The following is a 144,179-nucleotide window of genomic DNA, read 5'->3' as shown; positions in this document are numbered from 1 at the left end:
ACATGGATTTCACTTGCCTGTCAGCATCTTCTCCCTCAGAGTGTCCTTGTGATCCTCTGTGCTCCAAAGATGCCAAAATAGTCAGGTACTGTCCTAGTACAGACACCAGACCTACCTTAGGGAGTGAGAAATGTCCACAGAAGCAAAATCTTGGATGCCTTTTCATAACTAGGGCTCACAGAAGCACCAGAAAATACTTCCTTTTGATTTTTAAACCTTGAAATTCAAGGGAAGGGGAGGGCAGGTCTCTTAACACCTCATCCACTTTTCTTTTGTTGTTAAGAGGATCCTGTGCACAAACACAGCTGACTTGCCCCAGAGAGCAAAACCACTGCAATCACTTCCCTACCTGAGCTCCCCCATCACTATTTTTTGATCTGTGCTGAAATCTGTTTGTTTTGTACAGTTTTCCATAAAGGCAATTCTGCTCCTCACAGCACTCCAAAGTGACTACTGTGTGAAATATTCCAGGTGGGAGTGAGCACTGTTGGCAGTCAAACACAGCTGAATGTTCAAAACTAGGAATATTTAATTTTATATATACTTTCTAAAGACAATCATAGGAGAACCAACATTTTCTGTTATTCTCCATTAATGATTTTTTTTTAGCTTTTTATTGATTATTTTTACATTCTAAACTAGAAACTACTTGTCTGAACTAGAGCAATAGGGAGGTGTGGGTTTTTTTTTTCTGTTTGGCTTTTTTAAAGTAGAAAGAATAAAAAATATAAATCAATTTAATTCATCATATATTTAGAATAAATATCTTGGCATTGACTGCAAACAATCCTCAGATGTTTTTAAATTCATAACACAACCTTATATTTTATTACTTTCAAAGCTTAGTGGGCTGAAGTGAGGTTAACAAGTGTTGTTAAACTTTGTTCATTAACTAATAGGCAACTCTGGAACAAAAGCAAACCTGGAGGACACGTTGAAAAAATCCTGCAAGGTTTCTGCTAAAAAAAAAAAAAAAGAAATAAAGAAAAAAAGACAGAAAAAAGAACCAATTGAGATGTAATAAAGAGGAAAATGTCTCCACAGTCAACTCACCTAAAAGATACAAGGCTCTGAGGGCAGTACTTACCTTGTACCAAAAATCAACATGCCTAAGTCATTCAATAGATACAAGCCACTAGGATGAATATGTCATCCTGTTCCTCAAATATATCGTGGATCAAAACACTGTTATTGTTCTGAAGGCACTGAGTTTCTAAATGAGATGGTTATAACCAAAGTATTTGTGCTTACTTACTTTTTTTTGAGATCAAAGTTTCACCTCACCAGAGTGGTTCCCTTTTCAGGGTAGGAGAGTGATCAGAAAATGGAATTTTGCTACAGTAAGCAGATTTAAACAGAGCCACTGATGCAGCTTAATTTAGCAGGAAGGTAATTAATGTTTTAAATAATGGAATGTATTGCAAATTAATTAATTAATTAAATTTCCATGAAGCCCTTTCTCTTTTATCTCCGTTCAGTTCTCAGTTTGGAAGCTCAGGGCTCAGTTTTTCGTTCTCTTCCATCAAAGGTCCATATTAAAAATTTCCTTTTGTGGCCACCTGATGGTTGTTTTGCAAACTTGCCTCCCCTGCTGCATGAGCTGTGACACCTCTGTGAGCACTGGGGACCAGAGGAGCTTTCCCAGCACCAGACCCATCACCAGACCCAGCACAGACCTCGACATCCTTCAGTCAGCACTGAGCCCTGGGAGCCCTGCTGGCTTGTTTCTGTGGGCAGACTGGGCTGCACAGGGGATTCTGCAGTATCTGGATATGGCAGAAGACTTCGAAAGGCAACCTTGCAACTTTTTGATTTGGTATTATACAAAACCATCTGTGTTTTCATATATACAGGTCAGAAAAGTAAGTCTGCATGAGCCAGCACTCAGATCCCAGAAGCATTGCTGAAGGATCAGCATTGGCCTATGAGAGGCAGATATCAGCTCAGATACCTTTAAATATGTGAATAATCTCTAATTCAGCATTCCTTTGATGCATTAAATTCTGGCAACCAATTGGGAAAAACCTCTGTGCAATGCTTGGAGGTGTTTCAAGACTTCCAGGAGTGAAACCTAAGGAGACTTAGACTCTTAAATCATGTTGTGGCTTCTGAAGACATCACAGCCATGTCTCCAGGAGACAGCACTAAAAAATTAGTGGGAAAGACAGCTCCACATCACTTTTTGTGGTGTACAAAGACTGAGCCTTGTGGCTGCACACCAGCAATTCCTGCCATTTGCTGAACCTGTCCTTCAGATACAGGTCTGTGCTGTTCCAGTGGGAATCAGGGTTTTGGCTTTCTGTCCACAGGTACATATGGGTTAAAAGACAACCATGGAATACAAATCTGTTGCCAACAGGCTGAAATCCACTGTGCAAGGATTGGCATCTCAGCTGGAGGTCATCAGCATGTACCTTGCTACCCATAATCAGTGCCTTCACAGACTCACAAAGGCATTGTATTAGAGAACATCTGCATGAAACCTTGGCACTGCTAAAGTCAACAAGAGCTTTCACTGTGATTTTCAAGGTCTTTATCTGAAATACTGCTTCATTTTTTGAAGGTCAGCTGAAAGGGCTGGGTAGTTTTATGCTTACATGGTAACATGAAAAGAATGACAAGGCTGAAAAGCTTAATGATAGTTAATTTAGGGGCACTATTAAGGCTGAGTAAAAGTCAGTATTTAGAGATAAAAGTGGATGAATTAATTTCTTAAAAAAGGTAGAATTACTGTAGTATCAGAATAAGTGTACTTTATAATAGTTTTTCAGAAAATGTCAGTTCTGGGACAGAAAGAAAATTCCTATGTTGTTTTTAAGCTTTCACATATTTTATATTATAAAACTGGTCTCCACATTAATTTTCTTGCAATTACATTTAGCTGCTTCTTTTTTTTTTTTATCATTCAAAATAAACCCTGCCAATACTCTTCATACTTTCCCTGGACATAAGGACACAGTTTTGCTGTCTGTGGCTGAGTAAATAGTTTTTTCAATGCTTGGTGACTGGTGTCCCGTTTTACAAAAGGATTGCGAGCTAGGATTTATCATCCCAGGCATTTCCTTTGCAGAGCAAATGGAAATTACTGAGTTTTCTGGCATTCAGGAGGGACTGCAGAGATGTGTATGCATGTATGACCTACTTTTGTATGCACAACCTGCATTTAAGGAGAGGAGACACACAAGTTGCCAGCTCTGGTGGAGCTGTGAAAAGGGCACCGCCAGAGTCAGACTGTAAGTTCTGAGTCTTCAGACTTTATGTAACAACTAGAACATAACCAGCCCCTAGCCATGGACTGTATTTCTCTGGACAGATGTAACAATTTTAAATAATTACATGAAGTGTCTAAAGACCACGTTTATGTCGGGTTAAACACAGACAAATGCAGTCTCACTTTGTTGGGAGGACTCTGTGTCTGTGCCACTGGAGGATACTTCTCTCACAGCATCACACCTTTTGCTGAGATACAGCTCCTGAATCGATTCAGCTGAGTGTTACATATAAAAAGACATGTGATTTTGGCTTAGCTTGCTAGCTGCAAGAACAGTGTCACCAACCATAATAAACAAACTGTCTCGCCCCGCTTAGCGATGCCATTGTATTGTGCCGTTGAGGGCAGAAGGAAAGAGGAAGGCCTGAAGTCTGGAAAGGCACAGAGGCAGCAAGAAGAATCAGTCTCTAGAGGTAAATGAGCAGTGTAAATTACACCTTTTCAGTTTATTAAGTACTAATTAAGGCTTGCAAGCCTGGCATTCTTTTACCAGACGTGCGGTGCCAGGAAAGCAGCCACCCGTGTGTTGGAGGTCGACTGCTATCCTGTGATTATACAGAATCCAAGCGTGGCTTTTTCTTTTTTGGGCATTGCAGCCATTTGAATAATATATCCCCAGCATGCCTGGCTGGGGTGATCCATTATTCACAGGCAGTTATTGTCCAAGAGGGCTGTGACTGCTTCAGGGAGCTCATGTGATGCCCAGGCAGCCTGCCTGTATGCTGGGAGCCTCCTGAAGGTCTGAGCGACCTCAGGAGATGGAAAAAAGATTCCCTGGCCATCCCTCAGAAGCAGTGAGATTGAGCTGATCCCTGGTATCTTTAGGCAGGGTATTCCTGACTCTGAATGGAGCCATTGCTACTAAATATACTATAAATCTCCACGTAGCTCCAGGTAAAAAATACATGTTCCCTGAAGCCCTCCTCTGTGAGGAATGTTTCATTTGCAGAAGGTTTGTTCTGTTTTTTTTCTGCAGAGAGGCAACGAGCCACAGAACATTTGCAACATGGCTGCCACCAAGTCTGCTGCTGCTATCAAAGCCAGGCAGAGGGTGAAGGAAGGGACCATAAAGGGATGACAAGGTAGATCCAGGGGAGGTTATAGGGAACATCCTGCAAGCAGGAAAATGCACACAAAGAGCCTGGTTTGAAAATTAGTGACAAAGGTTGAGAGGAAACAGAGGATCCCCTCCTGATACCTAAGGGGAAAGGAAAATTTGTCAGGGAGTGAAGGAGCAGTAGAGCTAGGGAGGCTGCACCATGGAGGACAAGCATCCTGTGCTGCAGGAGAGGGAGGAAAGGGAGGTGCTGCTGAGGAGAGCAGCAAGGAGAGTGCTGTGTGCAGCCCTGCTCTGCCAAGGCCAAACAGGAGCCTTCCATGAAACCTCAGGGTCAGGGGACCAGTCATTGGTTTCTCTGGGTCTGCATTGAAGGCACTTGAGACAGTAGTTCAAGTCCAGACTCAGGTGTTTATTGTTTCTTATCAGTAAAACAGTCTCACTACTGTGAGTTCAGCAGCTTTCCATTAGCAAGGCACAAAATGGCTAACAATCTCTTGTAACAAGGTCTTTTAAAGCTAAACTATCCAATTAAGAACTGACACCTAGATTATTTTCCTTTTTAACCCAATAACTGATCCCAAAGAGCCCCCAGTGGGGACTTTTCTGCCCAATCACAAAATGCCACCCAAACCCATGAAGAAGAAGGAAGAAGAAGCATGAAGAAGAAACCCAGGATGACACCCTCTGCCCTCCATCTTGCTTCCATCCACAACATACTAAAAATCCCAAACCCTACATTTCTCACCAAGTGACACACCTACACTACTCTCAATAATCTATTTCACACTTTTGTGGATTCCAGTCTGTCTTGAAGTCTAGGAAACTTTCTCCATGAATGAGGGTCAAAGTCAGTGCTCCCCTGGGGGACAGGGCATCCCAGAGCAGACAGAGAAATATTCCCAGTGCTCTAGGTTTCCACACCTCAGCTTTGAGATGATGAGAACTCAAACAGGACCTTCATCCAAGAGTCCAGCTTAGCTGTCTGGAGCTAGTTTAATCATGCACTAAAGTGTTTTTCTCCCACATTCCAGAAGCAAACAATAGTAACTCACCAAAGACTTTTAGTGGCAGTGAAGCCAATGTGAGATCAAGGGTGGCTAGTTTGGTCATGCACAACATGATCTGCAGGCTTCAAACAAGGAGCTGACTTACTCTGGGCTCGTCTCACTGTGCCTTTCTTTGTGCAGTGGCTTTGTGCTGCTCTACAAAGGCAGCTCAGTCTAAGCTATATTTTGCCCATAGTTTGTGAATGTTTACAGTGAGCTTCTCCCAGACAGGAAACGAAGCATGATGGATGTTCCTGCTAAATCCCATACCAGCTAAACCCCAGCTATCTGAACATCTTCAGCATAATTCCAAATAATCCACTTGGTGAATACAGATAAATAGAAGAAGGGTTAGGTAAGATTAGGTTACTGGTTTTCTTTCAATGTTTTAGATGTTTTGCTTTCCTTCCCTTAAGTTGCACTGCTAAAATTATTTCTTCTTTCGTGACTTAAGGCAACTGTGATTTGACAGGTTTTCCAGTTTACTGACAAAACTATTAAAAAAAATACAGGAACACCCCAAATCCTGTTCATTTAAAAGATGTTTTTAATACTGTTCTTCCTTTCTTACAAAGCTGAAAGCACTTGGAAAAAAAAATTCGAGGACAGATGAAACTGGATTTTAGTTTAATGCTTACATAGTAATAACAGAACAGTTAGGCTGAAAAGCTTAACAACAGTTAATTTAGGATAATTATTTAGTCAAAATAGAAGATAGTATTTAGAGATAAAAGAAGATAGAAGTTTTCCAAAAAAGTATGTTCTGGGAAAAAAAAACTAGGAAATGCAAAACCTCAGCATGCACTTCCCTTGACAGTTGCATGACCAAAATTCATCTCAGGACATTGCAGACCCCAAGGCAGCACGTGCATGCCCCTAGTTTGGCTTTATTATTAACCAAGTATTAGTGGTGGATATCAGCATAAAACTGTTATTTGGGTTGACTACATGTAAGCTATTGTGAGTAAAACTGTATTGTGAGGCAGAAACGGGAGAGAGTGCAAGTTCAGAGCAATCCCTCCCCAGGTGGCATTTCTTAATATTTCAACCACTTTGCTTAATTATGCAAATGCCACTGAGAGTATTAAAGGAAAAAGCTGGAATCTTTAATTGTGTGGACCTCCTTGTCTATATTTTGGATACATCCAACTGTTAAGCTGTAATACTTTTAGGACTGTTTGTAGTAATTACTTTGTGCTAACTGTATTCTGCACAGAGGAATTACGGAGATTTTTCTAATTTTGGAAGAGACTCCTCCATTTTTGGTAATCATACTTTGAATTATAAAGTAATTAGTTGATAGAAATGTTTTACTATAATGAGACATTAGTTCTACAATGATTTCTGGTAAAATGTATCAAAACAAGACTTCAAATTTTGACTTAAAAATAGTAGAAATGAAATGAACACATGGACCAAATACATTTTTTTTCATAGATTTCCACCTCAGTTTACAAAAATGCAGCCAAGTAAATAATGTCAAGGTAACAATTCCCAGTCTTACATTCTTGTTAGGATAGCTATAATTGTAAAGAACCCCAAACATTGTAAAAGTTGTCTTTGCATCTCACACCTGTGGGGTAGATGGCTTACCTGGAATACAACAATACATAAACAACATCAGTTTAAGTCTGGATTATTTTAAGCTGTTCAAGAGGAGAATTTGATCCAAATCCACCTTCCATCGTCACACATGATTGAATGTAAGAAAGATTTACTCATCTGAATGAAAACAGGGAGAAAGTCACTCCATAGGTTTTTCAAAGGCTTCTCTTGTGATGTGTCTGCATTGTTCATATTTTTGTCTAATGTATCAACATACCATGAGATACAGAAACTAATTACATCATCTCTAAACAGACTTTTTTCAACTGGATGATTATATATTTACCTTATTCAATAAGGGATTATTCTGGGATAGTATTTGAACCTCCACTCTCACTTCTGCACCTTGCATCAGGAGGAGAAAAAGATGAGTGTGATCAGGAGAAAGCCCCAGCAAAGCTGCTGAGGGCAGCAAAAGTGGCTGGAGAAATTTGAGTTAAATTGCAGTGAATCAGTTCCTCAGCAAGAAAGGGGATTAATTACTGTGCACATGTATGCAGTCAGTAATGGCAGAGAATTTGGAATGAAGATTAATTGTTTCCTTAATATGTGATGTTTGCTGGCCAGACTCTGCTTGCCCGCTGCCACAGCCTTGTGGGAGCCCTGCCAAAGAGTCTCTTAGGAGCATATGAAAAGAAGGAGGGATTATCCCTTCATGTGCCCTTTATGGTGATTTCCAAATATTTCAGTTTAGACTGTGCTCATGTCACTGCATCAAGCTAAAATTGCCCCTGAGGCTGACTCATGCTGTGAAGCTCTCCATTTCCCCAGGCAGAAAGCCTTCAGATTGGAGAGGTCTAGGAAAATGGAAGAGCTGGCAAAAAAAAAAAAAAAAAAATATATATATATATATAATGTCTAGAGAAGACCAGTATTCATTCTGTAAAAATCACTTCTCTTTAAGGAGACATGCCTCCACCTCAGCAGGGTCCTGACCTGAGCCTACTGCAGGATGTGTGGCATCAGGGAGGCAACTTTCAGGCTCACATTTGTCACAATGAACACTAAAAATTACTCCTCTGCAGGGCCTTGGCTTCTGTGCTTACTTGCAGCTGTCCTGCACTTACAGCTTTCTTCTAACTCCAGAGAAGCTACCTGCCATCTGTATGGTGATCCTAGAGGAAAGGAGAATGAGGCCATGTGTCTATCCTATAAAAACATTGTTATCCTGCAGCCAGTGGCACTTGCTATGGTGGAAATTGCCATTACAGGACTAGGAGCTGACTTTTAGAAAAATGAAGTCACCAATGATAGTTTGTATTAAAAGTACAGCAGCAAGAAACTTGAAGTTCCACAAGATTAAGCACTTGGAAACTTTTCATTAATATATGAAGAGGGTTTCTCACAATCTGGATGTCTTGAGGATCTCAGATATTTACAGACTCATTCAGCTCTCTGCAGGCAGTAGACTGAAATTCACCCAGGTCTTTATTAATTGGTGCTTGCAAGTGACTCTTGTCCTGGCAGCATAATTCCCCAGGAACATTTGAATGCATCACAAAAATGACCAAGAACTACAACCTTGTCTGTAATCCCAGTTATAGGACTGAGTAGTAAATGGATGTGTAGCCTGAATTATTCCTCTCCTTTTGGAGGCAGTTCTTGCAGTTAAGGAACACCTTGGAGGAGGAGGGCTTGAGCTCTCTGTTCAGGTGTCAAATTTACATGCAATAAGCACTGCATTATTTTCACAGCACAAGAGTTGAAATCCTGCTCTTGCACTGAAAATGTAAATACCAAAGCAAAATAAAAAGTGGCAGTGAAGATGGCCTTATAAGGATGGAGCTCCATAAACACTCGTGTTGCTTTATAGGCCCTTGGTAAACCAGTATTTCTGTGTTTCACTGGACTACAGGAATGTATGAAGAATTACTGAATTAATGCATGATATCCATAAAAATAGGAATTTTTATGACTGCCATGTATTAATCCCTCTGATCTAGTAGCACGGTTGCAGCATATAATTAGCAGCTCTATTAGCAGGAGTCAACATTTGTCAAATTATCATTACATTAAAATATGCTTTACGTGCACCTCTTGTGTAATCACAGAAGCAAGTTCTTGCATATTCTCAAACAAAAAAACCCAGCCTTCCTGTAGAGTGGTCCCACTGACTCCATTAACATGCTCCAAGAGTTAAGGTGATATAGACCACCTGGTTAGGGTTACATAAGCATCTGGCCCTAAGCACTCTGTAGTGCTCTCAGTTGCCTAGATAAAATGGAAGAGAATGAAAGCACATTGATGTAATGCTGATGTAAAGCCCTTCTTAGCCCAAATTGGGCTAAAGGTCTCCTCAGAAGATCTAGGAGAGAAAAATGTAAGGGTAAGGGGGCTAGAATGAGAAAGGAGCCACATGGCACTGGAGGTAAGTCATCTAAAGTTCTTAGAGCTTATTCAGGTACATAAAATATTATTTTAATTTTAAGCAAGGAATAGACAAATTGTGGATAAGGATTGGTTTTAATTATGACTTCCTGTGAATTAGGACTTGTAAACTGGAGCTTCTAACTGTGCTACTTGCAGAGCTGTTTGATCTGTATCCAAAGGTACTGCTGCTGCAGCAAGACATGGCCTTTCACTGCAGTGAGTGGTCTAATAGCTTCACTAAGTGTAATGTTGCAACAAAAACTCACTGCTTTTTAGTCTCATTTGTTACTCATGATTATTAATGAATCCTGTATTAGTAAGGCTATCTATACTTAGCAGTCCTCATACAACAATATCATAAACTTTTCCCTTGCAGTGGTAAAGATATTTGACTTCAACATGTAATTTAATTAGCATTTTAAGTACTGTGAGGTTTCCTGCTGGATGAATTTGGGTGCCTTTCTTAGGGTTTGATACCATACCCATGCAGAGCCAAGCCCTGCTCTCGTGTGCATGACTGCAGGCTCACTGGTGCAAACTGCATCTTGTTGCAATGAGACGTCTGCTGAAGTGAAGCATGTATTCACCTTGATTTCCTTAACAGCTGATGCAGAAATTTTCAGTGGACTAATGAGCCAACAGGAAGATGCCTATGTCCCTTACTGATGATTGAACATGCCCAGACACTGAAATAGGTGAGATGAATCTGAGCCACTGAACTAAGAGATCCTTAATATTTTGAACTGTTGACTGAAGAATATGCAGATAATCAACAAATTAGTTTACAGAATTGTCAAAAAAGCAGTCTCTTTCTTGAGGAAAAAATCCCCCAATGATCAAAGTTACCATTTATTTTTTCTCATATTACTCTCCACACTGGTAGTGTATACAGATACATCTTTCTTCTTCTTACTTACTTCTTATGAATTTAAATTACAAATTAAAATAATTTGTGGAGTCTTAAGCTCATTTGGGGAGAATGGGAACTATTTTGTCTCAGAAAGCAATGTCAGGAACTAGATCTTAATGTAGAAAATTTGAGTGTGGTCCTTCAAGGCCACACCACACCAAAGGTCACTTAATACTGCATCTAAAAGTAATATTTTGGACTTAAGTGTGATGGACAGGAAAATCAATAAACTCAGCTAGTGTTGAAATCTTCCATCAAAAGCAAGCACTACATAAAGGATGATATTGCAGGCAAAAATATTAGTCTTTAACTGATCGGCAAACAGGACTTAGACACTGCATGGACGTAGCACTGTGGTGCTCTCTGCTTCTTGTCCTCTCTTGTGACTGATAGGAGGTCAATTAATCCATCACGAGGTTTGTGTGTTCTGTGGTGAAGAGTCAGACTGAAGTTGCCAGCAGAAACTTCCAGTTACCATTTTCCAAGTGTCTTTTCTACATTTCATCTCTGAGGGGCTATGTTTGGTAGCCAGGAGTGAACAGAACTACAATAGCCTAAAATCTCTAAATAAATTACTCTCAGGTTTTCAGTGAAGTTGGCTCCTATGGCTGAGCCTCTGTTAAGAATTTCCTAACTTGCAGTGATTCATTGCAAAGCCCTCAAAAGTTTCTGAGTATTGAATGCAGTATTTCTCTCACTTAAAGCATAGGTGAAATTTAAAAAATTAACATTGTCATTTGCAGAGGTCAGCTCCCTCTTCTCCTCACAAAAGAAATACATGCAAAAATCTCCAAATATGAAAATCAGTGAAAATAGCATCAATAAAACATGTATCCCAAAGCCTCTTGGTAAATTCAAACAAGAAAAGCAGAGTTTACTCTAAGCTAAATTTAAAAAGCCGCTATTTAATTTTCAAAGTCACATGAAAAAGAAGAAGTCCATTTCTGTGGGTATACAGAAAATACATTCACTAAATATTTCTTATTTTCAATAAGTCTCCTAACAGCATTGTGTAACATGTGAGAAAAATATTTATCTTTGTTTTTAACTTTGTATTTTTGTTGTTATATATCCCTATCCCAAATAATTTCAAAGGTGTTTTACAAACAGGTAAAAAAAGTGTTGGAAAAGTGGTTTAAAAGTTGGAGGAAATATATATGTATAGATGAAAAGCTAATATTTTTTCTTTCCATGGTACTTGGCTATCCAGCTACATTGCACTGCCATGTGTATCTACTGTTACTAGAGAATGACAAGAATAAAAAAATTAAGATACTGGAGATGGCAGAAGGAAAGAGAAATTGCCTGGACCAATTTAGACCTGGACCACTCTCATATTTTTGTCTTTTAACCAAAAGTATTTTCTTTCCTTCTGACCATATTAATGGTATATGTGGATCTGTTACATTTACAAAAAAAAAAAAAAACCGAAACCATCCATATTTTTGCCAGGGTGCATACAAATTTTCATGCATATTAATGGAACAGTCTGCTGTATTGATTGCTGTCAACATGAGCTACATTTATAGATCCTACAAAATGTAACATCTTCACCTTCAGATACATAAAATAAGGCTCACTTCCTTTACCAAAATTGAGAGACCACAGCATTCTCCTGGACAAATGAATCAGAACTCACAATGGACTGACTCATAAATGGATCAGCAAGCAAAAGTTTGTCCTAGCAGGAAGATGCATACACACAGCTGATGCAGAAGGACAGGGCAGTACTTCTCCTAATATGGACTTCCAGCATCTGGCAGCATCTGCATTTTTCTTGGATCTGCTCCTCACCATGACGTATCGGGTTACTTGCAACAGCTGGAATCAACTAGTGTACATGGCATGTTAACCAGCACTTAAAATGCCATATATGTTGGCCAGTGTTGTGAAAAAAGTTTTACAGCAGGAACTGCTGCATTCTTTTCCTGTAGTATTAAATTTCTATTTCAGGCACTAGTGTGAAGGCAATCAGATAATGTCTTTGTACAGGCTGGACTTTGATCCTGGGAACTCCCTGCAACAACACAGCATTCCAAGAAGATAAATTGGAATACAGGTGTCACAACATAGAAACTATTATATTTATTAATGGTGCCAGGATAGTTTCAATTATAATAATAAACCTCTATACATAAACTTGAAAAATAATTCTGTATGCGAACTTTCTCTCCTTTTTAAAAGGGAGACTTGTGAAGACAAACTCACAGGAGATGAGGTAGTTTCTTCCCATAGGAAAAATCAACATAGAGCATGTCAGAGATTAAAACTCTGAAATGCAAAGCTTATATTTGTTTTTGGCTTATGACAGTGATGCAAGGAAGTAGCTGTAAAGAAGCTGTTGGACATGTGTGATCTGTACATTGCCTGGGCTAGTCTAGGATAGGCTTTGCCTTATCCATTTTAAAGTTTGCAACAAGATGCTGGAAACCATACCTTTCTTTAGCCTCCAGCTGTTGCTGTAGCTCTACTCCCTGACTTGCCCCTTGCAGCCCCTGCACCCAGCTTCCTACCACTGCCTGCATCCACCCTGCTCCCTGGCAGGTCTCCCAGTCCTTGTGCCACCATGTCGCCGCTGCAGGCTCACCATGAAGTGTGTGGAAACTTCCACACCTCCTCCTCGAGGCAAATGGCACACAACGGGCTTTGGGCAGGCTGCCAGGGCAGCACCCTTGCTCTCCTCACACAGGGTTTATTGATGGGCAAAGCTGGCTGTCAGCGCCTCAAACTGGCCATGAGAACAAAATGTCATTTGGAAAAGCGTATGTGTTGATCAAACTGCTTGTAGGGACAAACTCTCAGGGTTGAACACAACTCTTTCCCTGGTGCTTAGTTCTTAGGCTGGCCTGCAGAAGTCAGGGATCCTGGCATCCTTTACTCATTAATGCTGGAGCCTGGAGAAGAACAGCTTCAGTCTTGCCCAGGCACGTCTGCAGGCTGGAGCTAAGTTAACCCATGCACATGACATGTTTCCAGCCTGGCTGTGGGAACACAAGCATTACCTGACCTGATAGAAACTAAAAGTAGCAAAGAGAGACAATGCATGATCAAACATAAATGCTGTTGATGCAAAGTCTAATCACTGCTATTTTTGAGCAAAGTTGAATAATGAGTGTGTAGTGGAGGATACATACTGTTGCTCAGTGTGGTTTCGATCTGGCTCCAGGAGCCTGACCAACAACACCCTTATTGCACGGTCCAGCCTGAGGTTTGCTTGCAAAGGTTGCCCATCCCAAAGATCTGTCAGGCAGCTCAGAAAGGGAGAGCAGCCAAAGTGAATAGTCTCAGAAACAATCACACTTCAAATCTGCTCGACGTTCCTGCTGTCAGTTATACAAAGCAGCATTAGTGTTGTAGGACAGGCTATTTTCAGATTGACAGAGTCAGATTTCAACGTTCACTTAGATTCTTAGTTTTGCCATTGCATGTGTTAGGGATTTTTTTGTTGGTTTGTTTTTTCTCCCCCACCCGAACTGGCTCAATTAGACCTAATGCCTAGCACATATTCCCTGGGGTGGGCTGCCAAGCTGAACTGTGACTTATGCTTATTATTTAAGGCTCTTCTACTGTTACTTGGAGTGATTTTGGTTACACCAGTACTGCTCATGCTCTTCCAAAACAAATTAATCAGATGAGGTCTGTGATCCTCCACAATTTTTAAGAGTCATGCTGCAGAGATGTGGGTAAAGGAAACTATGATCACCTGCTCAAAATCTTTTCAGATGTTCAATTTATTTAATATCCCTCCTTGGTAAAATAGGGGAACCAAGGAAAAAGCCTTTGATAAAGCAAGTTAAAGTCCATGGACAAAAGTACCAGAGAAAAATGTTTAGGTGTTGTAAGACTTAGCTCTTAATGAAGAATTTTCTTCCTTCCCAGTGAGATTTACTGTGCCATCCCACTTAGATTGCAATCATTATTTTTCTCTCCAGTACTTTCTTGCATTTGACATATTTTTTACTATTTCTGAGAGTAGAAAAGACCTTACAGTGACCTCTTTACAAGGATATTAATAATTTAAACTCCCTGAGAATGAAACTCCTTTTGTCACTTATCCTCAGCCTCACATAAAGGACTTTCTTAGGATATGCAATTTGATCTCCCATTAGTCTCTTCTTGTGGCCTGAATTTCCTCTTTCATGTCCTCTCTTGCATTTTAACACTGTGGAGATTGTTTGAAGCCAGCAGCAAGCTACAGAAGTTTTTCACTGCTAGAATTTCTTTTTCAAAGAAGCCTTGCTATGGCCACTCCAGTCTCCATTAGCAGAGAAGGCCTTTGAAATGCATGAGGCTCCACAGCATGGTCATAGTAATGATGAGCACACACACACGCACAAACCCCAAACAAAAACCAAACACACACACTTAAAAAAAGAGCTGTTTGTTTTCACTGTTGGTAGCCACCATATAATTAAGGTGATGGGAAGGTCTGGAGTCTGTTTGTCTTTTAAAGGAAGGTTACTCACACACTGGTTTCTGCTTTGCTGCAGGTTGGGTAAACTATAGCCCTGCGACTCATGCTGTGACTGCCTTGTTATTTATGGTTTCCCAGATGGATTTGGCTCTTGCCTCTTGTCACAGCCTCAGTGTTTCCCTGCTAAGCTGTGACTGTCTCCTGCACTGTAAATGTGAGGTTTCCCATGCAGTGCAATACCTGCCAGAGCAACTGCAGGATTGCAGCAACTGCTCTGGGGGCTGCTCACTGACCTTAGGGTGTGACAGAGACAGGACACAGCCAGAGATGGCTTGGCCCTGGCCCCAGGGGGGTTTCTGGCTTTCAGCAAAGCAGGGACAAGCTGCAAATACCCCCTGGGAGCTCAGAAGCCACGTGATGGGCCCATAGCGAGGAGGGCAAGAGCCCCAGTGTGTGGGCAAGGTCCTGGAGAAGTGCTTCCCTTCTTGGCCAGTGGCCACTGCACCCTGTGCTGGTGCTGGCAGCAAGGGGCTGGCTGGAGATGTAGCTAGAACATGTTTGTTTGCTTGTTTTGATGAGCCTTCAGCTACTGGACCTGGCTGGCAAACCCTCAAGCCACAGCCTCAAGCCAACAGCGAAGACCGTAGGTGTAAACCCTGTGAGAGGTAATTCCTAACAAAGTAATGCAAGGAGAGCAAAGAAGAGAGTCAATCTGTTTCATCCTATCTGTAAGCACACAAAAGTACTCAGTGACTCTGCCAGGTAATCCTAGCATGCATAGAATTAAGTTTGATAGTCCCTTTGGTGAAGCAGCATTAGCTAAAATGAGAGCGCATTATATTCAATCTATCAAGCTAATCTGCTGTGCTAATGCAATAATCTTGAAAAGACAATTTGTGGGAGACCTCTAGGAAGCTGGGGGTTACTTTTGTTTTTCTTTTTGCCATTTCTGTGAGAGTTCAAGGCTAAATCCATGAAACATCCAACTACTGAGAAGGTATTGGAGCTAAAAAGGATTAGTAGAAAACAATATAGCTCCATCCATGGAAGGACAAATTACTTCATCATTGCAAAATAAGCATTTTGTTACCACCACCACTTCTTTATAATCCATTTCAGATTGTAGACATGAAGGATTAGACAAATATACTAATAAGACAGCAAAACATGAGATTTTACATGACTGTAGAAGAAAAAAAAGCAATGTGGATTAAACAAATACCCTATTGCTTGCTGATGCAGCTTAGCCTCTCCACAGCATCTGCTCTGCCCTGCCATTCCTGTGAACCTTAACAAAAGATGGCAAAGCTCATATTTGGAGGTGACAAGCTTTTTAACTTTGTGGAGTTAGGATCAGGAGGGTCCCAGGGCACAAAATTACCTTAACAGAACACTGAGGCATTCTAGAGTTTAATGATATCTGGAGGGAATCCCTTCCATGACAAAATGAGCCATGGTGACATGGGTACCTCACTGATCAGTCTTTGTCGCACACAGGCGAACACTGATCTGCTTGGCAAACTCAATGTCTCACCAGTTTCCTCTCATGACTGGGTGACCTGCAGCTAACACCCACAGCAGGGTCACCCCTGTTAGCCTGCCCCTTAATTCTTACCCATAAGCTCATGACTCATTCTTCATCCACACCTAGGCAGTGCTCCACACATTCCAATTGCTCTCTCACATAAGGAATAGCTCCACCATTCTGTCTTGCTGTCCTGTCTCACCTACAAATTCTGTGGCCATCCATGACAGCACTCCCATGCTGGGAACTGTGCCACCATGTCCCTGTAACTGCAGTGAGGTGTGGCACTGCGAGCACATGGAGGTCTCTGCTTATTCCTGTTTATTCCCTGGGCTGTGTGTGTTGGTGTACAGGCAGTTCAGAGAGGGAGTCAAGAGCCAGACTTCCCAGGAGGGGGCCAAGAGGGTCCACCACAGCTAAAAGCACCTCAGGGGTGTATAACCTTCTGGCTCTCTAAGGAGATAGCTAAGGAATGTTTGTTCCTGCTCTGGCTGGCCTGGCTTACTCCCTGAAAAGGCACTTTGGGTTCTTCCCCAGAAATTCCTCAAAGCCATTTTGGTAATGTTGTGCCTCTGTCAGACCACTTAAGCCGGGGTATCCCTATTGAAAGGGGCATCTCCAGTATAACATGCTGGGCATTGGATGTGAGGGGCTGGAAGGCCTGTCTGTGCTGTAATCACCTGGAATTCAACAACAGGGCACCTGCAGGTGCTCTGTACATGTAGCTTATGGCTTGCATGAATCCAGCTAGATGGATATGTGAAAATACTTGTATTTTATTCACCAGTGGTGTCTGGAACTTGTTGAAATTTTTATTTTCATTAAACATGCAAGACCACTATGTACTGTGGTGTGATTTGAATGTATAATTTAGAGGGAAAATTATTTCTTTATATTTTATGAGGGTTGTTTGCTGCTGTTTCTGCCTAAAGTTTATTAAATCAGATTTCTTTTGTAAAACCAGTTACATATAAGGTAATAGAGGACGCAGCACTGCATCTACAGAGTCTTTTGCCAAAAGCAATACTAATTATATACTTAGAAAACTTTAAAAAATATTTTTGTCAGTCCTTATGAATCAGCTAAAATCTGTGGTTTTTAATGAAAATAATCTACAGAGTATGAAAGGTTGACAAGTAATTCCCTGTATAATGCATTCACCAGGTCATAGTAATTATAATAAAAACAGATTGACTGCCCAGATTTCAGAAGACAAAATCTATGAGTCACTTCTGTCTTTACAACTGCAAAGGTTATTTGGTTGGATCCCACACTTTTAGTCTCCCCATTCATCTGAACTTGGAGCACTGTTCCATTGATATTTTCTATGAAATCCAGCAGAAAATTTCCTAGGTTTTTATTGGTTTTGATACAATCCCATCAGCAGCACTCAATCACATACTACTCCAGACATTCCAGAAAGCCTATACTCCTGTACACAAATTTTATCAGGTCACTCATAGTAAAGTTTACTTTAAGATGAGCATGTTCACCATGGAGAGACCAGATTATGAATATTAATTTTACTGTATATAATTGCAGTGTTTAGTGTGAAATTCAAATACAGATACAGATTTGCACCATAAAGCTCTTGCTTCCACAAAGTCCACCGAAGAAGAAAATAATTTTGAAGCTAAGCAAGACATGATCAAATAAAATCCCTTGATTGATACTCTGGATACTTGAGTTTTATGTGCCTTAGTCAAGCAATTTTCTACAGTTTACAAAACACTAACAACAATGCAGCTGAAAACTGTGATCTAGTATTTTAAAGGTCTTTCAGATTTTCAGGAAAATACATCACCATGTCATATCTGTTACAATGCATTAACATTGCTGACTATTTTCTTTTGTTTGTGGGATGAACTACTTTATCTGAACTACATTACAATAGCAGAATTGCTACTCTCTTCATGGAGAACTTCAGAAACATTTACAGGTTGGTTAAATATTGATTGCAAAATTTTTACTAGGAAAAAATAGGACTTAAGTTGGAGAGGAGGGGAAAAATACCCCTCTATTTTCTTTCAAATTCTGCTTTATAAAGATAAAAAAAAAAAGACAAAATAAAGTGAAAGTAGTGGGAAGGCAAAAAGCTTAGTTATATATATTTGCTGGAAATGCTGTATGTATCAGCATGAAGTGCTTGTAGCATTTGCTTTTACAAACCTTAATGGAAAAAAAATTTCTCTGTTTAGTGTGCAGACCTGCAGAGGCAATGAACAGCTTGACTTGGCCTGTGCCATGCAAGTGATTAACTGTGGATGTTTTTTTCTCTTTGAGGACCATGGTGGGTATCCTGGGCCAGAGGTGGATGGACATTTTGTCCCAGGACTCAGCACGGTATGCTCAGCACAAGCACCTGGACCTAGTGTGGTCAGGCAGCAGCGGGCAGGGAAGGAGTGTCCATGAATATCCTCTGGTGTCCTCCCAGGATGTCACACCACTGCTCAGTCAGCCATGCTCCATGGTCTCACTTGGCAATTAGACCCTTAAATCTGACATGACAGATGACATTTTCCATTTTCAAATTTTTAAACTCTGCTCTGTCTTTGCTGAACCTTCACTGATGCCCTGAACGTGGGCTTGTTAAAGGTTTTCTGTGATATCACCAAGGTGTTGCCACCAAGCTCTCTTGTGCCCATCTACTGTGCCAGGGACAATAGATTGTCCCTGTCTATCTATTGTGCCAGGGACAGCCAAATTTAGCCATGTTTATCAAATGATGCATGATGAGCTGTGTGTATTTGCCATTCCCATGCTTTAACATGTGCTGTCATGGCATTAGCAGAACGAAGATTTATTTTGTAGTAACTTTCATGAGGAGGCACTGTAAGAGATCCATGTGATGGGATGCAAAGTGCTGGCAGCATGCCTGAAATTATCTCACTAATGCATCCCATTACAATGTGGTAATCACAGGGGACCAGGACTATTTATAAACAATTGGGTAGGGAGTCTCAGAAATTGTTTTACGCACATGGGGAAAAGTATTCAGGCAGTTTCTAGTTTCAAGATGCCCAAGGAACAGGAAAAAGAGCTAATCATTTGGCCAGAAATGATTAAGGACAGACAAATGAGTAGTTTTGAGGCAGTTTACATGATTCAGCCGCTGGAAGCTGTGGTCATGTTGGTTCAAACTTAGAGCCAAGCTGGAAAGCCCAAAAGCCACCCTGGTTTTCCCTGGTACCTCCAGCCTCACCTCCTGCTATCACCGATGTGTGTCCCTCCCACCTTCCTCCTGCGAGGGACAGCAGTGTGGAAGGGGGCAGCGAGGCCACCGGGATGCCTGCTCAGCGCGGATGCCCACCGTAATGTGAGGAGGAACGTGCCCTTAGCTCTGACAGCCCTGGAGCCCACGGAGGAGAGCGGCACCGTGACGGGCACAGCAGCATCGGGCTGCGCTGCGGGAGGGACGCTCCGGGCAGCACCAGCAGCGCGGCCCCGCGTCACAAGCGGGCACAGATACCAGCCCAGCTCGCTGCCAGAAGCACCGAGCCCTCGGACGGCACTGCCGGTGGCCAGCACAGCACCGAGAGGGCCACTAGAGGGCTCAGACTCTGCAGGCATCCACACCCGCGGGATTCCGTGCCCGGCAGCTCAGCCATCCGTGAGATTTACTGCGGTGGGCGCCTCACTGACCGCCGCCAGGAGTAAATGGCATCTGCGGAACACCTCCCGTGCCTTTGGCACTGCACGCTGTTCACTCAGAGACGCGTGTCAGCATCACCGAGTCCTTCTGCAAGCGCAGGGCACTGATGGTTACTGAAACTGAGTCCTCAGAAGCTGAAAGCAATTACTTGAGGAGTGAATGAAGTCCAAATTGCCACCTACAGGGGATTTCCCATTTTGGAAAAATTTTTACTTTCATCTTACTGAAAAAAAAAAAAAAAGACATAATAATTTACTGAATACTTCAAAGGTAATACAACAGGGAATTATGTCACAGTTTCAGGTTATATTGTGTGCAGCTTATCTGTGTTTCTTGATTACTGAATAAAAAGGCAAGCTGTTCCTCAAGCTGAAATTGCTGATTTCTGCAATTTTTTTTTTTTTTTTTTTTTTTTTTTTTTTTTGCATAGCCTGTGAAAGCTGTTCAAAAGCATTTTGGCTGAACTGTATTCTGTCATTAAAATATAAATATTTTTCAGGAGTGTTTCAATTTAAACAAAATAAGAGATGAAATAAAAGTCTTAAATAAGATCTCATAATGTAATTTTTTTTAAAGTATTGATTACTAGCTCACTGACTGTACCGGAATATCTCCATTGAATAGCTGAAACTAACTGCTTTTTCTGAGATTCTTCATGGGCCCTAATCTGCTGAGTTCAGACACATAGCAATGTGAAGTAATACACCTTTAAACATCTTTCACATAAGGAAACTGCATTACCTGATGTACTCCTATAAATTCTCACTATTTAAGACATAAGTTTAAAGTACAGAGCTCACAGTTCATGTTCTTATTGTCACCTATCCACCTACAAAACAAAGCATTGTCTAAGCAGCATCAAATTTCTGCTTAATTCTGCAGACAGGATGCTCATGTTTACTTTCATTTTAAATATAGTACAGTGAATTTTATCATGAAGACATCATGACATAGTTAAAGAATGTCAAGAAAGGCAAGTTTATCAGTGTAAGCCATGTGATCTTATTTTATTGCCCTTAAAATAAAGTAAACAATGAGATGGGCAATGGCTTCCATTTCACTTCTTACTATGAAGTGCGTAGGTAGGCGTAACACATTTATCAAATTAGCTGAATTAAATTAACTTACTGTCAGACAAACAGTTCTTACCTCACTCTAACAATATTATATAAAAAACCCCAGATTTCTAGCCTGGGGTTTTTGACCCCTTTTTGCCAGAGCTGATGGAGATACTGTGTGCTTAAAAGTTCATCCTAGTTTTTGCAGATATTTAACAAAAATATCACCTCTTTCTGCAAGCATTTCCTTGTACCAGATTTTGGAGCATCTTGCTTAAAACACTACTATGATAGGTATTTACTAAAACACTGATTTTTTTTGTTGCCTGACAAAATTTGCTTTAAATATTAATTTAAATATATATTTTTGTGCATCATTGAGTATTTTTGGTTGGCTACCAGTAAATGTCTATTTCAGTGTTTATATCATCAAAGAAGTGTACTGTGGAATTTTAATTTTTTAGACCTGGGAAGATTGTTCTTGTGTACAGAGGCCTGAGTTACAGCCCTTCTTTGTTCATACCAGTGAATTGCACTTCCCTTGACATTATTAAATATTTCACAGATATATTTAGTTGTAATATATCTATGACATAATATAACTAAATGTCAGAGCTTCAATACTGAAAAAACTCAGAGCAAAATTCAGCAGATGCCAGGATTTAATCCTGGTGGAAGGTGCCTACTGCATGTCCCCAGATTATTGCACAATGGGTGTTGACCACGAGCCCCGGCTGTGGGCTGCCAGCACCAGAGACGCCCAGGGACCAAAGCACAGTGCAGAGAATAAAGATGCTCTGTTCTGAGAGGGGTGCTCCTGTTAGAGAGAAATTCTGCAATTCCCCTCTGTTTTCTCTCTTGGTCAGGCAGTGAGTGCTGAAGCACCTCACTGTCAACAAGAGACTTTTTGTTGGTTGCAGGAGACGGAGACAGCCCCTGTTGATGCTCTCAGCATCCTGACAGGGCATTGATTCTGCAGTGACTCAGAAGGAAATGTGTCACGTAATGAGTCACCTGCACTGCTGCCCACAGCACCTCTGCTCCAGCAATTTAGGTCTCCCATGCAAGCTGACAGTGACCTCATCTTACTTCTGATTCTTGGGGCGGTGGAAGCAAGAGATGTCATCACCATGAGGGAAAATTATCATAGACTGCTCAGCTGTTACTCTGGAGTTTGACATCTGTGGTCCTTTTTACTCTTCTTCCTTTTTTTTTCCTTTTTTTTTTTTTTTTATAAGGATGAGCAACTGCTCAGGTTCTCAAGCAATGAGAACCCAGGACAGCATTTTCAGTACACTGCAGCCACTATCAGTATAATTATAAATATTACTTTTGATAAATCATCAGACACTTTAGACTATGGGTATCTAACTATGATCCACAGCTGGACAAAAATTGTAAAATGTTTCCTTTTCTTTTTCCTTTTTTTTTTTTTTTAATCTATTAAAGGATTACTACAAGGAAGAATTGGTTCACTTACAAAGTAAACTGGAAATTAAAAAGGCTGAGCCATTACAGGAGGCAAAACGTGCCCTAAAGAAGCTACTCCTAAATAATACACACTCCTTCAGGGGAGGACCTAACACAACAAACAATGTCTCACTTTTTTCCATTTAGCTAAAGGTTTTGAGTTTTACTTTTTTACTTTTTTAATGTTACTTTTAAATGTAATGTTTCATTTATTTTTTTTAAAAATTTAAATTAATTTTTAATACAAGTGGGTGATTTGTTTCCTGTGCTAGTGTTTCTAACAATTGCCCCACCCTCTCTAGTCTGGCTACTCAGAAAACACAAGATACAGTAGCACATTGTTAAGGGAAAGATGCTTCTCTAAAAGCTGCTATTTCTAGTAGTAACATACTATAAAATTTTTGCTTCTGCATCTCCTACCAGACGTGGATCATGTTCCCCTGAAGATCTTAAATCTCCTTGTTTGAAAAGGCACCAAACCCTTTAAGGGCCCCTGAAGAACGAGAGCCTGCCATGAGGTGCTGTGTGAGCTTTGCCTTTCACTCCAAACCCTGTCCTGGGTGCACAGAGCAGTGACCCCCGATGTCTAAAGGAGTCAGAACATGGCCAGAGGTGCTGCTGTGCTGGCATCAGGCATCCTTGCAGAATTTAATCTCCTGATTAAAAACACCTTGCATAATCCACACATTGCACTATATGAGACAGAATTCCTGAAACATCAGCAGTTTGGTGGTGTGCTTTTATGAGACCTGCCATCAACCAATATGCATATAAAGGCTTTTGATTTCCTAATCAAAAGGATGAATTTATCTTGATTCCCCATATGCTAAGTGAGATTGATTAGTGAAAGATATAATATATTAAAACTGCAGCTGATTAAAACTAAATTATTCATTGCAAATCAGTTATCTGACAAGCTGGCCATTATCATGTTTCTGAACTAACTAATCTAACATTCTCAAGCTCTATTTTGCAAGTTATTTCCAAGTACTGACAACACAGGATAAAAATATTTCAGAAAACAAACAAGAAAACAAACATGGGCACTTAGGTTGATTGTCCATCAATGCAAGATGGATAAGTCTGGGTCACTTGGACTACTCTTAACAGTTTTACCGAATGTCTGAAAAAATATACAGATACATCTTGTGCATCTTCCAGTACAACACTCTTACATATGAATTTTCTGTATCTTGCTAGAAGATACAGAAGATATGTAGAAGATATTTAGTTGTTAAAGAGCTTGTTTTCTGTTAGAGGAGGGACACAGTGAAGCATTTACTAGTGTGTTTTTACGTTTCTGAAGAGGTGGGTCTGAACAGCTGCAGGATGCAAAATGGTGCAATTATGGCCTTTCTCAGGTTTTGCATGGCCTGCAAGGGTACAATAACCCCTTTCTCTTTTATAAAACCAGCTTTACACACAGCAGTAGTGCTTTTCCTACCTATAACATCTCAGAGCTTCCTGCTGCTTTCAAAGGATCAATGTAGCAAACGCTCCTGTATTTCACACTGCCAGGTTCCTGAGGAAGCAGTGTAGCATACCAGCTTGCCACGTTGCCCTGTGGTGGCATCAGGCCTTGGCACACCAGTGGGATGTGGCCCTGGCTCCAGTGGCTGCCACCTGCAGAGCTGGGACCAGTGCCCCCCAGCTGCTGCCCCCAGTAGCAGCTAGCTGGGTAACAGTGCAGGAAAGCAGCCCAGGAGAGTGAGCAAAGGCTTTTGTCACCCCAAAGGTGCTGTTTGTGGTGGGGTACCAGGCATCCTGCAATGCCTGTGTGCCCAAACAGCCCCATGGCCCAGCTGCCTGGATGCAGTGATGGGCACAGAGTTATCCATGCCCACATTATGGCACTGGTCGGTGGCTAAGGCTGGCACAAGCCTTGCCAGTGGGCTGGATGCCACATGAACAGATGAAAAACAGCACAGCCATGCCAGGATCTGGCTGACTTCATCCCAGGAGCAGCAGCACTGGGGTCAGCAGCATCACACCTGCAAGTTGTTGGTGCCAATGAGCTTGGCTAAAGGTTTTAGACTGAGGTTAGTAACAAGGGGGCCACATTGGCAGAGGAGCATGTTTCTGTCACTCCAGGCCAGAAGCAGATTATCCCAAAAATTTGAAATAGGAGTTTAATGGCTGCATGTGAGAAACAACTGGATTGAGTTTTTAAATGAACAAAGAGGAAACAATTATTTGCAAGGAAGGTTTGGGCAGGGGTTTTGTTTGTGGGAGGGTTTTCAGGCTGTCAGATTATTTGCATTTTAGAAGCATCAGATTAGAAATCCGGTTCGAATTCTTCACACTAGAAGATGACTAGCATGATTAGCGTAATCAGGTTTTTGAAAATTTTTCTTCTTTTAAACCAAAATATCTACATAAACACATCTTTCAAGGAAAAGTGTCACCCAGTTTTTTCATAATTAGAAGGATGTTTCAGGAAAGCAAAAGCTTTTATCTACCTTTTAAACATGAATGTTATATTTCCATCTGACTAGGAGGGTCACTAGAGTTTGAAACTGAGGTGTATAAAATGCATTTCCAGGAAAAAATTGCCATGTTATTGAGCAAGGCTGCAGTTACTTAGACCCAATACTCCTGTCACAGTCCTTTCAGACAGAAAGAAGTAAAGGAGCCACCTACTGTGGATTTTGTCTTTATTATTCTGTCTTTTCCCAGTCTCCTTTTGCAAGAGGAGTGGCTAAAGGGGTGAATAATTTGCAGAGAATTGTGCTCCTCTAAGTATTGCACATCCTGGGTTGCCAGACTCGTGTGTGTAGCTACTGACAGCAATGCCAGACCTTTTTCTAATCCAAGCACTTTTTTAGCTGCAATCCTTCTCACTTCTATGATGCAATTTCACGTGTGACACCAAAGCATGACTGCATCAAGGCCAAGGCTGGGCAGAGCTGGAGTGCAGGACAGCAGCACCCGGGGGCCGGGAGCTGCACTCCGGCCGTCGCTGCCTTCCACAGGGAGAGATTTCATGATCAATAGTCATGGTTGCCACATCCTTGGCCTTGGAGGTGATCCTCCACGATGTGTCATTGCTGGAAAAAAGCACTTGACTCCAAGTGGGGTTCCCAGATGCCAAAGCTTGTTTTGGCATGGTGGGGTACAAGTACAATCCCTGGTGTATCAGTTGCTCTGATGGCACTGAAGAAATCTGTGTACTACACCTTCCCTCTGACAGAAGCAGCATAGCTAAAGGCTTATAAAAATTCTGTCATGCAAAAGAGTAAATAGGAGCTAAAAAGGTCATTCAGACTTCACACTGAGAAGGGGGATGCTAAAGAAAGTGCTGGATGGAGGCAAGTGTAGAATGCAGAATATACCAAGCAGGGAACACAAAACAAAGGTCCAAAAAAGCATCCAGGCTAGCAAAGTGCTTGCCAAAATTTGAAACATTGAGAACAGTCTAAAAGAGAGAGGTTTATGGGCAAGAATGCCCTTTTCCACTGATGAGCCAAATGGAGCTGAAGAAATCGTCAAAGGCCAGAGGGAGAGAGAAAGAAAGAGTCCCTGATGAGATAAAGAGAGTAACCTACAAGAGAATCCCAGAATGAGGGGGAGGAGGTATGACAAATGGTATCATGAACAGTAAAAATTTACTGACCTAAATCCCAAATAACACTAAAATGCAGTGGGGAAATCGAGCAGAGATTTATATGCTAAATTTCTTATGCTGCTTAAAATGAAATTCAGTTGAACATATTTAATTCAGAATTAGTATATCTGCAAGATTTGGATTCGGGGACAACACAGACCAAACCAATAGGGTGTATTCAGTGGTTATCACTGCTCCAGTGATAATCCACATCCCACTCACAGTTAGGAGATCATGATATGGAGATGGACATGTCATAGACCTTTACTATCTACACTGACACAGGCATCCAGGGAGGGGCCTGAAGGGACAGGGGCAGAGGCAGTGCTGTGGGTTCCCCAGCCCAGGAGAGGCTGGCAGCCACACAGGCCAGTGCTGGCACACAGCACCTAGGCACACACAGTGCATGTCCAGCGTGGACTTTTGTGTCAGCTTAATGCCACACTCTGCAGGCATTTCATGCAAGATCAGAATTTCATTTTGAAAGGTAGATTTGGAATAATTCCATGTTGAATATAGGATTTAGAGAGTACCAACGGATGAAAAATGTTTCTTTTATAAGATGTGAAAAGAAAATCACTTCAGGTCACTCCTTTGAGGAGGTAAACAGGAAAATATTTTTATATGTAAGCTATAAACAAAATATCAATATATCTACAGTAGAACTGATACAGGGAGGTGAATATCTCTGATATTTTTGTTGTGTTATGGCACTTTTGTTCCTTCTGTATGTGAAGTGGATTTCATTTTTCTGGCAATTTTAGTTTGGTGTAGAAGTAGTGTTTCAATACTTCCACCACTGACTTACAATAATCAGGGTATATCCCCTCTGGAAAAGTTCACAGTCTAAAATAAACAAGAACTTGCACTTGAGAAGTATGTCTGTTGGCCAATGAGTGCAAATGCCAGCTATATCTTGCAGACAAGAGAAATCAGAATGCATTTAAAAATATTTTGGTTTCACCAATTTTTTCCAGTTAATTGTTATACCAGAATTTCAGGGAGGGAATGTTTGTGTGGAAAATATAACTAAGCATCTCTTTGTCTCAAGAAACCCAAAAGAAAAAGAAAGCAATGTGATATGCAGCATCAAGGACGACTAGTGAGCTTTTATTTCCATCCCAGAAGATGGGTTTAGAAAGTAGGATCCACAAATTCTTTGTTTCTCTCCAGAGAACTGTAACAGTACAGTATTCACACACACGACACACATGCATGTGACACAGCCTTAACACATAATTCTTAGTTATCTATCTTCCTTTCTGTGGGTGGGTAAAGCCTCAGTGCTCTTATAAAGAAGTGAAAGACTGTTTGCCCAGTTTGGAGAATACAAATGAGGAATTATTCTAAAGTAATTCAATAGCTTTTCTTTTCCCCAAACTGTGATAAAATGCAAAATGTATGACAACATTGCAAACAAAAACATCACTGTTTGCACTTTTCTAGATTAATTTGTACAAATTATAGCTATATTATACCACGGGGATTTTAATTATATGTTACAAATGATAAATTTTTAATGCATTAGACATGATTAAACTTATGAAAATGTTCAGCGGTGGTAAGAAAAATGTAAAGATACATTTTTATGACTAGGGTTAATTCCTTCCTCTGACTTAATTTTATCTATAGTATCAGGAACATCTTCTACGGAAACTACTGTGAGGCCAAGACACAGAAGTCACTTGACACAAGACTAAAGATATTTATTTGCTGATAACTACTGAAAATTTCATTGAATCATGCATTTATTTTATTTGCAATGGCAACAGATGATGGATGGAAAAGTTGAGGATGGACCCTTGCAACAGAGCAACCATGTGGAGAAACACAGAGAGAACAGGCTGCTTCTGGGGGCAGGTTGCAAGTGATCTGCCCCAGGCTTTGCTGGAAAATGATAACCCTGGCTCCACAGCAGCTGAGAGCTGTCCAGGGAACCTTTCAGGGCAGGTCCTGACCTAACACACTGCAACCTGGGCTCCGTTAAACACAAATCTTCCACAGGTAATTAGCAACTCTAACAGTGATCATACCTATGATAATATTGAATCTTGTCTTCCCAAATCCTGCTTATGAAGGGGAATTGCAAGGGTGTCTATAAAACTCCTTAGGTAAATGTGAATTCACTCATGAAGAGATAAGCCAGCAGAGATTAATGCCTAGCAATCAGTGTTTAAGTTTCAGTTCAAATCCAGACAATTTTGGTATGAATGTCCCACAATTCACTCCCTTTCTTTGCTGTGTTGGTTCAACAACTGGAAGTGATGGCACCAGATACTGCTTGAGTGGTTGATGGGACAGCAAAGTCCACACCTGCACCAGAGGAGAGAGCAATGCCCCCTCAAGTAGCCCAGGGGTTGCTATGATGGCTGACTCATGCGTTTCACCCAAGAAAAGGGGGAAGAAGCACAAAGACCAAACCTCCTGGTGCCTCCTGCCCAGCAGAGCGATGCAAGGCAGTGCTCTCAGGGCAGGTCCAGTTGATGTTTTGCAGACAGATGTGAGGCCTCTCCCACAGCTCATCCTCCCTGAAAACAACACAACTTTGTTAGATGAGCACAGAGATCTGATTATCAGGGTTCCTGGGCTAAGCAGCCTTTTGTCAGTTTGCAATGTGACTAGCTGTGGGATAAAAAAGCAGCCCAAGACACGGCTATCTACCCTCAGGCTGTGATGCCATGGTGCTCATGCTGGACCTACACGTGGCTGCATCACTGCACACTCTGGTGCCCCCAGAATGGGCTTGCTGACCCACACAGAGCCAGTTCTAAGCTTTTCCTGATTTTATGTCAGTGGCTGAAGGATGAACAGTACATGGCCTGGCATGAAGCTGGGCTCTTGATTTGGCACAAAGCCTGCTGCCACAAAATTATTCCATTTACATTTTTGTAAGCAAATGTAAACCAACAGAAGAAAGACAACTTTCTTTGAGAAACAATATTGGGAATGATGAAGTCAGATTTATTTTCTGACCAAACCTCAATTGTTTTCAGGGCTCAGAGTACCAACTATCCTTTTACTGGTTGAACATGAGAAATATCCATAAATGTCCTCAATAAAGAAACACTGGAGGCTGAGTGGGGAATATGGCATAGGGCCAGATTATATGTGGTCCACTGAAGTTATCTCAGATTATCTCATATTTGTACACTTAAAAAAAAAAATCATACTCATCAGCCTTTGACTAGTAGTTTCCCTGGGTGCTAGTACAGATTGCTAACAAGGATGTGGCAACCATAACTATTCCTCACAAAATCTTTTTGTATCTTTTGCCATTCTAACAATACTAAAAAGAATAAAATTCTTGCTCACGAATTGAATATAACCATGTTTGAATATAACTGTGATTTGTCACACTGTCTTTATCCCTGGGGAACACTTGAACTGGAAAGGCCAAGCTAACTGTAGGGTAATCCAGTCCATTTGAAGTCCCAGTGAGCAGCTTTACCTCCTCACTGGAGCTTGATAGAGGATATTGTTACATGACTTTTAGCAAGCCACTTCAGTTCTTTTTCATCATCTCCTCCATTTCTGTCTTGTCTGTTTTGACAGTAAGCGCTCAGGAAAGATTGTCCAGCTATGTATTTATGACACTAGAACCTTGATCTCTGGAGCTTGTAATTTAAAATAAATATGCCTTTATACTAAAAAAACAGACATAACTGAATCAATATGAAAACAGTGGATGTTAGTGTTGATGCCTACATTTTAAGAAGTAAATAACAATTTCGTGTTAAAAAATTGTTTTTCTGCAGTTGAATTTTCCAGCCCTGAAAATGGCAGGATACTTTTGAGTTTGTTTTTTTTTTTTTTTTGGGAATACACATCAGGATTACATTATTTTATATCGAGGATCTTTCTACTAAATTCAATCATTTCTGATTTTCTTATGCCAATATATTATTTCACCATATATTTTACCATGTGTACAAAAGAGAGACCTTTGTGCATACCTTCCTAACACAGGCCTGAGCAACAGATCTTTATATTTGTGCACAAATTTATTTTTCAGGAAACACTTCCTGAGTACACAGAAAAAGTAATATTTAGGCTTTTAATTTGAGGAAACGGACTGTACAATTTCTCCCAGCTAGCACCAGCCATCCAAGTGCCACACATCCCACCTATGCCAGATCACAGGAGGGACACCCACCCTCAGCAGGCAGCAGAAGGAGTAAAAATTCCCCTCTCTCCCCACTGACTTGCAGGAAGACTGGATTAATGGCTTGGATCAGGCATTTCCTTCTCAGACAGCTAAAGGTGGTGAGATGAAGTGTGTCCCTAGCTTTCAAGTTCACCTGACTTAACATCAAAAGAAAATTGAAAAAGTAAAATATATTTGTGTATATGAGCTACAGGGCTCCTGGCAGTACGTGACACTGTGACACTGTGTCCCTTCAGTTACCAGTGGGAACCAGCCTTGCTCCATTGCTTGGTCAGAAGGGAAAGCCCAGGCAGGCACCACCTGAGAAACTGCTGCAGAAATGGGGCTTTGGTGTTTCCATTTCTAGCTGTCACAATCCACAGTGAAGCAGGAAACATCCTGGATGCAGATATCATAGCCATAAGTTTTACAAATATGAGCCATGTGTTTCAGGCCTGTACCAAATTCTGTAGGGGTCCCCAAGAGGCACAGCAGTTTGTTTGCACAAGAGTCACAGCTGGAGTGAGGTCAGTCTCTTGAACTAGAAGGATTTGCTGCTTACTGCAAGAATATTTATATCACTGTGCATGTGATCTCTAAGAGACAGCAAGATGAGAGAAAGAGATAAATTGAGAGAGAGAAAGAAAAGGAGAGGAGGAGAGACAAAGGGAGAAAGAGAAGATCTCTTTGGATCTTCAACTCTGAAGAGGCTGCCACTTTCTTCAGTGCCAATCCAAGCAAGAAGCAGAGCTAGGCAAGGAGCATGGCTGCAATATAAGCCCTGGGCTCTGCTGGTGGTGATGGGAGCATGGCAGGCCACTGAATTTAAAATTCTGCTTACTTCTCCTGAGACATGTCTGACTGAGGAAGCAGCAAACTGCCTTCATCAGTTGATTTCCATGTGCAGAGCAACTCCTCTGCTCTCAGATGTGAGCAGTTCTTCCACTAAGACTGCTGAAAATGATGAGCAGGATTGGAATGGGAAGAAGTGTGAGAGGTTCAAATATTTGTGCATGCAATATTTACATCTGAATTTCTGTATCACGAGACTTCACAAATCGCTTGGGTTCATGGTAAATGAAAGTCTGAATTTATGGTCCTGAATGGGACTAGAATAGGGAATCATGCTGGTATCCAAGGTATCTGGGACAGATTTATAAAACACCAGCACCCAATCAACTGCAGCAACACTCAGGCCTAGGAAACTTTTGGAGGGTCCTGAAATGCGATGTGCACATATTTATATATCTTGTTGGGCAGTGTAACAAAGGTGAATAAGAGGTCAAAGGTAGCTGCTGTTGCTCCATTAGAGAACACTATAACCCATGATACAGTGGTGTTGCCTAGCTGGAAAGGCTCAGTCTCAGCCTGTGATGGTAATGGCGACTGGAGTTTCCCAGAGATGCCAGGGTTTGGGTTTATGTAAGCCAGAATAGAACATAATACAATTGAGTGTGCTGGCTGCAGACAGAGATCAGCTTTGATGCAGGAAATTCCCTCTCTCATCAGCCTAGCAAGATGTGGCTGGTTGAATTGGCTAGGGAGGTAAGCAACAGCTCTGAACTCAGGATCTGGGTTTCAGCCCTCATGGATATGAATGTAAGATACCCTAGACCTCTGCTAATGTTCATTCAGAGCCATCCCATGTGATGATCAGCATCCCATCAAAGCTTTCAACAGGGCAGGGTTCATGGGCTCATCGTGCTGCCCAGTGGGATAGTGATACTGGAGTCCTCTGGCTTCTGGTGGGATGGCAGACTATCGTCAGCTGGTGTACTGAGAGTTCATTTGTTGTGCTCATTAACACTTATTCAGAGGAGAGCACATTTTTGGAAATAGGCCTGACTGTCAATCTTGAAAAACTGTCAAAAAGCAAGAACTAGAATTCAGCACTTTCCAGCCCCCCAGGCTGTTCCCTTCCCCAGTCAAGACCTGTCATAAGGGAAACAAATCATTTTTTTGCCTTATATACTGTGATGGCTTTCCTCAGGCTGCTGGCTATATATTTGCCCATCATTTTTGAAAAAAATGTGGCAATAACTCTTTATTCCCAGCTTAACTTTTAATTAAAACCATCTTAAATGCTTAAGTTTATGTTTCTTTCAATAGACAATGCAGCTTGATGGAGACAATGACCTATGTGGGTCACATTCGTTGTAACTACCACAGTTAGTCACATGGAAAAGTCATGCCAAGGAGACCCCAACACCTGAAATAAAACATTGCCTGTCTTTTGACATGATCACAAGTGATGTTCTTTAGGCCTCAGTACTGGAGCCAGTTCTGTTTAACATCTTTATTAATGATCTGAAGGAGGGAATTGAATGTACCTGCAGTTAGTTTACAGAGGACACTAAGTTGGGTGGGAGAGTTGATCTGCTGGAGGGTAGGAAGGCTCTGCAGAGGATTTGGACAAGCTGGATCAATGGGCCAAGGCCAATTGTAGGAGATTCAACAAGGCAAAGTGCCTGGTTGTGCACAACAACCCCATGCAATGCTACAGGCTGGGAGCAGAGAGGCTGGAAAACTGGTCATCAGAAAAGGTCCTGGATCAACAGCTGGCTGAACATGGAGCCAGCCATGAACTATGTCTGGGTGGCCAAGAAGGCCAGTGGCATCCTGGCCTGTATCAGCAATAGTGAGGCCGGCGGGACCTGGGCAGTGACTGTCCCCTGTACTTGGCACTGGTGGGGACACACCCTGAATCCTGCTCTCAGTTCTGGGCCCCTCACTGCAAGAAGGACCTTAAGGCTCTAGAGCATGTCTAGAGAAGGGCAGCAGAGCTTGGGGAGGGTTTGGAGCACAGGTCTGATAAGCAGCAGTTGATAGAGCTTGGGTTGTTTAACCTGGATAAAAGGCAGCTTAAGGGAGACCTCACTCTTCAGCTGCCTGGAAGGAGTTTGTAGCCAGATGGGGATTGGTCTCTTCTCCCAAGTAACATGCACCAGCACAAGAGGAAATGGCCTTGAGTTGCAACAAGGGAGGTTTAGATGGGGTGTTATGAAAAATTTCTTTGCTGAAAATCTGGTCGGGCATTGGAGCAGGCTGCCCAGGGAAAAGGTGGCATTTCTGTCCATGGCAGTGTTCAAAGAATGTGAGAAGGTGGCACTTGGGGACACAGGTTAGAGATGAACCTGGAAGTACTGGGTTAACAATTAGACTTTCTGATCTTAAAGGTGTTTTCCAACTTAAGCAATTCTATGATTCCATGATTCAATTGTTTCAAAAGAGAAAGAGCACTTCTGACCAGGCAGCTCTCCAATGAGCACCAGCTGACTGCAATCTTGAGAATCAACATAAGAAGGGTTTCTGTTTCCCCACTGCCATAACTCCCATCTCTTTGGGGATAATGTTGTTCAGGAATGTCAGTCAGCACCTACTCTGGCACTGGCTTGTGTCTCTAATGCTTCTCTCCCATGGAAAACATATTTCCATCTGCATCATTATTCTTCTCTTTGTCTGAACAGACACTTGAAACCGCTATCTCTAATTCTTGATTTATCCTCTCATTTACTAGCACTCTGGCAGACTTCTTAGTTGCTATACAGCAATGTGAAGCATCTTATTTTGGGAAAATGCTACATTTTATCTCCTCTTTGGGGTCATATTACTTTCCAGAATTGGCAGACTTCTTTTTAAATTTGGTATTTTTTTCCCCCTGATACTCTGTTATAATTAGCACTAAATCAGACACTGAAGTCACTGGAGCAGAAGGCTGAGAAAGGGTTCCCTGGTAGTAAAAATATGAAAGACTGAGATAAAGATACTTCTGCTCCCAATATTCCCTCCTGGAAACTACAAATCCAGCAGATGAGAAGCCATCTGTGTGGATACCTTGTGATGCATTTTAACGCTAAAATAGTAATTGAGCTGCACTTCTAGGGCTTCCCTTGCCAGCAGCCATCCCTGGAAATCCCCTGTAGGAGTGAAAGGATAGATAAGGACAGTGCCATGGAAACAACTGATCCTTCCCTTACCTTTCCTAAATACACTAGCAACCGGAAACTAATTGCAAAAGTCAAACTAACAAACCAAGTATGCACAAATCTAAATATTTTGTGCTCAATTTCAGTGTAATAGTTGAGAACTATGAGTAAATACACTAAGAAAATGTGAGGTCTCAGTACTTTTATTATTGAAAAAAAAAGTGTTGTCAACACCTCTCTGTGGTGAGATCTCTAACATTAGATTTGGTGTACATTTTGACATACCTTTATCCTTCTGTTATAGAAATATTTTTAAAAAATCAAATAGGCTATACTAATGAAAAAAATCTGCCATGTTCTTCTAGGGCAATGATTAATGCAGTGCAGTGCTGTAACTCTACAACCTTCCAAAGGAAGCGACGGAGAGACTTTTGAACATCATTAAGTAAGAAAGACATTAGGGAGAAGCTGCAGCTTCAAAGTCATAAGTCTCACACTCACATTTGTAAGCCCAGCAGAAAACAGAAAACTCTGCTTTCTGCCAGAGCAGTATTTCACTGTTTTAGCTGATCAAACACACTTTGCAATTCAAGTTGTTTCTTCCAAGGGACTTAATCTGTAATCTGGGAAAGAAAAATACAACTTTGTTTCACCACTGCTGAAAAGCTGCCAACTCTTGCTCTAGGTGATTGCACTGTATTTGTTTTTCCCGAAGAATACGGTGACAATACATAGGCGGGAGAAAGAAAGACCCCTGCTGCATTCCAATTAACTTTTTGTTCTGTTTAAAATATTGCTTAGAAGGTTGCTAGTTTACTATGTTCTGCCTCCACTCATAACTGAGGATGGTGACCTTACTATGATTAATTTAATTTCATGTTTTGGAGAAGTGGAACAGCCTAACCCTGCCCTACACATACTCTGGGCAATTTCTCCCACTTCTGCGACTGCATTGCCAACATCTGTTGGCGATACTTTTGAGTCACTGAGCACTGACAAACTCTCTGCAGCTAAGCCTCATAAAAACTGCAGAGAATTCCCAATGAACACTGAGATCCATAAAGCATTTGGGCACTCTAAGCACGCCTGACTCTCTTGTTGACCTCTTCCCAAACTTGCCAGCGAAGTGCTGTAGGCTTTTATCCTTCTGTAGGTATCAGCAGAAGCATTGGCCAAGGAGTGCACAGGGCTGGCAGACAAGCGTTGTGAGTGCTTCAGAACACGCACATTCAGGGCCCAGCTCTCAGGAACTTCAGGTGGAAGGCTGTGTCAATGGCACCACGAGGATTGTTGAGTGCAGGACAGGTTTTCTGTAATCCTGCTCTCTAGCTCCTTCACCTGTGCTGCTACAGACAAAAGTTTTCAGATTGACTCCTACAGGCATTCTTACACTGATTGACGATGGATGTGTATCAGCCTAGCCTGTGAAATAAGTCAATAGTAAGAGACCATTGATTAAATGAGAATCAAAATAACAGATGCATATCAGTTGGTAGACAAAGACTTAAAAAAGGAGGTAAAACTGTACCACACATGGTTCAAAATGGATTAGGACTGTCCACACAAATTAGCAGTCCTTGTGTTACATGAGCTCAGGGCACTTCTTTAATTAAGCAGATGCAACTATGGGAAACAGGCCTTACCTTTGTAGCAAAATGTACTGAGTCAAGACTAAAAGCAGCAAATATATGAGCACATACTTGGCAATACACCTTCTTTCTTGGTGGTCCCAGATGTTATTTTAACACATTAAAACACTAAATGCTTTCACTTTCTTTAAGAAAACAAAAGAGGAAGTAGAATACACAGCTACTACAGCTTGAGTAATGAACTTCCTCAACAAAACACAGACTTAGGCATAAGGACAGGTTAGATTTTTTCAATTAACAAAATTTAAATCACAATTTACACATATTGTGAGGGCTGGTTAGGTTGTTTATACTAAGCTAACCAGTCTAACACAAGATAACACACTTTTTTCCCCATTACTAGCTCTGTTAAGCTATTCAAGCTTCTTGTCCTATAAATGCTAATTTATTTGCATGTAAACTGTAATTTTGTAATGAGCTGAGAGATCAGTCCATGTAGATGTAATGATGATATCAGGTTCTTAGTTTACTTGCATCATGTTGTTGGGAATTGTCTTAAATGACTTCTCTTTGGGAAAATGGAATGAAAATTAGCTTTTAAAAAAGAAACTCAGATCACTAAAGTGTGAAATAAAATATAATGAAGCAAAATGTTTATAAACAGATATAAAAGAATAAGACTATCTAAACACTTATTTAATAACACTGAAGGTTAATTGTATTGATTATATTTTTCAGTCTAAAAGTACCACTCCTGTATTTGATTTGTGGTAAAAGAGAAAATGTTTGATTTTTCAGACTGGACAACAAAAGTGGTCCAGAAGTTCATACTATAAACAGCATGTCACTTTAGGTACTGTCTAATGGTTTGATTCTAGCCAATGCATGAATTTGTCACAAAGGAAAGGTTTAAGATTGAATAATAACATGCAGTGCTTTCCTGGATGGTGTATATACACATTCACTTCAATGACACAGCAGCCATGCTCATCACACAACTAAAGCTGGTGGCATTAAGAAACTGGTCTCCTGGCTTGAAAGGAAGACTGCTCTTTTATCTTCAAAACATATCTATGTTGGCAGACATGTTACTGTAGCACCTTTATCTATAAAATATTAGCGTTGTGTAACCTGCTGAATTCTTCAGTAATTCTAAATTCAATTTGGAGGTTCAAAATCAAACCTGAGAAGAAAGCACACGTGTGAAACTATTGAAAGAAACATGCTATTTCTACTCATCTCTTTGCTTGAAATTTTAAACTTTATGATGATTTTACAACCAAACTAAGGTGTCAGTGCCATTGGGTTTTTTTTTGATGGAGCAGAGCAGCCAGTTCACAATGATGTTGGCCATCATCCTGTAAACACTTGTGCACAGGCTTAGCTTTTATACCATTGACAGTTTCATTGAATTCAAGGGGATTATTTGCATAAGTGTTTTGTGCATCAACGCTTGCTGTATTCAAGCCACTGCTATAACACACATGTTTTGAGGTTCGATAAATCAAAAATCCACTTGGGTCATCTTGTAAATGCTTTTCCACTTTATTAACACACCAAGGGGATAGCTGGACCTGTCTATCCACTGCTATCACACTGCAGAGAAAACAGGAACCTTGACACAATTTACTCCATCGTCGGGTCATTCCTGACCTAAAACTCCCCAGGATAACAGAGAGGCCAGGCCGCTCCTTCTGCCCTCTGCAATCCAAAGGGAGCTGTCAGAGCAGGGCCACGGGGGATGGGACGCCCCCTCTGGAAGCTGGGGCTCTTCCCACGGGAGCGCGTCCACCCGGGCTGGGTCTGCAGCGATCCCCGCAGCCCGAGGTTGCGGGGCGAGGGAGGACCGGGAGCCCCGCTGCGCCCTGACCCCGCTCAGCCCCACGGCCGGCGCTGCGGGCCTGCGCGCCGCCCTCTCCCCTCAGAGAACGGCATCTGGGCCGGGCGCGCCCCCGGCCAGCAGCGTCTCGGCGGGGCCGGCGGAGCGCGGCAGCATCCGGCAGCCCCGCGGCCTGCGGGCCCTGCCCCCAGCACTGGGCCGCGAATCCCGCGGGAGGCGGAGGGAGCGCAGCCGAGGGAGCCTCGCTGCTCCTTCCTCCTCCCCTCGCTCCGGTCCCGCTCAGCCCCTGCGCAGGGCCGGGCCGTTGCGGGCGGTGCGGCGGCGCTGCCCCCGCCCCTCGGCGCTGGCGGCCGGGACGAGCGGCGGCGGGGTCACGGCGGCGGCCGGGTCAGAGGGTAAAGGTTGCTCCCCCAGCATCCTCCGTGCTGGATACTCAGCCATCTTGGATTCGCGGGACAAGAAAATTCATGCGGTGAGTCCGGCCCCGGCCGCCCCTCCCCGGCCCCGCCGCCGACCCGGGCCTCGCCGCCGTCTCGGCCGCGGCCCGATGCGGGAGGCCCGGGCGGCGGCGCGGCCCTCGGCGGGGCTCGGTGGACCTGGGGCCGCCCCACCGGGTTTCCGTTTGCTTTTGTCTCCGAGGGGGAGCGGGGGGGACGCGCGGCGCCCGAGCCGGGGGCGCAGCCGCAGGCCCGGCCCGGCCCGCCGCCCCCTTCCCTCCTCCGCGGCCGCGGGCGGCGGCGGCCCCCGGGCGCCGCTCCGGGGCCGGGCGAGGCCGCGGCCCGGCGGTGTTTGGGCCCCGCATCCCTGCGGCCGCCGTTGGCAGCTCGCCCTGCGGCCCACTCGGCCCGCCCGGCCCGCCCGAACGGCTTCTTCCCGCCGCCGCCCCGCCGGCTGCTCCCAGGCCTCCTCCGTCCCTCCGAGCCCGGCCCCGCACGGCCGCCCGGCCCCCGCCCGCCGCCTTGCCCGGGCCCGGCGCCGGGGCAGCGGAACCTGCCGCCCACGGCCGGGGCTGCGGCGGCCCCGCGCTCCGCCGAGCGGCCGTGCGGCCTGCACCGCGGGCCCCGGGCGCAGAAAGGGGGTGAGACGGGGGTGCTGCTGGCTGCCTTTCGGGTGAAAAATTATTCTCTTTTTTCTTTTCTTTTTTTTTTTTTTTTTTCTGCCTGCGCCTGTTTCACTCTCCTCCTGGCGGTGGTTAAGGCGGTGTGTAAACAGGTTCTGGCTTTCCCTCGGACGTGTTTGTAAAACAAACTTGAAAGGGATAGAGCGCGGTCGCCGGAGGAAGGAATCAGCCTTCCCCTGCCCGCCCGGGCGGCGATGACAGGCTCTGGCGTGAACCTGACCCGTGCTGGCAGAGGAGGTGGCACTGGGTGACAGGTTAGGGATAAGAGAGGGACAGTAGGGCGGGGGGGAAAGATGCAAGCGTCAGAGTTAGCAGTTTGGTTAGCGTATGTATGCTCCTGGTGAAAACAAGATACCAGCTAGTGGGTATTGTCGGTTTTAGGGTGGGTTTTTGTTGGTGAAGTTACAAGTAACTTTGTTTTGGAGGCTCTGTAGTGTGGGAAAATTAAAATATGCATGTGTAAGGTGGTATTTGCTTCTGCTGCCTATTCAAACCTCACACAAGCATGTTTAATTTCTGCTGTCTCTTTTGTCAGGGAAAAAGTTGTTTCCAACTTTGCACTGTTTTATCCCCAGGGAAGGAGAAGAACTTTCTGTGTATCTTTCCTAAATATATATGTTTGTGTGACTTGAGTGTGTGAAGGAGACACTCCTGTGTGCCCGAACACCAGCAGCATCTGGTGCTGGTGACTGGCTGCTAGTGTTAACTCTTCTGCTGGGGAAAAATAGATGATCAAACCTGCTGTCATATCTGTTATTGGAAAACTTTGTTTTGGGAAACTTGGATTTGTTTCAACCTGTTAAGACTTGTGAAGACCTGCAAGAGCAAAGTAATTGTAGAAGTTTATATTGCAAAGGCGTCTTCCTTTGATCTGGAGAATTGTTGTGTATGTGTTGATGTACTTTAGGCTCTCTCAAAATGACACATTAGTAGAACATGGCTCACAGGATCAAGTTTTGTGAACTTGAACATGATATATCTGTCCCATACCTTTTTTTCCTCTTCTTTTTGTCCCCCACTTCCACTGTTCTTTATGTTGAGTATTCAGCTGGTATGCTAAACTTCAAGGTGTTGACTGCTTCTGATTTTAGAAAGGGATTTGAATACTCACTTATCAAGAGCTGACTGACTTGACTTGCGAGTGTATTTCCGTTTCATTTTCAGGAAGCTGTTGATAAAGCTAAGAGCGTAGTTGTAGATAAACCTTGTCTACACATCTCCTCTAGAAACTTAATATTGCTGTCAAAGTAGTCATTGTTATTGCAACCTATTTGTGTGTCAGTTCTATCAAGAAATGAAAGAAAAGCCCTTGGCTAAAATGGAGAATGAAGAAACACCAGAAATTTATATATAAAAAAAGATTTGAATTCTCTTTAACAGAATCTAGTTTTAGATAATTGTCATTTAGTGGAAAAAATAGGACAGTTAGTGTGTCCTGAAGTTTGATGCTAAAAAATTTTCCCATAAGTGTCTGTTTCCACCTGAAAATTTTGGTCTTTACCTCAGTCACTTCGTATGAGAATTCTGTGTGCCTGCAGCGGACCAATACATCTCAGAAAGTATTTCTGGTTTATTTTTATATTTCTAAGTGCATTTCTGTTTGGATAGAGATTAGCTTTGAAATCAGGAACATAATTGCTTTTTAAGTCTTTGTTGTAGCTTTCTTAAAAATTACCCAAATATTCATGTTAATGCGAGGTCTGTAGTGTTGTAATTGCTAAGTTGTAACCTCATTATGGTTTTAAAGGGGCCTTGTATCATAACTTTGTTTATTCAAACATATCTTCCACCTTCATCTTTTTATGAACTCAGGAAGTGAATAGAACTTAAAAATGCACCACAATTGAATTAAAGCAGACGTTTCTGTCACCTGGCTTTCTGACTTTATCTGGAAGCTAAAGCAAAATATTGAATGGCTTGTTTTCCCATGAGGTCGTGTAGAAAGTGCACCAAGTATAGAATTTTATTCAAAAGGAAGTAGACCCCTGTATCTAACTTTTAAAATGATGTCTTGTCTTAAAGCTATAATTTGCTTGAATAAAAGGCCCCTTAAAAATGTGTTATTAAAAAGAAAAAAACCAAAAATTCCTAAATTCATGGCAGAGTATTTGCCACATTTCTTGTACATGTTTATAAATGTTAGCTTAAATAGAAAGCCCTTTACCAGTTTCAATAGAAGTACAGTACCTTAGGAAGTCAAATCAGTATTTTTACAATAGATTTAAATGATTGCTCTGTAAATGATCCAGTTTTTCTCATTTAAAATTACTCTTAATACAGTGTGTATGTAAATTTCAAGGATTGACAAAAGCATAAAGTTGAAGTTAGGTTAAATTTGCTTTATCTGAGCTTTTGAGACATAAATAAGTAAAAAAAAAAAGTATGTGAGCATTCTGCTATACAGCAGCAATCTGCTAATATATTTGCTTTAAATTTATGTCTCAGTTGCACTGCACTGAACAATTCAATATAACTTGTTTCAGTTGTCTTTCCTGAGTAGAATTGGCCTTTTTTTTTCCCCTCTTTTTTTTTTTCCTTTCCAGAAATGCTTCAGTACATAGGTGCTATGTTTGTGTGTGTCCTGGTGGTTTCCTGACCTAAGTTCCTGGAAAAGAACACCTGAGCCTATGAACACCTGAAATTTGTGTGTAGTCTCCTTGACTCAAAAGCACCTGCTTACATGCTGATGGTTAACTTTGAGCATGAGTTTTCAGGATGGATGGTGTATTTTGACAGCTAACTATGCTTTTATTGAGCATTATAACAGCATAGCAAGAATTGTGTCAAATGAAAATACTGCACAGTAGGATATTTAAGTTGTCCTTGTGGAATTTTTTTGATTTTTGGAGCAGGTGTGTATATACCAAGCATGGTCTGTGCTCATCAGCAAGAGATTCTTATGTAGGATTGAAAATATTTTTGTGGTTTTGTGCAAAAATGAAGAAAAAACCTAACAAAAAACCCCAAAACCCAGCCATAAAATGTTCATTGCTTATAATATATATTTTATCTTTCATTTTTAATACTCAAATAAAATAGAATATTTTTGTTGTGGTGGTGTGTGCTAGCTCATCTTCTGCTCTGCTTGTGTAATGGGCTCCAAGTCAAGGTGTAAGTGGTTCTTGTCCAAAGGGGTTACTGAGAACCCTTAATTTGTCTTGCTGTAGCACTGGTTATCAGTAACATTACAGAAAAGTGTGCATTATTTTTTCCCCCGTCTTGGTTACTCTGCCATCTGATTGCTTTTTGCAGTGCTAGTACATATAATTTCACAACTCTACATTTCCTAGGAGGATTCCTTTCAAATTATGCTGGTAGGTTAAAATTTTATTATAATGAAGACTCTTTTTCAGACACATCTCTCTCTTGTTAAATTGAAATGTAAGAGTTGTTAATCAGAAATTCAGTAATAAGTAAACCATTGTTTCTTCTTGTTTCCCTTTTCATTTGGGATAATTTATGGGGTGATATTTTTTAAGTATTAGTTTTCACCCCATGTCTCTTGGGATTTTTTCCTTTTTTTTTTTTTTTTTTGTTTATTGAACTTCAGAAGCATTTTTAAAATCCTGCTTTCAGATTTTTTATGTGCTTGAGATCGATCAGTTATGTTTGAAAATAGTTTGCTGTGGTCAAGTTATTCATCAAAAGGTGTAGTTAATTAAACTGAAAACTGGTATAAAAGGCTGCTGTGTTTGTGGTACATAAAATGGGAACTGTTACTTTGCACTGCTGTTGCTGAGCAGACAGTAATCCAGTGGGCTGAGTTGGACCATGCTTTCTGTGTGAGTTACCCACTGCAGTGGTGGCTTACTCTGGGTAAGTCGTTTAACCAGTCCATAGCCGAGTTCTAGTCTGCAGTGAGGGGATAATGGTTCCTGTGTTTCACTTGCCTGGTTCAGGACTCCCGTGGAGCCACATGCCAGTAGCAGTTAGTGCATATGGTTAGCAAAAACAATGTTAACCACCCAAAATGGCCCTGTACCAAGTTCAGTAGGTCTGGTCTGTCCTTACGTGTTTCAGAATGGCATTGCCATTTTCATTGAATCTAAATGTGTGTGCATTTGGAAACAATAGGAGGGGGTTTTTATGCACCAAAAAGAGGCAGTTGGACTTATTATGGCCAACTATTTTTAATTTTAAAATGTTAACATTTAGATTTGTAGGCAATGTCTTGGCAAGCTAGTTTTTCTAAAGCTGTCTTTGTAACACAGACATTGATAATGTAATATATTATCTTTTCTGTAAAAGGGTTGTCAGAAAATGCCTGTCGTGGTGTAAAATGAGCAACTAATGCTTGTGTCAGTGAACTCTCTACTTGTCTTACTGTCTACTTACTTGACTGTGAGTTTTTGCTTTGAGCTTCACTGGAATAGTATTTTTCCCCTTCCAGCTTATGAAAACCTTGCATTGTTTGGGGCAGAATGACTATTCCTTGTAAGCATTTTTTATTTGAATCATGAAAACTATTCTTGCAAAGGAAATGTTGCCAGAGAGTTATAATGGTGGAAAAAATGTCTGCCAGTCTTCCTTCTGTTGCTCTGCTGTGCAGGGGACTTGTTTGGGTATATGCTTGAAGTCTTTTACCATTCAATAGTGATGAGGTTTGTGAGAAAGTACTTGTTGCATATAAATAATTATTTTTTGAAAAAGTTATAAAACAGGAAAATAGCCGTGAAGCACGTATTTTGTGTAATGACCAAGTAAGCTAAAAACGTACAGAAGAATGTAATCTCTTGAATATTTGTACCATGTATTGTTATGTGGAGAAGTGGGAATCTGAAAGGTTTTCAAATAGAAATCAGCTGTAAGCAATGTCAACTTTGGAAAGACTGACAAGATGATGAGCAATTCTGAATGTTAAAGTACCTTGTAGTACTGTGTCTATCTGTAAAACTGCTTGACTCAAAAAATCTTCTAATGAGATGTTTGATTATTTATTGCAGTGCTGGTACTGGTCTTGATACTTTTCCTAACATGTCAAAAACACTATCATAAAGTAGAAAGGTACCTTATGTTGAAATCTTAATTTGTTGACTTATTTTCTGGATGTGGATGCACATTTCCAGTAAGATGAAATTGATCAAGATCAGCATTACACATGGGAGTAAGTCAGTATCACTTTTTATTTCATGGTGGAAGTGGAAGTAAATTCCGGAATTCAGGTTCCTTTGCTACTGTGGTATGGAATTAATTTTTTTTTTTTTTTTGCTTGTTTGGGGTTTTTTGAGTTTTCTCTTGTGTGTGTTTTGGTTTTGGAAATTTCAGGATGATATGATTTGGACAATAAATATATGTTTTGTTTCCCCCAATCTCCTGGAAGTTTAATTAGGCAAGAACATAAATGTTGTGAGACATCTATGATGGAACAGGGACTTTCAAAATTTCTTGCAAGGATAAATTTAGTTTTCAGAAGTTTGGTGCTCTTTTGAGCTAAGCTTAGGTTGTGAATACCAACAGTATATGGTTGATGGCAAGTAGTATTTTCATTGGGATTAGCATTTTAATTAGGAATTGCAAACTCTCAATATTAGCTGTGATCCTAATATTTTATTGTCTCTGAAAGACATATAACTAGTTTAAATGATTTTTTTTAAAGCAACTGGCAGTTCTTTTAGTCCACACAGTAGATTCAATTTTACACTAATCTGAATTAGATTTTATAGCAAGAGTTTAGCAAGTCTTGCAAACTGGGATGGCCAAGCGTAGGTTGGTAACCAGGAGTGACTCACTAAGAGCAGAAACCTTTAACTTCCCCTTAACAATGTGCTCCAGTGTCCAGCTGCTGGCCTTTACTAATGAATACCTGCATCTGCTGAGTCCAGTTATTAAAGCAAAACCATTTTGAGCAGTGTATTTTAAAACTTAGTAGACTAAAGGTACTTCACAGGCCCTTGTGTTAATGCACTTAGGAGAGGGCCTGGAGGGGAGTAATAGAGGCTGCAAATGAGTAAACTGTTGGTGGTAGTAAATGAATAAACTGTTGATAGTAGAATGTGCTTCATGGATTAATTTATGTTTGTAAGAAACATAAAAATATAAAATAAGTCAGATATATATAGATAATCCAACTTCGGGTTAACTCAAAATTTAAGCATTTAACTGAATTTGTATAAATATGCTTCTCTGTGGAAACAGAACTCAGAAGGAGAAATTAAGATTGGAAGTATGGTCCTACAGACCTCATAAAATTGTGTCTAGGTGAAGGAAGGAATTTCATATTTGTGCAACTTCTTGTAAAAGAAATAGACATGACCTACAGAAGAAATAGACATGACCTACAGGTATGTATTTGCTAGGATGGCAGCTGGTTAAGCATCCTGTAAATAAACACAGGCAGACTTTGAGTGTCCGCACCACAACTTTTCCCTGAAGTGGGGGGAACATCACAAAGAGATGTGGAAAAGAAGGAAGTTGAGGGTTATCATGGTTCAAATATTAAGAAGCAGAACAAATCTTTAAGAAAGTAATTTTTATTAATTCTTCTACTCATAACAAAGGTCTTTATGATTAGTAGGGCTTTTGTGTTTTGGTTTGTTTTTTATTTATCTACTGAATGTAAGTTAAACTTTATAGTCTCAGATGGTTCAGTATTTTTGGGACTGTCAGGAGAGAGCTTCAGTCTGAATGGAACCTAATATTCAGCTCCAGCTGAGCACTTGTTCTTTGTGCCTATTGATGCAACTGTCCATGGCTCTGCAACAGATTCCAGTGCAGAACTTAATTTTGTAATGTACTTCTAAAAATAAGTGCATAGTCTTATGTAACACATCTTGTATTGTTAGCACCTAGAGGCTTCATCCCCACTGGTATGAAGTGGAACACATCCTACATGATTTTTGATTGTGGGTATTTACATCTGAAACACTTTCCCTGTCAGTGTCTATGGGCAAAGAGTAGCTTTGTTTAAGGAATGACTAGTAGTTTTAGGAATATCAGGTACCTTGTTTGCATGGTGAAGTATGTTTCTCCTCTGCATAACTGAGCAAAACAACAATGGAAAGGTTCTACATAGTTCAGTAGAGATTTGTTTCCCTCAAGAAACTCTGTGGATTCCTGCTCATGGGTATGTGCACCTTCTCAGAGCTCTCACTTTATTTGGCTCTGCACTGCAACTGGAAGAGTTCTGAAAGTCTGTGGATGCTGCAGACATGAAAATGAGATGTTAATCATATTGATGCAGCTTTGAGGGCAAACTCAAAATCTTGAAGGCTGACATTTATGATCAAATTACACTATTCTGTTAGATTTTGTACAACTCTTGCTGTAGTCTTAGCAATGTTTTGATCTCTTTAATGTGGCTTTTCTCATGCTTTTTGAATTCAGACTGCAAATAACATATTAACTTAGATGATAAAATGCATCATGTCTTGCTGATAGGATGACACCTGTACAGAGCAAACTTGTCATATGTAAATAAGGGACAGAAATCAAATTTATCAAGAGTTACAGCTTTATCTGAGTAACTTGGTTCTCATTTTTCACCACTGCTTGAAGCAGATGCTGTGCTTTTATGTTAGAGGCGCAGCTGAAATTTCAGAGTAGAGGATTGAAAGTTCATCTCAAAGTCTGAGGCCAAAACAGAGGCAACCATTCTTTATTCTCTTAGTGTCACTCTAGAAGTTAATTTTCTATAGCGCTGTTTACAGACATCCCAAGTGCTTCACTGTACAAAATCTCTCTTTCCCTGAGAGATCTGGTACTTCAGTGAAGAATGAATTCAAAGGGATGTGAAGAAATAGATATTTGTAAAACTAAACAAACAGGTAATCTCTTGATTAGGTTGCATCTTTAACAATAAGTGAGATGTTTGTAGATGCTTTTAATAATTGTTTTATCTGAACAATTCAAATTATTTAATTTTCTAGCAATATCTAGACCATAACTTTGGTGCTGGGAAGCACTGTCAGCCCTCAAACCTCCTTTTGTCAACCATGGAGGTAAAATCTGGTAAGACTGAAAATGTAAAGCTTGATATTTATGACACGAGAAGCCCAAGCTTCAGTGTTACGGTTACCCTTGGCAAAGTATGGATTGCCTTTGTCTATCCTAACAAAGGCAGACAGCACATATACAGGTAGTTAGATGTGTGCCATTTCTACATGTGTGGGTTTTGTTCTTTGTTTGGAAAGGCTGAGACTGTGCCTGGGCCCCGGTGGAGCAGGCATGCCCCTCTGATAGGCAGGGAGAAGGTGGGCAAGGGAGCCTCTGGTGTGCAGACCGTGCAGTGTTCTTCTGTCCCTGGTCTGTCAGCCCAGACCTAGCCTGTCATTAACACTGTGCTTGTAGAGAAGAAATAGCAAATATGTTCTGTTCTGTCTGGTATTATTTCCTCTTTTTCTTGAGTAGGTGTCCAGGGAGCCAAATGCAAGAATAATGTATTTGTTGTGTATTTCAGCATTTTTGTGCCCAGTCCTTTTTTTTTTTTTTTAAGGCGTGTATCCCAGAGTTTGCTCGCCACAGCTGTCTGTCATCTGTTTGTTCACTGGTAAGAGAAGACTGCTAACAGGAAGTAGGTCCTGCACTGAGCCTTCTTGGCCTGATTTGAGTAGGGCTGTGTCAGGAAAATATTGGTTTCACCAGGTTTATAGGGGGTGAGAGTGAGAGTTGAGTGAGAGGAGTTTAATGAAAAGAATGTGCCATTCATTTTGGTGTGGAGAATCAGTACACACTTTACTTTAAACAGTAAAGTTTTACTTAATTGTGCTGTTAATATAAATTCTATTTGTGAAATTAGTGTGTTTATCCCGCACTCATCATATAACTTACTATTTATTAAAAGCTTCAGAGTTTTGTGGAAGATGGCATAACCTCCCTTTCCTGTCTAATTAAGCAAAACCTTGAAGTTTTATGTGAGGTTTATTCAATGTCTACCTTTTTGAATTGCAGCTTATAGAATGAATGGATGGTCTATTTTATTGATTAATACAGGGTCAGAATGAGCTCACATCCCTGTAATGTTGCTCTTGCCATGGCATGCTATAAAATTGTGTGGGTATGTTTTGATCCTTCTGAGATATGAATATTTTGGCAGTGAACATGTTTTCTGTGAAAACTCATAGTCACTAATAATTGTAGTGACACTCTAAAGTATCTGTGACTGTTTTTACTGGAAAAAAGTGCATAAGACCACAGAGAATGACAGATTTTGCTTAGAAGGTAAGCTTCTGAAATTGTTATGCATGAAGACCATTCAAAATAATTCAGTTGTCAGTGTTAAACTAATACTGAAACAAGGAAAAAAAATGAAAATAGTCTTGCTTAATCCATTGCCCTCATGCTTTGTAGCGTCAACCCAGAAGACACATCGAATTTTGCCTTGGTTTGCAATACAAAGTTCCCTTTCGTGGTGTGTTTCTTCTGTATGAGTGCAACTGCCACGGTTCTGCCCACAGCATCATTCTTTCTTTTCTTTCTTTCTGTTCTGTTTTCCTCTTAGAGGTGAGATTCCAGTGGTGGTAGGGATATGGGCGGTAAGAGTGCTATCTTAAAACAAGATAGACAGCTGCTGATAGAATGGGTTCCACAGCAAGGCCTTGTTATTCCTGGGAAATGTTGCCAGGTCCTGCTCCTGACAGCAGTCTGACTTCTGTGGAAACTGCCAAACTGGTAAAGTAAAATGGGCAAAAAATCAGAATTATAAATGGCAAGATTACTAATGAAAATGTGTCCCTTGAGTAAGAATGGGACTCCTAGTGATACCTTGTAATTACACATCTGTTATGAGAATCTAATCTAAATTTGAGGTTTGAAGTGATAAAAATCTATGCAACACTGCTGATATGGTCATATTCTTTACTTATTGGTTCTTTAATATAAAATATGCTTTAAAATCTTAACTATTAGAAGTTTAAGATTTTTTTCATTTAGTGTGAGAAACTTTAAGTTGGGTTAGCACATAAACCTGGAAAGGAGCAACTCTGTTCCATCGTCGTGAAGGCTTTCCAGTGTTAATATAGGCATGCTATTCTGAGAACTAAAGTTTTGTCTGAAGACAGGGGTTTAGGTAAGTGCAAGACACTCCAGGGAGCCTTTTTTTATCTCCAGTACTCCCAGAATGCCTCTCTTTTTTTGCCTTAGGTATTCTTATGGTTTGTTGGTTTGTTTTTGTTTAGGGTTTTTTTTGCTTTTCTTACTCTTTCATCAGTTCTTTTTGCTGCATTTCATTTCTTCTCCTGCAATTTAAGATTGAAAAGTCATGTTTTGGATCACCTCATTATTCTTCCTGATGCTTAGTTTTTGTCTTGTGATGTCAAACTTGTGTAATTTTCAGTTCATAAACTGAGAGGGATATAGGTCACTGTTTAAATGAGCGTTTGAAATTTTCTTGCAAACAAACCCCTCCCTCAGTATATAAAACCCTGCTTCAGTGGCCATTAAAATTGCAAACTCAAGGAGTCTGAATTCAAGGAATGTTGGAATGAAGGCTTTCTTTCCCATCTTAACTGAGGTTCCATATACATGTCGCTGTTACACAGTTTTTTTGATCAAATAATGTTTTCCCCAGAGCACTCTGGTCTCATTGGTCAGAGAGGTTTCATGATGTTCTCACACTGAGGTTTTTCTTTTTTAATCCTGTTTTTCAGATCATGCTATCCAAAATTATAGGCAAATACAGGATTAATGTTTTCTCTCCAATTTCTTCATTATAGTATCACGGAAGTGCTTTATAATATGTTTTTGAAAAACTACATTTTTATATTGTCTCACTGAAATGACAGCGATGCATTACAAATAGAGAAACTGAGACACTGGCTTAGGATTTCATAACATAAATACCTTCATTTAATTTGCTGTGAATAGTTAATGCTTCTCCATAGACTCATGAAATATTTCAAGCAGAAGGCACTTGTAAAAATCTGTGTGTGGCTCACTCAGCATTGTTAAAAAATAAAAGAAAATACAGACCTTTATGGACAGACAAAATTAGTTTATATATGTGGCATTTAAACATCTTAGCTAGACATGTTTTCTCTCTATAGTTTCTGTGTCATTAATTAGAAGAGGATAGAAGGAGATCTTGACGGTGGTTCCTGGTCCGTTGAACAAAAGGATGGGAAAATCCAGAAGGGATGGGTCCAGGATCTGAGGCTCTGCATGCTGTAGTGTCTGAGTCTTTGGGGCTCTCTACTTACCCATCGGCACCTTACACATCTGTCTTTTGCTTTCTGCAATTTCTTTTTCTGTTCCTGTTCTGATCTCCAATTCCTCTTCTGGTTTCCTCCTCCTCTGTGTTCTAGCCATTCTCCTGATAGCACCCAACTGGTATTTAAGACAATGCCAAGCATTTCTCAGTGCTAGGATGGCAGCTCCTTGGCTGTCTCGTGGCTGAGCTTGCATCCACGGCAGGCCCAGCAGTCCTGTGCACGAAGGGGAGATGTGTTGTAGATCAGAGAGAGCCTGCAGGGTCTCAGTGCAGCCCGTGGGCACGGCCACGCGGAGCCGTGCAGCTGAGCACCTCTTCATTGTGGTGCTACACCGAACAGACTGAACTTGTCACTGTTGCACAGCATTCAAGTACTAGAGCATCCCAACAGAATAGATTTTTAAAATGTTTTCCGCTGGAGGGGAGTGTTTTTCTGTTGAAAAACACTGAACTATCTTAGCTGCTCTAAAAAAGAATAAATTTGATCAGTTTTGCCTGAAAGATGGTTACAGGTTGTGTTTGGTCCTAAAAGGCGTATGCATTCTGTAGTTTGGGCAAGTGAAATAGTATGGGGTCTTAATGACTACTGCTATACAATACAATATTACTGCCTGTGCTTTCTGTAACAAGTTAAGTTGGTCTTAATTTAATAAGACTAAATCAGTATGTTTTCATAGCTTTTTCTTCTTCCAAAGTAGTGCATTTGAAGGCATTTTTAAACAAGGCCCAGATTAAAGTGCATTTCATGTGCATGCAATTTATTGTGCTGTTCTGAACATGAAGCATAAGAAGAACTGTAGAAAATGTTTTGAAAATTCCTTAGTTTAGAAATGTTGGCTTAATCTTCAAATTACAGGATTTTGTTCAGAAATCCCAACTTTAAAATACAGAATTTTCAAAGGGGACTATCTGCCCAAGGTTTCTTTCGAAAATGGCTCAGGAGTTAAATGCTTAGAAAAAGTATTTTTGTGCTCTTGATTTTTTTAAAATTTTCTTTTCTGAAATAAAGTGTCACTTTAGGAGATAAGTTGTGTCTGTAGGAAGATTATTGATATTTTTAGAAATTGATTGGAAAGCAGTTAGCTGTAACTTCATGGTTAAGAAATGACTACCGCTGTATTGTAAATGAAGATACTTTGTGTGTAAGGATATAGGAGAGTAATGTCGTGAGAAACAGGGTGAAGCAATTAAAAGTGAAACTGTTACAAGAGGAGTGGATGTTTTCAGGTGAGGTGAAGATTTTAGTTTTATTTGGTGTGTTCACCTGCATTAAAACTGTTGTGAAAATAGTAAAGATGTTTATTTAAGGAATATATGACTCATTTTTTCCACTTTGTGTTTTACACAAAGTGACTTAATACCCAGACTCAGCTGTAAGTCTTTGAGTGTCAGCTATAAGATCCAGATTTATCCCACATATCTTTCTGCACTTTGTTTTATTGCTATTGAGTCTTCTGACTTCAGCTGGCTATTATGTAGGCATGTAAGCTTCTGCAAGTCCAGGTAAAGATGTACAAGAGCTTGAGTGTCCTTGGCAGTGCATGCATACAGCAGAAGTGGGCATTTGCTCTGGGATTGAATGTGCATAACTGAGAGAGTACCTGTGTTAGGGCAATGTGTATAACAGGTCACAGGGACACTGTAAATGTTGCTGTACCCTTGTCCTCTGCAGACTGTGCTTGTGGCAATACACTTACAGCCAGGCTTTATGTTGTGCAGATATGCTGCAAATAATAATTGGGGATTTCACTAGGATGGACTTAAATGCGTGAGTTGCTGACATGGTGAGTTGCTGAACTTCTTCTTTTTATGCTTCAATTTCCAGATAGGGATATTTTTTCCTTATTATGCACGTCTTGTTTTCAGTGTGTAACCCAAGGTTTTGGTAAAAATCTTCCCATATAAATAGGGAGTAGAACTGCTAGACCTGTGCTAAGGCATAAGAACCCTAATAAACCTGGTATCAGTGTAGCAATTACAGTATAATAATGATTGAAAAACCTTTGAATAATCTTTAAAAAAACCCACAAAAACCCAAAATCAAACCCCATGCAACAGTGTACAGTCAGTAGGATCCCTGTGGGATTATGCATTTTTTGAAGACTGCCTCTATGTGTGTGAGTAGTGATTATCAAGATTTCAAAGGGGACAATGGTTAGCATATTGTCCTGTTAGGGATCAGTTCTGGACTCACATTTTCTTCTCTGCCCCTCTGTCCTCCCTGTGTTGTGGTCCTTGTCCTTCTTGGTGAGGGGCCTGTACTGAATTATGGTTTGTTTACTTCACAGACTGCTTACTGCCTGCTTTTTAGGCACAGTGCCCCTGGAATCTTTCCTTTTCAAACTTCTTTGTCTGACAGAGTCAGAGTTTGTACTTCAGAAAATTTATTTAGTTTCTTTTGGTTGAGAGATGTGATCATTTTTTTGATGTATAATTTTATAAGGATGTGCGGTGTTGCTTTTGCTGTCTCAGTGTGTGCTTCTCCTTTCAGATGCAAGTATTAATGATTATCAGTTCTGACTAAAAATGTGTTTAAGTTACGGTTTCATGTGGATTTTTTTTGTTTTAATGAATCGGAACAGTATAAATTGGATTAGGAGTAGAACATTCATAATAAAAAGTTTGCAATATGTAATTTTTGCTCAACGGCTCAGTGTCCTCTCTGATTGTGCACTTCTCTTGAGATCTGTTATGAAAAGGTCCCTACTGGGCCACCATGCTGACAGTATGAAGTTAACTTAAGATACAGACTTTGCTTGTAAAAACCTCCTTAAAATGTGAGCTGCAGTACTTGCCACCAGTCTGTCCTAACAAAGTTCAAAATCAGGCTACATTTTTCTCCAGCTCTTTCATTGCTTTTTTATTGTATTTTTTTGAAGTATGTAATGTACTCAAGAATCACTGAGTTTTAACAGTGTTAATTTATCTTTCTGGTGTTTTTGTTCTTTAAATTGTCTATTAGGCTTTCTAGCTGTAAAAATACACTTGATACTGATGGGCCTACATAAACTGGTGGAGTTGCTTACAAACAGCTACTTTAATTTTTTTTTTTTAAGAGTTCTGGATAATTACAAAATGCAATGGAAAAATAATTTTTTCTGTAAAGAGACAGATACATAAATGGTTAAGGGAGCATCCATGAGGGCAGCAGACATACATTGCTCCCATGTACATCATGTAACTGACACATGTTAATTATGGTGTGCTTCAAATGAGTAAAACACTGACACAATTTCTTTCATTTGGCCTTTTACCTAACTAAACCAATTAGAAAAGATCATGACACTCTTTCATACTTCATTTAAAACTTTTAACTTATGTTTCATGTGGTTTTGAAAATTCTTGAAGGGTCAGTTCTTTTAAAAGGTGAATTTCCTGTTTTATTTAGTGTCAGCCTTGCTGGATTTCATGTCCAGCATTAAAACCAATAGTTTCTCGATATTGTAGTTAATAAATTTAGTTGTGAAGATTCCTTGTGTGTCTGTTTATATGTGTCTTCATCCTCTTACAGAGAAGTCTTGAGATTTCTGGATATTTTTTCCTATTTTTGCTTTAGTGAAGAGTTTATATGTTTACTCTTAATTTGCAAATATGAGTTGCAAGCTCTAAACTGATATACCATCAGGTATATTTTCCAAAATTGGACAGTTTAGATTTTTACATATAGATTAGTTTTGAGGGATGATATAACTTGAGATTGTGGATATGGTACAATTTTATTTTTTTTGTGTAATTAAGTGAGCAATTCTCAGTGAACGTCTTCCTTATAGAACCTTCTTATGGGAAATGCACCAAAATTTAAAGCATGATATCCATTTAAAAATATCTTTAGCTTGTGTCCAGATAGGAGACAGAGAGTACTGCCTTCTATTTGTTTCAAAGTAGGCCTTTGTTAAGTGAACACTTTGGATTATTTGGATGTTTAAAATGACCTGATGGACATTCTAAATAAGGTCTTGTCTCTAATGTCTCTGTTAGCCCATTAAGTAAATAAGGTCTCTCTTAAGGGTTAACGCAGACATTACTTAGGCGTTAAGTCTAGCTTTCCTCACTTAACTCCAAGGAACTTGCCATAGGGTTGTTGTGAAAAGTAAATGTCCAGATATTCCTGTGCTGCAGCCGAATTAGGAGCGGGAGAACAGATTGAGAATCTTTTGGCTTTCAGTGTCCTGGAAGGTACAAGTAGTTGATAAACAGATACCATTAAAGACTGTAAGGAGGGTGCCCCTTGACAGCTGTTTAAGGGCTTATAAAGTAGAAGTTATGATTATTAAGCTATTCTTCATTTTTGTGGTTGCTCCGATTCCTTGCAGCTGGTCTTGCAGCTCACCAAGGGCAGAGAGGAATAAGTTGTGTTACTTAGAATTATTTTTACTTATCTGCCATATTTTGAGAATGCTAGTGTTAATCATTCATAGCCTGCAAAAGGTGTTTTCTGCCGGCAGGTGTAGTGGGTTTGGCTGAAATGAATTCATTTTCCCACAGCAGCCCTCCCAGTGCTGTGCTTTGCATCAGTGGCTACAAAGGGATTGATAACACACCACTGTTTTGGCTACAGCTGAGCAGCTCTGGCACAGCATCAGAGCTGTATCTCCAACATTTCCCCCACATCAGTAGGCTGGGGGTGGGCAGAATCCTGGGAGGGGACACAACTAGGCCAGCTGACCCAAAATAACCAAAGGACGTTCTATACCATATGAAGTCAGCTGTGATGTAAAAGCTAAGACAAAGAGGAGGAAGGGGGGTGGTATTTGTTATTTTACAAAGTTTGCCTTCTGCAGCAGTTGCTACAGGTGCTGAGGCCCTCCTTCCTGGGAAGTGGCTTGCTGAGGGGAAGTGGAGAGTTAACCTCTTGTTTTCCTCTTTACTTCTGCAGTGCAAACTTCTGGTTTTGGTTTAGTAAGCAGACTTAACTGTGGAGTTGTTTTCTGTCTTTCTTTCCCCTGTGCATGTGGGAGGGGAGAGCGATAGAGCAGCTCGGTGGGCACCTGATACCCAGCCAAGGTCAACCCATCACAGAAGCAGAAAACATTAGATGGAGAGATTTTAGAAAAATTCTGGAAATTGAGTTTTTGGACAATGTGGATTGTTCAGAACAGTGTCACATTTTCTCTTTTGGAAGCAAGACACAGAAACCATTTATGCAAGATGTTGGTTTCCCCTAGACAGAGATCATGGAAGAACAATATAAACATATTCTGTGGTGTCAGCCTTCTGAGTGAAATATCAGCTGCAGAGCAATGGCTCTGATACAGCCATGTCTGAGCAAGCTATTTATGATCATTACCAGCACAAAAAGCTTTGTGCTTCCTTTTTTCTCTGCATTCATAAATGCTTCCTGGCAAACAATGGTCTGCCAGCACAGGTACCTGTATGAGAGGGAAGTGAGCAACTAAACAAACCCAAGAGATCTGGCCAGCCCGTAAACTGGCTAGAAAATTGCTGTGAGAACCAATGCAGAAGTTGGTTGGCAGAGCCTCCTCTGATAAATGAGGAAAGTAATTTTTAAACTGTTCCTTGCTAGACCGGCTTGCAAGCCCTGCCTTAGGCTCTAACAATTATCTCTGATTTCCAGCAAGGCAGCTGAGTTAAAAGAGAGCTGCTACATCCGGAAAAGATGAACAAGTTTCTAAAGAGATATTTCAGGTAGTTTGCTGTGTTTTTCTCCAGATTAAGAATGATCTAGGAAGCTATTACTGTTCTTGGAGGTTCTCACAGAATGAGGTTTTGAAGGTCACAGATGGGAGTGTTTCATAGATGGAGCGAGATCTTGGCTTGGCAATGAATTTAAACGTGTCATTGAACTAAGACGTGTTTGGTCTGCTCATGGTGTGATATTTCACGGAGTATCCCCTGGAAATTGGCTGAGTTGAGGTGAAATCCAAAATTCTTTCTATGTAGGATGGCTTTTTCTCTTTGAGCATGCATACTTCTTTTGCACACCATTTTCAGAATAAGTTCAGCTTTTAACAAATATCACTTAGTAAGCTACTAACCCAAAATAGAACAGTTCAGTTGGGATGAATTTGAAAAATGAGTTATGGCAAAATTAAGCTATGTGGAGGAAAATTTTCAAATCTGCCATCTTACATGCCTCTCTGTTTTATTTTGGGGTTTTTTTTTAGTTTGGTTTTGTTCAGATTTTAGCTCTATGCCTGTCTTATCCAAAGGTAGTTTTCTGATACTTTCCCAACAATCAAATTTCCTTTTGTCTTCAAGTGTGTCTGTTTCCAGGAGCCAGACTTCTGTAGTAGCAAGTCCTAAGTCGTGCTCTTGGCTGCTATAGGCTGAGTATCCCTTATAGTAAACATACAGAATTTATTTTGCTAAGAATAGCAGTTTTTATAGTACTGTTTGTCTCACTTCTCAAACTTTAAATGGAGACAGAAGCTGCATTCTTTGCATTCTATCCACAGTGAGGGAATGAAGGAGGGAACCCGTGCTTTTCAGTAAAGAGTATAAACCTGGGATTTGCTCTTCTGCATAGTTGCAAAATATGCTAACAATTCCCTGTAACTTTTGTTTGTGTTACTAAATTGGTTAAGATCTCTCCAGTACTAAAAAAAAAAAAAAAATCAGTGCAGAATTTTAGCTTTAGAGATTCTTCAATAATATGCAAAGGAAGAAAAAACAGCTCTTATCATGTTAATTCTCATTCCCAGTCTTAGGGACAATGGGGCTTACAGTATTAGCAATCTGTTGCTCTCAGTGTTTAAATGGTACTGTCTGAGACCTTTGGGTTTTTTTCCCTGGCCTCAGTTTCTCTATGTTCTTGTCAAAATGAGCAAAAATTTAATGTAGATGTACGTGTTCAAGCCAACTAAAAGCAAACTCAAGAAGAGACCTATTGTTTGATCATATTCTTTATTAAACATTAACTGTTATGTTATGCTTTTTTCAAATCTTTCAATTTGTTCTTTTATTCTTTTTTGTTTGAAGAGTGTGCTGAACTTTCAAAAATGTTTTGCATATTGATATTATAACTTAAAACACACTCAGACTCCTGATACGTATAAGAACAGAGATTATACCAGCATTATTTTTTAATTGATTTGCCATGGAATGGTTTTGAATACTTGTTTTGTTATTGTATTGTTACAGAGCTTTTTTTAAGGGACAGAAGCTGTCAAATAGGTAGCAAGAAGTATTGGAATGTGAGGTAGCTGGCGATGAAACTATTGGGAAAAGTTCCTAAAAATACTATGTATTTTTATATTTAAATCTATGTAACTATGATCTCTAGCCTTGACTTTGGAGCATTTTTGGATACTTTTGGATGATACATATCTTTTAATCTTAATTGCATATAATCAAGATAATCTCTGGGTGCTCATTTCTAGATGCTTAACACTGCAGAAGAAGGATTTAGCATACATAGTAACATTTGTAATAATGAAATTTGACTTAGTCTTAAATGTTCTAGTGTATCTTACTTTAAAAGCATGATTCTTAATATATTGTAAAATAAAGGAGTGCTCAGTTTAGCTGCATTTATGAGTGCCTGTGTAATGACACAGTTTTAAATACAAGCTCATTGTGCTTTCAGATGTATCTGTGCTTACATTAAAGAGAAATTTGTTTCTTTAGCTGCCATCTGAGTGTTACTAGTGCCTTAGGAACTAGTGAGTGCAATTACTGTTCTGGTCCATCAAGAAATGGAGAGTGGGGTAGCACAGACAATACTGAAACAATCAATAATTAGACCCAAAGAGTTTGCCATTTAGCTATTCCAATTTAAAGAGCAAAAGGCTGAATCATTTACTGACTTGAGAACTGAGCAGGTTTATGAGACACGAAATGAACAAACTTCATGTTTTTTCTAGGTACTTTGGATTTACCAGTCAGGAATAGAAAGGTGTTTTCTAATCAAAAGTAAAATAACCTGGACCCTAATCAGCTGCAAGAGATGTGCAGTTTGCTTAATTGTCAGTACTATCTTGCTCCATCTTATTCAATGAGTGTAAAATGTGGATGGGCCCTGGAAGGAGTAACTATAGGCTTACTTTTGGTGTTAAATGCAGCTAGATTTTTGTAATTTTGATTGAGAAGTGCACGTGCTCTACAAAGAATAAATTGTTTTATCTGTTAATCATGTCTAAATATAAGCAGTCGAGTCTAAATTGTTAGTGTACTTGGCCAAAGACAGTTTTCAGTTAAACATTCAGTTATAAGAGACTGTGCTGTGATATTTAATGTGTAACCCAACTTTTTTTGAAATTCCCATATTAAGGATATGTTATTATGGGGCAGATATATATACTGGTGTGCTTTTTTTATATCTTTCTCTTTGAATTTTTCCTCCCTTGCTGTCTGTTTAAAGCAAGAGGAGGGAAAAACAAAGGCAAAGGTGAAAGTCTCTTCTACAACCCTCTTTCCCTCCTTACAAAAAGGAATATGGATACAGCTTTATTTTCAGACCCTAATTTAAAATGGTCTATGCCCTGTTGGTATCAGTAAAATTCCCTGTGTGTAAAAGCACTTGCTTTGGGGAAGGGATTGACTCCAATCCCTAACTAAACATAGCTTGATTTAACTCATGAGTTTCTGATTTGACTTCAGTGAGGCTCATTGTGTATATGGCATTTCCACTTAAAGAGTGTGTTGTGTAAAAATAAAGTAAAAGAGTGATTGAAAGGGCACTGCTAATTTGTTTTAAGTTGATCTTTTCCAGTAACGTATTTTGAATACTTTACCATGAGGCCTTTTTTATTTATTCAAATACACTTATTTTTCCCCTGTATATCACTTGCTGATCTACAATTTGCTGCAGAAACCATTGCTAGTCAGCAAAGGTATCTTGCTACTCTGTTCTCCTGGAGCACCTTGTGCTGTCTGCTGTCTCTCCAGGGCCAGGGTTGTTGCCCTTGTGCACTGGTTGGTCTGGGCAGCTGGGAGTGCATGAGCAGAGCACAGCGTCCACAGATACACCACAGAGGGGCTGTAAGAATGAAACCAGTGATCTGCAAAGTGCTCTCAAGCCAAACAAGCAAAAAGGATAATGATATTTTGAATTAACTTTCCTCAGTGGTTTGGTATTTGTTTGCCAGCAGGGCTGACAAGAGCATAAACCACTGTTTCATGGTTTAATAAAGTTCATGAGGGGTATTTAGTGAAGTCATGTGCTCTTGATTCTCTACAGAGTATGTGTATATTGAGGGTGAAGGCGTATCTCCTTACCTTTTGTATTCCTGAGTCCTACTTAGGAGATATGTAGCTGTTTATCATGAATTGCAATTTTATTTTGCTCTGATATTGTTACTGCATTACTGTAAAGTTACTCTACTGACAATCTAAAAATAAGGGCATTTGGAGTTACCTTAATATCCACTTAACCATCAGTGGATAAAATTCTTGAAACATGCATGGGGTAATGTACTGTGGTGTTGAGTTAAATGGAACAATTGGAGAAAAAAGATACACCCATGTCTGGGCTGTGTTGTTTGAATAAATTAAACAAAATGGATCTGCATCAGTGCCTGGACTGGATTAGACTAGCCCAGACGTGCGCTTATAGCTCCACATAAATAAATGATGTTTGAGGAATTAAGTGGGAGAAAACTTGGAGAATCTATTAGATGAAATAGAGTGAAATTCAGTTTCAGTGTATGAATGGGTTTAGCTGCAATGGTGTATACTGACCTATTTCAAACAAAATATTGCAGATGTGCTCAGATGAGTGCTGTTGGTGTGTGCTGAGCTCCCAGTGTCCAGGGGCTGGGTTGTTGCTGTTGGGACTGTCTCGGCTCTGTTTCTGCACACGTTGTGCCAAAGGCTGCGTGTGCTCTAAAGCTGGAGCTTAGATCCTGCATAAAACAGTTGCACAAATACTTAGTTACCCTTTTAATTTATTTGCCCGAACATCTAATTGAATGTAATACTCCTTTAACTATACTAAACAAACAAAAAATTATTTTTGCAGATTTTTAACAGATGTGAAGATTCCTTTACCTTTGAGGTATGAGTCATGTAGGTGTTCACACAGAGATCCTTGTATGCTCACAGCTATTTGAGTTAGAGACTTCTTCTATTTGTAAGTATTTAGCTGGAGTATTCTTGGTGCCCTCCCCTGTTTAATGACAACACTTGGCTGTTTTTGTTTTTCCATGAGCTGTGCATTTTTTTACTTGGAGTTTCTGGCCTTTAAATCTACTTGCCCTACTTGTCATTGGCATTTGTGTTAGTGACTTTGTGATCTTTTCAAGCTCTGTGTATTGTAGGACAGGGCCAAAAGATGGTGGCAAGGTGAAAAAATTTCTCCATAGCAGATGAGATGGATGCTTGCTTATTTAACTTGTCTGAGCATGTGCTCCAGGATGTGGATTTGTGGGGCATGGTGGTGGATCTCTCTCTCCCACATCATCTGGGAATGAAGTAACTCCATAATACAATACAGGTCTGCAGTCATCTTTGTCTATCAGAGAGAGCACAACCCCTAGGTGTTAGTAGGATAATGGCTTTGCTTCCAGGGTTTAGCTGAAGGCATGGCAATGGCCTGTGTACTAGAAACAGAAAAGGGAAGGGATGCATCCTGCGACCTCACAGATGCTACGCAGTAGCTAGATTGTTCTTACCTGCAGGTATGGCTGAAGCCCAGCTCTGCTTCACTGCTGATTTCTGTTTTCTTGGCTGTAGGAAAGAAATGTCAGGAGTTCTAGCCTTCTAGGGGGATATTCTTGGTGCTGCCTTCATGTCTGGCTCTCTTGATACAGAGAAATTTTAATAGTTAGAGTTTAGAGATAGGCAGGAATATGTTTTGCCAAAGCACTTGTATCTGTTGTAGAGGATCTGCTTGCGTTGTTTGACCTGAAAACAGATGGTCTCATGTTGACAGGTTTTCTAGCTGACAGCATCCTTTCTTTATCCCTCTTTTATTTTTTAGGGGCTTTTTTTCCCAAATAAGGTGACTTTTACACTTCTTGGAGACCTTGGCTTCAGCTTTTCCTCACTTTCTTTTCAGACATGAAGAAAAATAGTCACAGTTGAAGGCTTTATAAGCTTCACCTCTAGCTCTAATGACCCATTTGTATTCACTGTGTTTGCTGTGACTGTAGGTGTCCCCAGCAGGTTCATATTGCCCATTTTGTCCACCTTGCCAGCAGTTTTCTTTCTCTGAAGTGAAAAAAACCCAGAGAACCAACCAGACGACCAAGCCAAAACCACAACAAACTCTCTCTCCTCTTCTTGATGCACTTAGCCACAAGTCCTACCATTCATACATGTCCTACAGTTTGTCACTACCTTTATCTTTCTGGAGTCACTGTGGAATTTTGTTGTATAAAATTTTATTGCACTACAGAGAGAGAGAATTTTTTATTGCCTGTTTTTCTAATATCAAAAAGGAGAAAGATGAAATAATTTTATTCTGAACCGTTCATCTTCTCCTCTCCCTTTTCCTTCACTCTTTGTGACTGGCCATTCCTTTGGCCACTTGGGAAATTAATTGGTGTATCTCTTGATTTCAAGACACTGCAATGGAAATATGGAAGTGAGCATCACAGAGGAAGTATCTATTTTTTTAGTGATGCAGATCTGCTAAGAGTAAAATACCTGATTGATTGGCTACTTTGCAGCGCTAAGGTATGGTGATGATGTCTCCTTCAATGGGAATAAAATGGGGTTCTCTTAACTGAGATTCAAGAAAATGTATTGTTGACTTGAAGCATCTTTTTTTTTTTTTTTTTTTTCATCTCAATGGAAGACTAAACTTTAGACTCAGTGCCCAGAAATTTTGCCTATGTCCTATTAAGTTGGATACAGCTGACTGGAGTAATTTGTCCTGCTACCTGGATTAAGGTCCTTAGGGTTGTTTTCAAAACAACTTTCTCCTTCCAATGTAAAGTGTAATTAGTGTTAGTTTTACTTAATCTACGATGGGATTCACAGGTCTTGCACTTAGAATTGTCCATTCCAGAGAAACAGAAATGTTACGTCATTTTTCTATAGCTGGTAAGTGAAGTTGAAGGACTAAGAAGTTGCTGTCTTTGGGTGACAGTGGTGATATATATCACTACAGTATAGCAGTATTGAAGAAAATGCTGTAAAGTCACGTGATGTTCATCAAGACAAAATAATTTAACATGTCAGGGATTGACTTTCCTTTTCGTTGTACTCTGGATGTTTTGAGTACCTTAGCAGAAGCCTCAGTCACTTCATGACTTGGATCCTGAGTGGGAGGTTTGGACCTGTGAGGTAGACATCCACAGATAGAGCTGTTCTCTCTCTTATGCATTCAGAGAATCATTCTTGAAATGTCAATTTCAGTTTATGATTGTGCTGAAATGGTGTGTGTTGTGATTTGAGCACCTTAGCCCAGCAGGGTCAAGGTTTGCCTTAGACCAGTGGGAAAGTTTCTTGCTCTTTTGAATAATATCCATGCTGGACTTGCTTCCACCTATTGTTGGAAGCCTGAAGATATTTTTTCATTTTTCCAGCAGTTAATGTCTTCTGGATTTAGGATAATTTTGGTCTAATATTTCTTTAATTAAAATTTGGGATTTAAATAGTACAATGGATATTGTGAAATATCCTTCTTGAGAAGAAAAACACTATAAAACAGCATAATGGTTTGGGTAGCTGTAATTTCCAAGTCACAGAAGAGAGACAAGACCATAAATGCAGGTAGTATCAACAGAAAATTGTGTAGTTTCACTGACATAGTAAACACTTACTTATCTTGGTCCCAACCAGAGTTACTACTTTTTTTCTTCTTAAATTTTTTTTACCATTCCCATGTGAAGTTGCTTTCATCTGCATGTTTATTCTCATTTTCAGTTATTTAAGCACTGGAAATGGCTCAGTATTACTGTGATGTCAATTGGCTACTTTCCATGCTTTTCCCTGTACAATACATTAAGATTTTCTTGCTAGTGTATTGTCTGAGAAGACTACTGGTGTTCATTTTTACCACTCCTCCTTGTAAGGAACCTCTGTTGCATCTGTGCAGTGGGGACCAAGTCAGTGTCTTTGCAGTGCTGTATTTCTATAAGTTTTTGTGGTGACATTTACTTGCCCCTTTTTATCCATTTAGCAGACTGAAATCTAATTAAATGAATGTTTTGTAATTTTTTAGTCATCTTTATTAAAAATAAGTAGTCTTTCCATTGGAAATTCACTCCCCGGATGAAATCTTCAGTGTATATGCTCTCCCAAGTACAGAGAAAGACATGAGTGTGTGCACAGATAAGAGATGTTGATTTTAGTTATCTTGTCAGAGGTCCAGTATGTGGAGGAATTAAAAGTGGAAGATCAAAAGGAGTTGTCAAGTCATACAGGCTAATAAAGAATTTTGAAGGAAGCAGTTGAGAAATGCAATTGAATGGGAATATGGTTTGCCAGAAACTGAATATTATCTTAGGTTTTATGAATTTGAATACTCTTCCATTGCTCTTTGTGATCTTTTCAGGACAGGAGGAATAAAAGAAAGCTTATGTTATAAGAGTTTTATATTTAATTTTTTTTAAAAAATCCCACCAGTTAGTAGAGCTTTTGACATCTGTAGTTGGTTGGGAGACGTTTTTATTGAGATCTGTATGTACACACACGTGTGTATGTGTTGTTTATATCTTGATCTATGGATTGTTATTCCCGTGTCCCCTAAGTCTGGTGAAGTGAGAATGTTTGTTCTGCTGGGATTGTTAGGTTGTCTCTGTGATGTATGTGAACAGGAATGTGGTTGTAAGGTAAGGTACCAAGTAGAGAGGGTTCATTTTTGTTTACAAGGATACTTGACAGAAAAGTATATAGACATGTGCATGTATTAGGATTATCTCTCCATTAATATGTCAAAGCTAGTAATTCATAATCCTGCATTATTTTTCTTCATAATTATCCGATGATGACTCTTTCTGAATGGAAACTGTTATTGTAATTTGGATTTACTATGCAAAGAAAAGACAACAGTGATTTTATTTCATGAAGTGGTTAAAGGGGAAACTGATGCTAGAACAAACTCCAAGTTCTTTCTCCCTACTTAATTTTACCTGCATAGTTAGAAGATTAACTTGAATATTTTTGTGCATCTCTACTTACTAAGTTGAGTCTAGGAGGTGAACTTGTCTGCAAAGTCGTGGTGGTTCTGCTTTGAGAGCTGTCTCCCACTTGAGTTAATGGTGGTCGTGTCTGTAGTAAAAGATCATTCAGAATTACTGGTCCTTTATGCTTAATATTTGTTTTCTGTTAACTGTCTTTTGTGTAGTTATTTTGTGCTCTTGCCAAAACTCTGCGCATTTGAGCAGTTTATAAATAATTTTTGATTGTCCTTAGAGCAGTTGATTGATGCCTGTCCTACTTCAGGCTTCAGGTGATGCATCCTGAGATACTAATGCCAATGTAGGGCTGTCTTAGGCGAGTGTAAGATGCAGTTGAAATAGAATATGAGAAAGAATAAGTAAATGAGCTCCAAATAAATATATTAACTGGTAAACTCTGTTTTAGTTTGTTGTGTGTGGCTGTTCAGTTACTCATTTTAGATGCTAGTTGCATATCTGTGTGACAGATAAAATGATCATATTCTCTTTATCATGAGCCATTATAATTCTGGTGTGACAAATTTAGCATTATTGGCTTTGTTCCAATCAGTAAGATCAGAGGAAATGTGAAGTATGCTCCAGTAGGTGCAGTGACTAGGTCTGCCTCACTTGTGCTTTACTGCTTCTAACAAGTTTGAAATGTGATTCACCTGCCTCGTCAGAAATCTGCTATAGGCAGGGGCTTGAGGTCACTCCAGGGGCGATTCTGTCCCTGGCACTTCTCTTTGCCTGTTAAACCTGGGTGTTGCTTTTGAAAGCACCATTCTTAATGCAGGATTCTTAATGTTTCTGAGTTCTTCAGTTACTGGCAAAGAACCTGTACTGCAGACTTGGTTGGTTTGGTAGAGCATACAAAAGGGCCTTATTACCTAGAGAAAACTCTTTAATTTATGCTTTAGTAGGCAGAGGACAGTGCTATTTCTCTGTAAGTAAAAAAAAAAAAAAATTCTCTCGACAGTTTGTTCCTGAAAAAGACCTGAAGTAGTTGGGATTAGGATCACTGATCAGATGAAGGTTTTCAGATGTGTAAAGTCAAAGCAGTGTAAGAATATTTGAATTTAAAGAACAATGCTGTAATAAAATAAAAATATGGCAAATGCAAATCAAAATTAAAAATAATGAAATTGTCCATCAAGACAATTGAGTCTGAGGCTACAGAGAAAACATCTTTCAAAGTAATTCTTCTACAGGGAAAAATGCAGGCAGTATTCAAAATACATCTCAAATATATCTCAAATAGAAGCAGACTGTAAGAAACTGTATCTGAGTTTAATGTAGAGGAAATTTTGCAAAATGACATGCATATTTTAATGTGCTTCAGTATAAACACTGTTTTGACTGGATTTTTTTACTGGAATTTCAAAATTAAATAATGAAATCTTTCCAGTAGTGAAATACTTCCTGTTGTCTTTGCTCTATGTAACCTAAGGTTTTCATGTCAGAAGCATCTTTGGTTTAGCTTTGCATTAATCTGTATTAAAGTTTGGAATGCTTGAAGAAAGGCTTTTCAGTTTTTCTGGCCCATATTGTGTGTGTTTTGGTATATTTTTTAACTGAGACTTCTTTGTATTGAGACAGTTGTCCAAACTGTATGGTCTGAGGTTCAGAGTGGGACTTGCCAATGTGAATACTGCATAGTTTCTCTGAAAATCAAATGGGGGAGGGAGGAAGAGAAGCTGTTCTTTAAGAAAATATTTTATTTTCCTTTTTTCTCTCAGATCTAATATTAATAGCCATTTTTTCTTTTTATTTTTCAAAGATTTTTATTTATTTTCTGTGACCTCTACTCTGTCTTACTTCTTAAATAAGATTGTTCTTTGTGTATGTTTTCTTTTTTTGGGTTTTTTTGTTTGTTTCTTTGTTTCTTTTTGTAAAGTTATTGTTAAGATTTTTAAACCCCTAGTAATGTTTTTTCTCAGCCTTGTTAAAATGGAGGGTGAGTAACTTAGGGTTTGAAAGCTAAAGCCTAAACTTAGGTTGCAGATGGAGTCTGATTGGGTGTTTCTCTTGAAGCTTATTTTGAAAGGTTTTGTACAAAACCAAACTGTGCTGAAACAACCATGTGTTCTCCAGTGGTGGAGCGGGATATTTGAGTAGAGAAGCAATAGATCCTGTGTATTTCAACAAGAGCTTTTGGCATACACTGGTACCGTCTACATAGCTTAGTTAAGAAGGTGTGTCATAGACTGAAGCTTCTGTAAGTTGTTTGGAAAACTGTACTATGAATATTTCACTGTGCAATTGTAGGAAATTTCAGGTTTCATATGCGTTTTCTTGAGGCTTGTACTTGACACTACTTTTCCTGAATTATTGACAGATAGAATAGAAAGTAAATGTACACACTTTGCATAAAAAGGCAAATACAGAAATGCCAAACAGTACAAATATATGATGAGGAGTACTGCTCAGTTAGCAGGAAAGGAGGTAGTGCTTGCACTGAGCAGTTAGACATTCAAACCTGCAGTATGTTGTTGAGGGAAAGAGGGAAACTGAGTGTTGGGATGTATTCATAGGAGTGCCTGTGTCCAAACACTAGTGAAATACTGTGGCTGTGTTCAGCAATGTTAGGACCTCACATGGAACACTGTGCTTAAAGAAGTATATTAACTGTTACAAGGACTAAAAAGGAATGGTTCTAGCAATTTGGACCAGAAATGCAGAGAGGAAGAACTGGAGCTGTGCAACAGGAAAGTGAGAGGGAAATGGAATTGACAATATTGTTATAAAGCTTTGAATAAAAGGGTTTTTAGGAAACTAGAGAGTATCGGGATAGGTGTGGTCAGATGCTGGGGATAGGTTCCTCAGGGAGATTGTATAAGGACTCCCATGAGTTTGAGAGCCATTTAATGGTGTTGTTACCTGTAGATACTGGCTCCTACCTTCTGGAGAACTGAAAGCCAGAAACTACCATGCAGGGTATGGCAGCGACTGCTCCTCTTCAGTGTGAGGTATCTCTTTGCTACATTTCCTGCAAAATTTTTAATCAAATTAACATCTAATTTGGAAGGGAAGAATACTGTTTGTTGCACAGCATTTGGGCTGAAGAATTCTCATTTCCTATAAAACACAGAAAATTAGGTGAAATTAGGGTGATTTTAATGAGAATAGAGTGTGTCTTCGTAGAGGGGAAATAGACTCATATTTGGACAAGCATGTTCTCTTCTTAATATAACATTATTTACATATGTAACAAAACAATGAAGATTGGCATTTTCTCATTGAAAAGGTTATTTCCAATTTGGTTTGGCTATAGTGCTCTCAAGTGTTACCTGTTTTGGTACTTGAGTACCCAAAGGTACTTGAGTACTTGAGGGTCCCACTCATGCTTTATCAATCCCTATCTTAGGGATGATGAAACTGGAGTGTTGTGGAATTTCAGCAATACTGTTTTAATAGTTCTGGTAAAGTTCACATTGTAATGGTGTGAGATGTCTTTCTTCCATTGGAACTAAACACAAGGCTGCTTTTGTGTAGTTTGATGCTGTAAAGAGAGAAGGAGGAGCTGAGTGAAACCCAGCTTCCACTGTGACATTGCCTAGAGAGGCTTTGCAACCCAAGCCCTTTCCCTTTTTGCAAGGCAAAGGAGCAATCTAGTCTTGTGTTGGAATTATGACACTTTAGGGATTATACCCTGATACCAATTGCCTGTGCTGTGATTAAGTTTGTCATATCTGATCAGGAAAAGAATATAATAACCCTTTCTCTCCAATTTCTCTTATGGCTTCATTATTACTTGCATGCCAGCAATGTGCATGCTTCCATCAGTAGGTTTATAAGACTTGTTGACAGAAGCCATTCCATGTAGAGCAAGTCTGAACTTAATGTAATAAATAAATGTAGTAGCCTTTGTGACTACAGTGTTAGAAGAAGCACTTAGTCCTTAGGGATGCTAGAATCAAATTGTAACATTTTAAGGCAAGTAAAGAAAGCAGCATTAGGGAGTGTGAGGTGAATACAGAATCTACCCAGAAGGGAGTTGAGCAAGCTGTGAAGTTTTGTCCTACACGTTGAAGCTCCTGAAAGATCCAGTCCCTTTCCAGGCAGAATTGTTTCTGTAAGGCTTAGGTGGTGTAATTTGTACTTTTTATAGCCAATGAAGTTATTATAGAAATCTCTTCCTCAAAAAAAGAAGCCTATGGGTTTCCACAGTATTTGATACCGCCTCCGTTTTGTCAGATGAAGAGCCAGCTGTCAGACACGTCCTTGTATCCAGCAGTGCCAAGTCCTACTTGCTTTGGGCAGCAGTACTGCTCTTTGCTGGTGCAGGGAGAGTCTCTGGATTATCTGGTTATGTAACTTGGGAGACCAGGTTCATTTTGCAGAACCAGAAGCATCTGAAACTTTGTGCTGGCTTTTTGGTAGTGTATGTTGACTTTGCAACCCTTTTAAGGAAGGAGGAAGACAGCAGCTTGCCTACTATCCTCTGTGTCTTTGCTGGATGTGATGAGGCTGAGTGTGCTGTACAGTGTGTGCAGACACTGGAGACAACAGCCTGCCCTGCTTTTCTTCCTCCCATTGCCCCACCATTGCCAAACTGGGTTGTGTTGCATGGTGCGCTGGACCTGGGGCTGTGCTTTAGTTGCTCAGGGACTGCAAGGCTGACTGCTGTGGACCTGGGCAGCTTGGTTTCTTTTTTTCAGACTTTCTTCTAGGCTGTGTTTGATGGTAGCCTCCATGAATAGGTCCCCTACAGTGTCAGTGCTTTGGGAATGATTTCACTGAAGGCTTTTGGTTGAATGGCTTAAAAAATTTTGCAGAATAAGTATGTCCAAATTACTTAGCAAATGTAGTTTGAAATGTTGCCACTTTTCTGAGGTAAGGAACTGTAGGAAAGTATTGTGAGAAGGGATGATGCAAAACATTTGCTGGAGTTCTATCATGCAGCTGCAGGACCCACACCTGGTTGTGTCATGCCTCTTTTGGGCATCACTCTTACAGTGTGGATGTGCTCTTTGGCTTTCTGGTCAAAAACAAATTAGAACTTTGTGATTGTGTGCAACAGCAGGCGCCTTCTCTGGACCCTGAAAGGTCACCATCTGCTTTCCCAATTGCATTTTGGTGTTCTTTGATTTTCTATTTGTTTGTTTTAAATTGGTTTTTTTTTTAATTTTTCTTTCTATTATATTTTCAATAAACTAAGTATTCTGTTGGGGGTGATTTTGCTTTTCCTTTTTCTCCTTTGGATTTGGAAATAGGGAATTTGTGCTTTCAGCTTCTGGGTTTGTCTTTCCAGTCATCTCTGAAAACTATTGGTTCATGAATTTGAACTTGATCTTTTGCTGTTCCAAGCATTGGGTTTGGAAGCATTTCTGTCTTTTTGTAAGGAGGAAAAGTTCCCTGTGAGGTAGATAATAGAAAGAGTTGTCAGTATTCAAGTTCTGTTGAGGATAACAGAGAATAAATTACGCACAGTTAAAAATAACTTCAGGGCCATTTGTGATTTCTTATGTGGTATTCTTATAGCGCAAATCTGTGTTACTAGAATAACTTGTCTGTACAGGGTAAAGGCATTTATGGCTTGGTGTTTAGAGAAAGGGTCTCTAGATCTATAGATCTAGATCTCTGCAGCCTTTAATTTTTTTTCCCTCTGGGAAAAAAGACCCCAGCACTTACTGCTGATTGATTTTTTTCCTAAATCTTCAAGCGAACAATAGTTTTGTTTTATAAATGAAATTCCTCTAGTTAATGACTCCTGCTTTAGTTTGAGTGTGATTGTTGCTTTTTTATGGCATTTGGATTTTGTTTTAAAACTACTCAGTTTATTGAACTACTTAGTTTATTTTCATTTTATTTTCAGTGTATAAAATGTTTTCAAATGGATTTTTTTCCTGTTTATGGAACAATAGGACTTGTTACAAGGTTGGAAGATAACAGTATATTTTACTAATAATGTTTTATTAATCTACTTCATTTACAGGAAGTGGTCACTGGTCAAAATTTGCTTTCCTGAGCAGACACAAAAAATTAATGGGCAAAAATGCAGTGTGTAGGTACATTGCCATTTTCAGGGTGCTTGAGGTTCTTTGAGGAGAACCTCATTCTAAGGGAATGGGATTGGGTCTCAAAATGTAGGATTTCAGGTTTTAAAGTATTTAGGTAGTAGATATTCAACAATGATGTGTTGAAGGAACTGGCTTTGAAGTATATCAATGTGTTTCCTACCTTTTTCAGTTTTTATTAAAAAGTGACAAGAAATGTTGATGCATTTGAGTGGTCAAGAGAAATTTTTAAAAGTCTACCTGTACTTTAAAAATTTTTGCAAATACTTTTCTTTAAGATTTGTAAACACAGTGTTCCCAAAAGTGATAGTCTTCCCAAATTTGAACATTACTAATTTATAAAGTGTTTTAGCACCTTTAGTTTTTGTTGGATGGGGTTTTACTACATTCAGTGCATTGAAACATAGTGCAATAGTTGTTACACTTCAGTATCATTTACTGCAGTCTGTAATCATAATGAAAGTTAGTCAGGGTTCTGTGATTGTAAATTTGCAGCAGCTTTACCCCACAGAGAATGGTTGAGTTCTGCATTTTGGAATATGAATAAGAAACATGTTTTATTTATCCCCTTAAAAAAAAATCCTTCATATTAACAGTCTGCTTTACACATAAACATTCTTTGGAATCCCTAGTGTTCTTTCAGCTGACATGGCAAAGACTAAAAAGATCTATGAAAAACCCCTTTGGTCTTGCTTATACAGAAATGTATATTGTTAATAATGATATGAAATACTTGCAGACAGCATTGCATTTAATTCAATAAAATCATCTTTGAAGATGAAAGGTTCAATATCAGGAATTTATTTTATTTTAACATCAATAAGTAGAATTTCAGTGGCTGTGTTTTTTATTGCACGTCTCAAACTGTGGTGCTATGCAGTGTAGCCAGTTTTGATATTTATGGCCTAAACATAGAGTAGGAAGGAGGTGACGTTTCTAAATTGGGTATTATGCCATTTTAAATGTAAAATTTGTTACGTTCTTGTGAATTAGGGAGGAATTTGGTGGAATGGACTCTGATGGTTAGTAAAAGCTGACAAATTACTGGGAAAAAAAGTGAATTTGATAAAGCATGAAGTTAAAACCAGATGAGTTAGCTTTGGGGTTTTGCCAAATTGCATTTGAAAGTAGCATGGTCACGTTCCCAGGAACATGTCATGACATGTTTAGGATTCATTAAGCTAAGATGAGCACAAGAGTCAAAACCTCAAGAATAGCTTGCTTTTGTGATTGCTGTGTTTTACATTTTGGCAATATGTGTTTGATTTTAATGATACACTCTGGAAAGTCCCAGAAGTGATTTTGAAGAATTTTTCCTTTCTGTTGTCATGTATTGTTTGTTATGCTCAGTTGGCACAGGTTAGTTTCTTGTTCCTCGGGGTAATTTATCAGTGTGTTCCTTTTGCATCCAAGATAGTCTCCAGATTGTTTTGGCTTTCTTAGAGCCAGGCCGGGTTGGTAGTTTACCATTAGGGACTGTGGCTTTCACCAGTAGTTTCTAAAAATTATTTTTGTGGCAGTCTCTCTTGCAGTGCTTAGGCTGAGACCAGAGAATCCTGTGGTGTGGAATTGCAGTTCCCTATGCCGGTGAGAGCTATGCAGCAATGATATGTGCATACTGGTAACCAGGAGTTTGAAAAGTTGTAGTTCCAGATATCCTTGGTGTCAGGATGACAAGAGTTGTCATGACTGACTTAGTTGCTGTGATAAGGAAGGCAGATGAGTGTTCTTGTTCATGAATTTATATATTCTGAACCAGGCAGTAGGGTCCCTTCTTAAACCAGTAGTGCTTGACACACATGCAGGTACCAGGGTAGGAGGAATAAGGACTAGCAGAGCTTGAGTGCCCCATGGGATATGATTCAGCTTATTTAAATTTGGACTAGATCTGATACTTCATGAAGCAGTACCAGACAGACCTGTTTTGAAAAACTGGATCCACAGATGAAAAGTCATTCATTTATTGAGAGTGATCTTCAGCTTTGTTCTTTCTAAAGCATTTTAATGAGTTTGCCTTGTAAAAGAAACCTTCTTTGGTTGAGTACTTCTCTGTCCATGTTGTCTCTCATTTCCAGTCTAGCACTTTTTATACCAAGGAATTTTACAGAAGCCTGTTATCCAAGACTGAATGCTTTGCTTCCTTTAAAAGTAGGTACTTTAGAACATGGCTTAGAATTGAGGGATGCTTTTGTAAGAACGTTTTCAGATGTAGATTTTTGTTTGTATTAAATCCTTTGCTGATTTGAACAGGAATGAGAAAGTTGTATTTCAGAGCCCCTGATGCAGAGATACATTTGTCCCTATGAACATATATGAGAAGAGGGAGCAAACTGTAAAGTTCTACTTTATGTTAAAGTGCAAGGCCACTTATAAAATTTAGTAATGTTTATGTAAAGGGATTGGAAAATTGCTGTAGAGAACCACATGCATACTTTGCTCTTGATGAGAAGAAATTCAGAAACATCAATACAGAGTAGAAGATCAGATAAGTATTAGAAGTCACAAAGTTCCCAGAGGGGCTCCTGTCTTTCTCCTAACTAGGCTAAGTCACAGCTTTTCTTCCTTGTTTGTTGGATCACTATAAATAATTGATATTTGAAATAATTTTTCCTCTGAAATTTACCAACATTTTAAGAAAGAAGGCTGTTAAACTGAGAAACAATGACAAAAGGAGAAAATTAGAACTAACCAAGGATGCACTTTCTAGAAAACAAAAAGTTTTTCACTTCAGTCTTTTATCAATTAATATGATTATAGACTTCACAGGAATCCCAGAGGAATGAGTACACAAAGGATTCAGAGAATACTTTCAAAGTGCACAAAGCCATAGTATAGAGGAAGTCTTCATAGAATAATTTTTCATGAATAACCTGAAATGTAGAAGCTTTTTTAAAAGACAGTAAAAATGTAAGTCCTTTTTAAAAGAAAATTTATAGCTCCTTAATTTTATCTGCTTAACTAGGGCTATGCATGCCCAAACTAGCTATCTAAGCATTTAATCTAGAGTTTAGCAAATTTATCTTTATTAACAAAAAAAGGCTCTTCAGATCATGCATCTTTTCTCTGTATGCTCTTCATGGCTTGCTGACAGATTGTTTTCCTTTAGTGTTTTTGAATCATTAATTAACAGGCATTGGTCAATATTTTGTTCTTTTCAATTGAAAATTTAGGCTGGGGGTTAATGTTTGATGTTATGTGAGAAGCATACAGGTGACAATAGTTAAGATCTTCTAGTACCCATGGATTTATTAGGGTTTTATTTTCATTTTTTCCCAGTGAAAAGGCAATTGAGCAAATAAAGAAAACCGTGCCCAGGTGCTGGGTGCTGACTGACACCCTGTGCTGGAGAAATGGAGTGGTGCGTGTGGTTGTTCCCCTCATCTGTGCTCTTGCTCCTGTCCCAGAGGTTTCTGTACTTGCTGTAGGGATGGTTGGACAAGGTATTGTAGCAAGGCCTGTGTGAAATTCAGTGTAACCCACCAGAGGTAAATCGTGGTACTTCAGTTGCTACTTGTGTTTGCAGCTTGTCAGCAGCAGCCCTTGTAGAGCAGGCATGATGGAGAAATTTAGGATAGCAACTTCATTGGTCACCCTAGTTCAATTTTACCATCACAGACCATCTTGCTTAATAGTGTTTTCCATCATACAAAAACTCATCCTTTTGATAAAGTGAATATGGACAACAGAGTGCTTGCCTGGATCTTCTGATACAGTTTCTTGGCTGTTAAGATACTGTAAATTGAGGCTGTGGCAATTACATTGTCCCACCTGCTATGGCACAGTGTAACCATGGCTGTAACCACAGCTGGGCCAAGAACACAGCTGGCTGAAAACTTAAGGAGCCAGCCAGGAGCAGGGCTGTGATAGTAGACTTCACTGCTGTGAAACTATGCCTTGTGAAAATTCTGCTCTGTGATGATTCCCACTGTAGTAAATCTTCCATTTACTAAACACAAAATTTTTGTATTCAAAGCCTTAGTATAAAAATTATATTCTTAATGTAAGAATTGTCCGCTGAATGTATAGAAGGTTTCTCTCTGTCACTTCAAAATCCAAAAACTTTGCTTATCACTAAAATTTTGTAGTTGCAGCCTGTACTAGATGGTGGTTATGTGTTTGTATTCCACCTTCCCTGTAACTGATTTATTGTCACCTTTTAACTAATTTTAAAGTATCCTAAATAACCTTATTCTCAAAAAATGCTTTGAGAGTTAAGTGAACGGTGTTCTACCAGCTCTCTGTAGTACATCTGGTTTTCCTTGTTCTGCTTTTAAAGCTTTTGTTAGGTATTTAATTTATTGAATCATCTAAACTTTTCTTTGCAGTTGCTTAAAATAATTCATGTTAGTACTTCAGAAGTAGTAGATCCTCCTTTCCAGCAATCTCCAGTATAGGAGGCAACTGGTTTGTGTGCATTAGAATTTGTTAGATAGCTGTTTTAAGTTCAGATTCTTTTTAAAAAATCATGTGTTTGTGACTGATTCTTTTTCTGCATTTCAGTTAGATGTGGGTGATATAGTCTTGTCAAAGTTTTTTTTGTTAATCAGCAAAAAGCTTTTGATGTGTGATATATATCCAGTCACTATATGAAATAGATGGTTTTGGCTCTTTTATGCTACCTGTATATGTTAATAATATTGCCATTTCTGAACTAGTTTGAAGATGAATTCTGGTCAGAGCTAGGAAAACATGCTTTTTGTGTTTGTCTAGGTTTGGGGAGTTACAGATTGTGCACTGTGCTTGCTCTATAGGCTGTTCATTTGTGCTGCCTCTGGGAACATTATTCTTCATAGCAATAAGCATTTGGGTAAGTTCCCTTTCAAAAAGGGGGGAAGGGTTAGCAAAAGCTACAAGGAATATATTTAACAGAAAAAACTTATGACACCACAGAGATACATAAACGATTTTTTAAAAAATGACAGTATTGAAGGAGATCAAGCACAAAGAATACTTCAATATTTGTAAACGCTTTTGACATTGGCAGCTTTTGAGAGCTAGTTAGTGTACACTTCAGTCACTTAAAGAGAGCTGCAGTATCTGGGTGGTATTTTGTTTAAATTAAGAATAACTATAAACTTATGCAACATGTAGCTGCCTCCAGTTATCTGGTATATTGGTCCATGATGAAATGTATCACCCTCCATATTCTTGCCAGCTTGATGCTAAGAGAAAGGCATATTCATGACTTTACTGTACTCACTTAGATTATGAAAATATTGTAAAGAAATTACTTTTTATCTTTCCTGAACAAGATTTATATCTGGAACAATGTTTTTTTTAAATCTTCTAAGATTCTACTTCAAAATTGTGGAGGCCGGGGAGGGCAGGAAAGGGATTGTATCACTCAAGAAGCAAGAACTTCTTTCAGGACTTGGCTGACTCCGAGTATACTTCAAAGAATTTGGCATCAGATCATGGTGTAGTGATTTAAATCTTCTGCTTTCTCCATCTGCAATACTGGTAAAATATGTTGAGATGAAAATTCATTTGAGTGTTTTGCTATTGCAAGTTTAGATGAAAGTGAAGTAATGCTGCTGGTCAGGATAACTAGGAACTCTTGAGTAAAGTGTATACATTAGCTGAGGATTGAGAACTCACAATTAAAAGTACTCTTTTAATGGGAGTGTGACCAGAATAATGGAAAGCAGTGCCCTGTTGGTTGTTTTGGGAGGCTGTTGAGGCACTAAATGTTGCTGTTCTGTTTTGGGGCTCTGCACACAATTGCTGTCGCAGAAACTGTGAGGAAGGTATGAGATGGAGGGGGCCATCCCATGTCTGGGGCTTGGGCCAGGTCTCAGCAACATTTGCAGTCTGAGCTTAGACTGCCAATTTGAGATAGCTCTGCTTTAAAATGTTGTGGTGTAAAGTCTGTCCATTCCAAGAAGAGTTGCTTTTAATTTAAAACTGGTGTGTTATTTCAGTTTCTGATATTTGAACAAAGTTTACAGCATAAAGCCAGATTTTTACAATATGGAAATCTGACTAAAGTCCATGTGCATAGAGAGGGTGCATAGCTAGTCTGATTCAATTTTTGACAGCTTTAATGGACAACACAGTGATTGGAGAGGTTGAAATTAAGCATGTGCAAGATTAGTACAGTGGAAAGGCATGATAGGTACATTTACCACTTCCTTAATTCTACTTGTTGATTGCATTTGTGATAGTGTCGTAGGGAGCTCAGTCTATGTATGATTTATCTTTTCCACTGTGGAGTAGTGTCAAATAATAAAAATTCTGAGGAATTGCAGTTCAGAAATTTAAAGTCTTAAATAATTCTGGTACTTTTCCATTATCTTTTTTAAAAGATCAGCAAATTCTTTTTAAGACTGGTTTGGCCTTGTACTTCAGATATGATGTGAAAACATTCGAAGTTGTTTTGTCATGCTTTATTTTGTGTCTGAACCTGGTATAGCTGTAATCACAACATAGCCTGGCTGTGTAATCAGAAGGTTGCAAGAAACAAGCCCTGGAATACTTAGGAAGCATCTGAAGAGTTTCATTTAATAAAAAGCACGGTAAATAAATAACCAGAGGGGTAAAAGTTTGTAATTTTGACTTGGATTTTTTCATTTGCCCTAAAGAGTCACAGACTTGTATGTATGTTTTAGAAGGACGCTCCAAAAACCCATAAATGAATTTAACTTGAACATGTCTGTGCTCCTGGGAAGTGTTTCTGCTTTTGCAGACCATAACATTAGTCTGGAGAAGGAGAGTCACTGAGAGGCAAGTATGCTGCCAGGAGGTTGTGGCAGCTCATAAATACTTCTTTTCCTTCAAGTATTCAATATATTAAACACACTTAATGTTTTGAATTTTCCAGTTGTATTTTAATGTAAGACAAGATGTTTGATGTGCTGTGTGTGCTGAATAAATTTTTTGGCCAGAAATATTCTCACCTATTTCTACTTTTAAAATACCTCCAGGAGGAAAAAAAAAAAAGTGCAAACCAAAGGGAGGCCTCTATTTCTTAACATTCAACTTAAATTAAAAGTACTGTTATTACCTCTTTCCTGAGGTGCTTCAAAGAAATGGTTAGCAGCTTACATTAAAAACTTTATATATGAATGTACTGATAGAAGGTAAAAAAGTAGTGGCTCTCTTATTCAGTTAAGATTTATCTACCTTGTGCTCCCTGTACTAGAAGCCCTCCCACACCCAAAGCCACCAACAATACACTTTCCCCCACCCCTCACCTTGGCAGAAGCTGGAGTAGAAATGGGTCTCTAGTAGTACTGATTTATTTAATGTCAACAAACTCCATCAGAGTAATGAAAGAAAAAAATATTCTGTTCTTACTCTGTTAATCATGCTGCACATCTCACTGTACAGTGCTTAACTGCAGGAAATGCCCAGGAAACCAGGGCTTATTTAAAATACAGTATTTTAGATTAACCAAACATGAAAGTTTTGACTCTTTCCAGGAAGAAAAAGGAAGGCAGAGCAGCTGTCGTAAAAAGTTGGTGGAATTGGTGCTGTGCCAAAAAAAAAAAAAAAAAAAAAGAAAAAAAGATAACTGCAATATTCCTGGAAAGAAGAAAATTTTTGTGGAAATGTCCCAGCTGGAGCAATGGTTGCCCTTTTAACTGAAGCACAGATGCAGAAATCTAGCCTCCTGGCTGAGAGTATCAGCTGAAAGCAAATAAAAAGTCAAAGGAGCCCTGTTGTTTCATTTTTAATCTTTTATTCTTCTCATACAATAAATGAGATTTGGCATGATGAAAACACCTAAATCATGCGATTATGAACCAAAATTGAATTAACACTTCAGAGTTTGTTTTTTCCATTTGGTTTACAGGCTTTCATCTGCATGTCTGATATATAGTACAAAAATTTTTAAACAGTAAATTAACCAACAGAAAACGGGGTTCAGTGAACAGATGCAGCATACTTAATAGATAGTGTGACAACCACCATCTAATAAGACTTATTATTTTGTAGGAATACAGATCTAGCAAGCTGATTTGGGTGTGTAGGAAGTGTTAAATACTGCTTGAACAGTATGTAAAGTAGTGACTACAGAGGTAGCTGGAGGCACTTAGCAGATAAACTCTAAGCTTGGCTTAGGTGTCCTGTAAGGGACCTCAGCAAGGTTAAGAGAAATGGGAAAAAAACACTTGCAGCACTAGAGCAGGCGTGTGGTAATGGTGGTGTGGTAAAGGACTTGCTCACTGACAAGCATATCAACCATGCCCTTGTAACCATCTTCCCTTGCCTGTGAGGCCCAGCTGACCTTCATGTTTCCAGCTCATCCACTCCCATCCCGTGCTGCTGCCTCCTGCCCTGGCAGTGTCCTTGATGCAGGCCATTTTCAGTTTTGATCCCCTGGAGGGATACAGCCTCCCTAAAATCTGGGAGTGTTGTTTCCTCTTTCCTCACCACTAGCTTTCCTTGTAAACATTTCTGATTTGGCAGATTCTGATTTCAGTGTAAGTGTTTGCGTGTTGCTCCACCAGGGGTTTTCTTTTGTTTTGATAGCTTCTTAGAGGATTCATCAATATAAAAGGTTTTTGAGCTGCTCCTTGTAATGGAACCTTTGTATCATTTCTTTGATACTGGGAGCAGTTACCTCTGCTTCAGAAGTCAGACTATAGTGCTGGCTTGGAGTAAATGAGGACCTGGTTCATTTTCCAGTTTAAGCTGTGTTGGTCCATTTTTGCATTGTCTTGTGTTGTCTGTTGTTTGTGGAAAATATTTTTGAGCAGCTGTGAGTGATACAAAGCATCAGAGGTGGCAAAGTGTGTCATGCTGATATCAAAGCTGTAACAGTTGATAGAGAAAAAATACTTCAGCACTGCAGCTCTATAATTGTGAAACTGGACTCCAAAGTATTTAATCTTACTTAGTTAGCTTCTGTTACAATTGCTATTAAAAAGTCTTTTTTTTTAAATACATGATGACTGTTAAATACCAGTGATGAAGGGAAAGTCTTTAAAGTGTTTTTCTTCTCTCAGAACTGCTCTGAGCTTTTTATCAGAAGTCATGCTGTATTTCTCTTTGTATTTTTGAACATATTTGACCTGTCTGGGGATTCAGTGAGTTAAGATGCTGGAATACAAAACTTGGCTTATGGCCTGTCTGATTATCACTTAACCTGCTTAGCTCCCTTCACAGGAGTGCATTTATGTCCCTTAAGAATCTTTGCTCCGCTACGTGCCCATACACGTGTCACAAAACATGTATTGAGCAGCTGCCCTGTTCCAGTGCATTCTAGCAGAGGGGCACTGCCCAGCTGAAGAGAGGAGCACTGCTCTGAGGTCAGAATGGTATGTCCCTATTAAAATCCGTTTTCTATTGCCAGTACAAGATGGAGCAACTTTTTTGAGACACAAGCTTCTTACGCCCTCTATATGCTTTGCCTCATCTGGCATCCCTGTTTGAATTTTCAGCTGAAGTTACTTACAACCAGTTCTATGACTTACTTCATACAGAAATGAGTTTTTAGAGTAGGAAGTGCAAACTTCTTTGAACTATTGGCTTTGGTCACAATTTCCTTTTTTGCTTCCATGCGAAATTTATAGAATCGGTTACATTTTTAAGTAATTCAGAACAATGTGCATGTGCTTAGTGTAATTTTACTTTATGGGTTCATTTCTGCAGTTACCTTAATCCTTTCAGCTTTCAGACTGCACATGCATCATGTGAGTTTGGCCATATGCACAGTTGGCTGCAACAGAATTTTGCTGAACACAGAAGTTGCATGTTTATCAGTTTGCTCTGAGGATCACAGTGTTTAAGAAAATTCCACATTCCAACTTCTTTCTTGGGGGCCTGGAGGAAATGGTAGGATTTTGTTATATCTGAAGAACTTATTGTATTAGGGATTTTCTGATCTTCTAAAGCCAGGCTTTACGATTGTATATGCTCTATTAAGGAAGTCTCCAGAGGGTATCTGAGTAGATCTAGAATTTCTAATTGGATAAATTGTCTTTTTATTTCATTTTTAAAAGAATGTGCCACAAAGCAACAAAAAAAGGCAAGCCCAGGTATGAAACTGGAAATAAAATTCAAATAGATGAACTTGCTGAATAAGAGGTTATCTTAATCTGATTTGTTACAAAAGGAAAATTGCTGAAAAACAACTAAACTTGTTGTGTCAACGGTGAAATACTTAAAAGCACTAATGCAGCTCATATGGCAAACTGCAATTTCTTCAATTACAAAATCAATTTTTAGTTCAAACTGCAAGTAGTTTTCAACCACTGTGTTTCTGAATTACATAATGGGATGAGTCAAAAGGTTATCAAGCAAAAGAAGGTAGGAAGGTGCCATTCTGATACCTGCCAATGTCACTTTTTTATTATGGCTGAGATGTAAAATAGTGATTGAGAGGAACTCACAAAATAAATTTCTGAGGAGCCAGGAAAAGTGTCACTGCAGTAATAAGCTTGTTATAAGGGTATTTGAAGACATTTCATTATCTTTCTGAAATGGAATTTTGACGTATTTTGGTTATTTATCTACCGACTTTACAGCTGAATTTCTTCTGAGATTCACCCATTCCTACATTAACCAAGTACCAGTTTTTGTAGGAAAGGTTTATTTTTATAATAATATCAGACAAGTAGTCATTGTTCCCAATGGACAATATTTCTTAAACCATGGCCTTGACAAGAAAATACAGCTGTGTATTTTACAGTGTGTGTGTGGGTGTGCAGATGTGTGCGGTAGTCAGGACTTGTGATTTCATTGCCATGTCTGCAGAGGACACACATTCCTCCTTCTCAGCTCCTGTCATTGACTAAGGTGGAATGCATGTGGCATCATCCTGATTTCTCCCCAGACTGCTCTGGATGGAGTGCGAATTTGTTTGCCCTTGTCACTTCTGCAAATCTGCTGCTGCCATTCTTGTATTTGAAAATACAAGAAAGGCAGCAGCAGATTTGCAGAAGTGTATGTGTTTTATGTGTTTGGATTTTGTTTGAATGGTCTATCAGAAGATTCTTTTCCCTATGAGTATAACTCATTGATCAAACCCATAAAAGGCATCCAGCTTAAAGAGAAGTCATATCCCAAACTACTGTTGATTGCTAATATATTTCAAGTGTTGTGTCTGTACCAGGAGGAGAACCTGCAAGACTTTTTCCCAGGATGGACTTGGTGTCAACCATGTTACAAGACAAAGTGGAGTTTCTTATACTCACAATTTTCCAGTTCAGCTTTAGTAATTTCAATGTTGGGTTATTCTTATTTTAATGTAGGATAATTTTTCCTATTCCTCCTATGCTATTTCAGGAGTGTTTTAAAATGTTTATTTTGTAAGAGTTAAAGATGATTAACAGCAGTTAGCATGTTGTTCTTGTTCAGGAGAATTTCTGTGGCTTGTTTAATGTTAGGGACTGCCATTTCTTGGATATAGTTTGTATGCAGCATAGATTCACAGTTGTAGTGTAGCTTTTGAAAGAAATATAGTGAAATACTCGGTTTGCCATGATGATGTTCTTTTGGTACTACAAAGTTGTTGTTTGTTATCATAGCATTATCATACAGTGTTCTGGTAGAGGTTATCATTCACCTTGAAGAAGTGGACAAACTGCGATTATGAAATGAGAAAACAGAGGATCTCCACTTCTGGTTTTGTTTTGTCTTTCATGTAGAAAATGAAATCTATTTCTATCAGTGTACTTTTCATATATTTTTAAAATAGCTTTAACTTATCGCTAAAGGTTTGGGATTTTAAAGGTTTTTTGCATTTAGCAACTTGGTAATATATATTCTATTGTATGTCAATTCCACTTTAAGTTAAATAGGAATTATCTTTGGTGAGAAATAGGACCATAAGCTGTAGTAGTTTTTACTATAAATTTAATTTATGCTAGCAAACCAACTGATGGAATTCCAGCTTCTGTATTTTGACTTAAATTGCAGGCTCATTTTGTGTTTCATGTGATTTTTGATAGACATTTTGAGAGACACTTATTTCTCACTAAAAGGCTCATTAAGGGTCACTTTTGTAGATCCTTCCCATGTGTAAATATGTCATCTTCTGTGAAAACAGTGATTTGTGACAGAAAAGAAATACAGTAAATTATTGCCTTTGCTTATTAATACCTAGGCAGCAACATCAGCAGCAATAGAAGATAATTGGGTAGAAGCTCTGTAACATCAAACTGAGATTACAACTTTTAATTGCTTCCATGTAATGATAGTGTGCCTGTTGACAAACACTGTAGTCACTGAAGAGGCAGGAAGGGGAAGATACTGCTAGAATTCCTAAAAGGGTTTCTCTTTTTTTTCCCAGCTTGTATTACTGTGTATAGTTTTAATCTCACAAAGATGATGAGTTTCATCAGTTGTAATTCAATGTTGGTTTTTCTACTCTATGGAAAATTAAAAGTATTCATTCTCTGAGATTTTATAGTATCATCTTAGTTTAGATTTGGCTATGTTAATGGCGTGAGGGAGTGCTCTGTAGGCACTGCCTATAGTAATATAACAAAACAAAAAAATATTATTAGTTTTCATTTTTTAATAATTTGCTTCAGGATGTTAAACTGACATTGATACACAATCATAGAACCACTTTATAAGTAAATTTTTAAGATTTTCTTGCAGCTTAAGACAAAATTTTTAGTAGTTTTTCATAAAAATTCAGTTTTAATAAGATATTTTTCAGTTATTGGTGAGACATTTTTGTGTGCTGAATTATGCTATACTGCAGTATTCCTCCCAATTTAAAATATTTTAAAGAAGATATAAAGAGAAATAAGTACTGGCTTATTTTGGGTTGTTTTGGGTTATTTTCTCAGCTGAAGTATAAAGGTCAGTGACCACAGCAAACTGGTTATTAGATCCTTCAAGTTCATAAGCTTTGTACAGTGCTTCAAGTTCTCCTGTTGTTAGGAAATGTTCCACAGAAGAATTTAAAGGTCTTACCAGGTTTCTGACTGCATTTTGCTTGATGAACATTAGCTTGAAGTTGTGAGTTCTAAACATAGAATCCCAGAATGGCTAGACTGGAAAGGGCCTTAGAGATAATCTGTTTCCAGACCCCTGCCGTGGCAGAAATACTTTCCATTAGACCAGGTTGCTCACAGCCCCATCCAACCTGAAAACTGGGGATGGGGCATCCACAACTTCTCTGGGCAGCCTCATTGTGCCAGTGCCTCATTACCCTCGCAGTAAGGAATTTCTTCATAACATTAACCTAAACCTACTTGCTGTCAGTTTAAAATAATTTCCTTCTTCTCCTCTCAGAATTTGATCCATATTTTGTGTAGGCTCCCTTCAGGTACTGGAAGGCCACAAATAAAGTATCCTCAAAACTTCTCTTTTCCAGGCTAAATAATCTCATTTCTCTCTGCCTTTCCTCATAGGAGAGGTGCTCCATCCCTCCAGTCATCGTGGTGGCCCTTTGGTGGATTCATTCCATTAGGGTGATGTCCTTCCCATGCTGGGAACCCCAGAGCTGGATGCAGCTCTCCAAGTGGGGTCTCACCAGAGCAGAGCAGAGGGGCAGAATCCCCACCCTCGCCCTGCTGGTCGCACACTGCTTTGGATTACCACGATCCAGTTGGTGTTCTGGTCTTTAAGGGCACACTGCTGCCACATGTCCAGTCTCATTCACCAACACACCCAAGCCCTTTTGGCAGGGCTGCTCTCAATCTCTTCATCTCCCAGCCTCGGTTGATACCAAGGGTTGCCCTGAGGCAGGTGCAGCTCACGCTTTGAAAGAAGTGCGTGTGTTCACTTGATCAGAAGTGGACAATGTGGTTTGTGGCCATGTATTAGGTTAATTCTCTTAACTCCTTCCTAATATGTAGCTCCTTCCCTTTCTTTCCTCTGTCACCTTGAATATTTTCTAATAATATTTTGCATGGGACTATCAGTGGGAGTTGTAAGTACTTTTGCAACATTACGCTAAAGAATGAATTGACCTAAGTGCACCGTTTCTACATTTTTAATGAGCGGTTACACTGCCAGTGTGTCTTGTGCAACGGAGAACTGAGTTCCCACAGTAGAAAAGAAAGTACTTAGAGGATTAGGAGAGGGGAATCATAACATTAGTCTGAGAGACAAGAATTCTGTGTGTAATAAAATTGTCATGCAGTTGGCATACCACTTCTGTGAGATTGTGTTGGCGTGTGTGTATGGATATATATGAAAGAGGAACTGAAATATAAGGGCTGATTTCTACCTCTCTTCCCCTCACCAATTTAGACCTGTACCTGAAGGTGGAAAACCTCAGGTCTCTGTTAATTTCCAAAGGGTTTAAGATCTATTTGTAAGGGCTTCATGAACTCTGCTGTATTTACTTTCATAGCTGATTGGGCAGCGATCTGTCAGTCTGTGTATGAGGTTTCTCAGTGGCTTCTTGTCCTAGGAAATAAGCAGCTAAGTTCCATCTGCAGATCTGTCTGCATTTGGCACAGACCCAGTTATTCTCACACCTTCTTACAAAGAGTACCACAACAGTGTTTTTCCAATATCTCTGCATATGCTTGTAGCATGAGTGACTAATGAGCGTGTTAGTGAATCCTGGAATAAGTTACCATGGATTGGAAGGTGCCTGCTGCTAACCTGGCAACAGTATGACACTGTCATTGCATAAACCTGCTGTAATGTAAAAGTCTGCATGGGGATAAGTGCTCTGATTCAGAAGTCTGCCAGCCGTTCACTGTCACCAGTGACTATTGGGAAGTAGGTAAATTGGCTGCTGGTTTTAGCTTCAGAATGAGCACAAAGTAAGCAACCTGGCTATAGCAGCTGCAGTTCAAGTCTCTAATCCCAGTTCCTGCTCTTTCTGTTACTGGTTTTTAGCAGCTTGCCTCATGTTACTGTGCTGTTAGTTTTGTGACAGGGCTGGATAGTGTTGTGAATTGTACCACCACATTTCTCTGTTGCGATGTGTGCTGTGGTTCACCCTAAGAACAGGAGACAGCTCTTTCTAGTGGAGTGGAATCATGTTAGGAGTGCCTAACATGAATCCTTTAGGTGCTTGCCAGAGTGCCCTCCACTGCCTGCACCACTTCCTCAGTGGGAGTTTGGACAGCTTGAACACTGCATGCGACTGCTTCGCTTGGCAGCTCTGAACAACACAAAATCACATACAAAAATGCTGTTGTGAGGAACTGTCAGCAAAAAGTCTTCAAAGGTCTCCAGGATACTTGGGTGCAGTGATGCAGCTGGGTAGCAGACAGGAGCACTGCAGGCTCCTCAGCCTTCCTGAACTCTTCCTCTACAGCTGCAGCCTGCTGTGTTTTCTCTGGAGTTCATCAGCACAGTTCTGTTAGGTGTCACGTAGAAATATGAATTTCCAATAAAAAAACCAATATTTATCTAATTATTAGAAGTTTTCTTCATTTTCTTTCTTTATAACCATGCCCTTGTCAGACTCCATATTAATATCATTGTACTTCATCAGTCTTCAGGGAGTAGTCTTGATTAGTTTTTTGGGCCACTGTCATTTATGATTTTCAGTATAGAAAATAATATTTTAAAAAGTTTGAATTTAGTGGGGAATTTAAAATATTTTTCAACTTTTCAGTAGAAAGACTACATTTGGACATACTCTCTTTGAGCAGCTATAGACATATATTTTGAGAGGTCTGACCCACTGACTTAGAGATCTTTACAGTATATATGTAGCCAGCCACGTGTAAACCTTTGAAGAAATAAGATCAAAATCTGCTGGGTCAAAGACAATATTTTTTTCCCCTTATATAGGTCCTGTATTGTAGCTCAGGGTTTCTTATTACTTTAGTACAGTACCACATATGCATCAGGGACTTGCTTTCTATCACAATTCAGTTGTTATTCTGATGATATATCACAAGAGAAGGTTATGTGACAAAAAATAATCCTTTACTTATCCCAGGTATTGTTAAAGGAGTACCAAAGAATTCTTTGGGACTTGTGTAAAGCTGCTTTTCTGCTTCTCAGGAGCAGTAGTTGGGTGAGACTGCAGCTTCTCTTCATTGCTGAAGATAGCTTTGCCAAAGCATTTCACTATCCTTTTTACTGCAGTTAAAGGCAACTGCTCATCTCTCTGCACTTTACTCAGGCAGAGCAAAGGACAAGATAATCCCCTTAGCCTGTTAAATGCTCCATCCCATCTGGTAGGTGATAATTGCATTGTAAGGGGATTAACACAGTGGGATATGCTTACAGTGTAATGAAAGCTTCACTATAAGTGTGAAAGTCAGCTGATTGCATTCTAGCACTTGGGGACCTTATATTTGCAGATATTTTGTAAAAAACATAAAAGACAAGTTTCATCTGAGGAAGGTATGTAGTATCTTTACATGCCATCCTTCACATATTTGTAACAGATTTTACATTTGTTCTGGAATATCAGTAGTCTGAATATCTGAAATCCTCTTGTAGGAGTAGTGCAGTAGACTCTTGTTTAGCTAAATTTTTTGAGATCATTCCGTGGAGTATAGCTGTATTAAATGCATCCCAGGTGTTGACTACTGTTAATCAAAAGTACTGTGACTTTGAAACCATGGGGCTTAATTGTTACCAGTCTAGGAACAGCCATGTTATTTAAATACAGCTTGGAAATCTTCATCAGGAAAGGTGAAATTTGAATAAGCCATACTGTGAGGAATATCACAGTAATTTTGTGTCAGCAGGGATTTCTGTCAAGAGGATTTCTGGCTGAAAGTAACTCTTCTTGAAGCCAACCAAAATAAATATTTTGAAATTTCAGTTTCAAGCATGAGCCTAAGGTAATGCAGACTGACTTTTTTTTTTTTTAAGAAGTTTGAAATCCCGTGTTTTTGTTTGTCTAATGCTGTAGTGAAGATAGTAAATTTTAAGGTTCAGAGCATTTCATAAGTGAACTCTACCTTAGCTTCCTTACCTTTTGAGATTATAAAGATCCTTGTGAAGGTAAGTTCTGTAGGGCAGTAGCTCAGAGACTGGAGACTCTCTCCAGTCTCCCCATATGGTACAAGAAGCTGGGAAGTTGCTCTGTGCTGACCTGCATGTGCCACTTGGCTGGTTTGAACATTAACCTGGGTGGTTAAAACAGGGCTTGGTGAGTGCGCGCTGTGCTGGGCCAGAGCTTCATAGTCAGGTGATCAAATGAGAGGTAGAGAAGTACACACTGTGTGCAGAAGATGCTTCAGTGACATTGTGTGACCTTGCTGCAGGATTGAATTTGCTAATGAATTAAGATTCTGTGACCAGCTGTGTGGCTGCTGTTTCTCTGGCTTCCATTTCCTGACTTAGCAGCACTGTGTGCGTGTGCGATCCCGGGAGCAAGGGTAAAATAAAACCTAGTGGGTTTTGGTGGGCTGTCTGCAGTAACTTTGCCAGTCTGGGATGAAGTTGTTGAGTGTGGTTAAGCTCAGCCTTCTTTTAGTTATTGTGGATCTGAGTGGGGTCAAGTTGAAAGCTGGTTTGCTGGTGATGAGATATGGAAGATTTCACAGATCTTTCTTTTTTCTTCTCTCTTTTATTTTTGCTATTTCTTTTAAGGTGTCTGAGTTCTAAAGAATATTCTTAATTATTTCCTTTTAGGCTGAATGTTTACCTGAGGAGAGGAAAACTAGGGAAGTTTGCTCTTTTATTTTCTGACATGTTGTAATTTTAAGTAAGCTTGAGTGTAAAATAAACGTAACAACACCCTTCCAAAAAATGAAAATATGTCCCCTTTTCCCACCCCAGTTGTTTCTGGAATATGAGTTTGTCACATGAAAATCCCTCTTGAAAGCACCATTACACTGGCAATATATGGAAAGTATTTTTAAGGGGAATTTTCAGATATTTAGAAATGGGTTTTAACCATCCTTCTATCGATATATATTTAAAATATATACCAACTATGTAACAAACCAAATGATATATGGTGTATAATACATTTTCTTCTTATTTAGGTGACAAACAGCATGTTTGGTGCTTCAAGGAAGAAGTTTGTAGAGGGGGTTGATGGTGACTACCATGATGAGAACATGTACTACAGCCAATCATCGATGTTCCCACATCGGTCAGAAAAAGATGTAAGTTGAATAAGCTTATTTTTTCTCCTTTCAGTACTGAGATAGTTTCAATATGTGAAATGTATGTGAGGAAGATCTTCATTTAGCTTTAAGCTGTACATTTCCAGCAGCAAGTGCTTTAATTTCAGTGAATTTATTCACGTAAAATTCAGCCATATACTTGCCAATGTTGTTTTGTGGTTTTTTTCTTTTCATCTTGAAGCATTGTGTTTGTAATTTAAATTGAGTTATTGATTACATCTTGTGCTTCTGTGCAGGGTCTTCAGGTTTTTTGTTGTGGTTTTGTGTTTTACATCTTCAGCCATTTTTAGTTTCTGATGAAAATGCTTTGTGCAATTTGTTTACTGAAGTAATCTAAGTTAGGTATTTCTCCTATTTGGAATGCCACACAGTTACAAAACTAGCAATTCCTAAACATTTTTTCCACTCATTAATGACAAATTGTATGTTAGAACTGCATTGACATTAGTGAAGCTCTGCTGCTTCTTACCAAAGATAAATATATTAGGCAGTAAAGTATGTCACTTTTACATGGAGTAGCATGAAGAAATACATGGAGGACTTGAAAGTGTGGCTTGAAGTTCATGTCACCTGCAGGTCAGTAATATAATCTCATGGTAGGCTTGTATTTGATATGTGTAGGCAACACATCCTTTCTAATTAAAAAAAAAAACAATTCTATTCAAATTTTTAAGAAGGTGAAAATGCTTCAAGTCTACCTCCAAGACTGTCTAGAAATATCGTTAATAGCAGTTGTGAACATAGTCTTGATAGACCTTGGCCTGTGTCAAGAGAAGCATTTCCTACAGACTCTTAGCTGAATTTTAATTTAGATTTTCAAAGAGAAGGAAATAGGTTTAGAGAGTAGAAGGCTTTTTTAGACAAAATGCAATTAAAAAAAAAGCATAAATGCAGCTTTCCAATTCAGTTTCATAAATTGATAAGAGCCAGCAAAGGATGAAAATGTAGTACAGTGTAAACAAAACTAAATGGGCTGCTTTTTTCTCTTTATGTTGATTACACATATACATGTACCACAGATGCACATAGGCACAGTGGAATATTTATGATGTGGAATTACATCCTTTCTGTGGTCACCAAGAGGTGCAGCTAGCACTCAAAAACAATAGAGAGAATTTTTCCAAAGTTAATTTGTTACATTAAATCCCTCCTTTTAGACTTGATGCACTGAGGGTGAAATCATTATGGTGTAGTAAGAAAGATAAAGTGAGATAAATGCTATGCTGCACAGCATACACAGTGAAAGCTGATGGCTTGGCACATCATTGACACAGTGAATGAATGTTTTAGTTGCCTACTTTTTCTGTAGGTAGAGTTGCAGAAGTGGATCTTAGAATGGCACTTGAAGAGGAAGAAGGTGGGTGTTCCATACACCAGGAATAACAAATGGGAAATCTTGAAGGCCTGTGGGAGAAGTGGCCAAAATGGGGCATAGAAGCCTGTAGTTGGCAGAAGAATGATGTCATTCCAACAGGAAATAGAAAAGTGGATTTACAAAAGCTTTTTAAAGTTTTATTTCTAAATTATTTTAAGGTTCCCCAAGTCCTGTAGCTTAACTGTTGACCATTACAACTTTCTGAGTTTATGCTTATGAAATTTTAAACTGTTATATGCTATTCTGACTTTTTTATACGTTTATGCAAATAAATTTATGGCAATAATATTGACTGTACACCTTTGATCAGTTAGGTATAGCTAAATGCATACTGTGTATTACATGTTCCATTTGCTCTTTCACTTGGCTCACAGTAGATAAGGAGGGTTGGAAAGGTTGTTACATTCTCTTAAGTTTCCAACTTCTTGCACAGCTTTGTAAACCTTTGCGTCTTGAAAATAACCATGTTTTCAAGTAGTCTTTCAACTAGAATTCAGCTAAAAATGTTGTATATGAAAGTAAAATAAATATATTGACTCTGTATTGACAGGCTAAAATAAAATTGCTCAGAAGTTTTTCCAAGTAAGCTAATAAAGACTGATGTTCAAAACCTAGATCCAGTTTTATGAACACCTAGGGGAAAATTCCAGCGTTCTAGATCTTGAAGCACTTTGAATCTTTCTGTCTTCACATCTACTATGGTAATAAAATAAAGGCAGAAGACATATCAGGGAAAGAAGCAAATTACTCTTATATTATCTAAAGAAGGTGCAATTTTACTGCAGTTTGTTATTCTTCCTTTTTCAACTTCAGCTCCATTTATATCTTTACTGAAAGCAGATACAATTAATGTGGTAGGCATTTGCAACTGACCTATAAAAAATACTGAAATGTAATCTTTTTCTCTCCAGTGTATGATATGTAGATATGAATGCAGAGTCCTTCATTTATGCTTCATTTATTTTCTAGAGTTCTTCCAACTGAAATAGAATGGTTTTGGTGGAAGCTTCTGTGAATGGACTCACTAAATTCTGTTTTTCAGCAAGGGCTAAAGCTTGTTTAATATTTGCCCTTATACTGGATATAGCTAGGTATTTCTCCTTTTCATTTTGTTGAAATTTTAGTGATTCTGATCTTGAGAGTTGCTCCTTTCCAAGGATCTGTTGCTGCTTGTGTGTAGGTGTACTCAAAGCTGGGGAGTATAGGAATGGGGGAACATAGGGAATGGTGAAATCCTTCTAAAATTTAGAGTAAAGGCTATTACTGCAAGCCTTTGTATAAACTTCAAAACTTAGTTTTCACTTTATTTTTACAGTAAAGTCAAGCTAAACCCTGTCCTAAATTTCGAATATTTTTGACATGGGGAAAGAACTAGCAGCAAATAATTTCGGACATGTTACTTTTATTTCAGCCTCAGTGTAGCTAAGAGATAAAAGTTTTCTTTTAATTTACCTATTGTTTCACTAGAGAAAGCAGTTGTAAATAAACAGGACTAATACGGTAGTTGAAATGGAAAAGTTGCCTGTTACTCACATACACAAGTGCTTCCAAGATCATACAGATACTGATTGGATAAGTTATTTTAGGCCCACAACTATGGTTCCTTAGATGAGATTACATCTTGTTCAAGCCATCTTAGGCTTTTTTTTTGTACTGAATAAGTTGCTTTGACTTGAATCATCACATGCTTGCTGAGCTAGGTAGGGTAGAGAAACAGAGTACATGCATGAATGCTCTGTCTGTGACTCTTTCTGCACTTGGTCAGTGAATTAATTATAAGCAGGTTAATAATCCTTTGGGAAATAAATTAGGTGTTTTACAGTACTTACAGAACAAAGAACAGGTTAAGAAAATAGTGTAACTTTTTGCTGGCAACAAGTGGGATCCTTTTAATATAAATTGATAAGATGATGCACTGGGCACCTGCAAAACAATTGCAGAGCTTACTTGTTGCTAATTTCACAAATTTAATTGAGCTGTCTGTGCACTCAGCAAAATAATTTTCAGGACATGGATACATGTATTTTTATTTGAATAGAGAACTGTAGAAATTGGTAACTCATGGTGCTTATGTATTTCTGAAACTACAGTTGTTAAATGAACAAAAGAAAAATGCAGATGAGATTTGAGAAAAGATTGGACCAATACAATCTGAACTTCTTTGATTTCTCATGTATGAGAATGTAAGAAGGGCTCCACAAGGTTTGACCAATTTAGCCCAACCTACTAAAAATGTGTACTTGAGAGTGTGAGATAAGGTCACCTTCTGTTTTGTAGCAATAAATCTGACAGTAGACACATGTGCATTTTAATGAAGGTCTACCCAGTCGGAAAACTTAGGAGATTTTTTTCAGTTAATATTTTTTTCAAATCTTGGCCCAGAACTTCACTGTTCATTTTCTTTTCCAGTTGCTCAACAGATAGCAAAATGCTTGCAGTGAGGTGGTAGTAATACTTCTGATTTGTGTTTTTAATTGTAGCAGGTGAGATTTAGCTTGAAGATTAGATTTGTCTCATTGCAATTGTTTGTGTAACTCCCTAGCACTAGGAAGTCCCCAGATTTGGATATTGTGTACAGAAAAATGGGTTGTTGATTCTGGGAGCCTGCTTTCCAAAGGTTTCTTCCATCTTGAGCTGAAGCACATCTGTGGTGGATGACATTCAGGGGTTCCTCCATCATGAGACAGTTGCACGAAGGCAGATTTCAGTGATACTGATACAGCAAAGCGTTGTCAAAGGCCTCTTACTGTGATTCTATTAAACTCCTAGAACCTTTACTTTTACTGTATTTTGAAATACTTGGCCTTACAAGGAGGTGGTACTTTTACAAGAGAGAAAACCCTGAAGGTTTATCTTGCCATTATGATTGAGATCCAGAATCTTGCTAAGTTTTGGAAACTAAGTGTGTAAGAGTTTAGTCAATTTTCTGGAGACAACTTTGACTTTAAGGCTGCTGAACCTCATTGATCCAGATGAATTGCTGACTTTTTAATGCTGTTATGTCAGGATTCTGAGGAGACCTATGGTATCATGTTTCCTAAGGTATCTTTCTTGCCTTAGTCATAATTTTACATCAGATGCTTCATATGGACTTGTATGTATTTAAGAATTCCCATGAAACCCCCTTGTGTCAGGAGCAGTTGTAGCATTCACACTAATGCTGCTTGGCTGAATAGAGATACTGTACATTAGCCTAACTTGTAATTGTCTGAATAGTTTTGATCCATTTGTGGAGGGAGAAAAAACCCTAAAGTTTATTTTGAGAAATAAAAAGATTAATGTCTTAATTATAAATGGCAAATGAATATTTTCACATGCATTACTTTGCATGTAAGCATTCTTGTAGATTTGACTGAATAGTGAGTTGGTTTGCCCTGCTTGCTTTGTGAAACATATGACTTAGGCTTCACTCTTTGAAGTGTGAGCTACAAAGCAATAAGAGTTACTTTTCACCTTTCAGAAGAGTGATTAAACATTCCTTGCATGTATTACTGAGTACACAATAATGTTTAAAAAAAAAACCACCCTAACAACCAACAAAAGGAAAAAGACCAAGAACAAACAAATGAAAACCCTGTTGGAAACAAACAAACTTTAAATGTATGGAAATTGCAATGCAATTGATAGTGGCAAAAGTGGAAAAATACTTGGAAGGATTGGCAGGGAATGAGATTAGTAACAATTTCAGGAGCTTTGTGTTTTAATGCAGTTCACTTTCAGAGCCTATCATCATTCTGCCTAGAGTGTGCATTTTCATAAGAAAGTTATACAGTATGCTGAAAGAACAAAAAGTTTCAAATACAAAATGTACCCTTTACTGTGTCACCTATGAATTTGCACATGAATGGATTTATCAAATAAGACAATACATCATAAATTAATTTTGCTTAGAGACAAAAGTGTGTTTTTATACTATTTCACACAGTGTGCAAATATGTGTCTGAAAAATATGTCCAAATGTAAGTTAGTTTACATCCCTTTACAATTTGGAATTATGTCACAAGGAAACTAATTTTACTGTTGATGACTGTAGTATAATTTTCATTATGATTCTGTTTGTATTTAGGCTTTTTATAGAATAATTGAATGACTGTGGTAGGTGTTCTATACTTTTCTGATTTTCATCTTAGCTTCATCTAGAAGCTTTATTTTACTGCATCTCCACTTCACAATGTATAATAATTTTTATATGTCAGCTCTAGCTTTTGAAGTGAGGCCTTTAACTAGATTAATTCCATACATAAAATCATGTGCATTTTCTAGAAGGGGAGGGTTGTGGTTTCTTACCCAATAACCCATTTCATTGAACATGCTGTTTTGTAATATTGATGGTTTATGAGCTGAGTGGTGGGCATTTTGGTTTTGTTTTTTTGTATGCAGCTGCTTATTTAATTGGTGTAAAATATTTGCTTTGTTGTCCTAGTTCTCAGTTTCTTTGGCTTTTTTTATAGCATCTTTCAATGAGCTTTCAGTAGTCATTTGGCTCACTGATAAACTGTAGTATCTATCAGACGATTTAATGTCTCTGCACAGGGAGAATTTGTTTTTACTTGGGTAGCCATGTTAACCTCACAGTAATAGTGTCATTGTCATTCAAAAGTAGCATCTTGTCTCTAAGATATTGAGATATTGCTGCCATCAGAAGTGTGGTCCTACCTCCTTGTGCTCTCCAAGTGCTGCTGAAGGCAAAAGATCACAACCAATCAGATATTATGAAATATGAAAGACTGAATAAAATCTCATTTATTTTGCAGTATTGTATTTGAGTTTATATTTCACAAATTATTTACATCAGTAATAATTTTCACTGGCAGATAATAACCTGTATTTATATGTATACAAGGTTTTCATTGTTTTATGATATTGAGATTTAGAAATACTTTCTTGTAATATGGGACTTGTTGTGAGTGCTATATTAGAAGGTGGTGTAACGAGGAAGACTAATAACACTACTAAAAAACTGCCAGAGTCTAGTATTTTTATCTGTTATTTCTTGACTTGTTTTACTACTGGTTTTATGTCAGTATAACACTTCTTTTGAGGCTCTGTGGGTCAGAAGTTGTTAATAAATAGTGCAGCACAGATGGCAGATACCAGAAATAAAGTAGTGTAAATACAAAATTATGCTGATGTTTGCATCTGTGAGAATTCCATCATTTATCAGGCCAGATACTTCTCGCAAACTTGCTTATTCTAACACATTTTGCTTCTAGGAGTTGACTTTGTAGTGCTTAATCAATATATTTTAGCTAGGCTTGCTTCATGTTTAAGAAAGTAGCTTTGGGCTATAACTATGTTATGTAGCAGCCTCCACAGAATTGTTTTCTGAGTTTTCTGGGTGCCACCCTGCTGACTTGTGCTGCGGTGGCAGTGCTGGCCCAGGCAGCTGTCCCCAGGCTGAGCTGGGGCTTTGCCTGCGGGCGGCAGGAGCCCGTTCGGCCCGCGCTGCTGCAGGGCCTCCTCCCACCGCCCCTCTGCTCCTGTGTTCTGCACCCTCCGAGAGGCTTGTAAAGTGCAGTGTTCTCTTCACACTTCTGGCAAATTTGAACATTTCTTGATGCTGTTTTTTTTTAGATTTGTTGACAATCTCAAATGAATTTCCTGCAGTAAACTGATCAAGAGTAATGAAAGTAGTTACAGAAAAATCTCTCAGCAGTAGGGATAGGGAATTGTCTGAGAGCCCCTTGCAGTGTATTGGTTCTTGGTGTGGACCAGTCGAGCAAAATTGGGCAGAATTGATAACTTGGATCATCAGTTGGTTTTAGTTTAGATGCATAACCTTCCACGATCAAAATTGCAGTCACCGTTTGAGACGCGTGTGTAAAATGATGTCCATGTCTTGAGTGTCATCAGCCTGCCAGTACTGAGTGTTGGTCTTTCCTGTATCCTGCAAAATAAAGTGCAGCCTTCATGTTACACAAGGTCTTTTTTGCCCAGTAGTCCCCCTGTCCCACGGGAGAGGCAAGTCATAGGCCTCCTCTGTCTTGTAATAGCAACATCGGGAAAGCTAATAGAAAAAAAATCTGCCTAGTTCAGTGACACAACTTTGGAATAGAAGCAGAAATCCCATGCTGGGTTTTGTGGCTGTTAACCACTTACAAATTGATCTAGGTTGTTGCAAATGTAATTCTGAGTGGTTTTTCCCTAAGATTGTAACATAATTGGGTAAAGCTTAATAGGTCTTAGCAACTGGAAGAGGCTTTAGTCACCTTGAGGCTTAGTCTGCTTTGGTTTTTATTAAGGTTATGACTTTTGGCCATTGTAGACAAAAAGAAATTCAAGTGACTACCAGTCACAGTTGCCAGTATGCTCTTGGAGAGTTGTTATATATTCTGTGTGGCATAATAATAATATATATATTATGTGTGGCAAGTAGCCCAGTCAGATGAAATAATGATTGCAAAGTGCCAGAAGAAATGTTTTTAGTACTACTAATACCATTCATCTTGAATCTTCATTATCTTTGCTGGACCAAGCTTGAGTAGACTATAATAGTGACTCAGAGGCTTTGAATGCAAGTCAAGGTTCTGGTAATAGAGGTTAAGGTTTTGCTGAATTTAATTTTTGTTGCTGATCTAAATTGTATGGAAATAATGAAAAACCAAGACAATTTTAAACTGATCCTTACTTAGATATGACAGAAAAAGATGTTTAATAAAGTAGAGATGAAATAAGATATCCATGCAGCATATTCCTGGTCCATAAGATTTGAGAAATGCTGCATTTAATCTGCCTGGAACAGATCCACAGGATTTTTTATTGATTTATTTCTTGAGGCTTGTTATCTTTGATGTTCTAAGTATGTTATGACATTAAATTATCAGACTTACTGAATTCAACACTTGGCCTTTATTATGATTTTCTATAAAGGTTTCTCTACAAGTCATTTTGCAATTAGCTTTTTATGTGAAAGTAAGTGGCACAATAGATGTGACCTACTTTGCAATGTTTCAAAAGAAAATCCTCTTTCTAATAAGCAGTGTTCAATATAAATATTATTTACTACTGCTTTTAATTGAATTTTAAAAATCAGGTAGTACTCATTGTGAAAGAGGTGGGATTCTTTTTTCTCTCTTTAAAGTAATCTATTGCCTCTTAGGGGTTTTCTAATTATTGGGGTTTTTACCCCAAGTTAACATTAAAAATAAAAGACTTTATGCTGAGGTCTGTAGCGTGTTCTGCTTATTACATCATATGCCACCACAGCAATTTTTTAATTCCCTGAGCAGCTATGCTTATGGGATATTCCTTTTTGGCTTAGCTGTTTTGCTTATCTGTCCCAAAGCTGGTAGTACTTTTTGATTGATGTTTCCAGCTCAGTGTCTGGTGTGTTGACTTTTATTTTTGAACTTGTGTGCCTTTATCATTGTCTCAGAAGGTGTCTTTTGACTTTCTGCCTCTCAATTTTCCCATAGAATAACAATTTTTCACACCTTGCAACATGTTGCTAGGATTTTCCAACTTGTCAGACTTGAATGTTGTTTTTTGAACCTCCCCATTTCACTTTGTCTTTCTTAAAAACTACTGTGTCAGCTTGTTTTATCAGTGTTTAATGAACATCAAGCTAACATTTGTTATCTTGGGGTGGTGGGGAAAGTGTGCTTTTGAAATCTTGTCTCCCAAGTGTCCCTACTTCAGCATGCTCTGGTTTGTGTTGTAAAGCATTATTAAGTGTGAGTGAATTTTATTCCTTCTGAATGAAAACGGGTTGGAAGAGATGCTGCAGCACTGCACTGGACGTGTGCCACTCACTAATGGACATCTAGTCCATGGCATCAAGTGGTTTAGTTTAGGAAAGCATACAGCAGCTGGTAGGCCCCCAGAACCAACTTTTTTTTTTTTTTTTTACAAATTTATTTCCCTCTGTCTGCATCACTTGCTGATGTAGATATGGCCTGTGAACCTGGTTATGTGAATGCTGAGCTGATGCCACTGGCTGTTACTCAAAGTGGGTTTTTGTTCACAGTGAGTTCTTCACTGAGAAAGATCTTGCTTGTCTTGCTATTTCAAACTTCTTTGTATGTGTGGATGGTTGTTCCTGTAGTTCCTTACTGTCAAATACCTGCATTTTGTTCTCAATATGTGTAAAATGTGTGCTGAGTTAGGTTCTGATATATTTTCTGATGGTCTGTGGTAATTGCTGTAATTTCTTTTATCATGTCTTCTGTATATATACAAAATCCCCCATAAATACTTTGTGACTTACAGATATGAATGCTACTTTTGATACTTAGTGACTTACCCTGCCTGTCTTCTTTCTCATTTCTACCATCTGGATTTGGCCCCGGTATAGACAACTAGCAGATTTGGTTTATGAGTTTATTTGTTTGAATTTTACGTCTGCCTAGATGATATCAACAAAGCAGTTTGCAGTTATCACAGTAAAGTTATTTTGATTTGAATTCTTTACTCTTAAGCTGAAAACCCTTGAAGTTGCTTTATGTCTAAGAATCTACACATTTTTTTCCTTGAAACCATCCTGAAATTTACTCCAAGTCCAGACTAATTCACTAAACAAGCAGCTATTTGCCCTTGTGTTACTAAGTAGAAATAGCGTGTTCTGTTGTGGATGGAGAGATTAGGTCAGCTAATAACTTCTTGCTGCAGGGGGACAGTCAGCTGTACCTAGTGTTGGTGAACAGCTGATCAGCAAAAGCAGGGATGGGTATTCCAATATTTAACTTCCCTTAAGATTACAAAGGGGTGTTTTCCCAAGTGTTTATGTCCTGTTTCTCAAAGTTATGAAAACCTTACATTTCTTTGGAAGCATGGAGAACAGCTTATTTTTTTCCTCTCAGAACAATGGCTGGAAATGTAGTGTCAAGTGCCTACATTAGTTGCCTTCTTTTTTGGTAATATGTGATTTCTCTAAAGTGGCCATGGTAGAGCAGGAAATATTGCTTCTGACATTTGTAGGTCCTGTTCATATCTTTGTACAAGCATGAAGCCAGCTCTTAGGGCAATATATTTTAACAGTAGAGTCTTACCTGAAGTTCATATCTGTTCGTATATACCTGCTGCTACCTAGCCAATCATACTGTGAATGACAATATGAAGCACCCCTTTGTTGAGCAGGAAAGGATATGGTTGTATGAGGTGTGTTTTGCAGTGGAAAAAGACCTCTGATTTAAGTAAATGAGTATTTCTTTTTTCTGTAACAATGGGTCTTCTGGATGCATGGGTAGAAAACCTGAAAGCTTTTAGATCTTCTGTGGTCTTTGTTGCAAGTAAAATCTGTGTTTATTACTCATCATGTTTATTGATGTGTAATATACTGCTACAGGTGTTACTGTGCAGATATTTTGGGGAGTTTCTAAAATTTTTCATTACTCTGAACGAGTTTTCAGTTGTTTTGGTTTTCTTGGTGTAACGTGGTGTTGTCAATTTCCAGAGCAAGATAGCACAATATCTTTATGTCTTTAATAACCTCTTATTCTTCTTACATTTTAGATGCTGGCATCACCATCAACATCAGGTCAGCTGTCTCAGTTTGGGGCAAGTTTATACGGGCAACAAAGTAAGAATTCTTTTTATTAATAATACGTTTATTTTATGCTAAATATATTACAGTTTGACACTCTGGAACATGCAGATGGCTTTGTTTTCTGATGATTGTGTAAAAATGACAGTATACATACATCCTTACATACAATTATTTTAATATACATTTTTGCATTGCTTCATATGCAATTTTGTAGTGTTTAGTGTGCAAAATATTATATTGTCACTTTATAACTGCTAAATATCCAAATACAATCATACCATAAAAAATTTCTGTGACTTAACAGACTCTCTGAAGGAAAACATAAAGAAAGCTGAGCTAAAATGAGCCTGGTTCAGAAAACTATGTAAGGAACAGAAGGAAATTATACCTTAAATATAACTGATATTTCATGCTGTACAGGAGCACAGTAAATCTTGTGTACATGTTTGGCAACTTGCATTTGGCAAAGAGCTATGCCATTAAGATTATTGCTTTCTCTGCATCACTGTTTTTTTCTTTCCTTGACAATGTCATGTGTCTGCCACTCCTATGGACACTGTTGTAATAGAAGAGCTATAGAGTGACAGTCACAGTGTAATGCTCCCTCAGGGACCACCTAACTTAGGGCCAGCATTGAGAACTGAACCTCTTGGTAACTGAGAGGTGCACTCAGGCAGTGTCTCAGAATACCTGAGTTAGATACTGTTCCACAGGTAAAACTGGTTGTCAATGTCACCTCTCCTGTGTCACTACAGTGCTTTTAAGTGTTTTCTGCTGTCTTGCTAAGTGCATCTGACTCAGATTCCAAGAAAAAGTGCCTTCAGAGTACTTTAGAGAGTCTGAACTTTATCTAGTCAAACTAAAAGCTTTGTTTGCTAGATGCATGGCCTTCCAACTTCTTTTGGCTTTCTTCAAATGGTTTAAAAAACACAGTGGCATTTTGGGGTGGTTTTTTTTGTTTGTTTTTGGTAGCATTGGTTTTTTAGAAGGTTTTTTTCCCTGTCTCAGTGGTTGTTGAAGAGTGACCCTGTAATATAAACTGCCATTTTATTATGCTACTGAGATTTATATGAGCAGCTTCTAGCCTTTCTTAGAGTCATGTTTGGCTCTTGTCTTATATTATAGGTGCTGATTTTGGCACTGTTGAACCTTTCAGACTTTACTGTATACAGATACTGAAAAAGTATGTTCATTCAGCTTGTCACAGTCATTTGTTGTTTATTTTTTAAGGTAATCTTTTTAATCAGCTTGGCTTTTCATTCAGTTGGTTGCTGTGCCTAGGATGTAATCTCTGTAACATGGAGACATATGTGCCTACAACCTTGAAAGTAAATATTATCAGGTGTCAGTTTCTACCAGATCTTGAGAAAAAGGTGCAAGAAACTTTTTTGTTGAAGTCATAGTTAACAATTAAATGCTCTTTAGGAAAAACAAAGCTGATAGTTCCTATGCACTTTTAAGGATTGGTAGCTGTCAGTCATTAAGCAAGATGTCATATTACAGCATCAATGTAACCTTGACCAGTTAACTTGATCAGTAGGAAGGAAATCCGCCATTTCATTGGTCTGCCTTCAACTTAACCCATATAGATCTTGTCTCAGTTAGAAAACTGGAAAAAGAAAGTGTAAGAAAAGAGGGTTTGGGGTTTTTTTTCTTCTTACAGTGAGTATTTCAACTGCCTCTCCTTGCTGGCAGTATGGTTCTACTTCACTGTAACAACCCTCATCAGTAAAAAAATCTAGTTTAAAGAAAGCCAATAAGAGGAAATAACCATCAGTCTAAAAGTGGCTTTGCTAAAACAAATGCTTGCACAAAATTAGGTTGAATATCCTTATTGTGGTTTTTTTGGTGTGCTGTATCTAGTTTGGAAGCGTATGTATTTTTTCTTTACCATTTTATTTTTAAAATCCCATGTAATTTTTAATCAACATGAAGTATTATTTATAATACATATTTATGCTCATTGAAATTATTCTGATGCAGGAAATTGCCAAAATATTTACAGTGAACACTGATGCAATCAACATTTAATGAAATGTTAGGATGCTTCTTATAGCAAGTCACACCACCTCTTAATCTGAATGTATAGAGATAAATCTGAGTGTTATACACTTGAGTTTTATTGCAAACTCCCTGGATTTGCAAATTGTAGGGTAGGACACAGACTGCAGTTCTTATAGTGTAAAAGCTGAATGATTGGGACACTTCTTCTGACTTTGTCCACGATAATATTTTGAGCATATGCTGTGTCTGTTCTTTGCATTCTTAGTATTTAACCACGTTATGCATTGTCATATTCAGCTCTTCTGCTGGGGTGTTCTACCATGGGAGAGTGCTGATCCATCAGAATTTTCTTTTGTTTGGTCTGCAAGATAAGATTTTGAGTTCTGTCAGTCTGCCTCAGCAGCCTTATGCCAAAGCAGTAGGAACTGTCACAGCCATCGTTTTTTATATGCTTTGTTATTATTGTCATCTTGCACTAAATGACTTTTCTTGTCTTTGAACATAATTCTGAAACTACTTAATACAGAAAAGTGACATGAGAATGATGAAAAACGTTTGGACATTTTGAAACAGGGCAGTAACTGGTTATTTTCTGCTGTTCCCAGTTGTACCTCACTGAAGTGCTTGCTTAATTCGGTCACACACAATTGTTTGGTTTTAACAATGGGATCGATAGTATTTTCTATACATTCTGTATGTTTTTAAATGCTGAAAGAGGGCTGTTAAAATTCTGCTTGCTTTCTTTTCTGATAAGGTCAAACTTGATCACAGACACTGAAGTACTGTTGCCATAAAGAAGCAACTTTATGTAAAGAGAGAATTGGCCTCAAATGTTGCTTTTGTTGTCCTAAAAACAGTGTTGTTGTTAGTTAAAGATCCATCACTTTCATTTTTTTTATCAGAGATTTGCTTAATTTTTAGCAAGACAAATCAGTTTTCTAAATACTGTTCAAATATTTATTCAAGAGTAATTAGCAGATTTGAGTGCAGTTACTGATTTTCCTAAAATTCTGCCGCTTTCTGAGATAAATTGTAGAATTTCATGTCCTTATTGAAAAACTCAAAATTCAATCCTTCATCTACAGTATATGTCTCAAAGGAAACAAAGTTTTGTAAGTGACTTCAGAGAAATTCCTCAAAGAGCCATTCCAAAGTTAAACAGATATAGGCCTAAATTTGATAGTTGAGTTTCTTCTATCCAAACAAGGACTTAGTTTTTACACTGCACTTTCCTTCAGTCTTTACACTCTTTTTGTACGTTGTCGGCATAAATTGTTTCCATCTATACCTGATGGAGAAGACCTTGTTCCTGATTGCTCTGTATCTCCACCCCTCTGAATTTTTTTTCAATAGGTGCACTAGGCCTTCCAATGAGGGGAATGAGCAACAATACCCCTCAGTTAAATCGCAGCTTATCACAAGGCACTCAGTTACCGAGCCACGTAACGCCAACAACAGGGGTACCAACAATGTCACTTCACACGCCTCCATCTCCGAGCAGGTATTTATCAACAGATGATATTTCTGCCATTGTGTCTTTCTGCAGAGCTCTTGTTAAATGTTCTGCATATTTTGCCTCATACTTTACAGTCTGATAAATTAAAAAAGAAGAAAAGTAGTGTCTATGGACCACTTACTTTGTTAGGGAAGTAATACCATAAAAAAAGTAAGGGTTTACTGTAAGACAGTATTTTATTTTTGTACGTAAAGGACAAATTGCTGGCAAATTCTGCTTCAGAATGTAAGAGGAAGTTATTTGATTGTGCAGTTAAAACTTTGCTATGGTGTCATACACTGCATGAGAATATGAAGATAGTAGGTCTGAAGTGCTCATTAGAAAAGAGCTGTAACACCTTTTCATATGTATAATACTTAAGTATTTATCTAAACCTGATGAAGGACTTGATTAGCATGTAATAGGTCATTTGGTATTTCTGAAGAAATCCAGAACTGCATTAATTATAGAGAGTAATCCAAACACAGTGTTTGGTCGCTAAGCACAAATTAAATTGCAACAGCTTGGAGTCCATCCTGCATTAGTAATGTAAATGAGTAGCCAAATACTCTTGTACAGATTCATCTCTGTGGATGGTTTTTCTTTTTCAGGGGGATATTGCCTATGAATCCTAGGAATATGATGAACCACTCCCAGGTTGGTCAGGGCATTGGAATTCCCAGCAGGACAAACAGCATGAGCAGTTCAGGGTTAGGCAGCCCTAACAGAAGCTCTCCAAGCATAATATGTATGCCAAAGCAGCAACCCTCTCGACAACCTTTTACTGTGAACAGGTAAGGCTCTTTAATTGGACCATCCCTGTACAGCCAGAGACATGCTGCTCTGGAAATGTAATTTTTATCCATTAGAATAAATCTTGTAACCTGTGTCATGTACTCATGTCTGGGCAATAAACTTTGAAGCTCCTTGTAGTATTCTTGTAAGGTCTTTGAGGCCTTTAAGCTAAGTTCTCTTAAAAACTTAAAAAATACTTAAAAACTCTGTGTGCAGAGGACAATGATGTTGGATATTGATACATGTATACAAAGTACTGTTCAAATAGTATTCAGCTGTAGAGTAGATAATGAAATCCCTGTGTGTAGGAACTTTTGAATTAAAATGCTCATCTTTTACTCTTTGCATTGCTCACTTTCAATAAACTACAAGTTTTACAAATTGAGAAGGAAATATCTCTGAAACAATGACTGGCTCTTACTCCACACTTTATTAACCTGTGGAAGTATAGTAGTATACATGTCCAATGGCTAGTTAAGGTGTTTAATAAAATTTCGAAATTACTCTTGGGGAAAAGAATTTATGGCATTTGCTTGTCAAGTACATGAATTATGTGACTTTCAAAGAAGCATTTTCTAAATAGTTGTTTAGTCGGAGCAATGAAAGTTTTTAGGCTAGATTTTTGAATGTGAAGCTTTTGAAGGTGTTTCAAATTAGAGTTAAATGCTTCAGATTTGTAACTGTAAAAAGTTTGCATAGGTAAAATTTCCACTAGGGAACCTTTTCCTATTTTTATTTATGGAAGCTTCCAAATTATCGCCTTGTATCCTGTTTCAGGGAGAAGTGGATGTTGTGATTTTCCACAGGGCAGACATTCAGAATTTCACTCATCTGGGGGCCTACCTTTGGGCTTCTTAAAAGGAGGAAACACATTATTTGTGGAGCTGTCTGCACAACCACAGTAGTCCTACATGATACTTAGAGTTTTTCAAACATTTTTGCTTGACCTTATGAACCTTTAGCTCATGTCCTTGTATGACAGAGACCATCCCTCTGTTCACAGTAATGCCATGTGTACATGGTCATGATTGCACACCATAACTGTTCAGCTTATAAATGAGTTGTGACAAACTTGGTCCTTTTCATGACCCAGCTTCCCACCTGCCTGAGTATGGATTGCAGCCTGACTTTTAACTACTGCATTTAATGCGGCTTCATTTTGGTGTATGAAATTATTGAGTAATGATCATGTTAGTCATAACTTGTTTGTTGAGAGATGTCTTAGTACACAATGGCTACTAAAAAACTAAGCTATTTTGAAGTCATTCCAGTTGACCTGATTGAGCAGTGCCTGATGCTGCTGCTCATTGTTTTCAGAAAATAATTAAAAACCAAGTTTAGGCTAATATGGGTTGCTTAGACTTGAATAATTTCAATTTTTTTCTCCCCTTAATATCTTCCACTAGAAATACAAAGTATATATATCCTTTTGTCTGACTTTCTGGATTTTTTTCACAGTATGTCTGGATTTGGGATGAACAGAAATCAGGCATTTGGAATGAATAACTCCTTATCAAGTAACATTTTTAATGGAACGGGTGAGTTTACTCGCTTTAATGTTGACCTTAAACTACGGCAGAGTTTTTTTTAAAATAAGTCTAATTAATAATATTTTGTTCTGTTGTAGTGCAACTTTCTAACAGTTTTCAGATGTTCCATAGAAACCCTGCTCCAAAAGCAGTGCTAGGTAACTGGTACTGCTTTATAGCAGTGGATTTTAAAACTTTTGAAGACAAAGTGAAAGTAGTTCTGTAGTATATTTGCTGTATGTCACCTCCCTATAGATTATACTTATTCAGTTAGAAATACAAAACAGCTCTTGAACTTGAAAAGGGTATTGGAGAAGATTTATCTGTATTCTATGAAAACATTAGGCATGTAAAAGCAGTGCGAAAGCATTTTTCTTTTTTAATCTCAAACTCCTTTTGAGCAGCTGAATTGTCATGTAATCCTTTCAGTTAGTTGTTTAAGTTGTGATTTCTCTCTGGGAATTACTTCTTCATCTGAATTTAATGAACTGGAGAGGGGAAAATATCTTTGTCCGTAAATGATTTAGGTTCTTGTGTGCTGTTGTTTCTGTATGTGGCTGCATATATGAAGCAACCTGAGGTGCTGGTGATGTCACAGGAGTGGAATGGTTTGGGCATTCCCTAGGACATTGTGATGTTTTTATAGAGCTGCATCTCTGGCCTCACCTCTGTAGCATTTCCTGCTGCAAATCAAAAAGAGTTCCCATGTAACTTGCACTGCATTGGCTTTTCAGCTGCTTCAGCTTTATCTTACCTTATCTAAGGACGATAGAACTCTTTGATGCTGCTGCTAATATGGGTTATTCTCTCAAATTTCTTCTTGATAACTCTTCAAACTTAAAACAGATCTAAAACAAATTTCAATACCTATTCTAGAACTGGAATTTTGGTAGTTTGCCTGTATTCTGCGTGTATAGACTTTAATTCAAGTGGAGTAGGCTTTACTAAATGCTACTTATCTGTCGTTTGAAAGCAAACTTCAAACATACTGATGCTCTTTAGGGTCATCTTGTAACACAAAGGCTGTAGTTATATGTAATAATTACTGAATGAGAAAAAAGATCAACTTGAAAGAAAATATGTCCTACATTTATCTTGCTCATAATGAAGTCTCTGACAAAAATACATAAGGGAGTTAAGATTACCTGTTTTTATTGTAGATGGAAGTGAAAATGTGACAGGACTGGACCTCTCAGATTTTCCAGCACTAGCAGACAGAAACAGAAGGGAAGGAAGTGGCAATCCAACTCCATTAATAAATCCTTTAGCTGGAAGGGCACCCTATGGTAAGACCAAACTTTTGAAAGCTCTCTGAATGAAATGAAATTTGCTTGATTCACCTGTTGCTGTTCATAAGATTATAGACAGTCTTTTCAAAAATGCCAGACATGTGAGCTGCTAAGACTCATTTTTAAAAATGAATAATTGATACCTGTGATTGGAGACTCCCTTTCATAAGTACTAGAACACGTGTGTTCTAGTTTTACTGTCAGTAGGGATTGTTGGGGTTTTTGGTTTGTACAGTATGATTGCTCTGAGGCTGCTCACTCTAGAAATTTCTTAGGCAATAGGTTTTATTCAAATTACATATAGACAAGAGCTGTTGATGTCTGAGTAGCAAATTGCAGGAATAGTGTTTTATTAGTAGAGGTGTTACTGTGTAAAAAGTCATAAGCTGTAAACGTACTGTAAACTTTCACTGTTTATTTGATAGTATTTGCTGCTGTACTGTTCAGTGTCACCCTTATGATGAGTATCAGATTTCAAAAAATAACCTGTAAGCATCAATTATTATCACTCAGATTCCAAGTATGTGTCATATAATTCTTGCTGTACAGGTTAAAAAAATAATAAAAGGAAAAACCTTTAGGTGGATACAAATCTTACTATTTGGGTCTTGAAAAAATTCAGGTAAGCTTAGTGTGAGGTACAAAACCTTCTTTTTGTTACTGCTTTAGTAGATTTTGTTACGCATGTTGCATCAGCTCTTGTGAAAAGTTGCTTTTATAACCATAAGTTATTTTTGTGACACTTGTCAAATTTTGAACCAAAAATAACTTAGTGTTTTCAGCTATAAAGCAATAGTGTTCTTCAGAGATAGCTGCAACTTCAATTGGACAAGAGAGATACCACATTATCAAGAGAAAGTAGCTGCATGGATTTGGCATAACCAGGGCCCTCTGCATAAGATAGCTGTGAGAAAGAGTTAAACAAGTTAAACTGAATTGTTAAACATGGGGAAAAAGTGACTTCCCCACATAATGACACTCAGAACCAAGCATGAATGGAGACTTAGTACAGCTTGAGGCTTATGTATGATTTTGTCCAACATAAAATGGCTTGGATGGGAAGGAACCCTAAGGACAATCTAGTTCCAGCTCTGGAAAAAGAAGACAGTATGTGAAAAACTGATAGAAGATAGGAGGGAGATCCACACAGATGCACTTCCAGCAGGGAGCTTGAATTCAGTATTAAACAGCACTGCAGCATAAAAATGTCTGTAATTGTTCTTTTGCTTACACCATTTCCCCATTTTGGTGCTAGCATAGCTATTTGCATGACTGCATGATAAACCACGAAATAAAGTTCTCCAAAGAGCTACCCTGAGCATCTGCTTAGTGCAGCAGTTGAGTATGGAGGTAGAAACAGTCAAAAAATGAAAATGTGAAATACTTTGGATGTTGTCTTCCAGCACAAAATATGGAGAGCACTTCTGGTTGCAGACAAGAAAGAGCAAGCTCAAAACAGAGCAGAGACCTACTTTCCTCATGCTTAATTATTCAGGAAAATTGTACTTCATATAGCTTTTAGATGGAATAAGAATATCCATTAAAGTTAATTCATTATCAATTTTATTCATCCAGTGGAAGACATTGTAATAACTCTGGATGAAAAGGCTGAACAGCAGAAACAAGATTAACTCAATGTTGGTTTATTTCCTTAAATAAAGAAACATTGATCTCTAATTCCAGAACACTGAAGAAAGTCATGTGTTGTCATCTATGGAACCATTTTAGTCCTATCCATCTACTAAGAATCTTCAAAAACCAGGACCTAGACTTCCTTCTGTCTTCTGTTCTTCTAGTGCAGTGTCCTTTGCAACCAAATCACTGAATTATGTCTCAGCAAAGTCTAGTCACCCTTGGATGTGTGATGTGGTGGCTTGTTTGGTTTGGTTTGAACTGGCATTAAAAACAAGTTCCTGTTCAGTTGTCAGAATCCATGTTCCTATGTGACTGGGCTGCTTTTTTAAAGTTAGGATCAGAGCACTGAGAGTTACAGGCTAAATGTTTTCAGTTTTTATACTGAAAGTAGGAGTCACCTTCATGTCACAGGCAAGTATTTAATTGTTAACATATTCTGCTGCAAGTTAGCTGGTTGTCCTATGAGAATACATGCTTCTGAAGAGATTATGCAAAAAAATTCTTCATGCACTTTGGGGATGGAGAAAAAATGTATTATACTTCTAAAAGCAGTACATCCTTATCAGTGGATTTACCCAAACACAGCTTTAACAATGCCTGTAAAGATGATTTGATTATTTAGATGTGCGAAACAGGTGCAGTGGATGTGCCTATGAACTTAACCCGGAGTGTGTCTCAGCTCACACTTAAATAAGAGGCTTTAGTCTAATATGTGTGGATGTTTTGAATGAATATGCTTTGTTTTGCTTTACCTGTTCCTTAAGTCATCGCTGTACAGCTTGCGCGTAATGAAAATGGACAGTAAGCAAGATCAGCAGAAGAAAGCGTTTTTACTTAGCAGTCATTTAATATTATTCTTGCTTTCATTTTGATGATAGTTGGGATGGTAACAAAACCAGCAAGTGAGCAGTCCCAGGACTTTTCAATACACAATGAAGATTTTCCAGCATTACCAGGCTCCAGCTACAAAGATCCAACATCGAGTAATGATGACAACAAATCTGTAAGCAAACCGTAAATCTTCTCTTATTTTCAGTGTTCATACTTCTTTTGGTGATTGTATTTTAAAATGGTCAGTGATAATATTTGCAATAAGAGATTTTCAGTTTTTCCCTTCTAAATTAATGAGAGATTTTGTATAAGCAGCATTTAAAATGTAATTATGTAAATGGAATTTCTCAGTAAGGTTTTTGGTCCAAACAGTCGCCCTGCTTGGACATGTCAAAACTTATTTTTGAGAATTGGTAATATTTTTTAAGTTTATAATTTGTAATTTTTTTCTATCAATTGTAGATCATCTTTTTGCTACTGATGCCTCTCATCAGTAGTAGTTATCTACACATTTTAAGATTTTTCTTCAAAGTTGTCCAGTCCTTTAAAGGTTAGGTGGTACAACATCTCTTTAAGGTGAAATGCTTAATGGAGATGTGGAATCAGAGGGAACAAACTCTCTTAATAGAGAGCATTGATGACTATATTGTAGACTAGTGAGGTACATTATATCTTAAGTATTGGCATAATTACTGTCCATTAGATATATAGCTGAGAGCATAAGATTATGGGGCTGTTCTTCATTGTTTACTCTGAAAACTTTGTAATAAAAAAAATGTTATTATATGCAAACAGTGAACTAGTTTCTGCTTACTGATTGGTTTATTACTTCTAATTGCAAAAAATATGTTAATGACAGTGCCGTAAATACTGAATAAGTAGTAGACATGACTGCAAACTCATGTAAGAGCTGAAAAATGAACTGCTCAAAAAGAGAGACCTGAGGAAGTCTGGCCCCGCCCCAAGCGTTGTGGGCGGTTTTATCATGAGGAAAATGTTCTGATAGGATTAGTACTGTGTACAGTAAGGAGAGGGAGAGTAAATGTGATTAATTCTATAACTGTAGACTTGTTATAAAGACTATGAAAGAGTTAGAAATTACACATATGGCAAATATATTTTGTCAGTAGATAGATTCCTGGAGCATAGTCTGTTTTCTTGCCAGACACAGTGTGTCTGGCATAGTGTTTATATCAGATATAATGTTTATATGTCTTTCCTCATAGCTGCAAATGTGCCAGTTGTATGTTACTTGCATCTGAAATTGGCTTGAGTATTATCTGTTACTGTGTCATGGAGTGTTATGCAGGAGCAGGACTATGGGGAATATCCATGATGTGGTGAGCCAAGGAACCTCTGGTCACAGGCACTTGGGATATCCACTGTGCATTCCAACTCGAGTGTAAAATAATTTATTCTTGTAGACTGCAAACTTTTAGCCTATTAATAGTAGTTCTGTATGACAGGTATACTTTGGAAAATTATTCAATACAACATAAGGTTTGTCAGCAGAACTCAGGGGCTTCAGCTTGATGCCATTTATTGAAGTGACTTGATGTACTGGCTTAGAGTGCTTGACTGAAAAGATACGGGAAATAAGTATTTCCATTTTGGTTTTTTTTCATCATACCAACTCTGCAAATTATCTTTAATAGAATTTGAGTACATCAGGCAAAACATCATCCAGCACAGATGGGCCCAAGTTTCCTGGAGATAAAAGTTCAACTACGCAAAACAACAACCAGCAGAAAAAAGGGATCCAGGTGTTACCTGATGGTATGTGTCATTCCAGTTTTTCTGCTTTAAAAGTTTTGACAGTCATTTAGATTACCTTGTTGATTCCTCTGCTTCTTAAAAAGAGAAAATTAATTTGTTGTTCTTTCGCAGGTCGGGTTACCAACATTCCTCAAGGGATGGTGACGGACCAGTTTGGAATGATTGGCTTGTTAACATTCATCAGGGCAGCAGAGACAGATCCAGGAATGGTACATCTTGCATTAGGAAGTGATTTAACAACACTAGGTCTCAATCTCAACTCTCCTGAGTAAGTTTCTGGGATTTAATCCTGTCTTCATGTTTGGTTTTATTATGCTGTCATTCATAGTCCGTTCACTTAGTCCACTCGGCTGTTAAACCCGCAAGCTGGTTTGCCAAATAACATTTGAAAATGTAATGACAATAAAATAAAATTTTCATAACAAAGAGAATTGTGCTTCAGGGCAAGCATTCAATAAACCTAGTGGCTTTGTTTATTCTCTTAACTTCTTTAGGACTTTTTTCAAGGAATTGACAGTATATTGTTTATAAATGTAATGTATACATTCATTTTCTAATAATAATATTCCTTGGGGATATTTACACTTAACTCTCAGCAGTTTGGGGATAAATTAGATTTATATAGTGTAATGATGAACAGAACACCTGCAGTGTTAGGCTGCACTGAAGATTAATTTAAATGAAAGTAGTTGACTTCCAGTGACTCAGTTCACCTAAATAAACTAGTTTAGTCAACTAGGTTTGCTATAGAGGCAGTGGGGAGAAAAGTAGTTAGTGACTGCACAAATGCTAGAAGGAGTGCTTTAGACTTAGGGGAGATGAATAACCAGCCAACCCAGGGTGCCTTTATTTTTACACTAATTACTGAAGGAACTCAGATCAGTTTAGACAAAACTAGTGTCTTTCAGATGACTGCAGTTGTGAAAAAAAAAATTAATTTCTGGTGCTCTTTCAGATGAAAATCTCACACCTTTTTGTTTTATCACAGATTTATATCATGTTAGCCTTATAGACAGAGTACTATATATATTTTAAGGTCTGCACATAATATATTAAAAAAAACAAGACCAGACAGCGTACACACATAGTTTCCATCTTTCATAAATTTATATGGAGCTGCATGTAATCAGGGAAGCTTGATGAATGTGGACATCAAGCACAGGAAAAATGGCTCCTTATTATTCTGCTTTTCTTAGCAGCTATGCTGTAAATAACTGTATTTTTAGTATTTAATTACCGTACATAGTGTATTTAGATTCTTGGATGGAGAGGATAGGAGCTAACATTTGATGCAGACAGTTTATATACTATAAAGCTGGTTTTACTTCATGCTGCAAAAAAGCTTTGCAAGCAGCCCATGCAGACCTCAGTGTCTGGCCTGCCATCTCTCCTTATGTTAAATGTTCTTCCCTTGCTCTGTGGATTGTTGTTGGAATAACTGAAATTATGTCACATATGAAAAGGCAGATGTTTCTGCCCGATGTGGTAGCTTGGTTGGTAAAAATACCTATGTGACATAAAAACTTAGAAACTAATGTTCTTTTAGAAACAAAATTTTAGAATTTTGTATTTATTGCTAGTGGCTTAAATTATCCTTTCTAACTCCCATTTTGAGGAAGAGTAAAATCTTTACTGGTTAGTTTTAAATAGCAACCTGCCAGTACAAATTTTTCCTTCCCTTTTACATCATAGGCTAATAAATCAGAATCCACCAGGGTTGTGACAACTGTTCCTAGTTAAGTTGAAACCCTGCATAATAACACTGGATACCTGAAAAAGGTTGGGACCTCTGGCACCTAACCTGAAGGAAAGATAGATTTAAAAGAAAATTTTGACCCTGTAGTTTCCAATGGTAGTTTAAATGCAACATTGCTCTGCATATTAAAAAGAAAAATAATAAATGTGACTGCTTTAGGAAAGTTTCCTTTTATCTTCTCACCCCAGCTGAGGATTTGGTTGTATGATATAGCTCTTAGGTTTGTGAAATTGATTATGGAGGGGTTTGTTGGTTGGTTGGTTGGTTGGTTTGGAGGCTAATTTTTATAAATTTATGCTTTTCTTTTTTCTTCAGAAATCTTTATCCCAAATTTGCATCCCCATGGGCATCATCACCTTGTCGACCTCAAGACATAGGTAAGAGAGAAATAACTATTAAATTCAGTATTAATATTTGCAAATTATATTCATTTACATGTCTTAATAGTTGCATCAATTTCGATTCTTTTTTAGACTTCCATGTTCCATCTGAATACTTAACTAACATTCACATTAGGGATAAGGTGAGTACGTGTGTGTGTGTGAGTGCATTTTTTGTTAATTTCTTACTAGTAATTTTCTAAATTTTCTTTCAGATAGATGTTCAAAGTCAGTGCATTTTGTGCATGTCCTCAGTCTTTCTAGAAGCAGTGTTGAGTTAACAGGCTGGTGTGACACACCGAGTACCCATTATATCCTACAAAAAGAGAATGGGCATGCAAAAAAATAGCTAAAAAGCACAACGTGTGTTTAAGAGTTTGCCCTTCATGTGAAGTTGAATTTTTTTGTGATAGAGTTCAAATGGCAAATTAAATTGAGATATTTCTTTTTGAGATAAGATCAGAATTGTGTTTTCATTTATCTGTTGCATTCCATATCTACATGAAAAGGGATTTTTTGAGATATATTTTCTTTCAACTGTTTGAAGGGATCATTGAAAAATAGCATAAGAAATTTTAGTAGTGTTACGTAATAGGGTGTGAAGGAAACAAATACATGCAGAAGTTGTGGTTTTGGTTTTTTTGAAATAAAATATGTAGATGGGAATATGCACTTAACAGGGAGAAAATTCTGTCTTGCTCGTTTGTTACATTTCTGGTTTTCTATTGTAACCTTTAACTTGGAAAGGCTAACTCAAAGTGGAGAAAAATTAATTGTTTTAATAATTATTACTCCTGTTGTATTAGAATATCATTTTCAACACCCTTAGAATAGAAGGATGGAAGTTCTGGATGTATTCTTATGTTATTTAAGTGGGGTAGTGTGTTTTAAAACATTTATCTATTGTGATTTTTCATCCTCATTTTCTTCAATCTTTTGCAGCTGGCTGCAATAAAACTTGGCCGATATGGAGAAGATCTCCTGTTTTATCTCTATTACATGAATGGAGGAGATGTATTACAGCTATTAGCAGCAGTAGAGCTGTACGTTCAAACTATTTTGTCAGTCTTATATGAGTTAAGCTATTGCAGTAATGAAATGGCAGATGTTAAAAAAAACCAAAACAAAAACCAGAACACCCAACAAGTTAGACATTGAAAGCAGGAAGCTTAGTCAATCTTGAATGGTAAAACTTTTTTAAAATACCTCCTCCAACCTTGGTGTCATTTTGTACAGAGTTTTTTTACATTTGTGTAGTGGAAATCAAAAGCCCATCTCATGTATTTTACATTATGAAGCACTGTGGAAAAAATGGCAGGTGCCAGTCATTATTGAATGTGTAACTTGCCTGTCATCAACCAAATCAGAACCAAGTAAATACTCATAAAAAGAGTTTGCTGTTAGAACCTACCAGACTTGAAGTTTCTTGTGTATTTTAGTTTGAGGTATAAGAACTATATGGAAGAGGCATGAAATCACAGGTTTAGCCACGTCGTAGAAATTTTGTTTGGGATTTGAATGCATTGTACAGTAAAGATTGAAGCCCATAAAGTTAGTTTATTAAGTCAGTTTCAGATAACTAACACTAAGAATTATTTTTCCTTTCTGTTACAAATGAAAGATTTAACCGGGATTGGAGATACCACAAAGAAGAACGAGTATGGATCACCAGGGCACCCGGCATGGAGCCAACAATGAAAACCAATACGTACGAGAGGGGAACATATTACTTCTTTGACTGTCTTAACTGGAGGAAAGTAGCTAAGGTATCTCTTTTCCTTTGTGTAGATACTTTAAATACACTGTTGGCCATGTATTTTTACAACAACAAGAGTAAAACACAAAAATCTTCACAAAAATATCTAATATTTTCTTCTCCTGTTACATAGGTTCGTTACCTTAATTTCTGATGTCTGAGAGAAATAAGGTTGTCTAAAACACTGCCTTGCTTGTGGAAAATAAGGAGCTGTCTCTCTTATTTCCAGTTTTCTTTGAGAGGTAGAAGGACATAGGACTTCTTTTAGAAGTTTTGTTAAAATTGAAAGCTCTTCTCACAGCATAGAGTTGAGTGGAAAGCATTATTTGGCATTTTAGAAATTGCACTTGCAAACATTTTATTACTTTGTTTTAGAAAATTAAATAGGATGCTACCACACCTCACTTAGGAATTTAAAATGGATGTTGGATGGGTGCAGGGAATGCTTTTTTGGTTTTTGGGTACATTCTCTCCTTAACCATACTTAGGAATTCCATGCTCTGTTGTATGAAAATCAGAGTTCTTTGAAATAAATAACTTCTTCTAAGGAGGAGGCATATTTCCATGATGCTTGTTTTCTGTCCTGTAGACCAGGAGGCATTAAAGAATCAGAAAGCTATAGCTTTTTCCCTCCCCAACTGTCATAATCTGTTGGTCCCATTCTGTCCATTAGTACTGTCAATAATGTTCTATGTCAGACCATCTGTAGATACTGTATCATACTCTTCTTTTCTCTAAAAAACAACAGATCAAATCAGATTAACCTTGAAGCCTTGAACTCAATAGATGTGATTCCAGCATGTTGTAACTGTATTTTGTGGTTCCACAGGCTTAGGTATTTCATATAAGAATAAGAATAAGAATAAGAAATCTTTTCACCTGCAGCCCAATTTATGAATTGTTTGCTGAAAAGGCATTTCATTTGGAGATTAGGGAACATTGCATGAAATAGTTACATGTCTGTTGATGTGTTTATAAACACCTGTTTTAAAGAGAATAAAGTTCAGTGTCCTCCTCTGTCTATACAGCCATTTGGCATCTAGACATGGACTAGATACATGATCTTTTTATTTCCTTCCCCACTCCACCCAGTAATTTTGCATAGTTTGTGCAAAGTCCCCTCAAGAATTAACATTCCAGTTGCCCTGGGTACGGCAGGTTCTTTATCCAGTTGTATGTGTGACTCCTTGCTTCTGCTGACTTTTTACTGCTGCAGGAAAACCCAGGCATCTGTAACTGACAGGTTTCATGGTGAGCCCTGCTATTAAAGTTTTTCCTAAGTGCAAGGTAATTCCAAAACTTTTAAACAAAAGTGCCACGCCTCAAAAAGAAAACACAAACAGAAGGAAACCATTTATTTCTACTTGAATTACTCATTTGCTGCATGGTATACTTCCTTGGGTTCCCCAAGATGCTGTTTGAAGCTATTTTATTATTGCCTAAGATCATCAGAGGGGATGTAATTACCTTTAGAAAGGATAGATTTCTTTTCTGGAATCAAATGAACGTGTTCTGTTTATTTACAAGCAACAAGCCTCGTGTAGTTTCACATGTCAGTGGAATTGCGGTTTTAGTTTGTGTGGACACACAGCATTTCTTTTTACTAGGAGCAAAAGGATAATACTCATTGTATAAGGGTAATAATAACCTCTTCAGTGTCTCCTTTTTCTGCCTGTGGTAAATGTATGCAGCTGCTATTTGATGCTTAGCATTACTCTAGGACAGTATTGTCTGTGTTTGGAATCTTGAGTGCTATTCTGAAACTCAGGATTCAGTGCTTGGGTGATGTACACTCCATCCTCCTGCTGGGCATTCCTGAGATATGGAGAGACAGGAGCACTACTGTTCTCTGAATGGTTTTTCACAAGGTCTACATAGATTCTCTTTTTATTTGCGTGCTGAAAGTAATTCCCCAGCATTAAGAACCAATTGATAGCTAGTAAGAAGAGAGATAGTATTTTCTAAAGGTTTGTACTTGTAGTGGTATTGCAACATTGAATGTGATTATTTTATTTATTCTCCCCCAATGTCCATAAGAAGCAATAATATCTTTTCTTCTAGGCTTGTGTATTCCATAATGTAAAAAATTGAACTGGAATATTATTTTGAAATTTTTATTTAACTTTGAGCAGGCAAATTGAGCATTGGTCACAGGAAGCTAGAGAATGATTTTGGGGAAAACTGAGATTTTTGTTGCATGGAAAATGAGTTGCATACTAGAATTAATTCTGTGACATTTTCCCCTTTGATAAATAAATAAGAACTTATGTACATGTTGTGTGATCTTAGCATTCCATGGTAATGTTACCTGTGGCATTAATTTCTGTAGTGCACATTTCCTCTGAGGAAGACTAATACAGACTCACCCTAACAAGATCAGCAGTATTTGGTAACACTGTGTTGCTTTGGATGCAAAGAAAAGTACAGCAAAGTAGTTTTTTTTCTAACAAATGCAGAAGTAATTCATAAATATTTCAGGAAATTAGACTTATAAGGAGCTGGAAAAGAAAGAATTCTGATAAATTGCAATCTCTTATTGTAACTGTTACATTATTAGTGGATGCTGGGAATATCAGGTCCTTAGAAGGCCACAATAATAATCACTGGTGAACAGTTTCACTAGTCCTTCATTGAAGCTGGTGTACAGGAATACTTGCTCATAAATTACTGTCTCATGTATGCATATTCAATTCTTTTTCAAAGTGCTTTATAAATTTGGTTCTTGTTCTAGTGTAGATGCTCAAATATAGGGCAGCACCTACCCTTAATGTGCTGTGCTTTGCAGACATAGTGTATTTTGTATTATGAGCTTATGTATTTATTGTCCCTATTTTAAATTACACTGCAGTGTGAAATATTGCTGCTCTGAAATACAGCAGTTTACTTTAGGTAGCACAACTAAATCTTAAAACTTACATTTTTAAAAACATAAACCAGTTGTGATTTAGTAGATTTAGTGTTCTGGATTGGTTATAACAAAAGCAAAGAAGGCTGAATAACTTCTTTCAAGAAAAATCAAGCAATATTTTTATCTTTTTTATTAAACTGTAGGCTCTACTTTTATATTCTTAATGGGTAATAGAAGCAAAGTAGCAGAATAATGAGAATTCCTGAACTACTAGGAAATAAAATTAATTCTGATTTGATACATGATAGTAACAAGTGAAAAAATATGAATGATAAACTTCAAATTCACCTTAAATGCAAAATAAAAAGCAGAAAAATTCTGATTACACATGTTTGTTATATTGTTATAGGTTTTTTTATATATATATATTTTTTATATATTGTTATAGGTTTTTCATCCTAGGGCATGTGGAAAGTATGCTGAGGTTAAAGACACTGATTTTTTTATTTGGCTGAGGTTTTGGCTATAGTTTGCTGCTGTTGAGGAGACATGAGAGAGGAGGGGAAGTAGCTCTGACACCCAAAGTGCTTTCTATGATTGCACACTTACTGAAATCCTGACTTAAGTTGTCTGAAGTAAGCAGCTTGAATTTTCTTCTTACTTTTCAGTAAGGAGAATTAATTTAGAGTACAAGATTATAAAACCTTTTTACATTGATGATGTAGTTCTAAAACATGGAATTCTTCATGGGAGAGGAAATTAAATTTTTAAGTGTTTATTTGCTTGTCAGGGTTGTTGTCTAGACTAAATGATTCCCTATCCTGTCAAGATCAGTATTCATTGAAATAATAATTTCTGTTATAATTACTAGAAAGTTAAATTTATTATTCCAGTAAAGATGTAGCATAGTATTTTAGTTCAGCCCCTAAAGTGGGTCTTTGCCTCCATCTTTAAGTAGTATAAATGCTACTTTTAAGTCCCATTGGGAATTTTTAAGCTAGCCATGGGATTTCTACTCTGCTCTCATGGATTTACACAATCCAGAATATTTTGTCCTCATGCCTGTTCTGCTAACTTTTTTTGTTTAGTTTTGCTCTATAATTGCTATGGATCATCCTAAGCAATCCTCTCCTACTTTAAGTATCCTTGCCTGTTACTGTTTGTACATGTACAGACTGATATAACTTTGCTATCAAATAAGTTCTCAGGATGGCATGAGAGGTGATTATTTTCTTTGCATAGAACAATTTATTTAGTGTCACACATGCTGTAAGCTTTCACACACATTCAGTACTCATTATTTCTGGTTAATAACGGGTATTTAAGTTTTAATTCTTACCTCCATGTGGAAAAGAAAGCAATTTAGCACATTTATCAATGGATAAGTGGGATTTTTTAGGTTTTTTTATATCTGTTTATGTTAAATAATACCACTGCTGCTATTGACATCCTAAACTACAGTGGCAAAAGCAAAAACATAAAGTATACCTGTAAGTATTTTCCCCTATGTAATAAACAATTGGCTTTTAGTTTCCAGAAATACTGGTCAGTGAATTCCTTTTTAGGTATTGTCAAGCAGAACTTCAGGTGTCCTACGTGCTACTGAATATTGAATTTGAGCTTTACTGACACTGGGATGCAAATCAAGGCTGTTTTAAGCCTGTTTATTTTAACAGTCAATGACAGTTTGAAATATGAACTCACATACTTGTAGAGAAAATTTAGTAAGGAAACATACTCCTTCTGAAGGAGGGACTTCCAGTGTGTGGGACACAAAGGATTGCTCAGCCCCCTGAGCTTTTTTACAGACACCTTGTTAGCAGCTCCCTCTGCCAGCAGAGGCTCACAACAACCTTAACTTTGGAAAACCATTTTTTAGGATACTGATACTCTCTGGTTTCTGATACTTACTGTATCTTACTGGTTTAATTAGCAATTTGCCAAGGGTCATTTTGAAGGCATTTCAGAGCTTGTGGAAGCTCAGTTAACTGATTGAAGCTGACCATAGATGGATAGTATCTACTGGCCCTTCCATGCTTATGTGAAAGAAAGAAACTTTGACAGCCATGAAAGGCAGAGAAAGCTTGAGTGGTATCTTTTCTATTATAAAATGACTACAGAATTACTGGAGATCATTGAATCATAGAATGATTAGGTTGGAAAAACTTTAAAGACCATCTAGTTAAACCCCTGTACCATGGACAAGAACACCTTCCGCTAGACCAGGTTGCTCAAAGCCCCATCCAACCTGGTCTTAAACACTTCCAGGGATGGGGTAGCCGCAGCTTCTCTGGGTACTCTGCTCCAGTGCCTTGCCACCCTCATAGTGAAGAATTTATTTCTAGTACTCAGTCTAAATGCTGCCCTTCTTCAGCTTAAAGCCACTTCCCTTTGTCCTGTGCCCTTGCAAAAAGTCCCTCTCCACCCTTCCTGTAGGCCCCCTGAGATCCACTCAACCTAATCCAGCCTTTGACACCAAAGTACACATATGGACTTGTACCCCTTGATCTTGCTTCTTACCCAATCTCTTCAGTCTCAGCATTGTGTATCTGCCCAAAAAGAGAGCATACACCAACTGGCATGCAGTTTTTATTAGGAATGCCAGAAGCAATTCACTTGTGTATATATGACCTAAAAAAGCCCAAACAAACAAACACAACACCTAAATAAATAAAGAAAGAACCCCCAAAAACCAACCAACCAACCAAAACCCAACAAAATCTTTGGCTGGAGTAGGGAGCTGGGAACTAGAAATGAAGCAGATGTGCAGCATTTCAGTACAGATGGCTGTAACTTCACATAGGTTTTGCTCGGGTTTTCCAGCTTTAGGGATAGCATTCTCAGGAGAGTGCACAATGCTTCGCATTTTCCTCTACTTTGTTTCTTTGCCATGCTGAATGTTCTTTTTATGCTAAATGGACCTTGTTTTGCCTTGAAAGAAGAGAGTTGCAAGAGTTGGATTTCCTAGATTTTATTTCTGTTCTTGCATTAATTTAGTGCAGATTTACATGTACTGAAGTATTATACTATTTAATCACTTTAGAGAGTGTTCTAAAATAATCTCTTCATTGCTCATGTGTTTTCACCTCTGTGTGAAAATAGTGGGCTAAGTTTGCTTTGCAGATACAGGTGGTCTGCTGAGGTTCTCCACCAAGTTAGATAAAATAATTTACTGTGCATGTCCAAAGTTGTTGTTGTTGAATTACCAAGAAGTACCCCTAAGAAACAGTTCTGAAACTTGCTTACACTGTTTCTTGAATGAAATTTAAATGGAACGAGACACAATTAAACTGCTTAAAGGGTCTGAAGAATATAAAATTTCAGGTTTGGTGGGTCTAGGGTGTAAATATGAGTATGAAATATGGAAGAATATTTCTATGAATTTTGGCTTAAGTGGGTCTCAGTACTTTTTACCTGGACATTTTCACAGAATCATTTATGTTAGAAGAGACCTCTGAGATCAAATCCAGCCTTTGATTGATCACCACCATGTGAAACAGACCTTAGCACCACCATGTGAAACAGACCTTAGCACTAAATCCAGTTGTTTCTGGAACACCTCCCTCAAGTCCATCCTGAACCTCCCCTGGTGCTTCATGAAGCTATTTGGTCTGGTAGTATGACACAAAAATATTCCCAAACTTTAGTTCATCCAGAATAAGCCTCTGTACTCTGTCTCTTTGAAAGACAGCTTTTGTTTATAATTCAGCTCATGCTGTGACTGTGTATTTGTGTTTTGTTTATGTGCATATATAAAATTGTTTGAGATTATAACAGGGGTTCTGAGAGTCATGTAGCATTCAAAAGAATAAGAGAAGTCTGCATGTTGTGGGTGTAAAGGCTTAGGGTTGTTGTAATATATACTTTATTCTTCTTAAAATGTGGAATTCAAGGTAGCAAAGTCATGTGGTTTTGCCTTAGGATAGGCTAGTACTTGATCCCCTCTGTATTTGTGCTTTTCAAGTATGGCTGGTAGACTAGATGTTCACAGGTAAATGATACATTGTTTTATTTGTGTTTGTCTTTTTTTTTCTTTTTTTTAATTGTAGGAGTTCCACCTGGAATATGACAAATTAGAAGAAAGGCCTCATCTGCCATCAACCTTCAACTACAACCCTGCTCAGCAAGCCTTCTAAAGACTTCCCTTTTCTTGGGGTATGGCTGTCTCAGCACAATACTCAACATAACTGCAGAACTGATGTGGCTCAGGCATCCTGGTTTTAATTCCTTGAGGATCTGGCAATTGGCTCATGCGAAGGGTCACCATTTGAGGTCCTGCCTTACTAATTATGTGCTGCCCAACAACTAAATTTGTAATTGTTTTTCTTTAGTTTGAGCAGGGTCTGAATTTTTGTTTTTGTTTCCTTTTTTGCCAGCAGACAAGCTTGGGTCTGTAAAGACAAGCGAGTACACTGACAAAAGTTTACCACTTAGTTTTCCAAAATGTAAAAACAAAAAAAAAGAAAAAAGACAAAAAATTAGACAACAAAATTTGCATTGTTCATTGTAGCACTATTGGTAATAAAAAATGTTTGTGCATTTTTATGTGAAGATCCTTCTCGTATTTCATTTGGAAAGATGAGCAAGGTTTGCTTCCTTCATTTTACTTCCCCTTCTGTCTTTGAAAGGCAGTTTTCGCCAAGCTTAATGCAAGAATATCTGACTGTTTAGAAGAAAGATATTGCCACAGTCTCTGGTTAGTTTCCAGGGTTGTGTATTACTGAGCTTCATCTTTCCAGAATGAGCAAAACACTGTCCAGTCTTTGTTACGATTTTGTAATAAATGTGTACATTTTTTTTAAATTTTTGGACATCACATGAATAAAGGTATGTATGTACGAATGTGTATATATTATATATATGACATCTATTTTGGAAAATGTTTGCCCTGCTGTACCTCATTTTTAGGAGGTGTGCATGGATGCAATATATGAAAACGGGACATTCTGGAACTGCTGGTCAGGGGACTACTTTGTCGCCCTGTGCACTAAAGGGCCAGATTTTCAGCAGCCAAGGACATCCATACCCAAGTGAATGTGATGGGACTTAAAGAAGTGAACTGAGACAATTCACTCTGGCTGTTTGAACAGCAGCGTTTCATAGGAAGAGAAAAAAAAAAGATCAATCTTGTATTTTCTGACCACATAAAGGCTTCTTCTCTTTGTAATAAAGTAGAAAAGCTCTCCTCACTGCAGTGTTGACTTTGATTTGAGATTGTGAAATTATTTCTTCAACAATGAAAAATGGAAAAAAAATTGAAGTATTAAAACTATCGAGCTGTACAGTGGTTAAGACACTTGAAGAGTCTTTTTGCTGCTGACAAGTAAATTTATGAGAATTTCATATTCTTTTCCACAGTAAAGTTTCCATGGCTAAGGGCTTTGGTTAACCTTGGTTTCAGATCCCTCTTTATAATAGCAAATAATTTTTAGAAAGGTGGGTGGGTACCATGTCAAATAATAGGAAGATGCTTCAAGAATTCATCACTTGGGAGAAGCTTGGGTTAGAGCTGATCACAGCTTATTTCCATATTGGTGTTTTCCCACTTAAAACAGAAATACATTTCATTTGGTGATTGCTATTACTTGAACTTCCAGATGCAAATAAACATGAACATAGACTGTTTCTGAAAACTGTAACTGTTCTGAGCGGAGAAAGAAAAACCTGAAGTGTTGGGATGATTTTCTTTTTCTAGATATGATTGCCACTTCTCATTGAGTTGCCTCTGGTGATCTGGTGATGCAGATCATTGAAAAATACATGAAATTACCAAAGCAAGACATGTTAGTGAATCCTGGAATTTTTTTTTCCATTTTAACCTATTTTTCTATGTAGTGCAAAAGCAGCTTGTTTGCATGTATTTGAATTATGCTTGGAAATTGGACCATTAGTGACCTTGCTGTGGTTCTGTATCAGGTGTATGGCGAATCTTAAATTCTGAATTTTTTAATATCTATTTTAAGATGGTAAACATAAAAATATTATTCTGTTGATTATATTTTTTTCTATTATTAAAACAAAGTTTTCCCAGCTTGAAAGAAGAGAATGGTTATAATCCATATAATTAACACAGCTGAAAAAGATTGTGGCTTGTTCTGTTTCTCAAACCAGAGCAGATTCAAACATATATTTGATTATCCCAATATAAATGTATAAATTTTCAGAATGATAATTTTCCAAAAGCATATTGTTCCCGCTACAATTAATGTTACTTTTTTTTACTGTCAGGTTCATTATGACCTGAGTTTTTAGGTTGTTTTTTTGTTGGGATTTTTTTTTTTTGCTAAGGATTCCTGAAGTGATATTTCCTTCTTCAAATTGAATGTCATTATTTGTCATGTTTATGGAAATTAACAACATATGGTAGAGGGAGTAAGATCAACTGCATTAAAATACTAAGTACCTATGACACTTCTAAAAACAGTTAAGCTGAAATTGGGAACCTAAGTTCTCCCAAAAAATACTTGATGTTACAGTTGTTTTCAACTGCCCAGTGTTTCAGAAATCTGAAATGCCTGACTTTTGGGAAACTTTTCACCGGTGAGCACAGAACTGGTAGCTTTGCTACTTCCAGGTGGGAGAACAGTATGGCTCTTGTTTATCAGTTAAATAAGTATGTATGGAGACTTTAAAATCTGTGACTTAATTTCATATTACACTGGGTTGAAGCAAGAGAAACAGATATAAAGAGAAAACAAGGTGTAAGGTTGAAGCGATTTCTTAACTGATACCATATTAATTTTAAAAACTGAAAAAAAGAACATACTGCTTTTTTTACTGAAAGGAAGTAAGTAAGTAAGTAAAGGAAGTAAGTAAGTAAGTAAGTAAGTAAGTAAAGGAAGTAAGTATGTACACCTCAGCCCTCATGTACATACTCATGTGGCAAATGGATGACTGAATTGCCCTGCAGATTTTCAGACTGACAATTAAGGTCTGAGGCTTATTTAATATGTTTTTACATTACACTAACACTATAAATAGGAATATACTAGAAGCCTGTTTTTAAATTTGAGGTGGGTGTTTTTCCCCATAACTAGTTTTGTACAACAATGTGCAAGGTAAGTTCTGGGTAGAAAACCCAGTGTTCTTGGAAAAAAGTAGAAATATTCCTGTTTCTGGCCTGTCCAACATGTTCTCATAGTCCTTGTTGCATATTGTTTAGAAATCTTCATTGAATAGTTAGCTCCACTTTCTCTGCAAATCCACTACCTTCAACTTCCAAGGTTTAACAGCAGTTTCACTGATTTGATTACACCCACTATTGCAGAAGATACTTCGTATTTCAACAGTTGTTACTCAAACCACCCTGCTTGTGGAAAAATCGAGGGTACCAGAGTGTCCTGAAGGAAAGGGATAAGGATGCTCCACTGAGCTGTGTAGAAATAAACAAAAACCACCCTGCACTCCATCTCCTCCACCTTAGTGGTCTGGTGCCACAAATTCATGAGCACCTGAGAACCTTCATGGGCTTGATTAATCTAATTGAAGAACCAAGTAACCCAGGGAAGCCTGCAGGTACTCACATGGGTAAAAATATTTTTCACATGACTGTGACCTTCAGTGAAGTGTGAGCTGCACCTGTGTGGGGATTCACAGCTGAGCACACCACTCCCTCCTGGCTGTGTAGCATTTCTGCAGTGCAAGGGTGTATGATTATATCACTTGGCTGCATGGCAGGCCTGAAATCTTCTCTGACCCCCAGCCAGTACTTCTTGTACTGGTCTGATTCCGTTTTACAGTTTCCATGAAAAAAAATAAAAATTTGTGTGTTGTAGTCAGATGCAAGATTTTTGCAGTCTTGACAGACTGTTTCTGTTGACCATGAAGAGACCAGACAGAGTCTTTGGCATGACCTAGGCAGCACTGGGAAAGAGAGGTCTGTGGGGTCATCATCTTGGTCCTGAGTGGCTCCTCAATGGCCATGGCTATGGAAGAAGGCTGTCCATCTTCTAAGTAATACTGTTTCAAGTTACTAGTTACTTGAAAGCAACTTCCCCCCACCCAATTCCTGGTAACTTCCAATTGAAAATCCTTCCATGGCTGGACATTGAATGAAACAAAAAGGAAAAACTGGTTGCTATCTGTCACACTCAAGAAAAGCCTCTAAATGCACAGCTGCCATCCTAAGCATGGGATAGCTAGACAGTGCTTTTGGTTTAAGGTCCCAAATATAACAATTGCTTTTCAAGCCAAATTTCACTGTGCTTAGTTTTCAAGTACCCTTTCATTGTGTCCTTCAAAATTTGCCACTGGCCAAAATTATTGCTAGTAGAAGTTGAATTCTGATAGTGCAGAGTGGACTAAGAAGTTAGTCTGGATTGACGGCTGATGCTTTTATTTTCATATATAGTATGTGAATTAATTTTTTTTTCTCTGTGATAAGCATGCATGCTCTCGTTTCCATAAATCTGAAAGCTTCCAGTACATTAAAAAGACCTGAGGAAATGCAGCTGGATAACCTACTTTGAAATTTTGGCTTTAATATTTTCAGTACCTTTACTCCTTAAAACCACTTTAGTGTTAGAGATGAACTTTATATTTTTGGAAGTAATGTTAAAGCACATTGAACAATAGCCATGACTGTTACTGATTCAGTTCACTTCTGGATTAGCAGATGTGAACCAAGTTTCTGTGGTTTTTTTCTAGGCTTCAGTTTCTCATTTGTATTTCATATTGTCTTCTTGGTACTAATGAGCTAATATATGTGGGTATATGTCAAGTTTTTTCCTGATGAAACTACCAAACTAATTTTCTGTAAAATCACCTTTTGAACTCCCTGTGGTTTAGCAGACAATCCAGTGAAGTAGCCAGTTGTCATGACTGGGGCATCCTGCATCAGCTGTAAACAGTCCTGATGAGGAGCCAAAGGAAGGCAGTGTCCCAGAGCTGCTCTGGTGCAGGCATTGATGAACCTCTGTGGAAACCCTTCAGTGCTCTCTAAACTCATTCTTGACTAAAGGGTGCCTTTGGTGGTTCCAGAGATCTCTCTTCCCTTGGAAGGCCAGTTGCCTTTCTGGTGCACATCACAGTATTGGTTTTATAAAGGCACTCTGTTGTTTTATATGAACATTTGCCTTTGGGAAAGGCAGTTCACTTCCCGGGAGAGGCAGCATCCCACAGAACAGCACTGGGCTTGTGCAAGGGAACGGGAAAGGGGCGCTGTGAGCCCGGTCCCCGTGAGCTGCCCTGTGCCTGCCCAGCCTGCAGCTGCCCCACCAAGGCACAGGTGTTCTCAGCACTGCCCCCGTACCCACTGCAGGTGGCTCAGCTGCAGCTGGCCACAGCTAAGGCTGTCCCTTGGCTGTGGGGCAAGGAGGGGCCCAAAAGAGCAGGATCTGTTCTCCTGCTGTTGAGATTTCATACGGACACTGGATTTTGTATGCTGGCTTTCTCAGCCCTGGTGGCTCCTGGTGCAGCCAGGGTCCTGGAGCCAGCATCCCCACTCCTGCCCTCGGCAGGTGTCAGCAGAGCTAAAATCTTCACAACAGGCCCCCTTCACTCTGCTACAGTGATCAGGCATTGATGATCATTTTTCTCTTCCAATTGATCCAAATAGACTTTGAGTCTTGACTGAGTCATTAGTGCAGAAAAGTTCAAAATCTGTGAGATCACCTGGTGAATGCTAAGGCCATTCCCAGTTAAAATACAGCTTCAGCCTCTCCCCTGCTGTGGAGGATGTAGGGATTGGATGCACACAGGAGGACTCTCACCCAGTGAGCTGTTGCCTTAATTTCCGCCTGACAGCGCCTGATGTACAAGGGACTGCAGGGAGTTGGACCGAGTGTGGAAGGCCAGCTGTTCACGAGGTAAGACAGAAAGAAGCTGCAGCTCACTTACCCTGGGAAAGCAGAGCTGGAGCTTCTCTTTCAGGTGGTAAGTGACCAATCAACCTGATTATAATGTTATTTTTTATATTATGAAAACTCTATGCAGCAAGCCTCTACCATTAGAGACTGCTGTTACCATAAGTGCTGGCAGCAAAACCTGATGATGGGTATGAATGAACAGAGCTAAGGACTAAGCAAGAGGAGTTGAGTTTCTGGTATAAACACCTATAGGAGGTTTAAGTAAAAAAAAACATAATTCTGGCTCAGAGCTGGTATACTTTTCCAGAAACCCTTTGATAATCAGGGCAGGCTACTGCAAAGCAGCTGGCTTGAGAGGAGTGTGGTAGTGCACTTGTGCAAGCAAGGACAATATTTACATCCATCTATATTCATGGCACAGCGTGGACTCTTAATAGCCTTCCTGCCAAACCTTGCTTAATAGTCCATTTGGAGAACCTATGGATCAGCTTCATTTATAAAAGTTTGACGTTGCACTCTGCAGTGGGAAAGAGATTGAAAAAGGAAAGTGCTATTTCCCGAACTTTTTCTGTGTTTGTATGCCTTCTTCTCTGCTGTGTCATCAAGTTCAGCTATCAGCTCTGGGCTCACATTTTGTTCTACCTAATTGCCTGTGATAAAGATGACAGAATAGAACTATAAGAATTGCTATGGTACTTTGGCACCAAAGAACTTGTGTTGCCACAGTGGGAAATGCTGGGTAATAACCAAACTTTATTTGCCAAATAAATATATTTTCTTGAATCAGTGGCTTTTCTTGCAATCCTGCTTGGAAGAGAGTACTTCTTAGGGTGAATCTTCAAAGGTCAATACCTTCCTGTTCAAAGCAATTCCTGTGTGTGATAGCTATCATCTTGCTTGTCTGTTATCTCTGTCCCTGCTGTGCAGATGCTGGTTTTGGGGCTGGCCAGAGTACTTTACCCTGCACCCCAAAAATGTTAACATTTTGCCAATTTCCATTATGTCCCTTCTTAATTAATAAGGTAAAAATAGAAGATGCCTTCTCACGTTAATAGTTTCAGTAGCTTTACTGAATATTTCAGTATTTTTACTGAAATATTCAGTAAAGCTACTGAATATTTACTGACTTGTTCAGTAGCTTTACTAGATTTTTAATTTCTTTAATTTGAGGTTAGTTTCCTCCTCTACTCATAGAGACCTTGCAGAATTGGATGCCTTGGGGGTACTAAACCGGACTCTACACAAGATTTCCAGGATTTAACCAAGCCAGTGTTGCCTTAGAGGGGGGCCACAATGCACCAAAAGGACCCCACCCACCCTGTTCTAGATGTTGTACATTGCATGCTGGTACCCATTATTAATCCGGACTAGCCCTCCGCACAGCAAATCTCCGGGGTTAGATAATCCCGCTGCAATCTGTCCCTTTCCACCCCCGGAGGGCCCTGAATTAGGTCAGACGGGATTAAATTTGCATTTTATTTATTTATCTTTTTTTTTTCCGTGCTGGTTACACGCACAGTCAGCCTCGGAGGAGGCGGGGAGGGAGGCGGGGAGCGGCGGCGGCTTTAGCCGATGGCAGAGGCTGATGCCCGGCGGCGGATGCCAGCGGCGGCCGGGCGATGGCGAGGAGCCGGGCGGCTTACGAGTACACGGAGGCGGAGGACAAGAGCATGCGGCTGGGTTTCCTCCTCATCGCCGCCGGCTTGCTCTCCCTCCTGGGTCTGGGCTGCTGCTGGCTTCGCCCGGCGCTGCAGGAGCGGGGCGGCGGCGGCTCCGCCAACTGCACGGTGCTGGCGGTGCGGCAGCTGGGGGAGCGCTTCGCCTGCACCTTCTCCTGCGGGGCGGCCTGCCGCGGCACCGCCCGCTACCCCTGCCTGCAGGTGCTGGTCCGCACCTCCCGCTCCGCCGCGCCCGCCCTGCTCCACGAGGACGAGCGGCAGCTGCGCACCAACCCCAAGGTGAGACCCGCGGGCTCCCTCCGCTCCCTCAATGCGGGCGGTGGTCCCGCCGCGCTCGGGGCCCCTTCACCGCTCCTGCTCCCGCCCTCCGTTCCGTGCGCGGATTCCTCTTCTGGAAGTGAAGGATGGTAAGTGAAGTGGGGAGCATCCGTCCGAAATGCCGCTCTGCTTGTTGCTCAGCAAAAAGTAGTGTAGCTCTACAGTGTGTATCTATAAACATGCACTGTACATCTATATTTATATGTTGTGTTTATATCTGTATCATCTCAGGGAAGGTTTAGGCTCCATACTAGGAAAAGGTTCTTCACCCAGAGGGTGGATGGGCACTGGAACAGGCTCCCCGGGGAAGTGGTCACAGCACCAAAGCTGACAGAGTTCAAGAAGCATTTGCTGTCAAACACATGATGTGACTCTTGGGGCTGTCCGGTAAAGGGCCAGGAGATGGTCTTGATTATCCTGGTGGGTGCCTTTCAATTCGGGGTATTTGTGATTCTATATAGCATAGTATAACATGCTCTGTATAATGTATAAAATACTATATAGTGTATTGCACTGTACTATATACTATACTAAGTATGATACATGCACACACACAGACACACACACACAGACTCTCACACCTCGCTGCCATCCCCATCCCGTCCGTCCCGCCCGCGTCCGGAGCGCAGCCCCCGGGTGGCGGCGCAGGGAGAGCAGCGGAGGCTCCTGAGCCGCTCCCGGCCCGCCGGAGCCCGGGACGCCCCGGGGCGGAGGAGCAGAAACCCCTGCTGCCGGTGGGAAAGGAGAAGCCTCTGCTGCCGGCGGGAGAGGAGGAGAAGCTGCTGCTGCGCGGCGGGGCGGTCTGTCTGTCTGTCTGTCTGTCTGTGTGTCTGTTTTGGCAGCGCTCGGGGCCGCTGCGTGGGGATCTCGCAGCGCCGCTCCCCAAAGCGCACGGAGACTCGGTGATGGAACTGCTGCTGGCGGGGCGCTGGGGAAGGGGCTGCGCCAAAACAAAAGTTTCCCCCGGGCTGTTTTGGTTCCTAAACTCCTCCATCACCCACATGAAAAGGGACCAAACGAAGAATTCGTGAAAGTTGCATCTTCCAGCAAACTGGGGAAGGCAAATGTGTGACTTGGGCTTTCTCTTTCTTTAAAGGCAGTTACTCTGCCTTCTTCTTTTTCTTTTTATGCTGGGTAAAGATGGCTTTTGACAGCACACACTTGAGTGGAGGAGACCTTATTAAGGAGTTTGAAGAAGAAAAAAACCAAATATGTCAGAATGCTCCTACTCCTGAAAGAACTTGAGATTAGGAGTGTATTGGAGTAGGAAATTTCGGCTCTTTGACTGAGCTGTGGATGCCAGATAGTGCCAAGGGCCGTGTTCAGCATGATGCATGGGCTGTTTGCAGGGGCTGGGAAGCATGCTTGGGTGTCCAGCTGGGATGTGCAGCCTCACATCTCCTCAGTCATACTTGTGCTGGTGTGCTCCATCCCTTGGAAGGCAGGTTAAGTTTCACACTCAGGGTTTGAGGGTTGCTTTTTCCCCCTTGGCAGCTTGGAAGGGTGGCGGAGGTAAAAATCAGCAGAGTAAGTAGCAGGATGGTAAATCTGGCAGGATTTGGATTAAATTGTTGGCACCGCTCAGAAGTGATGAGTGATTGAAGCTGCAGTGCTGGATGGAGCCTGGTCACAAAGCAGAGGAGGTGCTGGCCTGTGAGGGAGCTTTGCAGGCCTTTTCCTGGGAGTGCTGCTGCCGGGCTCCCTGTGCAGGGGGCTGTGGTGGCACAGCTGTGCCAGGATTGCCCTGGCTGGCCGGGCTGCAGGACTCCTCTGAACACCTCTCCATTTGCAGGCGGGCAGGGGGGAGTTGGCAAAGTGCAGGAGGAAAGTTGCCCTTTGGGAGGGGGTAACGATGACGTGGCTCTGCAGAGGGGGCACCGTCTCCGAGCACGGCCCTGCGGCCCTGCTGGGGCCATGTCCAGCAGGGATGGAGCTGGGAGATGGGAAGTGGGAGATGGGAGGTGAGTGCTGATTGCCACCACGGTGCCTGGGCTCAGCAGCTCTGGCAGCCCTGCAGGCTCAGCAGCAGCTCTCAAACCGGACCATGACCACACTGCCTTTCTGACCCACCACCTTGTTCTGTTCTTACTTCTTGATCTTATTTTCTTCTGCCTTTCTGGAAGTGTGGTGGGAAGAGAAGGATTGCACCTGGCTGAATTGCAATTGCAGGCAGGCAATCTGAGCTTCAGAAGTAATGCCTGTAAATGTCACTCAGAAAACTATTTTTATTTAACAATTAATTTCATGTTAACTCTACATAAGAAAACAGAGCTGTTGGGAGTGTGTGGTACTTTACTGCTTTTACAAATATAATCTGTTTTCTTTACCTTCCACCTTGCATCTCTAGATGTGGGCTGTTTACCCTGGGATATTGATTGCTGAGGATTAAATCTGATTTACCAGATGTGACCAAGCAGAAAGGATGCATTTTTTTGATGTAACTGTATTCTTTGTTAGTAATTGAATTTATCTCAGTGGAAAACTGTGTAGAAAAAAAATGTACTCTAATTATTTTTCCTACTTTGAGAAGCTTATGTAAAACAAAAACAAAATAAGAAGAAAAGTTGGTTAGGTCTCTTCAGGAAAAAATACCTTTGTAAGGGATTGAAGTCTGCATCTGTTTCTTTGGTTTTCCCTTTTTTCCCTACTTCAATGCCTGTGGAACCAAACACTTACATCCTCCTTTAATTTTTGATTTCAAGTCTTGCTGTCTTTGAAAGCTTTCAGGATTTTATGCTGGAACACATTAGCTAGAGGCACAGAGTAGGAACCTACAGGATTTAATGCTCAAGATCCTGTACGTAGTGATGAACAAACACTTAGAGATCTGTTTAACCCTTCCTGTTCCCATCACATTTTGCACTATGCCTCCTTGTGTTCATGCATTTAGACACACGTACAACATGTTAATCAGTTCTCACTAGCTAGAAGGGAAGAAGAAGACCAATTTTGTTTTGAACATTTTTTACATTTAACTTTCTGCTTAGGTGCTTCTCTTTGTGGGGTAGCAATTTTTCCCTGTAAATCAATAGTGTTGAAAGGGCATAGTTCAGGCTCCTTACAACACACAACAAAAAAAAAATCAGTTGGTAGCCTCACTCCACCCAAAAATACCCAGTGTATTTGATTAAAAATCTTCTACTTTCTGTAGTAGAGCAGGCTGACATATAAACATATCACAGATATGAATGACTGTTCCAGTGAGGAAAAATATTTTTCTAGATGCAGGAAAAATAAATTTTTTTTTCTTCTCTTGCTTTCTAAGATAATCACATCATTGTACAGCCCAGGATTCATTTTAGCTCTTAAAAGATTATATAGCTGGGTCAGAGATAATCCAGGAATGTATATATAAAGCACCGAACATGATTACATTTGTGTTCAGTCTGAGTGATCCGTGGATTTCCTTTTTTTTTTTCTGATTGCTGTCTCAGAGGAAGAAATTCATTGGAGTGACTGTAGCCTTTCTTCAGCTGCCTTGATAGCAATAATAATCTCTGAGATAAGGCTTAAGCAGGATTAATTCCGAAGTCAATTTGTCGCTGTTCCTCTCTGGCCATGGGGTACGTTGGTGGTGCACGGGGACCAGGCCCAGGGGAGTATGGCAGCTGCTGAAAACGTCTGCTCTCTGGCTCTTTAGACATTTCCTTTCTACATCTGCAGTTAAGTGTGGGGTTGGAAGGAGTTATCCCTGTTTTGCCTAGGAAAGTTTAGGGGAGTGGCTGGTAGGGCAGATGTTGGCAGCTGTGCAGGGGACCCGGTTCTCGCCCTCCTTGTCCCCAGGCAAGGAGCAAACAGCAGCAGCCCCTGGTCTGCTCTCCACACCTGCCCGTGCCCCTGTCGTGCCTCTCTCTGTAATGGCTCCAGTGACAGGATGATGTGCAGCCATCTCTTCTGCACACCTGTAAACAGACTTGGGCTTAATTTTTGGACTCTCTTAAACATGACCCGTGGCAGAGGAGGTTTCATAACAGAGTACAACTTGACAATAATTTTGTGAGAGTCTGGAGCCTCTGTCTGGTGAAGCATTCGGGTCTGTGTTTGGGCTGGTACCTGGGACAGGCAAACTCTGCAGAGGCTGCCAAGCAATTCCTCTGCAAGTGGGCCCAGGGCCATGGATAAACCCCACAACCCACTTGTCTGACCTGGGCACCACTGCCTGCCTCCAGCCCCTGAGAGGGGTCATGGCTTTGATCAGTCCTGGTGGGCTGTGCAGCTGATGATGATGATGATGATTTGCACTGACAGATGCAGGTGGAAGCCAGGCAGCTCCAGCTCCCTCAGGACCCTCAGCTGGGAGGGGCCATTTCTGTGCTGATGGAGCGAGCCCACCTGCTCTGCCCTGCCCCGTGGGGTGGCTGTGGCAGCCCTTCCTCCCCTCCACGCCATGTGGGTAACCCAGGAGTGCATGGAGACACACACAGAGCTAGGAGAAGCTCATCTACTGCTTGCTGTGCTGGGTTGACCCTGGCTGGACTTCAGGTCCCCCCCAAGCTGCTGTATCACCCCTCAGGTGAACAAGGGAGAGAAAATATAATGAAAGGCTTGTGGGTTGAGATAAGGACAGGGAGAGATCATCCATCCTTTATCATCATGGGAAAAATGTACTTGACTCAGGGAAATTAATCAGGTTTATTGCCAATTAAATCAGAGAAGGGCACTGCATAAATAAAATCAAATATAAAAATGCCTTTCCCCTGCCCATCTTTTCCTCCAGAGCTTAACTTCACTCCTGATTTTCTTTACCTCCTCCTTCCCACCAGCACAGAGGGACAGGGAATGAGAGCTGTGGTCAGTTCATCACACATTTGCACTCCTCCCTGTTCACACTCTTTCCCTGCTCCAGGGTGGGGTCTCTCCCACAGGAGACAGTCCTGCATCACCTGCCAGCGTGGGTCCTTCCCACAGGCTGTAGTTCTGTATGGAGTGCTCCAGCATGGGCTCCTCTCTCCCCAGGAGCACAGGTCCTGCCAGGACCCTGCTCCCATGTGGCTTTCCTCAAAGCCACCACCTCCTTTGGGATCCCTTTGCTGTGGTGGGGGTTCACCATGGGCTGCAGGTGATCTCCGCTCCAGCAGGTGTGGCAGGGCTGTGCCCCACCAAACCAATGGCACAGGCTCTGCCCCACAGCTCAGCAGCAGCCAGCAGGATGCTCCTCCACAGGTCATTAGGAAACTGACTTTGAAATCTTGCTCCTGAATTACTTTGTCTTCTGTTGGGCTGAACTGCTTCTACTTTGGGCTGGAATGCCTCTTCCCATTTGAAACTTTCTTTGACTTGTAGTCTGTCAAGTCTGGTTTTTTTAATTAAAAACGTTACTGAATTAGGCAAGAATTGATCTTTGAAAAGCAAGAAATTCAACCTGGAACCTAAACCATAGTCAAGAGTTCATGCATCTGTTCTTTCTCTGTGATATGGAAGAATATCTGCCCTCATTAAGTGCTCAGAAGTATCAGGAATCTTTCCAGACACCTGCAGGGACACTGAAGTGGGAGAATCCAGCAGCAAACACAGATACAAATCCTACAAAACCTTGGTGTAAAGATGTATTGGCTATTAACTGACCTTTTTACTGGTGTCCTGGCTTGCTTTCAGTTGGCATTTGTTTATGTTTTGATGTCAGTATTTCATGTCGTGTCTTGCATGGGAGGACTACAGATTTAATGTTTCAGAAACTGCCTGTTGCCAAAGTGGAAATTATTTCACATCCATCCATCAAGTCACAGCAGCAAAATTTGTGAGGACACAATTCCCTTTCATCTGCCTGCTGGATCTGCTTTGGAGGGTGATAGATCTGGCTGAGCAAAGTGCCCTAGAAGTATGAAGAGAGATCCAGCCCCTGTGTGGGTCAGAAAGGGACAAAAATCACCTTGGATTGTGGGGACAGTGCTGGCATCCTGGGGAGGCAAACAAGTTCCAGTGTTTGTGCTGCAGCTGACAAGGCTCACTCTGGGATTGCATCTTGGGTGTTTTCTGTTGCTCAAGGCCTTTGTCACATGGAGTTGATGTTTAGGGTGGCCCCTGGGATTCACATTTGGGCAGGGACCATTCCTCTCCTGAGGACTGTTAATCCTCAACAGGCAGAAGCAGAGAGGCCACGTCAATTTATGGCAAGACCCCAGGTGTCTCCTTTGTGTTTTCCACATGGAAATAAAGAGGAAAAGGTAGAAATGTATCCAGATGCTTTCTGTCAGCTGGGATTATGTGTGCAAAAAATGATGTGAAGTTTGAGTTATGGAAAACATTCACTGTTGTGCCCACCTTCCAGGGGTCCCTCCTGTAGGCACTGGCAACACTCCTACACACTGCTTTGCTTTGGCACAGGAAAACACAGAAGTGCTGCCCAGAGAAACTCTGTGGGCCCCTTTACATCTTCCAAACCAAGAAAAATCCCTGCCCTGAAAAACTCAATTTTTAATATCTATGTATTGAGCTAACAGCATGGGGACTGATGGGAAAAAACGTGAAGCTCTCTGATGAAATGTCCTGGGAGACTGCTAAAGTTTGATACTTGTCTGTTCAGAGGGACATCTCCTGGGAAAAGAGACCTCTCTGTTGTTTCTAAGCCTGAAACTCAGCATGGGGCTAACCAACAGCTCACCAGGTTATGAACTTTGTGAAGGATTAAAGTGATATATTGTGGAGTGGAAGGTCTCTGAAGGATCCAGAGAAAGTTTAATCAGGACTGGTGGGGCACTGGCTGCATTTTCATAGCAGAGGACAGCAGCAGGCTCAGCCAGGAAGAGGAAACATTTCAGAGGAGAGAGGAAATAGGTGTACTGGAGCCAGGAACACAGGAATAGGAGCTTTGAGATAGCTGGGTGTGTTTAGGCAAAATAATCTCTATTGGTACTTAGCTGGTTTGTCTAGTTATGCATTTTGTGTGCTGGCTAAATAGTGTCTGGTTTGGGAGCTCTTTCTGGAGCCCCTAAAATCTGGGGGCTGCCCACAAGCAGGGGCTGGGAAGAGCAGAGTGGTGGTTGCTGTCAGATGGAGGCAGTGAGTGCACAGCCCGTGGGGTTTGGTGCCATTCCCAGGGCAGGGAAAGTTCCCTACAGGAAAACCTCGGAGTGGAGGATGTTGGAAGGGCTGGGGCCAAGCAGGGAGCAGGGGAGCAGCTGGGAAGGTGCAGCACATGGGCGCTGGCAGGGGTCAGAGCAGAGCCAGCAGAGCTCTCGGGTGTCTTTGTGCCAAATTTGCTGACTCTGCCCAGCTGCTGCACAAATTATTTGTGCTCTGGGAGTGCGGAGGAAAAAGGAGAGTGTTTGATGCTTCCAAAGTGGGCAACCAAACCAAAAATTCTGCTGACCAAGGAATATTATCTGAGATGGCAATAACAGTGATAAGCCCTGCATTCTGGTTCCTGAAGTAGAGTGGGGTTGCCCTCATTTCTGTCCTCCATCATCAGCGGTGGGACACCCCTTGTGTAGGGTCCTGTGAACAGGGAGCTAAAGGGAGCTCAGTGCCATGGCAACACCAGCCAGGAGTCCATGTGGAAATGAAGATCCTTGCATGTGCAAAGGTAGGTTTCAGTCTGGAAGCAGCAAGGAGGACCTTGCAGATTCTTTCATTCTGAAGCACACAAAACACTGGCAGCAATTGCAGGAGCTGACAGAAGTGGTCAGATTTTACATGATCAGGAGAATAAAATCCTGAGATTTCTCCCTTGCCCTTGGAATGGCAAATCTTCAAGCTGTTGTATGGTGAACATGGTCTTGCAGGTCTGTAAATCTTAGATATAGTGTGCAGCTGGGGGCAAGGTAAGCCCCTGTGAAACCTCAGCAGAAGGAGAGGAAGCAGTGCCAGGCACAGTGAGCCATGGTGAACTTCATGCTCACATCAGAGAGGGCTCTCCTTGCTATTCCTGCCTTCAGGACACAAGAGAAATTAATGCTGTGATCAGTTGTGGGCCCCCCTTTAGGGGCTTCCCACACCCTTCACCTTCTGTGTGGGGGGATAGAATTAAGAAAATAAAGATCGTGCAGAAGGCAATCTCACCCCTGAGGAGCTGCAGCTGTACTAATTACCAGAGATTAGGAACAGATCTGCCCTTTACAGGCCACAGCTGTGTCCAGCAATGATGAGTGCTATAGAAGAGTGGGTTACTTGGGTGAGGAGAGAGTTGGAGTTTGTTGGCTGAGCTGTGAAGAAGGAGTCAGTGCTGTGAGGAGGTGCCCATGAGAAATCACCGAGAAGGTATGGGAGCTTTGCAATAAGATGACAACAATTCTGTTTCCTTATCCTTCCTAAGCAGGAGGCCTTTTAGCTGCCTTCCCAATCACACTTTTTTTCTGTTTGCAGCTCCCAGTTTTAAAGGAATTAAAATTCAGTGTGTTCAGTTTGCTTGGTGTCCGTACGTCCTGCAGGGGGAAAAGCCTCTGTGTTATGGGAGGGTCAGCCAAGCTCTGTCACTCAGTGTGGTTCAACAGCTCCCAAGGAGCTCTCACAATGATCTCCTGTGTGGATGCCTGGTAAAAATGAGAGGGATTGTGCTTGGACACTGAACTCTGATAGGCTGACACTTGATTCAGGGCACTGTTTGCTTTCTGTTGGTTAACTGCCTGTGGGTAGGACTTGAGGGTGGTGTGGCAGAGACTTGGAAACAAGGAGTGTGTGTCTGTGTGTCTGTGTCTGTGTCTGACCCATAGGGGAGCCTCTGAAAGCCCAGTCCCAAGGGCACCACGCCAGGGGAGGAATCTCCCTTGCTCTCTGGGCTCTGAAGCAGATGTCTGAGGGTGAGATCTGCAGGTAGCTCAGCTGCATGCTCAACTCTCCTTGACTTCTGTACAGCAGAAGCAGATGCTGAACCTTTCTGCTGAAGCAGGGCTGTGAGCCTTTTTTCTTCTTTCCGTGTGTTGTACACCGTAGATAAATACCTTCTTTTATCAGTGGACATCAGCCAGATATCCCATCCTCTGGGAAAGCTTGCTGGACTCTTTGGGATATTTATTAGCATGATACTTAACTAAACTTCTGATTATGTGCCTCACTGAAAATAGGAAGTTATTCAAATCCAATCCATGCAGCTGGCTAGGAATACATCAAAATGAAGCTATCATTTTCCCATTCATCATGCCAAACCCCAAGATATTATGAGGTGGTTTGGTTTAAGAGTGGAACAAACATGGCAAAGCCTTTCTTTTCTTTCTGAATGCTACTATATTCTTTTCCAGTACCCGCACAGAATAATTAGCAATTGAAGTGAAGTTCAGCAGATATTTCTTTTCTGTTTCTTTGGTGCTTTTGTTTGTCATTCTCAGTCCATTTCAGTCATGTTGGTATCATGAGGAAAAGGCAGAGAAGTGATGCCCTGAGTTCCTGAGCACAGCAGTAACCCTGTTTTGCAATGTGTCTTGGCAGTGCTCATACATCCCTCCCTGTGCAAGAGATGATCAAGAGAACTCTGAGAACGTCACGTACAAGCAGAAATACTGGAAGGAGAAAGTGGGATCTCAACCATTCACATGCTACTTTAACCAGCACTTGAGGTGAGTAATCTCCTTTTGGCTGGGCAGGAGTGCTTATGCATCTGCTTCACAGCTGTCCACTGGTTCTGTTTGAACACGCTATAAATGCGTGCATATGTGCACACACAGAGAGGCCCCCTCCAGGGCAGTCTGCTTTATCACACAGAGCTCAGTGCAGAACTTTGCAGGACAGCTCTACTGATGAAAAGCTATACAGAAAAAAAAGGAGTATTTTTACCACTTGAAGTAAAAATATAAAACACTGAGAAAAGTTTTCCTTAAAATATAAGTTTTTATAGCAAAAAGCATCTTGGCTTTTAACACTCAGATGACAGATTTCTGGTGTGGATATTAAACATTCCTTTTCTCCACAGGAAAGAAACCCTGGTGTGTTCATGGAAGAAAGGGGGAGATCAGTAAATATGACAAACTAACTCAGCAATTGTGTTCATAGAGGGTTAAGGGATCAGATATAAATAAACAGCAACAGAACTGCCAGGTTTCATACATACTTGTAGAGTAGAAAGTTGTAACCTAAAGCATCTCCCCTTCTGTTTCAGTTCTTACTTTTGCTGCCAGTGTTGATGTGACTTGATGTGTATGACGTGTGGTTTCCTTCCTCCAGTAAACAGAAAGGGGAGGGAATGCTTTTTCCTGTCTCTTTCTGATGTGATCTGCCAGGAAATAAAAGGTCCTGTGGCTGCAGGAGGAGGTTAGTCCTGTCCCACCCACACTGGAAAGGTAAATAGATGAGGGACTAGCTCATGGCTTGCAGGTGCAGTTCAGGGCTCCGTCTGGGAGTGTTGGCACCAGATATTCCAGTTCAGAAAGATGATCAGGAGGAAAATGGATGGCAGGTGGAGAAATGCCTGACTCACTGTGAGTGTCCTGCTCAGAGCCTTGGGGGCTTCAGCTTTGTCCTAGGCTGGCTATAACAATTGTCTCCTTGAAGAGACTAGACACAGCCAGCATGCCCAGGATGAGTTTGTTGTCCCTGGTTAACTCTTTGCAGAGGGACACCACAAAAACTTTATAGCAAAACTTTTTCCTTTAGAGGGGAAAGAAACATTGCTTACAGCATGCAGAGGTTAAAACTCAGGGCACTCTGAGTCATGGCATCAGACCTTTCAGGGACCTTCTTGGGGGTCCTCTGGTCCTCAAGGAGCCAAAGCTTGGGTCTGGTGAACCAGGAGCCAAGTTATGGTTCTGGTTTGTCTGGGCAGGCAGGTGTTGCCTGTTCCTTGTACTCCTGAGAACTGGGACTTGCAGCAGCCACTGCCCAAGTGAGCAGGAGAGTCAGAAACATGGGATTGTCTGCAGGAGAAGGCTAGGATACATCTAAACTGGTGTGGGAAGGATGGTGTAAAAGGTAACTGTGTGACTTTTTTAGTCAGTGGAGGGAAACAGGAGCCTTTTATCTTACCCCAAAGTAAATGCCTGATACAGGTCAGATGCCCAGAGATGTTTATTTCTCTCCTCTAGAGGAGTGGAGGGTGGTAGTTGTCCAGAGCTATGGGAGCTGATTCTCACATTACACTTTGGTGTAGCAAAGACAAAGCTTTTCTTCCTGCCTAGCATCTGACATTTATGTAAGCTGGCACTGAGAAGCTGTGCAGCACTCAGGAAGGGTTTTTTTCCCTAAAGATGCTGAATCCTATACAGCTAAAAGTTCTTGCCAGCACAATGGCTGCCTTGAAACACTGCCCTTTGCTGATCATGCAACAATTCATACACCAGATGAGAGAGGCTTGCTGCCAGAGATACTAGAAGATAGTCTAAGCTGAAATGTGTACACCATCTATTTTCTTCTGGAGATAGCAATGAGCTTTGGGACATAAGTTCTGCTGACTGGGAATGTGCTTGCTTGGGTATACTTTTAGAGCAATGATGACTAAGCAGCCTGAAAAGCAGTGAAAAGAAACCACAACAAAGAGGGAGAAATCTGTTCCCCTCAAAATAGAAGTGTGCATGTTTTCTGACAGTATTTTTTCACTGTGTGGATAAGCTAACTGTTCTGTCAGTCTGTATAAAATGTACAGTAAATAGTTCCTTAGAGAATGTACTGTTTGTAATGTTAATACTCCCTCTTTTGAAACAGCAGAATAAAATTCTACTTAAATATGCAGGCAATGAAAGAACGTCTTCATCGAGTTTACTCAGTTTTCATTGTCAGAACTGTTGCTGCATGCAGAGTGCACTGTTGGGTAACTTCTCCCTTTCAGTTTGGTGGGTTCAACAGGTTACTTTGGAAAGACGAAAAAAAGGGGTGCCGTTTTCACAGTTCAAACTTCTGCAAAAGGGATGAGAAGCAGACTTGGCAATTTCAACCTTTCTTAGTTACTGCAAATCAAACTGCCCAGTAAAGTTAGCTGCCTGACATTTGTCATAGGGAACCAAAGTACAGCTTATCTTGGAGCTCAGTGCTCTACTGAAGAGTGAGGTTTTGCTTTGCACTGTAGGCACTTAACTTCAGTGTTGCACTCTTCTCTGACAAGCTTTGAGACAAGGGGCTCAAGCTGCATGTTCAAGTTGCTTTTCTGGATCTCTGAAGGTGCCTCTCTGTTGGCATGATGATACCCCAGGCTGAAGGAAGCCCAGCACAGCAGAAACCAGCCTTCCGTTGGTTTCAGACTCTAAAATAAAGGACAAATCCAGATGAAGTTCTCAGGCTGTTGCCAAAGGTTTGAGAGGGCCCTGAGCTCTGGGGCTTTGGTGTTCTGGGTCTCACACCCAGTCCCAGCAGTCTGCAGTCACGACTTCATGCAAACAGGGGCCACAGCTGCGTGCCCTAAAGTGGGAGGGCTGTGGGAACAGGCAGGATGGGGAAGATCCTGTCACTTTATTCCTTCGTGCTCCAGGTGCCATTGACATCCATGACGAGAACAACAAAGAGAGAAGCTAAGATTGCCATGAGCTGAGACCTCACTGTCTCGTGCCATGCAGAGACAGGCAGAGCCACCTGTGTCAAGTCATTTCTTATTAGTGGCTGATTTCTATGGCATTACTGCTTGTTAGCTCTGGGTTTGTCCCATACACAAGAACACTCTCTTTCCTTTGCTGTGGCACAGCAGACGAGCCAGCCATGCTTTAACCTCCTCTGTGTTTGCTGCAGGATGCTGTACACAATTCCTCAGAGATTTGAAGAGCAAACCCTGTCAAGTGATTAGTGGCAACCTGTGTGTTGTTGGGGTGCCCTGCAGGCTTCCCACTTATCTCAGAATAATTATGTGTGCAAACCAAGGGTGCTCAGGTAGCAAGGCTGCTCATCCATAAAATGTTGGAACATAAATCTTGGTTTGCTGTCTGTTACTTCACAGTTTTCTAAATTAATTCCCTCCACCTGTGGAGCAGCGCTTGGGCCTGAGGGGGAAAGGGCTTGACTGTCAGTAAAACACTGTGCTGCCTCTGCATGCAGCCATCCAGCTGAGGATCTCTGCATCTTGCAAAAACAAGGGAAAAAATGACTGCTTGTCAGAGCAAAGGGATGTGAATATCTGTGGGGGAAAAAGTCAGTGTATTGCAAACATCTTTAAATCCAGATTGTTTGAATACAAAGATGCTTGTAATGTTTCCCTATCCAGCATCTCCACCTCTGTCAGCTATTGTTCTGTGACATTAAGTTCACAGTTTGGTTCATAAGTGATGACTGAAATGTTTATGTGCCTGTAATCTTTTGGTCCTGCATGACATTTTGGTAATCTGTGCCCTGCAATTCTCCCCATGATGTTCAGTAATTGCTCTGCAGGCACCTGTTTTATTTGGTGTCTGAGCTACCTGGCAGAACCTAACAGGGATGTGTTGCATAATGCAAGTAATCCAGTTAGCCCTGCTCAAAGCTCCACAAGGGTCTAGCCCTGAGCTCAAAGTCCTGCTAAAAATAAGTCCTGGTCTCACCTCTTAGCAATGAAAACAAAATTCCTTCCTCCTTGCCTGTTCAGTGAAAGGGAAAGCTGTGTTTTCAGGGGTAAGGCAAAGGCTTCTTCAGGGATGTTTTTTCAGTTTGTGTGTTGTTTCACCCTGGGACTGCAGCTGGGCAGAGGTGGTGCTGCACGGTGGCCATCACTGCTGGCAGCAAGAGCCAGCTCTGGATGCCTGAGCATGGCTTGCAATCACTGCAGGGTTTCCCCCTTCTGTCCCACCAGGTCTCTGTCTTGCCTCTGCTGTTGTTTTATGCATGGATAACTGGTGTTAGGATTTTGGGTGCATCTCCTCAAGAGGCTTTACATTTACTGGAAACCTGAATGGCAGCATTGCCAGAAGGAAGAGACTGCCAATAATCATGCTTAGGGTGAATATGCACAACCCCTCTGCCAACATCTTTGAACTGAAGTGCTGTAGAAAGTCACAGAGCAAAGATGGGTTTATTGAAGACACTGTACTTACAGGAGCAAGGCAACAAATTTAATTGTATCAGCTGATTTTTATAGGGAAAAGAAACCTGTTTCTGGCATGGTGTACCTTCTTTGGGTTCAACATCACTGCCTCAGCACCAGGGGAGTGATACTCTTAGGCTCTCCAGCAAGGACAGGTCTTTACCATGAGAAGTCCTCCTCTGGGGAAAGAGCCTTTCCTTTTCTGTTTCCAAGTAAAACAACAAGCCTTCAGACTGTGGGAGCAGGCAGATCACCTTTTAAAAGGTAGCATGAAAAGTCAAAACTGCTAGCTTTGCCAAGCAAACCCAAAGCAGTTACATTACTGTGCTTCAAGCGCTGCAGAATCACAGAATACTCTGAATTGGAAGGCACTCACAAAGATCATCCAATCCAGCCAATGGCCCTGCACAGCACCATTCCCAGAGTCACTCCATGTGCCCAAGAGCATTGTCCAAATGCTTCTTGAACTCAGACAGTCTTGGTGCTGTGACCACTGCCCTGCAGAGCCTGTTCCAGTGCCCAGCCACCCTGTGGATGAAGAACATTTTTCTAATACCCAACCTGAACCCTCCTGACAAAGCTTCAGGCCATTCCCCTGGGTTCTGTCACTGGCACCACAGAGGAGGGATCAGTGTCTGCCCCTGCTCTTCCCCTTGTGAGGCAGTAACTGCAATGAGGTCTCCCCTCAATCTCCTCTTCTCCACACTGAACAGTGACCCCAGCCACTACTCATACAGCTTCCCCTCAAGGCCCTTCACCGTCCTCATGTCCCTCCTTTGGATGCTTTCCAACATCTTAACATCTTTCTTATATTGTGGCACCCAAAACTGCACACAGGAATCAAGGTGAGGCCACTCCAGTGTGCAGGGACTCTTGCTGTACTTAAAAATAGCAGTAATACCCATCTAAACCCAAACCTCAGCTCAAAACTTACTTAAAGGCCTTGTCTTTGACTCTTTTCTAAAAGGGAAACTCTTTTAAATTACTAAGTCATTGTCATATCTATAATGAGTGTTTGACATCCATCACTGGTACCTTTGGTATCTATGTTTTTCAAAACATTTAAGATTCAATCTAAAAGATATCTTACTTTCCCCAATCACACTTTCCTTCCTTTAATTGAATCCAGTTTTCTAGGTTTTTGCTTGTCCCTTATTTTTGAACTAACATCTGCTTAAAAAAAATACTTGAAATAATAAGTTCAGAGCTGTGAAGAATGAGTGTTGCCAACTTATGGCCTCCTTACCAATTAGCACTCTGTTGTTACAGGTGATGATTCAGTAACTGTGGGGGAGCAGGCTTATTCCTCTTGTGAGAGGATTTCTCTGTTCAGGTGCACAGTTTGGTGAGTTTGCACCCATGAAGTTAATACTGCTTTATTCAATGTATAGTCTCTACCTGTGCCTGCTTATATATCTGGAGGATTTTGGTTGTGCAGAATTCATACATTTCACTACTGAATACACCTGGGATTCTTTTGCTATCTTTTTATGCTGCTGAATTTCCAATTTTATATAGCTGAGCTGCTCACAATCAGAGTTTTATTCTGCTCCTTACTACAGAAACAAAGAGAGATGAATGGTGCTGGCCTTGGGGACTTTTAGGCTGGCACAGTGCAGAGGATTCTCCGCACACAATTTTGAGGGAGAGACCCCCAAATGCAAATACAGGAGTAATTAAATCTGGCATCAAGGGTAGCTTGGCAGTCTGGCTCCAGTAGCTCCTTAAGGATGGATAAAACTCTGTAGACTTGCAAGCTTCAATTTCTCAGTGAAGGAAGAAGAGTTCCTTCTTTTTCCTCGACAGAGAATTCTTCCTTAGGGCTCCTTTCTGATCAGGACAGA

The 144,179-nt window shown here is 39.7% G+C and overlaps 2 protein-coding genes across 2 annotated transcripts in view; both read left to right on the top strand.

Annotated features, from left to right (window-relative positions):
- Positions 1-37,885: 37,885 nt before the first annotated feature.
- Positions 37,886-121,881, top strand: CNOT2 (CCR4-NOT transcription complex subunit 2). Its single transcript, XM_058023097.1, has 15 exons — positions 37,886-37,956; positions 87,596-87,718; positions 98,565-98,631; positions 101,956-102,103; positions 102,709-102,891; positions 104,351-104,430; positions 105,582-105,707; positions 108,224-108,348; positions 109,832-109,952; positions 110,064-110,220; positions 112,024-112,085; positions 112,182-112,231; positions 113,031-113,131; positions 113,710-113,854; positions 120,742-121,881. The coding sequence occupies exons 2-15, from the start codon at positions 87,608-87,610 to the stop codon at positions 120,826-120,828; spliced, it is 1,563 nt and encodes a 520-aa protein (XP_057879080.1). The 5' UTR covers positions 37,886-37,956; positions 87,596-87,607; the 3' UTR covers positions 120,829-121,881.
- Positions 121,882-128,093: 6,212 nt separating this feature from the next.
- KCNMB4 (potassium calcium-activated channel subfamily M regulatory beta subunit 4) overlaps positions 128,094-144,179 on the top strand; it is an 18,075-nt gene continuing 1,989 nt past the window's right edge. Inside the window, exons 1-2 of the mRNA XM_058023128.1 lie at positions 128,094-128,456; positions 137,856-137,983. Coding sequence (XP_057879111.1) covers positions 128,118-128,456; positions 137,856-137,983 — 467 coding nt within the window. The 5' untranslated portion in view covers positions 128,094-128,117. The remainder of the gene's footprint in view (positions 128,457-137,855; positions 137,984-144,179) is intronic.

Source organism: Melospiza georgiana, chromosome 4, assembly GCF_028018845.1.
Source record: "Melospiza georgiana isolate bMelGeo1 chromosome 4, bMelGeo1.pri, whole genome shotgun sequence".
Lineage (NCBI taxonomy): Eukaryota > Metazoa > Chordata > Aves > Passeriformes > Passerellidae > Melospiza > Melospiza georgiana.
The sequence above is the reverse complement of the archived record's forward strand: the minus strand, read 5'-3'. Positions and strand labels throughout refer to the sequence as shown.

Excerpts from the sequence above, each read along its gene's own strand:
- CNOT2 (XM_058023097.1), top strand. The coding sequence starts at position 87,608 with ATGTTTGGTGCTTCAAGGAAGAAGTTTGTAGAGGGGGTTGATGGTGAC. Across the intron at positions 102,892-104,350 it reads CAACCTTTTACTGTGAACAG|TATGTCTGGATTTGGGATGA; the intron begins GTAAGGCTCTTT and ends TTTTTTTCACAG. Across the intron at positions 112,232-113,030 it reads ACATTCACATTAGGGATAAG|CTGGCTGCAATAAAACTTGG; the intron begins GTGAGTACGTGT and ends AATCTTTTGCAG.